Consider the following 144179-nt stretch of genomic DNA (forward strand, 5'->3'; position numbering starts at 1 on the left):
TCATAGCTTGCATGAAAAATAATGGTGGATTAGGATTAGATGAAGGGTTGAGATAGGATGAAATATTAGAATCAGATGGAGAATTTGGATAAGATGGAAGATTAGAACTGGATAGAGAAGTGAGATAAGATGGGAGATTAGAACTAGATGGAGAAGTGAGATAAGATGGGAGATTAGAACTAGATGGAAAAGTGAGATAAGATGGGAGATTAGAACTGGATGAAGAATTTGGATAAGATGGAGGACTATGATTAGGGATTGTGTAATGAATTGATAGATTTGGATGAGGTATGCAAGCAGAAGCAAATGAAGGATGACCCAACCCATTATAATAAGTTTGTGACATGACTTGGACATCTGTCTCATCAGGTTGATCAACCATACCCTCGTCATCATTGACATAGGGTGAAATGAAATAAAATAGAGGATGACCAAACTAATCATAAAAAAATAAAGACATGACTTGGACATACGTCTCATCGGGTTGATCAACCATACCCTCATCACCATTAACATAGGGTGAAGTGGGAGAAAATGAGGGACAATCAAAATCATCATAATAAAAATGTGACATGACGATTAGTTGATGAGTTAGAGAGATGAAAGATGAGAAAGGATGATAGACCAAAGACCAAGATGAGATGGGGACTGACTTTGAAGAAGTTGGACAAAGGATGAAATTGGATTTTCAATTTTGGATACTTGATGTTCAACCTCTGACTTAAGAAGAATGAAATGATGATGCGAATTGGGAGACAAGATATGATGATGAACGATAATCTTGATGCTGGGAGATATGAGACATAAAGTGATCTAACCGAAAATCGGTAGCGTCTAGATGCAAAAGGGACACAATAACCGAATGTCACGTGAAGCCAAGAACCAAATCATACTAATCGAACAAGAAACTAGAGACTCATGGACAACACAACGCCTAGACCAAGGACATCTAGGACTAGAGAAACACGTGGATAAAGATATCAACTTCTGATAATCCAAATATTTCCACCACAATGCAGACAACATAATGACAACGTAACAACATCGAAAGCCCAAGATCATAAAATATAGATCCTGAAAGTTGGTAGATCAAGAAATTTCCAAGACAAATGCGAACAACTAACAATAGCGCCATGACTTCTAAGGACAAGACCATGAAAGATAGGTCGTAACTGCTGAAAGATCAAGAAATATCTAATGCAATGCAGACAACATAACGATAGCGTAACATCATTTAAGACCAAGGTCATAAAAGATAGATGCAAACTGCGAAGATATCAAAAAATGTATAATGTAATGCAGACAACATAACGACAATGCAATAGACTTCTAAGACTAAGTTCATAAAAGATAGATACTAACTGCTGGGACATGTAAGATTGCAAATAAACAAAGCAAAAATCCAATAGCATAACGAGATTGAACTAACCAAAGAGGACAAGATGAAGCAAACTCGCTAGGACAAGGGTGCAAACATACCAGAACAAGATAGACAAGACTGAAAAATGTTTGGACAACATAACGACACCAAAAACACAAACCCATTGTGTTCAGGGTGCAAACCTGTTGTTTTAGGGTGCAAACCTGCTAGAACAACACAATAGACATTATCAAAAGTAAATCGGCTAGAACAGGACACACAAACTGCAAAGCAAACCCGCTAGAACAAAGAGCAAACCCATTGGGCGAGAAAATGACAGTGATTGTGCTAAGTATGTCAATTTTGGCTGAAAGTTGATAACATTCCCATTAGAATAAGACTACAGACCCACAATAATAGACCATAGACCCACTAGAACTGACTTCAAACCCGCTAGACTAATATTTCGACAAAAGACTTGACACCAAACACATCAAGAATGAATACATTACCATAAAATAGATAAAATCAATTAAGTACAGCCCTATGGATAGTCAAATGATAGTATGTGTTAAATATCTTGACCATAAAATACCACATCCAACCGGATAGATAGAACCCTGACAATGTTGGCTCAACCCTCGGCACACACTTCTCGAGCATACTAAGCTTTGAATTCCTGGGTAATCACTTCCCGGTGAATTTTCTATCTTGAATTGGGGGGTACATGAGGAGTTTCTTTGATATGCACGTATCATAACACCTGATTTAATACATAGAAGGATTTTTGGATACTAAAAAACAATTGGCTCGTAGTGGGAGAACTTTTGGGGTGAATCAGGTAGTCATACATGCAGTGGCTAGCTCATTTGAGAGATATCCCAGTCCGTAGAACACATATTTTATGCATCTACCACACAAGCACCAAGGGATTTTGACTTGCGTCAAGACCACAAAGGTATTTGCATAATGATACTGAGGGAAACCATCGATATAACATAATGTTACTAGTTGATTTATAGCTTTTGCTAAAAATCATAAATATTTATATAGCGGACCGAAAGAAAGTACCACTTGGGTCGTTCTCCCCTCACCTGGCCTTATAGGCTACTTGGGGGGACAGGCCCTCCTACTTAGAAAGTAAAAATCAAGCATCGCTAATACTTTTCTCTTGCACCTACGACCACGAGAGCCAGAGGGAGAGGATAATGTGTGTTAGCAGTAGGACCACTCTACATATGCACAAATGTGCAAGACACGAAAGACATGGGGTTCATTCTTTCACTTGAATTAAAGTGTGCCTAATTACTCAAAAGACACAACATGTCCATTCCCTTAATTGAATTGAAGTGTGCCTAATTATGCAATAAGACACAAAATAAAAAAAGAAATGAAACAAATGAATCGAGCAAATTTGTTCCAACAAAAAACCCTTTTATTTAGCGGTCCTACAAGCAAAATGTTAGTGTTTAAACACTTAGGGGTTTTCTTATAGCTCGAAGCATTGCATGAACATTAGAAAAACCATCCAACAACACACAAATTAGTTGATTAGTACTAAATGGCATTCTAGAAAAATCATGTAAATGATAATTAGCAATCTCGCTACTGTGTGACGTAAACCCATTGTTTCAAGGCGTGAACTCGCTGGTTTAAGCGAGCCCGCTGGTTGTCTAGAACGCGTTTCCGTTGTTTGTCTATAATTCTAACACACAAGTTAGCTGATTAGTACCAAAATAACATTTGAGAAAGTTATGTAATAATTAGTGATCCCGCTACTGTATGGCGCAAACCCGTTATTTTAAGCGAACCTGCTGGTGCAAGCAAGCGAACCCATTGGTGCAAGAAAGAGAACCTGCTGGTGCAAGAATGTGAACCCATTGGTGCAAGAATGTGAAATCGCTAGTGCAAGAAAGCGAACCCGCTAGTGCAAGAAAGCGAACCCGCTGGTCTACAATGCAACCCCACTCCTATGTATTCAGATGCCAAAAATCATTTATAAAAACCCGAAACTTAAAATGGAAATTTTACCTTCCGTATGAAAATGATAATGGCGATCCCATTGTCATATGAAAATGATAATAGTGAACCCGTAGTTTCAGGGTGCAAACCCATTGTTTCATGAAATCGCGAGATTGAGAAAATAGACTTCTGCCTAGATGAAAAATCAACTTGTAGATTTGCTTTTTTGCCTGCAAGTGCTTAAAATCTGTCAAAAAATGCACTCAAACAACAAAAAAATATTAAAATGACTCATGAAGTGGGTCCCACTAGGTGTGCCAAAAAATGTGCGATGGAAAATGTGTGTGCGAATATTAAGGACTAAAAAGCAAGCTAATTAATCAAACAAACACAATACATCATACACCTCAAGATTGGAATGGTGAAACTAAAAGGGAGAACAAAATGATCAAAAAATGCAAATCGTAAGTCCTGCTTTAATTTGATTATTCTGCGACTGGACGTGTGCTCATGACGTAGCTTCAGATGGTCGATATATCTCCATGATAGTAAATGAAAATGATAATGGATTGATGGATGAAAATGATAATGGATAGGTTGAATAATGATTTTGGCAGAGTAATGGTGTGATGTATGAAAAGTGGATGATTTGGTCTAAAATGAGGGGGATTAAATAGGCAAGGTGAGGAAGGAAAGGGGAGGTGAAGAGGAGACTCAACTAGAAATAAAAGGAGTGACATGTGCCCCTGAGGACACATGTCTATTTTGGACAAAAGCCACACAAAAATAGGAAGTGTGACTTGTGTCCCTAAGGATACATGTCTATTTTGGAAAAGGCCACCCAAAATAGGATATTTTCCCCACAATAAGGAATTGGACTTGCACACACATGTGTAGGATATTAGAAGGGATATGATAAGGTTAGTTGGAGAGATGACTAGGCTAGGGAGGTGGGTTGGAAGGATATGGTTGGTTAGGATAGGATTGGAAAGAGGTTAGGAGAAAAGTTAGGAGCCATGTGCTCAAATAGGAATCAATTAATTAAATTAATTAATCCATGGGTTTGGAAAGGGGATATTTAATTAATTAAAGTAATTAATAAAAAGGGGGGAAGAACAAGGATAATTAATTAATTAGATTAATTAATTTAGGAGGATGGGATAATCAATTAATTAGATTAATTAATTAGGAGGAATGGATAATCAATCAATTAGATTAATTAATTAGGAGGATATGATAATTAATTAATTAGATTAATTAATTAAGAGAATGGGATTGGGGAATCAATTAATTAGGAAAGGAGATATTTAATTAATTAAAGTAATTAATAAAAAGGGGGGAAGAACAAGGATAATTAATTAATTAGATTAATTAATTTAGGAGGATGGGATAATCAATTAATTAGATTAATTAATTAGGAGGAATGGATAATCAATTAATTAGATTAATTAATTAGGAGGATATATAATTAATTAATTAGATTAATTAATTAAGAGAATGGGATTGGGGAATCAATTATTTAGGAATTAATTAATTGGAAGAAAAGGGTTTGTGAAATTAATTAAGAATTAATTAATAGGAAGAAAGGGATTTAAATTTGATTAAATTATTTAGTCAAATTTAGGTGTTTACAGTTGCATAATCCGTCTTTCCTTTAATAGTTGTAATAGTGCCACTTTTTTATTCTCTAGAGCATTGATTTCGTCCAGAGATCTCCATTCCCACATCATCACCCCATTCTATACAATTGTTCCCTTATAATTACAAACCTTTGTTCCCCATACTCTTGAGTGTTTCATCTTTTAAAATTTGCTGATCAGGATAAATCCGCTAGCAATTTTCCTCCACCCCATGAATCAGTCCAAAAAGATTCCCTGCGTGCACTTCTAATTTCCTAAGTTACATGGTGAGATATGGGGTCCCCGCATTCTAGAATATAGTTCCAAATTGTAGATCCCTTAAGTAGATTTGCAATTGTCAAAATCCGCGTATCTTCATTTGAGTCCAGGTATTTTTGGCGTAATATTTGGACCCATTTCTAGTGTCCATATTTGTACATATTCCACACAAGTTTAGCGCCCATGACCAAGTTCATTATTGTCAATTGTCTTAAACTAGCTCCCTCGACCTCCTTTGGGGAGTATACTTTGTCCCAAGCCACCAACAAAAAATCATTCTGTTCACCAATTCTACTCCAGAAAAAATGTCTTGTTATCTGCTTCAGAGCATCTTTTGTTACATTTTGGAAGTTTCATACATGACATGAAATATACAGGTATTGTTGATAGGACTACCTTTATCATCAACAACTTGCTAGACAAACTGAGCCATTTACCCTTCTAAGTTTCCATTCTACTTGCCAGCCAAGCTGAGCCATTTTCCAAGTAGCTCACTTTGTTCTCTCCTACAAATAGTAGTACACCTAAGAATCTCCCAGGGAGGGCAACAATCTTGAGACCAAGAACATGAGCTATATTCCTCTATAGTCTCAACTGTGTGTTCAAAAAGAAAATTTATAACTTCCTCCAATTGATGCTCTTTCTGAAAGCCTTGCAATACTTCTCTAGGAAACATTTCATAGTTCTCACCTATGTTCTACTCGCATCTCCAAATAAAATGGTGTCATCTGCAAATTGTTGGTATGAGATATTGTCAATCCCTTCAACAACTTTCATCCCCTTCCAAATCCCTATCTACCGAAGGTGTGTTATGCCTCCCCCCATAGCTTCGGCCATAATAATGAATATGAAGGGGGAAAGGGGGTCCCCTTGTCTTATACCCCAGGTAGTGGATATGAATCCCTGTGCTACCCTATTAATCAAAATTGAGAATTGGGTTTGCCTATGCAACTCTCAATCCATTGTACCCAATCTTCACCAAATCCAAATCTTCTTAGCACCTCAGCCAGAAATTGTTTGTCAACAAAATCATAAGATTTGAGGATATCAAGTTTGAGTATCATACTGGCCTGTTTAGTTTCCTCGCCGTGTGTATTGCCTCATGGGTGATTATTATCCCTCCACTATTGATATGCTTGGAGAGAAGCCACTTTTCTCTATTGATGTTATATATTTCAAAACTGCTTTTAGTCTATTTGTAATAATCTTGGTTATAATTTTGTATGTCATATTTCATAGGGCTATGGGTCAAAACTCATTCATGGTCTGTATCTCCTTTTTCTTTGGAATGAGTGCTAGGAAGGTGTGTTTTGTTGCCCCAAGCATGACCTTCCTTCTCTAAGATTCCTCAACATCAGTTGTTATGTCATCCCCTACAACATCCCAAAAGTGTTGGAAAAAACATTCCCTTTAGTGATTCCCTTGTACAACATTTTGTTTTGTTCATTTATGATTAATGTTGAAATCTTATTTAGTATCTCCTCTCTTTCTTCATGATGGATTTGTGTTTGTCTATTTAGGATCTCCTCAAAGTAACTTATTGCTTCTACATTAACCTCTAGAATGGATCTTGTCACGCTTCCATCCTGTTTCTTTATTTCTACCACTCTTTTCCTATTCTTGTTTGCCTCTACGGTGTTGTGGAAGAATTTGGTGTTCTTATCCACTTATTCGAGCCAAATTTCCCTCGACTTTTGTATCAAATAGAATTATTCTCTTGCTTGTAGTTTTACAACTCCTCGTTCAATGTGTTTTCTTTCTCAAACTCCTCTGTCCTAAATCCCCTGGCAATTATAGTTTTATTTAATTTGGATAGCTCTTTCTCCACCCTTTCTCTTTCTTCAAAGATGTTTTTGAAGTTCTCTTTATTTCAATCCTTCGACTTATTCTTTACATACTTGAGCTTCTTACTTTGTAGAGATTGGAGTTGTTTCCTATGTCCACCTCGACCCACCATTGCTCCATTAGGCTCATCAAAGAGGACTCCCTTAGCCACATATTTTTGAATTTGAATGGGCTACCATTTGGTGGGTTCTTTGGGGATATAGTTAGTTCAATCGGGTAGTGATCTGATCCTATGAAGGGCAAAATTTGTGCCTCTTGGACTCCCATGTTTTGATCCCAAGCACCAGAAATTAGAAATTTGTCAGGTCTTTCAGCGATATTGGTGAAATCTTTCCTTCTATTGGTCCATGTAAATGTCCCGTTATTTTATTTAATGTCAATCAACTGGTTTTGGTCAATGAAGGATTGAGAATCTCTCTAAATGTTAGGTGTAGTGATTAGACCACATATTTTTTCCTCATTGTTTAGGGTGGCATTAAAATCTCCCCCTAGTATGATTCTCTCATGGCTCTGATTTTCCACTGCTCTTGTGATTTGAGACCATGCTTCCATCTTATCCCGCGTGGTTATGGGACCATAGACATTGATTAAGTATAGAGATACAAAGTTCTATAATACTTTGAACCTCATCATCATCCAATTCTTCTTCTCCTCAATTTTTCCATCCACCGTCAGCGAGTTCCATAGAACTCCCATCCCTCCTAAGGTACCATCTACCTCAACAAAGGAGCCAAATCATTGCCTCCAAACTTTCATTCTCTAAACACTATCATTTTTGCCCCATTTTATTTCCTGCAATAGTACTATGTGTGCCTTGGCCTGATCTATTTGATGCTTAATCAAGCACCATTTGTTAGGGGCGTTTAAACCCCTAACATTCCATGTTAGACACCTCATCGTCCCTCAAGAAGGATGATGTCCTTCCCTGATCTTAGTTTTCTTTGCCCTACTACACTCACATCAATGACCAATTTGGCCTTGTTGGTTTTAGCTCTAGCCTTGCCCTTCTTTTTTATGTTTGGTGCCTTAAACATAGATGTTGTTTTATCCAACATTCTTTCTTCCATCATAGCTACCTGAGCACTTCCCCCCTCTTCCTCCTCTTCATACTCTGATGTATCATCCCCAATCAGAGCCTCCACTATATGTTGCACCTCTCCTTCTTATCTGACAAATTCCTTGAAGACTTGTGCTTGAATTGTCTTCTCCAAACACAATGTTGCTTACCCAATCAATTCTTGTTGCATCTATTTAGTTTTGGATGTGTTTAGTTAGGGAATTTCCCCTTGAGTTGCAAGTTGAGCTTCCCCTGTCCCTTCCTAGTTTGCAGTGAACCATTCTGCACCTTTATTATCATATGTCTTTCCTTGGGAGGTTTCCATTTCTACCTCTGCAACAAATGGTATGTTGTGTTGAGACTCATTACCAACCCATAGTATATCATCTTCGAGGGAAGGGATCCAACCATTATGATTCTTAATTGTCTCTATGGAGTCTGTTTTGACCTTATTTTCTAAGTTTGATTTTGTAGAACTCTTTGGTTGACGGAGCACATTGTCACATTCCTTGGAATTACATTTAGGGCATAGGATCATAGTGTCTTCCCTTTCTACCTTCTATTTCCAAATGCCCCATTCGGTATGTATTTCAATCTCCTAAGGGATTGACAGTTGAGAATGCCCATTGATGCATATCCTTGCATAGCTTTCTTGTTCTTTATCAGTCAAAATTCCATCCATCTACAATATGTTACCAATGCTCTTTCTAATTTTGATCAAAATGTCCTTGCCCCAATATTCTACCCACATATTGTACAACCAAACCCATATTGGTTGTTCCTTGATCTCCTATCTCCAAGGGTCAAAATTAGGTATCCACTTTTCCATTTGCACCTTCATATCTTCAATAAAAAATGGGCCATAATCTAAAGCAGTTTGTCACTCCTCGGTCGAGGGTAGTACCACCATAAAGAAATCATTTGGCAGAGTTTGTAGCAAGATTTGATCTCCTCATTTTGTAACACACCAGTCATTGAATATTCCTTTGGTCAATCTTCTCTCCTCCCCATTTCAACATTAAGCCAACATCTTTATACCTCTCTATTGCTTGTCTAATTTGATCCTTATGCAAAAAAAGGGAAATGCTCAAATTTGAATTTCTTTGAGGGGACTTACCTGGTCGCTTTTCAACGTTTGTATCCTCTTCAATCTGGGATGGAACTGCCTTGAATTTCCAGGGATAACTTGTTCGACCTTTATGATTAATGGGATTTTTCTGATGCCAATTTGCTGATGAGTCCGCATTCAATCTTTCTTTTCGCCAAAATTATCCATACTGATTCCGCCTAAAATTATGGTTTACATGTCACAGGTCATTAAAACCTCCTTGTGGAGGAATCCTCCTTCACTCTCCTTGATTGTTGGTTTGATTTTGTGTTGTCCTTCTTTTTGGCCTAAAGCCTTCCCCATTTTGATAGGTCCATCGATTATGTCTCCATCATGGCGCTGACATTGGGGGTTTGCACTTATCCACCCATTTTCCATTCTCAAAGACACATTGTAATATGTCATTGGGATCTATTTTTTGCTTAGTGTTCGAATTCCCCCCGTAGACCTTCAATCTGTTCTTAATTTTTGCACGCAGTTTATCAAGCAGTGCTTCATAGTCCATTTCTTTGCCCCAGCCTTCTGTAGTTTGCTTTTTATCTCCAGGTTCCTGGATGTACCCCGCATCTCCATTCCATCTGACATTCTACTGGATCTCACACCTCTGATACCTATCGCTCTACTTCTCGCTCTTTTGATCTTCGCGCCTCTGCTCCTCGTGCACCATTTTTTGTGATTAATAATTATTTACCCCTTTTGTGAAAAAAATCTCTAAAAATAATTTTGTAATAAATTTTGAGTTACAATTACAATCCTTCTAGACAAAGTGGAATGAAAAAAGAAAAGTACAAACATACATAATTCAAAGTGTTGTATGCAAATTGTAAAAGTACACACATAGATCATAAAGATTGAATTTACACTTGTTAATTGTACTTGCTATCATTATACTAGGTATCAATAACATGAATATTAATATACACAAAATTGTTAGAGGATATATGTTTAGGTCATCTACTATTATTAAAAAAAAAGATTGACTAAAACCCAAGCAAAAAATTCCCTTAAAATTTCAATAATGTATAACAACATGTGAAAAGAAACCCAATATTACTTATTAGAAGAATTGAAACTTGTTCAAATTTATTTGTTTGATATAAATATTGTAATAATTTGTTGAAGATAGCCAAGATCAAGAGCACATTGAATAACACAAAAAAGAGACAAATAGATTTGATAATAATAAACTGTATCTTGATCAAGATGCAAAATACTGATCAATTGGATCATCCAAAATTACATACAATGTAGATGAGCTTGGTTATAAAGGTAAGCCCATATGGACATGTGAGCACACAATCATGACATGTGGCTCAATGATAAACAAGGGTAGGCAAGAGTAGGTAGGAGAAATAATAAAATATTCCACAAGAGGTGGATCACCCACCGAAGGTGGAATGTAACAAGATAAGTCCACAAAAGGTAGAATTTCTCCTACATACACCATCCCTATGTGCACACTTTCCTAAGTGTATCATATCCAAATTGATATGAAATTCTTTACCCTAAGTCAACTTAAGTAAAGCGCAATTATGAGACATAATTTAAACCACCCCCCTTAAGTGAAACTTAGGGGAAGGTAGACTTAAGTCAACAATGCAACATGGGTCCTGGATACTAGGCCATGTTAGGTACCCATGTACCAATGCACGTAAACCAATTCAATCTCTCACAAATGGAGAAAGAGAAAAAACCAAATGAGAAAAAATTTCATCCAAAAAGAGAGATGAAAAATATACAAAATATCTCTCAAAGAAGTATGAGAAGGACAAAACCCCATGTGAGGAAAAAATCCCCCTCGTATGATAGAAGAAGAAGAGAGACCAAGTAGCCCCCCCTCAATGTAGAATATGCACCAATGGTAGAAGCTCAAAACTAAATGAAGAAACTGCTCCACGATCGTCGAACAACATTCCTCCCCTTAGGAAGAAACAAAACCAAAGGTGTGTCCATGAAGTCTCCGCAATCATGAAGGGAATGTGTAGGGAAAAAAACTAAAAATGTGTGGAGTCTATGAAAACTACTCAAGTGTCCCCATGTCGATGCTCAAAGTTACCCCCTCCAAATTAGGTGTACTGGTCCACACTGCTGAAAAAGGTAATCCAAGATCTAGTGAGGATGAATGTAGAACAAGATCCAAAGACTCACATGTCTCCTCCAAGGATAAAGAGACCTCCTCCAAATGTTGTACATAAGAATCCACAATCATGTCAACCTTAAAAGAATGATCATGTAGAGAATGAACAAGATGACGAAGTGAGGATGAATGTAGAACAAGATCCAAAGACTCACATGTCTCCTCCAAGGATAAAGAGACCTCCTCCAAATGTTGTACATAAGAATCCACAATCATGTCAACCTTAAAAGAATGATCATGTAGAGAATGAACAAGATGACGAAGTTGAAGAAATACAACTTCAGAGATCCCAAGAACACTTGCATGCAAATACCTATCACAAGAGAAGAATGGAGGCACATAAAGCAAAAAAGCATAAATGCTTTGAAGAAGAAAATTATCATTCAGAAAGGGAATCAATTTAATGAACAAGTACAATACAATCCTTATAAAAGGATAATAGAAACCCTAAAGGTATGTAACCCTATAGAAACCCTAAAGGGACAATGTGTATTTAATAATTAGAATAATTATTAAATACCTACAATATTTATTAAATGCCTAAGTTTAGCTTAAGCATAGAGTTAAATAGACTAATAATTAAATAAATAATTATTAACTAATACAAGATAACTCTAACACCCCCCTTAAGATGAACTTAGGGAGTAGCTAAAAAACTAAATACATGAAGCAAAAAATGCAACTACATGATGAAGGCAAATTTGGGTCCCGACAACAAGGCCTGATGAGGTACCCAATCACAACCAAATCTCCATGAATCGGAGAAATAGAGAAAACCACATGGGAAAAAACTCTACTCCAAAAAGAGATGGAAAAGTAAGAAGAACACCACTGAAGCAGGAAATAACTGCAAACACTGCCGAAGAGTAACTACTGATCTGAAGAACCTCCACTGAAATAGAACATGACTAGGTAGAGAAGACTGTAATCTGCATGAGTACTCTCAAATAGCACTACTCGAATCAGATGGAAAACAAAGGCAAACAACTGAAATTGAAGATAAAGATGACACAAGACACCAAAGCCTGAAGAGTTGATCAATCGAACCAAGGAAGCATTAGAACCTATAGGACAAACCTCCCCATAATGCTAAAAAGGGAGAGGGACATGTACATTGAAAAGAACGACCAATAAGAATTGCATGACGAAGAACCATGAACATCGAAGGTGCAGAGAAAGTACATGGTGTCGTGGAAGGAACACTCTCTTGACACATATCATGAGGCGAATGTCGTGGAAGGAACACTCACTGGATAATGGTAGATGGCAAACAAGGCAAACATCAACCCCCCATGGCACTTTATAAGTAGTGCATGTACAATAAGGCACAAGAGGTGCAAGATTCCATGTAAACAATGCATGATGGAACTTTATCTCAGTGCATTTTCATAAATACAAGCTACAATGATAAGAAAACTGGAAATAGAAACGAGAACCAAAATAGAGACATCTTACTCAGAGAAGAGATCCCAAGACCTGAAACAACTAAGATATCCACCAAAGTGCTGAAAAACAAAAAATTGAATAAAATATGCATGGAGTAGAATATAGAAATAAAACTTATATGGCTGGAAAGTACACAACACACGTTTTCTAAAAATATAAACTTTTTGAAAAACGTATGTCGGATGCTCATTCTATGGCTCCCGAAGTGCAAAAAAAAGACCCCACTTTGACTGGAAAAAAACATAGTCAAACAGAAAAATTGGAAAAAATTACCAACACCATGAGGTCCAACTTGGAACCAGCTTTCCGACGCCTATTTGTTTTCGTAAAAACGACTCCATTTGCCCAAGTTATGGCCAAAAAAATAAAAACCCCTTTTTTGGGCATAAAAAAGGTTTTAAAAAAAAAAGTTTTTTTTTTTTTTCTTTTTTTGACAACGAAATTTTTTTGACGCATTTGCAAGTACAGCAGTACGGATTTTTGTGCCTCGTAAAACATGCCAATGAAAAAATCATGGGCCAGATGCACTTGTCACCGAAATAGGTCGAATTATATATCAAAATGAATGGAAACACCCTTCGGAAGCCAACGGTGAGGTCTGTTTTGGCCCAAACTGCTTTGATTTTTTAAAATGATTTTTTTGATGAATTTCTCAAAATTCGTGCCAAAAAAGGCAAAACCAAAGAAAAAATTTCAGAACCCAAATTTGTCAAAAATTGATAAATTTTATATGGAAATGGGGGTTTCTGGGCATTCTAAGCTCAACGATGAGGTCTGTTTGAGCCCAAAATGATCAAAAACAAAACAAATACCCCATATCCAATAAAAAACTTGAAACCCTCCTCCAAAAAATCTTCTGAAAAATCAGGAACAAGCAGTAGTAGATGTAGGCTCTGATACCATGAAGAAGTTGAGGAAATACAACCTCAGAGATCCCAAAAACACCTGCATGCAAATACCTATCACAAGAGAAGAATGGAGACACATAAAGCAAAAAAGCATAAATGCTTTGAAGAAGAAAATTATCATTTAGAAAGGGAATCAATTTTATGAACAAGTACAATACAATCCTTATAAAAGGATAATAGAAACCCTAAAGGTATGCAACCCTATAGAAACCCTAAAGGGATAATGTGTATTTAATAATTAGAATAATTATTAAATACCTACAATATTTATTAAATGCCTAATTTTAGCTTAAGCATAGAGTTAAATAGACTAATAATTAAATAAATAATTATTAGCTAATACAAGATAACTCTAACACAAGAGGGTCAAAGTGTTCCCTCGCAACAATCAAAGAAGGATCATCTTCATCAAAAAGAAGATGAATGTCATCAATGATGTCTCTCAAATCTGCAATGTAGGATTCCATAAACAAACCTGCAATGTCTATCAAGTAGTCATCCCAAGGAACTGAAGCTGGAAGACAAACTATATCCTGTTGCATTGAATCACAAGAAAGCAAAATTGTTGCAATATTTGCATCATCAAGTGCAATAGGTGATGTGATATCAATAGGAGGAGATGAAATGCAAGGCTCAAGAATGGTGTCACATGTGAGAATACCCAAGTTCAAGTACCCAAAGTTCTACTTGATAGCTGAATCAACACAAGAAGCGTGATCAACAAATGAAGAATCATCTTCGTCAATAGGAACAAAATTGGCAAAGGAACACATGATCGACCTCCCTTGTAGCAATAATAGCTCTAATCTCCAAGTGTCTAATGATAACTAAATCAAGTGTGAACTCCATTATTTTCCTTGTTGCCCCATGAGTGATCTGATAGATGGAAAGAAGATTGTTTATCAAATGGGGTACACACAACCCATCATTAAAGGAGTTATCCCCGATGGCAATAGATCATTTCCCAATCATCTTCATATATGTATGATTGCCCATCAAAATTGGTGGCATGTGGCAAGGATCAAATGAAGAGAACATAAACTGCAAAGATGCCATATGATGAGAAGCTCCTAAATCTAGAAGCCATCTCCTTGAATCATGACTTGTAGTAGCACAAAGAGCTTGCCCCTTCCCTTTTGATTGTGAGGAAGGTGAAGGAGATGAATTCTTATTCTTACAAGTGGATGGTAAATCAATGTTGTTCTTCTTGAGGATGTTGGTCAACTCATCAGTCTGCTTGGTGTGGCAATGATGCTCATCATGACCATTTTTCTTGCAATCAGAACAAAACCTCTCCTTATATGATTTTCCCTTCGATGATGAAGTATAATCCTTTTGTTGTGGAAAGGAATATTATGCTCTATCTTGTTGTGTCTTAGGCTTGAACTGCTTCTGCTTCTTGTTGGAATCCTTTCCTTGATTTCCTTAATTAGCCACCAAAGCCTTAGACTTTGAAGACTTGAGAATCCCCATGCTCATCAACTTAGATTGCTCTAACATCAAAATTTTTGGGAATGAATCAAATGAAGGCGTAGTGAAGGAACTACCCATTATCAAGCGATGGGTTTGGAAGCTAGAAACAAATGTTGTATACTCTGATGGAAGCTTTCCCAATAGTTTGTAGACCAATTGTGCATCCTTCTCATCAATTCCATAATCCTTCAGCTGCACTCTTAGCTCATTTGTCTTGGTAACATGATCTTGGATTATATCAAAGTTCTTGGGATCCAACATGGTGAGATCATTATCAATTTGATAGCCTCTAATCTCATCAATTTGACCATACAATTTTCCCAAGACATCCCATGCATCCTTAACTATTTTACACTTGCCAATGTGAAAGATGAGATCCTTTGATATATACTTCCTCAATGTTCCAATAGCCATAATGTTCATAGTGAGCCATTTCATGTGAGCATTAGGATCAACTGGTGCAATTATAGTTCCATCAATATAGCAAGTTAATCATTTTTTCATTAGCTTACTCCATACATCAATTTTCCATGAAGCATAGTTACGTGGAGTTAAAAGTGGAAATTTAGGAGAACCCATAGCAACAAAATGAAAGAGCACTAAGAAAAGAGAGGCACAATCACACAATACACCCCCCCCAAATTCACTCAATCAAAGAACCCCCCCAAAAATGATGATTTGACACTTTATACATAGTGTGATTACAATGTGATTACAATGGCCACTTGCAAAACAAGGCAAGGTGGAATTCCAATTTTGACTTTACAACTACCTTAAATAGGCTATAATAGACTCCAACAAATACTGCAAGTGATCTAAACTAAGATCTAAGCAAAATACAAGTACCAAATAGGCCAAAAATGACCAAATACTAAAATTACAATTTCTACTCAAAATGATGAAAAATAGATAGCACCACATGACAGTAGACAAAAAATTATGCACTTTAAAAAAAATGGCACGTGAAAAAGAGGTCGTATGAGCCTGAACGAAGCCTCTGAAATTGCAAAATTAAGGATTGGACAGGTATGGTTGTGAAATACTGGAAATTGTGAAATATTTGTATATTAAAATTAGAAAATACTAGCACCACTACAAAGAGAATGAAAAATTATCCCAAATAAAAAAAAATTGCACCAAAAAAGGAGCTAAAATGAGCAAGTTATGGGCCTCCAAAGTTGGCCCTCAAAATCAAAAAGCCCATTGGAGAGGGGGTAAAAATTTTCAAAAAAGTGTTGATGCGGTGCTGATGTCAAAAAATGAAGGGCTTAAATTTGATGTCCTTCTAGCTATCATCAAAACTTCATACCTTGCTCGTGTGGATTTTTGTATAGTATGGATTGCTGATGTGGCTCAAACCAAATGTTGACACGTGTTGTACAAATTGTATGAACAGATTGATGTGGAAGATGGCGTGTCCGTATGGGAAGGTGATGTGGCAATACAAAAAGATGAGTTGGCTACTGATGTGGTCGATGGTGTGTCAATCTGTATGTTGATGTGGCTTGCAATGGTGGTAGGTAGTTGTGTCGTTGACTCGGTAGTGACTATATGGAGAACAACAAATCAATTGGTGCCATGTGTAGATGACATGGTGCTTTGGTGTCTGCTTGCGTGGATAGGTCTGCCAAGGTGGAGGGCACTGGTGGCGAAGCAGGGTGCCATGTGTGCGAGTTAGGTGTACCCACGTGTTGTCGGGCGGAGGGCGTTGCCGAGGCGGCGACGAGAGCGGCATAAAACCAATCGCTAAAAGAAAGACTAGTCGCCGAAAGAAGCTATCGGGAACAGAGCTAAGCGGTCCCCAGAAGAAGGCTCTGTGGTGATGGTCAGGAGGAGGGGCGACCACTAGAAGGAAGAGGGCCACCGGTGAAGTAGAGAAACACAGAGGCAAGGGCTGACGAGGTCCGGAAATGGTGGAGCCGATGAGGGCTGGAAAGAAACACAAGCACTGGAAACACAAATCACAGGCGCATAGATCATTGTGGTTGCATACAAGAGGTGTCGATGGTCAATCAATTGGCCAGTGCTACAGAAAAAACAAGTACATGTGGTTAGGGGAAGGGGGGTCAGGGGTGTAACCCCCCCCTCCCCACGACAAATAATATATATATTTTTATTTAAAAAAACCCTTTACAATAAACAATTATGCGAAAAATAATAATGCAAAAAAAAATATTTCACAAAAAATAAATTATTATTATTATATTTTTGAAAAATTTGTATCGTATATAGCCAAATTGGCTAAAAATTTCCTCCAAGGCCAAATTCACGTTTCACCGAATATAGGCAAATTTATACTCAAAATTCATGGAAACGGCCTCTTGGATGCAATGGTGAGGTCAAAATGGTCATAGGATGCCCCCAAAATGTGCAACTCCCCAGATCTAAAAATTGAATGCTCCAAAATGGCTCCAAGTAGACTCCTCAATGAAGCCCTAATGACTGTGATACCATGTAAGAATTTATTGAAGATAGCCACGATCAAGAGAACATTGAATAGAACAAAAGAAAGACAAATAGATTTGATAAGAATAAACTGTATTCTAATCAGGATGCAAAATACTGATCAACTGGATCATACAAAATTACATATAATGTAGATGAGCTTGCTTATAAAGGCAAGGCCATATGGATATGTGAGCACACAATCATGACATGTGGCTCAATGAGAAACAAGGGTAGGTAAGGGTAGGTAGGAGTAGGTAGGAGAAATAATAAAATATTCCACGATAGGTGGATCACCCACCGAAGGTGGAATGTAACAACAAGATAAGTCCACACATGGTGGAATTTCTCCTACATACACCATCCCTATGTGTACACTTCCCTAAGTGTCTCATATCCAAACTACTATGAAATGCATTACCCTAAGTCAACTTAAGTAAAGTGTAATTATGAGATATAATTTACACCAACAAATATAATCATGTGGCACTTGTTGCTTCTAAAATCCTCAAACATTAACTACGTCCAAAATATTACCTCGATATTAAAATTCTAATAGATAAGTGAAAAACAAGTACTTATCATCATCGACACTTGATTTGGAATGAAAAGGGGCATCTTCTCCATCTAAAATTAGGTCCAAGGTGATCCAATAATAACGTGTTCTATTTTTTGGGCTAAGTGGGATGTTCAAAATCAACATTTTTAATAGTTTTTAATTCGTGTCAATTATAGGTAACAAGTATTCATGAATTTAAAGATGTCGCAAACTAATGACTTGTGAATTTTTTTATTTAGATTCAAGTTATAATTTAAAAAAAAAAGAGAACTATTTCTATTTTTTTCAATCAATTTTTTTATTTTTTATTGACATTATTCTATAAGTTATAACTTTCACTACAAATGAAAAAATTAATTCATCATTGGATTTAGACAATTAACTCCACTATCGAGTGCATGGATTTTTATTGCAGTTTTTTTATTAAATATTTATTTATTATTTTTTAAGCTAGTATTAAAAAAATAGTCCTATTTTATTTAGAACACATTTCTCTTAACATGTATATTAAAACTAAAATTTTCTTATGTATGTGGAGGGCAATGCATTTTTTGAGATCCATCTAACAATGTTTGATATTTTTTCTCGTGTCCAAAGTAGAGATCATTAATTTTTGCAATGAACCTACTTTAATTATGTATTTTATTGAGGAAGACATAATACATTCATAGTTGATTAAATATAAAACTAAGGGTTACATATTTACAAAAATATACTTTCAAATGATTTTATTCCATCCTCAAAAGATGATGTAAAATTAATTTTGTCTACATTTTGGTTGTTGTGGATGAGACCTCGAGGATTTAAATCAAGCCTTGGAGATGTTTTATACATTTAAAAAATTACGCCAAGTCAATTTTATCAAAGTGAAATATTGATTTATCTACTCTTGATATGTTTCAAAATATTATCTTCTATGCATCATCTTGTTGGTTTTTTTTCCTAACCCCACAAGAACATAAATTCCATCACTTGGATGAATTAACATGTCATTACAAAAAGGAATGAAATATGCAATAAGATACACAAGGAAGAGAAATGTAGCTAAACAAAATAAAAGAGCGTGTAAGAAGCATTTTGTAACAAACTCAAATATGTGAACGTAAAATTTCATAGGCATCAACAAAGATGCACATCTAGATGCTAGCAAAATAGTATAAGATAACTTTTAAATTAACTTCAAGTCACCAAAATTACAATGATATGCAAGACATGCAAGTTATATATAGTAAGAATCCACATTATATATTACTCTTGGTTGAGTAGTACAATAAGGAAGTACATCACAAGTACATTATAATAATATGAAAGCCTTAAAATTATATGATTAGCACTCAACATTAAAGATAACATCATTTTATAACTAATATATATAAACTACAACCCTCGCCCATGATAAGTGTAGACACATATTTTCAACCATCTCCTCGCATCATCCAATACCATGTCACATCCTAGTCATAACCCATTCCCATTTCCTAGTCCTCTTCTAAATTTCCCTTTCATTATTTATCCTTAATAAAATAATAATCTCAATAAATTCAAATTTTATTAAATAATTAAAAAATCAAATATTAAATTAATGTTAATGTAAATTATGCATGATACTTGCCACTTGCTCACAAATTTGACAAGTGAGATCACAAGTGTTGCACTATTGGGGAGGCAGATAGACATTATGTTCTGCTATCCTACCTCCACTACCTTGCTTGTATATGCAAGGGCACCTTGTACATTTTACTCAACTCTTTGATACAATCAATTAGGCGTATTTGGGTTCTCATAGCTCAAGTGAAAGTTTATCTTGGTTATTTCTTTTTAATCTTGCCTAATCCCAACATGGTATTAAATTTATGTTAGCAAAACCCTTCATATAACCTCACACCTAGCCTAGTCAAGAGTTGCTTATAGAGCCAAACAAACCTTGTTAATGAGTCGACAAGGCCCAAGATAGTAAAAAACCTTCCATTTCATCAAATCTAACACAATATTTTTTTTTGTGAAAAATTAGTTATCCATAGCCCCTTGTATTGTACACCATACAAAATCTCATTTGTGTATAAATTCTTTGTTTTAGAGGAAATTTTTTTGCAAAGTCATAATTTTGTAGTTTGGGTAAATTTTTTTCTAGATCGATGTGATGTTTGCAAGTTTTAAATTCTCTGATTGGTTTTTATGAGTTCTACTTTTTCCACCCCCATCTTTGTCTCCTATCAACCTTGATTTGAAGTCCTTTGACCACTAGACAAGTAGAAAAGGTTGAAAATAGACTTGAAGGTCAATGAACCAAACATGTATATTGCCTTGATCATGCACTGAGCCAAATCAAGTAGAGGAGGCCATTTTCATGCAGTGAGTGGAAAGATCAATCTATTTTGGTCAAATCCAAACCCGTACATGATATTTTAGGCTTGATCCATGAACTAATTGGTTCAATTGGTGTGTCAAGCTTGCATGATGAGAAATACAAAGACATGTTGATCAAAGAGGATTTCTTATCTACTTTAGAGATGAGAAAATATCTATTCATATTAAAAAAAGAAGGGTATTTTTGTAATTGTTGATAAATTTTGGTGTTTGAAAGATTTTTTGCACTAGGTTATATATTTTTTGCCTTTGAATAAGGGCATTAACCTCTCCGCATTCACTTCTAGTGACCTGCACATACATATTTCTTATGTCACACCTTAATTCATTTGTGAGAGAATTCACAAGTTTATTCACTTCTATCAAGCTTTGTACAAAAATCAAGTGCAAGAGTTGCAGATTTCTTCAAAGGGATCCAAGAAAATAGAAAATTCCTTGTAACTATATGTTTAGTTTAATTTTTGTATATCTCATCTCATAAATTATTGTAAGAAGAGTATTCCATACCTTTACTTCCTTTCAACCCCTTGGTAAAATTTATGTTAATTCTTGTATTTTACCTCCCTTTGGGACTTTGTTATATCCCCAATTTCGAAAAATGTAAATATTCCTACCTTAGGGTTCCTTTTATATCTTTTAAAACTTGCTGAGAGACTAGGCTTTGCTTTATCTAAGCACCAGATTAAAAAGAATATGAATTTCCTTTGTCTACATTTCATCTTTCTATTTTCCTCCTTTGGTAGGAATTTTTGAATTTTCAATACTTGTCTCCCTTATGTCTTGTTCCCTTCAACCCTAATTTCATGCACAATTGTTTACTTATCATCCCACCAACTTTTTCACTTTCAAGATTCCTTTTAATCTCATACCTTGCAAGAAGTATCCCCAAATTTCAATATTCAGTGCCTTGTTATTTTATTTTTAGGCATAGGATTTCAAGTTTATCTCTCCATATTTTCACTCCAATGTGTAGCGTATCATACTCTCAAACCCCAAACCTGGAATGATTTTCTTCTCTCTTTCCCTCAATGTGGATGGTATGGAATCTCTCCAAACTTTAATCCCATTTATTCCTTTTTTATAGTATTAGGCATGCAAATTCCATAATCCTCTTTCTTATAGTATTTTTAGGCCTTTGAATCTTTCCACCTCCTTCTCCTCAAAGCACATTGGATACTTGGTAGTCTTAAAACCTAACCTCTATACCATATCCTTTGCCATCTAGGATCTTTCCCGTTCTATACTTCTCATATTAGTGGGTATTCCCTTCCCCAATACCTACTCCTTTGTCATTCTTTCTCTTCAAGAGAACACAAAGTTTCTTGTACCACCACATATATTATAAGGCTATAACATGTATCCATTTCTCTTGTAATAAAATAACGTACACAATAGAAGATATAATAAAAAAATATGTTGCTAATACTTGATAATAATACGCCACTTCAAGGGGGAAACCTCCTAATCCACTTCAAGGGGGGTACCTCCAATAGTCTTCAATAACAACTCAATACTTAGTTTGATGATAATAACTAACCCATACCTCCTATACATACCATAAATGCCTTGGATGCAATCTAGGCTGCCTTAGATGCTCAAGTATAACTCCTAGGTTAACCTAAATACATATATATGATCATAATAATGATTATGTAACTCATTTAAGAGTTGAGGTAGCCACAACACAACTACTCATAACATGAAACACATTATAAGGTTAGAAGCATAAAATATCCCCCCTCTTTACAAAAGTATTATCCTTAATGCTAGCTTTTTCTTTTTCTTTTTCAATTCTCCATGGTTTTGGTCTTATTCTTGCTCTTGTTCTTTTTGTTCTTGTTTTCTTTTTTTCTTTCTCTTGTTCTTGCTTTTCTACTTATTGTAATTTTTTATTTTATTTTGGATGCTTCTATTGTGAAATTGTAGAACAATAATTTTTTAATAAATTAAAAAAATAAAGTCCAAATGCTATGAATTTTTATTGTGACTTACCCAGGACTAGGTTGAAATTACCTATAACTGTCCCAAAAATTATCTAATTTTCAGCCTTGGGAGTAAATTTGTTGGGAAACTTTTTTTTTTTGATCGGTAAATAAGATTTTAATATTTATACTAAAGAAAATTATAGACAACTTATATTAAGACAATATCAAAAACAAAATGACCATAACAGTAACAATGCAAGAAAGAGAAACATAGAGCCTCATCGTACACCTATAATCCTAACATCTAAAACCCTAACTAGGTAGCAAAAAACAATTCAAAACAACAAAAAATGTACAATTTCTAAAATAAAACAAGAATCACTAAACCATCAACATGTGCAACACAAAGACACATAGATCGAAATAGAGGAAGTGGGTTGAAACTATATTTTAAGGCTTCGTGCAACACAAAGAACACATGTATATATCTGTCGCAAGGATAGATCATCTCATGTATATATATATAATATATTAGTGTCATGATACAATGATGTTAAAATGTCATATGGCTACAAAATCACTCGAAGGTGTCTATATCATCATACAAAAACTGATACAAAATTGGATACAAGAGAGCTATGATGATGACCCTCCCTCACTAGAGTCGGTGGGCCTCAAAGGAATCTGAGCTCTCAAAGTCCCAACCCTAGGATCATCTCGTTTGTCCCCCTACTGATGGTGGTGTGGGTGGACCCATGACACCTCCACTAGACACTTCTTGTCTATTGTTGCTTGTCTTGGTCGAGCGTGAAGCTTTGTTGTAGCTCCCTGCCCTCAAGTGTGGAGGTATTTCAAACTTATCCCCTTTCTATCTTATCCCCTTTCTGGAGGCAGAAGGCAAACCCGAATGCTATGTCTTTTTTCGCTATATCCCTAGCCACCCTCAGTGTCTCCTTAGCAACCGTATATCTCTGTATAGCCTCATCTCTCTCCCACCGCATATTCGCTAGCCATCACCTAAATCAAGTCACATCTCTCTCAAGATTATCAATCTCATCGACCTGGCCCTGTGTGAGCTCTCGCAACATGAGCAACTCATCCTCCTCCTCCTCTCCACCTCTCTCAGCACCCTCTTCTCTACCTCCATCTCTTTGTCCCCCTCTACCCCAGAACATCCTCTTGGCTCCCCCTCTCCTCTACCTCCTTCGTCAACCACCTCCATCCTCATCGTCATCATCCTCTTCTGCAGGTGGTATGGGCTCACCTGGATCTATGAGCCTGGGTAATGGATGGGCTGCAAAATATCTTGTGTACTCATCAACCATCTCGACGTTAAGAACATCAGGTAGCATCAACCAAGGCATCACAACCAACTCGTGGAACTGTGTCACAACTGCATCATATGACAAAATAGGCTCCCAATGGACCTTCTCTCTGACAGTGCGTGCAAACTTTCCCGAGCCTTGTGGCATCTATTGTTGTCTACCAAATTGACTGCAAACTCTGTCAATCAAATGTCTGTCCAAAATAAATGGCATCGGCCCGATCAGATATCTACTCTGGAAACAATACGGTAACTCCCTACCATCCTCCTCCAAGGCCTCACAATCAAGATAAGGCCTCCATGTTACACTATCAATATCGTCTATCACCCGCCACCAGTACTCTACCTTCCCAATCTGTGGCTGGGAAGTGATTATGCTATACAAGTGCACGTGTGACTGTCTGTGTCCTCTAAATATGAAATGTATTGGCCTCATCACAACAATTTTCTCATAAGCCCACACCTGCAAAAGTGTCACCCCACATCCTAACCCGAAACCACCAAGGTATACAGAATGGTGCAACTCATGATACAGATGAGCTAGAATGCAAGGCCCCCATGCGAACCTCCTCCTCTTAGTGAGTAGGATCTCTAATGTCCTCCCCCATCCGATAGCCAACCCCCGTGTTGCTCTATTAGGACATAAGAACTCATTGATCACTCCTCCCACCACCGCTGCTAGTCTTCGTCCGCTGGAGTACATAACCTCCCAACTCAAATGTCCTGGTCTCAACTCTAGATTCGGGTCTGCAAAGACTCGTTTGAGTGCATCCCTGTTTCCCTCTCGGTCATATACTACAAGATCCTTGTGGATCGACTCCCGTAGTATCCTATAGACGTCCTCTAATGTGAGTGACATCTCGCTAGTCGACAAATGAAGCATGCATGTCTCTGAGTGCCATATCTCTACAAGAGCAATCAACAATCATATGCTCATCCTGATCTCTAGCATATACAACACATGTCTCCATCCCATCGTGTCAATATCGACATGCTCCTCAAAGGTCAACTTTGGTTGTAATCGCTGAGTCAATGGGAATCTCTCTCGTGACTCTAGTTGGGGCAAGTACTCCTACATCCAGTCAAATGAATCGTGTGAATCCTAGTGGTACTCATGTTCATCACATAGTGCTACTCCTATCGTAGGGCTTATGTTTATCACATGACGTTGCATCTTATCAGTGTATATGTTTATCACATTGCACTTGATCCTATTTTGCTAGAGTACTCGCTGGATTTTATCAATTCGACAGCTTATCCTATATTCAACTTAGCAAACCTACCTATTTATGGCACCTGCTGAGTGAATCCTCTCAACAACTTATCCAATTGGCAATATATGTTTATGACATAATTGTCAATTCTAGCCTAATTTTCAGTTTGTCTTCCTTAGGGCACTTGTTTGAGTGAGTCCTCTCAACAACTTATCCAATTGACAACATGTGTTCATCACAAAACTATCAAATTCTACCTATATTAGACATAGATGCATTTATGTCACACAATGTGCTTTTACCCTACCCAAACACATTTTGACAACATAGACGTGTTTTCTTAAGCACAAACGTGACACTGTCTTACCTAAACGCACCTTCTTGACATAGACGTGCATGTCTATCATAGACGCATCCGTACCTTGACACGGACACGATCATCCACGCAAACCGACCTAGACGCACCTGTTCATCACAGACGCGGACAAAGCTAACTTGGACGCATTCAAACTCTAAAACACGGCTTTTACGTTTTCACTAAACTACTCTAAAATGCATTAAATGAAGCAATAAATGCAAAAACGTACAAAGCAAGGTCAAGGTACATACCGACTCACCCATGTCATCTAGTCTTTGGAATTGTCAGACGTGATTGAATATATGAATCCTCTTTGCCATCTGTTGGCATTATAACAGACAATAAGAGATTGTTGGCATTTCAATTAGGATATTGAGAAGGTTGTTGATAATTATGGATATAACTAATTAAGGATGTTTACTGTCTTCACAATATTATTTTGTCATTGATGTCAAGAAATTGATTTTCTGATTTAGTATGGTGTTGCCATATCTTAAGAAGTATGTTTTGAAGAGAATTAAGATGTTGGTAAAAGACACAGAAAGAATGTGATGAATAAGGGGAGGAATAAGTTATTCAATGGGCAACTATTACCAAGTTAGACAATAAAGAGATCATGTTGTTTAGATTGTTTTAATATCCTACATATGCTATTGTTTGTAAGGTTAATACTATACTATGTTACCGAGTAAGGAACCTAGTCGGTAAACCCGAGTAAGGAACCTAGTCGGTAAACCCTAAGGTCATCACTATCGGTTAATGAAGGCGAAATGTCTACCGAGTGAAGTTTAGTATTTACCAAGTTGCAAGGAGTAATAACAGAATGCATTGGATGATTGCATGCATTATTTAATGATGGAAGCCGATGATCTGGTTATCATTAAATGATTGATACAACGTGTATGAAGTTTGTTAAGGATCTATGGCAATGGAAGATCGACAGGAAGATCTACAGCTTAGATTGAACCGCAATACCCTAGTACAAGTTCCAAGAAATGTATGCAAGTTCCAAGGCGAGGTAAAATGTTTTCAGATCGAAGGATACATTGAACCTGGTCAAGATTGAAGATCTAATGCCTATGATTGATCATGGGAAATGTGATCAAAGAGATTAAGCGGTTAGCAAATTGCTTATAAATAAGGAATTGTTGATAAACAATGTATGCGGGCAAGTGTAAGCACAAGGATGCTACATAGTGATTACCGAGCACAGAAGCTTGAAGACCTGTTTGAATAACAGAGTAAGGAGCCCAGCAGAGGGACAAGATAAGTCCTATAACTAGATTGTATTGAGCAAATAAGAATTTGCTTTAGCATTTTAGATGCAAAGTTGTAGACATACTCATTACAGTTATTTATTTGTAAGTGACAGAAAATATCTTAACCGAGTGGAATTAACAGTCTTATTTGTAAATCCTCTAGCAAGGTGACATTCTGATTGAGTGTTTGAAACCCTTTGACAAGGTCACCTCTAACAAGATGAAGATCCTAACAGATTTGAGGGAAATCCCTTAACCATGTCACATCTAACAATGTGTTTGTAATCTTTAACAAGATTTTCTTTTAACCGAGCATACTCTAGAAGAGTATATTTCTTAGTGGGTCCGAAATCCCACAGTGGTTTTTCCCTATTTGGGTTTCCACGTAAAATCTGGTGTTATGAGTGTTGTTATGATTATGTGTTCTTAAGCTTGCATGTTTTACAGTTTTGGTTACATATATTTGTTAAAGCTACGGAGGTTGAATCTGTTGAATATATTGAAGATTAAGTTTGTATGATTCACAGCCCCCCTGCCCCCCCTCCCATCTTATTAACAATTGGCATCAGAACTAACACCATCTCTCTTGCTCTGCTGAATGCTCTCTAAAATCTAGGTGCTTTGATCTCCTAAATGTTGTGGATGCAAATGAGATTTTTTCCCTTGTGGCCTGTACATATAGGCTACTTAGCCCTAGTCTCTCATGTCAGTCTTCTTATCCCATGTCAGTCTCTTTTTCCCGCATGACCTTGTCACCCTATCCTGTCAATCTTTCTAGCCTTTCTTTCTTATCGTGAAATTGTCTGCAATTCTTTCAGTTTTTTCATCCAATCTCATGAGGGGGCATATCATTCCCATCTTGGGGCAACTTTGTATTAGTTCATCTTATCTTCTTTGAGCCAACGTGACAAGCTACATTGTCTCAAAGATGGGCAAAATGTAGACACCTAAAATTGTCCTGTTTAATTAAATAAATATTTTTATTTATTTAATTACTTTATCCTAGTCTTCTATTAATTAAATAATTTATTTATTTATTTAATTAATTCATTTAGCCTTTTCTAGCCCTTTCCTCGTTTAAATAAATACTTTTAAATTATCTTTTCTCTAAATTAAATAAATATTTTATTTATTTAACTACTCCCACTTCCTTTATTAATTAAATAAATCTTTATTGGGTTCTCACTGTGGAGACCCAAGTTCGATTCCCATTAAGGACATCTAAAAGTGGAATTCTAAGCTATGACTCTTGGCCTTCCATAAAGACGGGGAAGGTATTGGGTCAATCTAATCAAACATAATAATAATAGTAGTAATAATAATAATTCTAAATATTGCGGCTACGACCTATTACCTATCAAAATAAAATAAAATAAATAAATCTTTATTTATTTAATTAATTCATTAGCTTTTTCCCTTCTATGACACATGTCATTTATCTCTTAATCCTCCTCTACCTACCCCCTACCCCTTCATCATTTTATTATTTCTTCTACCCACCCTTTAACCCTAGCCGACCATTTATTTCTTTCACCTCTTAATACTCTCCCTCCATTTTCTAAAGCATCTTCGATATAAGAGGATTCTCTAATCATTACCAAACCTAATAATTAATACTTTATGCAATCAAACCTTCTTGCAATCAAGCGACTTCACAACCACAATCTGTTCTTTGTTGAGCTCTTGTGCATATACAAAATCTGAAAATAAATATATCAAACAAGATCAATGGAGATAGGAGACAATGGAGATTGAGACCCTATATGGCATGTGAATGGTAATATTATTTCATTCGTTGATTTGCATGTTCTTTGGTATCTTCATTGGTGTATGGTGGATGTTTTATTGTAGGACTAAGGTTTATTGTGGTTGGATCTTTGTGGTTTTATAATAGTTTATCATCATCATTTTTCACTGTGTACATTATCATTTCTCCTTTGCTAGTAGATAACAAGTAGATTAGAATTTTGCATATTGCCATGATTTAGTGATATAACTTGTGGACATTTTGAGTGACCTTGAATAGTCAAGATTGTTAGAGAATCATGTCATGCATGCCTATACCTTGCACCTATGTATAACAAGTTACATGGATTCACATGTGGGATATAACGAATTAATGCCATCATTAGGTGTATATGGAAGGATATGGTCATCAACTTAGTAAGAGGTTGTAAAAGCAACTAGTTTATATTGACTTAGTCACAAATCTTAGGGCCAAACATATATCAAGTATAGCTATTATTAGTTTATCCACGTCCATGGCTCATTTGATATATTTATTGTTAAGGATACCTCTAGAAGGATATTCCCAAGTTCACCTAAGTCCAAAGTGAAGGAGAGAATAAACAATTTTATAAATTGGCCTTTAAGTTCCCATAATCTATTGATGAGACTATGCTCTATTCCCTTGAAGGTAACTCCTTAGCCTTGTGGCTAGGTTATAGTTTTAGGATTGTGGAAATATGAATTTGGGACCCAACGCTTCTTAGGACTACTTCCAGTATCCTTTCTTCACAAGAGAACATTCTAAACTTCATGGCCTTTATGAGTTTGTGACAATGATAGCTTGAGACATCATTTGATCAACATGCAATTCTTCCATGACATGAATATTATATCTAAAAAATTCTCAAATCTAATTTGCCAAAAATTTATAACTTGGAATTTTCATTGATTGACACACATAACAAGGAACCATAGCATATACAAAACAATATACATCCATGAAAGTATCTAAAAATAATCTTCCACATATTTTGATTAACCATTAAATCAGTAAAACCATACATAGAAATATAAATTTGTTGACATATTTGAAACATCTAAAATATAAAGGCATTATATTTTGAGTTGTAAATGATGAACTATCATAGACATGCAATTAATGGATTAAAAAAAAATCCATGACTTTTGCACAAATATTAGTGAGTTGTTATAGAAACTCCCAATTCACTAAAAGACCAGCTCCAAAGCTTGCACAAACATGCAATCAAATTTTCCAAACTAGAATTGTGATCTTCATCTTATTGTGTGTCCATTCTTTATGTTTGAAATTAAATGTCACTCACACAAGACTTCTACTCAAACATGGACCAATATTACAAGGATTAACTCTCTTACAACCAAATCCATGAATTCAATACCAAAGAAGAGAAACCATTCCCATAACATCACTTTCATCAAATTGAGTGAAAGGCAAGTAAGATTGCAAATGCAAGCTAAACATTTTATACACATTTCGATGAGAGAAGAAATGCAGCAAGTTATAGATCTATACACTAATCAACAAAGAAAACACACTTGTTATAATGTTTATCATAGGAAAAAAATCTACATCCAAGCTACACTCAATGTATTGTTTAACATCATGACATTTATAATACATTTGCAAAGTATCAATGCTAATTTTTTGTGTACAACACATTTACAACCTTTAACTTCATGGAGATAAATAACCCGCAACCCATACATCCAACACATGCACCCAAATTTGTGAACAAATTCCCAACATCCAGAACCATATGTTCATGGCTATGTTGCAAAGTCATAACTATGAGTAGCAAGAGGATATACATAGTAGAAATTTGGTATCATAGCCTTTTAAATTTGTGTCTCTCTCCTTGGTGAAAATTTCATAATACCTTTTAACTAGACCCTTTTACCACCAACACATGCATCTAATATATAACCCAGCTAAAAATTGGAAACTAGGAATACATATCGAGTGTTAAAAATATGGACAAATTTGCTCCCCAAATTAAGCACATTTTTTTTTTTTTTTGGATGTTTCCACCTTTTATTTAAGATGGCCTTATGTATTGGTCAAAGGACTTGGCTTTTTCGTCCACACCAAACTCACTCTTTTCATGTTCTTTATTTAAGTAACATATTCTTACACCTAACTAATGTCAAAGTCACATTTATCTACCAAAAAATAATAGAAAATTGCAAGTTTGACAACACCAAATCCAATATTAAAGATATGTCTCCATGTGGCTAAGCAGCCATTGCTCAATATTTTTAGGAGCAATTTATGTAGCTGTTGGCCCCATGGACATTTAATTTTGCTCCTTATGTTTTTAGCAATCATCTTAAAATTTATTTTTAGATGAAATCATTAGTAATAATTTTTGCAATAAATTGAGGAAAAAAGATTGGAGGCATATAAAAAGGCGGGAAAGAAATTTGTGGAACAACATATAATTTTTTACCATAAGAACCCTTTTTTTTAATGCTTATTTTTAATTTCTAAGTAGTAGTTGCTCCATTAAAACAAGTGCCACATAGTGGCTAGTACTTGCCTTGTTTTTAGTATAGTTTTAATAATAATTATGATTTAAATTAAATTAAAAAATTAAGGTAAAAGAATAAGTAACTCTTGAAATGAAATGTCTTCCGAACAAAAAAAATTATAAAAGTTTCAAAGTAATATTCAAAGTTTAAAGAGATTTTAATTCATGGTGAAAAGACATTTTGCATTCAATTATTATTTTATTAGTATTGATATTTGTATATTCAGTATTGTAAAGAACATAAAAGTTTTAGAATCTATAATATTATTTTAAATGTTTTAGAATTTGTGTCTTCTTGAAATGAAATGTCTTCCGAACAAAAAGAATAAGTAACTCTTGAAATGAAATGGTTTAGGAAGTTTCAGAGTAATATTCAAAGTGTAAAGAGATTTTAATTCATGGGAAAAGACATTTTGCATTCAATTATTATTTTATTAGTATTGATATTTGTATATTCAGTATTGTAAAGAACATAAAAGTTTTAGAATCTATAATATTATTTTAAATGTTTTAGAATTTGATTATATTTTTTAATTTTTTTAGAGTTTATGATATATTTTTATATTTAATTTTTTCTAAAATAGTAATATAATAATAATAATTTAATACTAATTTTAAAATATTATAATAATAATAAAAATATGTGATATATTAAAAATAATTTAATATTAATAGAAAATAATATAAGATGGTATAATAATATTGTAATTTCAATTATTATAATATTTTTTATTATTATATTATCTTACATAATGTATTTTTGTTTTTATTTTGAAATAATTTATAATTTAAATTTTCAAAAATATTATAATTCTATTTAATATTTTTTTAAGGAATGCTTCCATTTTAATTTTTGGGACAAAGAGGAAAGCATAACATATAAATTAAAATAGAAGATTATATATGATAAAATGTTTTAGATTCATGTGATAAAATTAAAAAATATTTGATTCCTATACAAACAACCTTTTTATTTATTAAATATAAATATATATATTTTTAAGAAAAAACAAAATAATTTTTAAGTGAGTAAAATAACTATAAATAATAGTAATTTTTGAGTAAACAATGTAAATAAGTTAAAATTATTTTTCAAAAGATTGAAAAAGTTAAAAGTGAAAATTTGTTTGTGATTGGTTCAAATTAATTTTTTTAATAACTACTTAATTGGAAAAACAAAAAACTCATTACAATAGTATTGCCTGATAGCAAATACTAATAAGAAAAGAGAAGAACTCCACCTTTTTTTTTCAATTTTAATTATTTTTTCAATCTTTTTTTATAATTTAAACAAATAAAAAATTTAACCTAACAACAATCTTTTTTTAATCTTTCACCTACCCCTTAATGGAAAAATATTAACATTATATATCAATTGTTATTATTATTATTTTTTTAATAATAAAAATTCTAATTGTTAAATTAAATAATAATAATAAAACTTTTAACATCGTTTTAATTAGTTAAACAACGTAACTTGATGATATCCTTGGCTCTAAATATTATCTCCAAGTTTCAAATTACGAGAGGAAAATTTGAAATAAAAGTCATGTTGACCTTTATGCTATATGTCTAAAAATGATTTAAAAAATGTGAAGGGTAAAGAAGTCATAAATCAGGATTACTTTTGTTAAAACTTACTAAATCTATAACAAATCGAAAGAAGGCTATTATTTAAATGTCCATAATTCAAACTCCCAAACTAATACTTTACTAAATTAGATATTCATCCTAAATAAATAAACAATTAATCACTTTATATTAAGCCTCTATTTTAACACGTAATTCTGCTAATTTGGTGGCCTTAATGGAAAGTTAGACAACAAAAATAAGTCCGAAGAAGTAAAAAACACGCAAGAATAAAAATTAATCCAATACAAGCAAAACCTCTCCGAAGCTGTGAATGTTAAAAAACTAAATATAAAAAGCAAACAGTATTTAATCTTATGTCAGAATTGATGACGCAATAAAGGTAGAAATAGGAAAATTCGAAAAATAAAATAAAATTTGAACCTGGATGTTTGCCTGTCCCACGCGGGCGATCATGCTCAATCCATTTATCGGTGGCTAAATATTTTATGTCAGAAAATTCTGGTTTCGTTTGCGTAATAATCCTGCGACGGAATTTCTGTTATTGTGTACGGCCCAGGATTCGATCTTTTGAGCTCTGTTGTTAAATTTAAAATAAAAAGCAAAATATATTTCGAACGGGCTAGGGTTTGAAGCTGGGAATGCCTTGAAATCATGCAAATGGCTCAGGAAACGCAGGCCGCGCCCAGCGAAGAGCCTCCTGCTACCATTCAGTATGAAGCTCCTTCTTCTTCGCCAGGTACGGATTATTTTTGTCTTCTTTTTTAAAAATGTATTTGTCAAAGCTAGCTATTTTTTTTACCTGTAATATATTGAGATGATTTCAATTCGTAGCTAATTCTATATTATACCCGTAAGGTTTCTATGTTTTGGTGTATCGTATTTTAGCTTTTTTGGGGAGTGAAATTGAGGAATTCTTGTTTCTTGGGATTGAAATTCAAAACTTTTAGGTTTTGTTACTTTAAACAAATACTGAAACCCTTGTAAACAAATATTTTGACGGGAAGCTCGAGCTTGGCAAGTGTAACCACTTTGAATTACAGAGAAAACCCTTGGAATTTAGCTGCGTTAATTGTAATTGCAAGAGATTTCTTTATTGAAAATATACATGCTTTACAATATGAAGGTCTCTAGAATCAGGATGCATTTCATTGAACTGCAAACTGTAGAATTATAAATGCGTGAATTGGAATGGAGATCATAGAAGTGCAAACACTTCAAATCGAATGGAGGCCTCAGAAGCATAAGCACTGTAAATTGGAATGGAGGCCCCAAAAACGTCAATGTTGAAAATTAGAAAGAAGACCTTAGAAGTGAAACATTGTAAATTAGAAAGGAAATCCTTGAACTGCAAACACATAAATTAGAAAGGAGACCTTAGAAGTGTAAGCACCGTAAATTGGAAAAGATGCCCTATAAGCGACAACACTGTAAATTACAATGGAGGCCCTAGAGTTATAAACACTGTAATAAATTAGAAAGGAGATCCTACAGGTACAAATGCTGTAATTTAGAGAGTAGAGCCCAGAAGTGTAAATGCTATAAATTAGCAAAGGAGACCTTACAAACATAAGTTTTGTAAATCAGAAGGGAAAACTTAGAAGCATAAATACTGTAAATTAAAAAGGAGACTCTAGAAGAGTAAACACTGTGAATTAGAAAGGAGAGCCTAGAAGCATAAACACTTTAAACTAGAAAGGAAATACTAGAAGCACAAATATTGTAAATTAGAACGGATACTTTAGAATCAATGATGCTGTAATTTTTAACTGAGATACTAGAAGAATAAACAGTGTGAATAAGGAAGGAGATTCGTAAGGTGTAAATGTTATAAATTAGAAGGGAAACCTAAGAAGTGTATATTTTGTAAATGCTTCATCCAAGAATTTAAATGCCTGAAATCTAAGTCACCAGGTTCGAATTCGAATTTGAAGTTCGACAGCTTTGAAATTCGAATGAAGTTCGATGCGGAAAAAATTCGAAATGCATAAAATTCGAATTAAATTCGCCATATGTAATTTTTAAATTTTTTTTTAATAAATATATGTAATATATCTATAAATTTGCGTAAATAGTTTAACATTGATAAATAGATTTGAAATCATTACAAAAAGATGACACATTTATAAAATATAAACCGTAGGAAATATATGCTTTCACTATCGCAAAGATGTTCTTTTGTCAAAAAGGTACAATAACAGTCAAAAACTTTAGAACTTTAAAATAACTCTAAGTCATCAAGAGCACTTGGCTGGGATGCCAAATCATCATCATCTGTATCACTACTCAGTTCATCATCTGCAAAGTCAGGCTCATCTGCATCTGGCATTGCCATGCCTTCAAGAGTTTGTTGTAAAGAAGTGTTCTTTGCTGATTTGTTCATCAGCAATTTCAAATTGCTGCGAACATAGACAAGATCTCCCAACTTTCCAGTCAGCAATTTGTTCCTCTTTTTGGAATGGATGTGGTCAAAGCAACTCCAGTTCCTCTCACAAGTTGATGAACTTGCTCCCTGACTCAAAATTCGAATAGCAAATTCTTGCAGTTCAGGAGCTGATGATCCATAAGAGATCCACCATCTATATCCAGACATACGTGGCGAGTCATATTTGGCTTCTGCCCCTCCAAACATCCCTTCTCCTCTCTTGTATTGCCAACTTTGATCTCTGATTAGTGCTGCAATTTCTGGATTTGGTACATACCTGCTAATGGCTTGGTAAAGCCCTGCCATGATTTCATTATCACCCCTTCTATCAATAGAAAACAACTTAGGCTCCAAAAAGCAAGCTGCTGCATGTAAAGGTGTGTGCATCATTTTCCATCTGCAATCAACTGTCTCCCATATCTGCATATATTCTGCTTCTTCATTGTTTAGTGCTTTTTGAATAGATTCCTTACACCGGTCCATGCTTTCATAAAGCATGCCAAGGCAAGGAGTGTCACCATCAACCATACGAAGCACGTCAACAATTGGTTCACATACAAGCAAGACTTTTGCTGCACTTTCCCAGAAATTGCTGTTTAGGATGATTTGCTCTATGTTCTTCCCCTTGGGGCCTTTAGAAAGCACTGAACTTTCCCACTGATTGGAACATATAACAAACCTCAAAGCTGCTTTTTCTTCAACCACTCTTTTCAAAGTGATATAATATGAAGCAAATCTTGTTTCACAAGGCCTCAACAATTCCTTTGATGCATGCTACCTATAAATACTCAATGTGAGACGATGATTCCGTATGAAATTTGCAATTGCTCTCCCTCTATGAATAGCTTCATTTATCCATGGGAATTTAGCCAAGTCATGAAGCAACAAATCGAGAAAATGCGCTGCACATGGGCTCCAATATATCTGTGGGTACTTCTCTACAATCAGCGTCCCAGCTCCCACACAATTTGCTGCACTATCAGTTACCACTTGAACCGCATTTTCCATCCCTACTTCAAGAATGGCTTCCTCTAATATTTGAAAAATATACTCTGAAGTTTTTTTGTGGTTCATGGTGTCAATGACTTTCAAAAACACAACACCTTCAGGACAAGACACCAAAACATTAATCAATGGCCTTTGACACATATCTGACCATCCATCACTCAATATAGTGCAACCTGTTTCCTTCCAAGTGGCTTTGACATCAGCTAATTTTTCAGTCACTCTATCTTTTGACCTCTGCAAAAGAGTTGTCCTGATAGCCTCTGAACCTGGGGGTGTGTACCCTTTGCCAAACTCTGCAATTTTCTGAACTGCATTGCGGAAATGAGGATTTCTCGCAACATTGAATGGAATAGCACTTGTGTAAAACAAATCAGCAACTGCATCATCCACCTGTTGTTTCTCTACTGGTTTCCAAAAGTTGTTCAGTGTTCCACTCTGTTTTGGTACACTCGCCGCTTCGGATTGCACAGAAGAGGAAGACATGGCAGATGTGAATCTAGATATATCTCCTTCAATTCTCTGTTTCTTTTGTGCCTTCTTCATTTTGCCTACCGTTGAAGCAGCCAACTCTTTCTCTAGAATAGCTTTAAGTTCTGGAGTCGCACCTATGCATGCTTGAACACCTCCACCTGGACCCCCTGTATTAGCAAGGAAGTGGTCCCTAAGCCTTGTTAAAGTTCCGATGATATTTGCCTGACATATGTTACATTTGATGTGAGTTCCATTTCGGGTCACATGCTTCCATGCCTCAGAAGTTGATTTGGGAGGAGCCATTAAATGAAAATCTGCATGTTTGGAAAGAAAAATTAAAAAACACACTATTTTTATTTCAACCTTTTAAAAATATATAATATTAAACAATATAATAAAAAACCATTAATATAAAATTATAAATTATATAATAATAATATTAAACAATATTATAAATTTATAAACATAAAAAAAATTGACACCATATTAATATCATATAAAAAAATGAAGCAGAGATATATAATAATAATATCATATTAATATCATATTGACACCATATTAAACAATATTATAAACATAAAAAAAATTGACACCATATTAATATTAATTATTAAACATAAAAAATATTAAACCTAAAAAAAATTAATAAAATATAAAAATATATAATATTATATTATAAAATATAAATATAAATCATAAAATATACAATATTATATAATATTACATTTTTTAAACATTAACAATTTAACATTATAAACAAAAAAAAATAATAATAAAATTAAAAAAAATACCTGTGCAGGTCGCGGAGGCGTCGCGGGGTGGTGGCGTCGGCACTGGTGGTGGCGTCGCAGACTGGTGGCGGCCGACTGGTGGCGGCCGAGCACTGGTGGTGGCGTCGCAGACTGGAGGCGACGCGAGCTGGTGGTGTCGCCGACTGGTGGCGGCCGAGCAGAGTGGGCGCCGTTAGCTATCGCGTGGCGGTCGGGCAGAGCGGGCGGCGTTAGCAACTCGCGTGGGTGTGGTTGCAACTTCTGCGGCTGCCTTTTTATAAAATCCACCAAAAAAACCCTAAAACGCAAACCCAAAAAGTTAAAAAAACACTTTAACAAACCCTAAATTTTTAATCGAATTTAATCGATTTTTTTAATGGTTTTTCAAGTTCGCCGAATTTCGAACTTCAAGGTTCAAATTCGGTCGAACCTGGTGACTTAGCCTGAAATATGCTGAGATACTAGGTTCGGCCCTCCTGGACCTTGTGCTTGGACCAGGTCTACCCGGGTTTGGGTTTGCAGTCCGGGTCGGGTTTGCGTTCGTAGCTGGCCTGCCTTAAGTCAAAATCGTGGAAGTTTCCTTCAGTCGAAATTGGGGAAGTTTATAAGGAATAAAATATTAAAAATTAGTCAAAATTTATTATTCGGTTAAAGTTTTATAATAAATATATATATATATATATATATTTGGTCAGTAACAAAGTATATTTTATTAGTATTATTTCAAAAGTACAATAAGGTGAAGTCATCTTGACACCATACGGGCTCTGTGAGAGCAAAAATGCAGAGCCATAGTTTCCCAACTACCCTGTCAACCTAGCATATACAAGACAATGCCGATATCAAGCCAAAAAATCCTCGAACACCACCAATAGTGGCAATCAACCTTTATCAACTGTACACCCCTTAACCCTTAATCAATTACATAGAAAACATTGAAATTGTGGCAGATCTGTGAGAAAAAATTTAGAGCAATACCAATATACTACCCCACCTAACCCAAGAACCCTGTATAGAGCATGTATTTGAAAACCACAACAAAAAATCCCAGTTCAAAACCAACAGCCTTTAGCCGTTACCCTCGAATCAAACCTAAACCCACAACAAAAATGTCACAAACGCGATCCCCATAGCAACAAACCCTATACAATCTCGAGAATATAGAAACATAGAAGAAATTACGTGCGTCATATTGTAAACAAAAGGGAAAATTTCTTATGCTAGACAAAGGAGAACAAGCAAAAGGCACATCGCCATGTCCTCCCCCACACCTCCCATAGCTCACTACTTCCTCGACTTTCTTCCTCGCCGCTTCCTCTTCCGCCACCCACCATTACCACCACCCACTTCATCCGCAACCACCAACTCACCACCTCCCTGTTGATTTTATGGTAGTGCTCGTTAACCACAGGCAAACATCAAATCTGTTGCCTTCCCAACCATAGACGATAAGCTCTTATCGTCACCCCCGAGCACACTACATGTCCTTCATGTTTTTGAATTCATGTCTATTGATGCAATCATGACCTTGCATATATATGAATCAATACCTCCTAATAGACCTCAAGTCAGCCATATACTTTTGGTGCCAAGGATAGGGTTAGACCTATATATTACAAGTTACATATGAGTCTCCCTTAGTTGCAAGTTACATTTAACTTAATCATAAGTTACACAAGTGGTTCGCCCAAATAGGGCTTGCCCCAAATTAGACTCATACAACTGAGATATCCAAATGCCAAGGTCGACATGCCACTTTGCATTTTGTGCACTAGGTCGGCCCTAGAAAGGATCTGACCTAGCTACACAACAACACTCCCTCTTCGCTAGGGAGGATTCCTTCTGAATAACCAAGTCACATAGTGACTACCACCATGGATACTCCCATGAATAATATGTTCACCATAGCTACTTCCAGTGGGTGAACAAGCACATCATGGAATTTCTTCCATGATACCCACCATACCTACTCGCAGAGAGTGGGCTCACCATGCCTACTCGCAGAGGGTGGAAGAGGGCTTTCACCTCAACCTTCTCCCATAGAAGGGTGCATTACCACCATGCCTACTCGCAGAGGGTGGAACGAGGGCTCTAACCTCAGACTTCTCCCAGAGAAGAATGCATCTCCACCATGCCTACTCGCAGAGGGTGGATCCACCATACCTACTCGCAGAGGGTGGAACAAGGGCTCTAACCTTAGACTTCTCCCAGAGAAGAATGCATCTCCACCATGGTTACTCGCAAAGGGTGGATCCACCATACCTACTTGTAGAGGGTGGAAGAGGGCTTTCACCTCAAACTTCTCCCAGAGAAGAGTGTATTACTAAGGGATTGCACCTCGAACTTCTCCCTCACAGAGAACTCATTAACAAGGGATTGCACCTTGAACTTCTCCCTCACAGAGAAGAACTCATTAACAAGGGATTGCACCTCAAACTTCTCCCTCACAGAGAAGAACTCATTAACAAGGGATTGCACCTCGAACTTCTCCCTCACAGAGAAGAACTCATTAACAAGGGCTTTCACCTCAAATTTCTCCATCACAGAGAAAAATGCATTAACCAAATCTTCATGATGACGAGGCCTTTTGTTGTTTTGTAACTAGTTTGGAAAATATTTATAGTGGATTCGAATTGCCAAAGGCAACATTCGAATCCATTAGGATTAAATAGGGTTGGGCCCTATCTCAATCTAACATGTAAAACAAATAGGGCTGGGCCCTATTCCAATGTTGTCCGAATCCCAAAAAGGGGCTGGGCCCTGCTTCATTAAGGAGGCGTGTAAATAGGGCTGGGCCCTATCTCTATGTGCACAAACTCGAATAGGGCTGGGCCCTTTATCTTCTACACACCAAGCAACATGAAACATGTTCATCATATTATAGGGCCGACCCTATATCACTTCATGTAACGTGTTATAGCTTGGAGATATTTAAAAGTTGGCGCCAAGTTCTAGACATAGGCCGACTCAAATAAGTCATCTCCATGCATATAAAAGAAGACTCATTTGCCAAGCAAGATATCTATTTCAGTCACACAAGACCTAAGGCGAATTATCTCCTCCTGAGAAAGTACGAATGGTGCGGCCCATGACTCTGCATTTTGGAGCGCACTTGGTGTGCAGTGGTGCGGCCTAGGTGTGCACTCTTGGTGCAGGTTGGTGTGCACAGCTGGTGCAGACCCTGGAGCGCATTTGGTGCGCAGTGGTGTAGCCTAGGTGAGCACTCTTTAGTGCAGGTTGGTGCAGACATAAAGCGCAGCTTGGTGCACACTGTGCAGATTGGTGCGCACACTTAAGTGCAGATTGGTGCAGCCTAGATTGGTGCGACCAAGGTGCAGATTGGTGTAACTAAAGATGGAGAATGATACAATCTAAAGGTGCAGATTGCTGCGATTTGAATGTGCAACCTGAATGCAAAGTCAAGTGCAGATGTGAGTGTTGTCAATAGTGCAAATCGTTTGGAACTAATCTGCCCTTGCATATACATTCAGTTGACCTGAGATAAGTCTTTCTTGTACTTCTAAAGTTATTGATTAATTCACAATCAGATCCGAGGATCTTTCTTGCTGGGTTTTTCCTCCGAGAGGGAGGTTTTCCCAGGGTAATCTTGTGTTGTGTGATCCTCTATTTGTGTGTTGTGTTTCTTGTTCTGTGCATCATTACTTTTCTGTTCATTTTGTTAATCTGATCACGAAAACTAACACCTTTCACCTCAACCAAATGAAGTTCGAGGTGCAATCCCTTGTTATGGTGAGCCCACCCTCTGCGAGTAGGTATGGTGGGTATCATGGAAGAAATTCCATGATGTGCTTGTTCACCCACTGGGAGTAGCTATGGTGAACGTATCATTCATGGGAGTAGCCATGGTGGTAGTCACTATGTGACTTGGTTATTCAGAAGGAATCCTCCCTAGCTAGGAGGGAGTGTTGTTGTGTAGCTAACCTTTTCCTAGAGAAGGGTGCATTACCACCATGCCTACTCGCAGAGGGTGGCTCGCCTACTCACAGAGGGTGGAACGAGGGCTCTAACCTTGGACTTCTCCCAAAGAAGAATGCATCTCCACCATGCTGACTCGCAAAGGGTGGATCCACCATACCTACTCGCAGAGGGTGGAACAAGGGCTCTAACCTCAGACTTCTTCAAGAGAAGAATGCATCTCCACCATGCCTACTCGCAAAGGGTGGATCTACCATACCTATTCGCAGAGGGTGGAAGAGGGCTTTCACCTTAAACTTCTCCCAGAGAAGAGTGCATTACCAAGGGATTGCACCTCGAACTTATCCCTCACAGAGAAGAACTCATTAACAAGGGATTGCACCTCAAACTTCTCCCTCACAGAGAAAAACTCATTAACAAGGGCTTTCACCTCAAATTTCTCCATCACAGAGAAAAATGCATTAATCAAATCTTCATGATGACGAGGCTCCCTCAGAAGCTGAAATGTCAGGCTCCCTATGAAGTTGAAAAACAAGCTCCCTCTGAAGCAGATATCAACCTTCTGATCTCTTTGTCCAAGGTTACTTCTGACGATATGTCAGACTCCCTCTGAATGCTGATTCTTCCTCTATGCAGAAATGCAAGCAATCTTCCTTCCTTGAATGCAATCTCTGATTCGTCTTGGAAGCATTTCAGAGAAAGATAATGATAGTCAAGGGAAATGTCAATACATGATTCACTATTCAATGATGTAGCATGACTTAATGAAAAATTCATGAACATTATTCAAACATAAAGAGTACTTATCTTTTATAATTTTGCTTAGCAATGGAATTTCCATTCACTCTGATTGATCACACCGAAGCACCTAGTGATGATCTGATGGCTGCGTGGCCTTTGGCCCTCGCCATCACTCATCATCTGTCCACAATATCTGCTCTGTGCATAGCTTAAGCGTCATCTGAAGAGCTGCCTTTAATGCCATCCACAACAAAGTGATGAACCAACCACATAAATGTGACAAAAGTCCACCTGTAGCAGGGTGTGCCATAATGCTAAGTTGCAGTGCCCATCCTAGGACAGACGTCAGATGATCTTCAAGAGCGACATAAGTAAGAACTCGAATAACTGGACCTTCAGTTGCAATATCATCGGATTCGAAACCCCATCCAATTATGCCTATGCAGGCTTCAACGAAACGAATGCTTCATGTGACACTCGAAGCTTCTCGGATGATGTGAGAGCTGTTGCAAGGCGTTATTGCACGGAGGCTTTCTCCTCCATTCCTGATCGTAGGTGCCTCCATTCGCTTTCGTCTCCATACGCACACATTTCACATTTGTGTACAACTTAATGTGATCAAAACTCACCACTATGTTGCTGCTCGATCTCAACCTTCCATTACATTGAGCAGTCGATAGCACGCGTACCGATTCGCGTCGCTTTGTTGAATCCTCAGAATGCTTGCTGCCACCTTGTTGATATCTCTAGCCACGAGCGCCGTGAAGCGAGTGATCTTCGTCACTTTCATTTGCTAGTAAAGTGTTACGATCGTCGGAGAGAATCCTCCACAACATGTTCTCCTCCCCTAATGAAGAATTCGAATATAGAATGTTAAAACGGACAAAGATGTCCATAGCGACTCCACTTACCATCAGTATTTCGATGCCAGGCTTGGCGACTTTCAATGCCAAGGCATTGGACTGAATCTGTCATTGAGCACTAATGATAGATCTATGGCGATCATCGGCACCTCAACGATCATTACTTGCCGCAGAGCATATGCGATGCTCACGTCTGAGTTGATAGGCTCGGTAATCGACTTTTGCCTTCACTTAGATTTCTCAGTCTGCAAATTACTTTAATTGAACTCCCTCAAAAGCACATGATCTACCTTCAAGTGGTTAGGCTCTATAGAAGGAACCCGCTCTGATACCATGTTGATTTTATGGTAGTGCTCGTTAACCATAGGCAAACATCAAATTTGTTGCCTTCCCAACCATAGACGATAAGCTCTTATCGTCACCCCCAAGCACACTACATGTCCTTCATGTTATTGAATTCATGTCTATTGATGCAATCATGACCTTGCATATATATGAATCAATACCTCCTAATAGACCTCAAGTCGGCCATATACTTTTGGCGCTAAGGATAGGGTCAGACCTATATATTACAAGTTACATATGAGTCTCCCTTAGTTGCAAGTTACATTTAACTTAATCACAAGTTACACAAGTGGCTCACCCAAATAGGGCCTGCCCCAAATTAGACTCATACAACTGAGATATCCAAATGCCAAGGTCGACAGGCCACTTGGCATTTTGTGCACTAGGTCGGCCCTAGCTACACAACAACACTCCCAATGCCTCCCTCTGCCAAAGGCGAATCTTCAATGAATCCCACGCTATGAGGGCCTCTACACGTTGTTCGTCATGATTGAAACTAGTCGGCCACCTCATAAAAGGGATGAGCTCATGCAATTCCACCATCACAGGATCCTCAAAACCCTCGCTAACATCAAAGCCCGCACCAGGAACTACCCATTCGAGCATAGAGTTTAACCCCACCAACTAGTCATCATCAATGATCGACCGCACTACCCATAACACATTGCTCGTAGGATCCCCCAATTCCAATCCCCAAGAACCACCATGGTAATGATATCCATATTCGTTCGGTATCCGTGCTTTGCATCCAAAAACACCTCCCCTCGTAACATCTCCATCAACCTTATGAACTCGCCATCCCCAAATTTGAAGAGCCGCTTCATTCTTTGCGGCGTCACCAACCCAAAGAAAGCAGATTGGGGTCTAAAAGTGATTAGGGGGTAGTTTGCCTCCATCATGGCACCACCACCCAAGTTTGCTGCAAAGAACTCTGACAATGACATGGCCGAGCATAGGCTGCCGATTTATTGCCACTCCCACATGCCAAGTCACATCAATCTATTGCTATCCTTACTACTCATTAATGCTGTTATTATTGAACCGAGTGCCATCTCAATTAATCATCAAAGGGAATGTTACAAAAATCTTCAAATTGTACTTCCCCGATCAGTTCAAAACTAATTGCCCATTTTGACAGGGTGTCCGCCACGTCATTCGCTGAGCGCCTTACATGGCTGATATGATAGCATCGTACCGATGCCAACTCACTTCTAATAGTAGAAACCACCTTTTGTAAATGCCACGCCTGAGATATGCCTGAAATAATAGCATTCACAATGATTAATGAATCCACTTCCAAGTACATTTTGGAAATACCCAGTCTCTTGCCAAAATGGATTGCGTTTAATGACGCCAATGCCTCCGCTACGTTGTTCGTCCCATCATCAATTCGCTGAGCTCCAATAGCCAAAACATTCCCTCTCCAATCCCGTGCCACGAAACCATTCCCCGAAGGCCCGGGGTTCCCCTTCGAAGCCCCATCAAAATTAATTTTATCCCAACCTTCCTCTGGATTACACCAAACATCCTTCTCTGATCTATCGACATTCGGATTCACTCGATAGAGCCCATGCACGATATATCCATATATATATATATATGTGGATGAACCCAATCCAAACCGAAAGGGCAAAAATTTTTTTGCCCGAACCCACGAACCGGGTTTGTGTCCCCAAACCTGAGCCCGAACCCAAACCAGTAACTTAGGAAATATGCAATATAAAAATCCTAAGAGAAAATGCACTTTGACTAATTTGATTTAATGTAAAACCTAGAAGCATAAATGCAGTGAGTATGTGAATAACTTGGACTTAATGTTTAATATAGAATTCAGGCAACAGAAATACATTATCTAATTATACTTAAGGAAAACACAGTCTTTGCAATTTGAAGGTCCCAGAAATTTGAATGCATAATGAAAATGCAAATCCCAGAAGTGTGAACATTGTAAATGAGAAAGTAAACCCTTGGAATTTAAAATGGTTATGGCAAAAATTCACACACCTGAAATCTACTGGCTATGCATGCTGAACAAAAATACAGAGTCTTTATAACATAACAGTTCCACAATTCTGAGTACCTTGACTAAAAGGGTAGACCCTAGAAGTGTAAACACTGCAATTAAGAATGAAAATTCTTGGTATTTGGATTTGAAAATAAAAATCCAAAGACCTCAAGTCTATTATCTTAATATGCTGAATGAAAGCACTTCAAGATTTGAAGGTCCCAGGAGTTTAAATATTTTGAATAAATTGCAAATTCTAGAAGTGTAAATGCTGTTAAGTAGAAAGAAGATTCTTTGATTTATTATTGCTTTTGATAATAATACAAATACTTGAAATAATTTATCTAAACACACTGATGGAAAACACAAACACTTTACTGTTTGAAGGCCCTATACACCTGAATACTTTTAATGACAATGCAATCTTTAGAATTATGAGCATCTTAAAATTACAGAAGAAATCCTTTGGAATTAAATGCTCTAAATATAAATTCCCCTACCCGAAGTACATTACATGAATATTCTGAATGAAAACACAAGCTCTATGATATTGTAACACATTAAAGAATATCTATATCCAAGAAGTGGAAAGGATGTGAATCACAAATAAAACCTCTGGGAGGATTTAGTATAAGTAAAAATTCCCGGACTTTAAGTACATAACATAATCACAGCAAATGAACACAAACTCTTTACGATTTAAGATTTCTAGGAATTCAATTCTTTAATGAAGATATAAATTTTATAAGCATAGATTTTTTAAATTACAAAGCAAACTATTGTAACTGAAATGCTTTGAATAATAATTTACAAATTTGTTTTAAAAATTAGTTGGATTCTCCTCCTAGTTTCTTTGTCATCTCTAGGTGATTGTGGTTTTAAATATTTTTGTCCATCCATTTTTTAAAAATTGTGTACTGGTAAGTGGTACCCATCCCTGTCTCCTGTACCAGTCTCAGTACCCGTTGCATGGTAACTATGGTTATTACAGAAGAACGTAAATCTCTTTCAAGCAATTGTTATCACGGGCATTTGATACCAGTGATGTTAATACCCATCTTTTTGACCAACATGAACAGTAAAGTGAAGCGGGTTTTCCACTATAGCAATGAGCTATAGTGCCATGTCACCTCCTGTATTACACAACTTATTAAATTTCTTTATCTTCTCCAATTTCATGTTAGTGGTAGTGTTTGTCATTGATTGCAACATTCAAACTCTATAATTATTCCAAAGGCCATCTTAAATAAATTCAACTGTATGTGATCTCCAGAACTATTTCAAAGTTGACAAATTTGAGGCCAAAATCCAATCACCTCTATGATTCTGCAGATTTTGCCACTAGCTTTCTCTGTTTTGGTACATACAGCTAGGGCAAGTTGTGCAAATTTCCCTTCCAATGATCTTTTGAGTTTGGGGTTTGTTGCTTTTGACCCGCATACTTTAGCTCAGAGAAAGGCATATTGAATGTTGCAGTGTTCATATGCCTATTCTATAGGGACACACCAATACCATTCCCACTCCTTCAGCCGTACCTGCAGCATTTTGTCTTAAAAAGATATTTTTTTTAATAAATGTAACTCTCTAAACAGAAATATTTAAATGTGACAAGGACTAGGAAATATACTTTACACACATAAATTGTGCCATAGGATTATTTTATTGCTAATAATGTTATAAATTAAATTTCCTTTGTAAGTTTTCTACATTTATACTAAAAAATGGAAACATTTGTCTATTTTTATTAGTTTTTTTGACAAAAAGACACATAAATGATTGTCAGCTTTGTCGTTACAGGCAAGAAAACCACTCGACAATGGGCTGCTTGGACTCATGAAGAAGAGGCAAACTTCTTTATTGCATTACGACAAGTTGGAAAAGTATGTTGTAGAATGACAAGTGTTCCCAATAGTTGCTTGCTTTCCTTTTCTCTGATATTTCATATCAATGAATTGTATGCTTAAGAATTGAAATTGCTGTCAACAGAACTTTGATAAAATTACCAGTCGAGTACAGAGTAAGAACAAGGATCAGGTATGCTTTTTAGCTTACTTAAGTATGAGTTTTGATATCATCTTTCTGCTTAGAGGTCAAGAAAGATGCTTTGGGATACAAATTATAGATTTCATGTTTTGCTATTTCTTGCTAAGGGTAATGTATTCTTTCTCATTTTTGATCAAGAAGTGGTAAATGTTGTGTGATTTCAAATTTTCAAGTGTAGAGTTACTGGGCTTTAAGGTCAATTGGAAATAATGTCACAGGCAATGGAAATCCTATTCCAATACTAATTAATTTTTAATTTTTTGATAATATAAAAGTACATTGAGAATACTGTTTGTAATTTTATTTTGTAAATTTTTTGTACGGTACAATTGGCAAGCAAAGAAATGCACAGCTTTGGTGGGTATCTAGTAACACTTGGGCACTGACAGTGTGAGACCCACCCTTCAGTGACAGACATTTATGCTACTTTCATGACTATCTTTGATATCACCATTGGACATTTTAAGTTAGGGTTTATTTGTATGTGTTGCACCTTTGATTTCAACGTTTGATCTTGTTTTCATGATGTATATGACATGTGTGGGTCAACTTTGATCATGGTTATGATGATGTTTATAAATTAATCAGATTATTCACTTTCATATGAGATTTATAAATGAGTAGTTTAATTCATGATTTGTTTTCATGATACATTAGTTTATTTTGTGAATTGAAAGAATATTCAAAGTGCATGCCTGGAAATTATATTCATATGGAATTGAATGCTATTAATATATGATTGAAATAGATAAGTAAGTTGAATATTTGAATTGTTTCAATCTTTTTTTTTAACCCTAGAAAATTTAAATTCCAAATCCATTCAAAAACATCCTCCTATAAATTTTTTTCCAATGAATTGCCTACTAAATACGATCAAACTAGGTCCACTAAACATTGTGAGTCTATATGTTGTGTAATTGTTCCAAATTGCTGTCTGGTTTGCTGTCCTACTGCAAGCTACAAAGTAGGTTTGTACTTGAGCCCTGGTACACCTCAGAATGTTAGTATTATCAAATACAACACCACTAAGTTACAAAATTAGGTTAATGTTAGCTTCAGTCTGATTTTTGAGTTCCTTATATAGTGATTGTATGCATTAAGGAAATTATATCAAAATTATAACTAAATTTAGATTCTTCTTTTAGCTACCAGTCTTTTGTGATGTCCCAACTCTGATAATAGAATTTAATGATAGATATGTTGATGTGTCTTTTGTACACGACCAAACATAGAATAAAATACCTAAAGGTACCTTATCCTCTCTTGAACAAAGTTTCCTGACTGCTGAAGATCTCGCCGAAGGATCAGTCGGAGTAACTCCAAGGTTCTGATATGTAGGTTCTCTATGTGTGGATAAGCTTCTCGTGGTATGATGTGATTTTGCTGGAATCACAAGGGGACTTACACTTGATGACCCGAGCGTCTGATTTGCTGGAATCACAAGTCCAATTTACTAACTGGAAGATAAAGAAATGGCAAAAGATACAGGGTTTAGGAAGTCTACTCTAAGACCTAGAATGCGAGAAGATGGATGAATGACTAGGTGGAGTCCTACTGGGCTGGGTCTCACCATCAGGGTGAACAATTCAACACCAACTCAGTGCGATCTTCTATGGGATGTTTCAAATATGTCCAAATCGTACACCATCGATTACTAATCACCATTCGAGATAATGCGTGAACAATAGAGGTGTTATGACTCGGGATTAAGCTTGTTCTATGCCAGTTGACCACGCAAGGCGCTCTTACAGTCAGCAAAAGGCTAGTGGTTTGGACTAGGTGGATTCCATGCGAGTGCATTCAATAACTTCTTTCATTCAATTTAATTATCTATCATCTAAAATGAAGATTCAACAAGAGACCATGCATATTGCAAAGAAACAACACACTTCACCATAACTTCAATGAAAATGGAGTTTATTTACAATCAATGGCAACAATTTCTTGCCTTGTCCTCCTCATCTACTCTAATTGCTATTCTATCAGCTGGCTATTCACTATTTCTAACTATTCACCCACTATTAACTATTAACCTTTACAAATGAGGAGCCAGGGCTTTATATAGAGAACCCTTTACAAACAGACGGCTTTGATTGGCTTAGAATCAATGGCTAGGATTACAAGATAGAAACCCTAATTAGGATTTGTTACAACAAACTTCCTTAGCCAATTAGGAAATTACATTCCCGGAGCGAGGACCAATAGGAAGCAAGGGTAGGTACATCGAAGTTTGTGCCGCCTCCAATAAATTAGGTACATTGAATCTGGTCATGCTGAGGTGGACCAATCCCACCGGAGGAATGATGACTGGGATGCCACCTTGTCTAACGCTTGTGACTTGGTTGATCTCTTTTTTGTCTTAATTTGATGAATGATGTACCTCCTTTGCTTGACTAGGCTTCCTCATTGTCAAGTCTTCCTTCTCCAGTAGCATATCTCGCCTTGAAGTGCTGGCAAAGCCTTTCTTTGTCATCTTGTAGTAGAATGAGGTCTTGAGGCTAACTTGAACTCCCTGAACACCCCTAGTCTTCCAACGCTTCAAAGCATCTTGAGTCCTTCCTTTCTGTATGTGGAACGTCCTTGATGACGATGGACTAGAAGAGGTCGTCCTTGCCCTGGCCTGGTCTTCTTCTATCTGCAAAATAAACCAAAAGATGATTAAGGATACATAATAAATTCATCATTTTCTACCTTAAATCATCAATAAGAGTTATCAAATGAAATTCGCTTGAAATCCTTCCCAGGGACAAGCCCCATAAAATTTCGCCTTGGACCCTCTGGAAGGGTTAGGAGCAAAATTCTCGTTTAAGCTCAAATTCCATCATTTTATTGGTTCAAAATGCCTCCAAGACAAGCATATGCTATCTTTCTCTTGTCCAAAGCCTAGGAATCCATGTCTTGACCTTCATCATGAGCAAGTTAGGTAAAATTGAGAATTTCGCCTTGGACCCTTAGGAAGTGTCAGGAGCAAATTTCTTCCCTTAGCTGAAAATACTCACTTCTTTCACTCACAATCCCCTCTAAGGCATGCTTGTGGCAATCTTTAAGCCCAATCTACCTTGATCACTGTCTTGGCCTAGCACAAATTTGGAAGGAAAAGGACATTTTTGTGAATTTCACCTTGACTCTTTGGAAGGGTCAAGAGCGAATTTCTAGTTTTATGCTTGATCTTACACTTATTTACCTCAATTCATCTTGCAAGGCAAGAATACCTCACTCCACCTTCAACCATGCCACAAGAATCAATGTTTTGGCTTCACCCAAGGAGAAAATGGTGGATTTGAAGAATTTTGCTCTGGAGCCTTTGAAAGGGTCAGGAGCGAAATTCATGTTTTGCTTGTTTTCCCTCACTCAACTCCATTCCTCTCACTTTATTCTAACTTGCTTCTCACCTCTGGATCTATCTCTCAAAATGGCTAAAAGGAGAATTTCGCTAAAAAACATGGCCAGGGACAGGACCTATAAGGGATTTCGCCCTGGACTCTTTGGAAGGGTCAAGAGCGAAATCCTTGTCCAAGCTTAGAATCTTCATTTTTGGAGGCAACAATCCATTCAAGGGCAATCCTAGGGGCATCCCTCACCTTCTCCCACCTTGGTATAGGCTTAGCTTGGCATAAAAATGAAAGGAAAAGGGTGTTTTAAGGAATTTCGCTCTGGACCCTTTGGAAGGGTTAGGAGCGAATTTCTTATTTTGAGCTTATTCCTTCATTCGTCTCACTTCAATTCATCTTCGAAGGCAAGGTCACGCCACTTCACACCCATCCAAGCCATAAAAACCAAAGACTTGACTTGCTTTGAAGGGAAAATAGATGATTTTAAGAATTTCGCTATGGACCCTTTGGAAGGGTCAGGAGCGAATTTCTAGTTTTTGCTCAATTCCTTCAAGTTTGAAGATCACCAACAAGTCAAAGTCATGCCTAAAGACATCTCCCATCTTAATTTACCTTGGCCCACACTTGACTTAGCATAAATTTGAGAGAAAAGAGTGGTTTTGTGAAATTTTGCCTTGGACCCTTTGGAAGGGTTAGGAGCGAATTTCCCCCTCTAGGACAAAATCTCCACCTTTTATTGCTTTCAATCATTCCCCAAGGCCAGAACATGTCCATCTTTCTTCCAACATGCCTTGGACACTAAGAACTTGGCCAAACAAGGAAGAAAATGAGGTCCATGGAGATTTTCGCTCTGGACCCTTTGGAAGGGTCATGAGTGAAAATCATGTTCTAGGCTTGATTCTTCATCTCTCCAACTCCAAACCACATCAAAAGGCAAAGACATGTTATCTCACTTCCATCCACACCATAAAGACCAAGGACTTGACCTCCTCTAAGGGAAAAATAGGTGTTTGCAAGAATTTCGCCTTGGACCCTTTGGAAGGGTCAGGAGCGAAATTCATGATCTTGGATAAAATCTTCACATTTTGATGCTTTCTTTCACTTCCTAAGGCAAGAACATGTCAAAACCTTCTCAATATGCCTGAGAAACTAAGATCGTGGTCTAGTCAAGGAAGAAGTGGGTGTCTTCTAAGAATTTCACTCTGGACCTAGGCCAAGGACAGGACCTATAGGGAATTTCGCTCTAGACCCTTTGGAAGGGTCAAGAGCGAAATTTCCATTCTAGGTTGATTTTCACCATTTCATTGCATCAAACCTCCTTTCAAAGGCTAGAACACCTCAAGGTCACTCCAATCATGCCTAAGAAGTCCAAAACTTGGCCATCACAAGGAAGATGATGAAGGTTATGTGAATTTCGCTCTGGACCCTTTGGAAGGGTCAGGAGCGAAATTCCTATTTAGGCTCAAATCTTGACTTCATTTCTCACATTTCTTCATCCAAACAAGTGTTTTGTCCTCAACAATGCCTAGGAATGAATTAGTTGTAAGTTTGGGTCAAAGTAGAATGTCTTCTGGAGAATTTCGCTCTGGACCCCTTGGAAGGGTTAGGAGAGAAATTGAAATTTGCTTTGGACCCTTTGGAAGGGTCAGGAGTGAAATTTGACATCTTGGTCTCTCCGTCAGGATTCATATATGGAATATAACATTTAAGTATAAGAAAATGTCACTTATACTTTAAGTTGTATTCCATATATACTATTAGGATGTTTGAGAGTGGTTTCGGACCTCCAGGAGTTATAATGCAAAATCTAGTTTTTGGAGGATTCTTCAATTTTCCAGACTTAGTCAAATTTCAAGATCAGGATGACATTCCAGACTTAGCCAAATTTCAAGACATTTGAAGATCAGGATGACATTCCACTTCATCACTCACCAATTTGACCTAACTCAGACCTTTAAGGATGATATTCACTCACCAAGCTTCATTGACCTCCTAAAACTCAAACAAGACACAATTAGCAACAAGAGCAAGACTAGGCCTAAGGGAGACTTTCAAAGAAACCCTAACTTGGAGCACATGCTGACTCCCCCTGGCTCAAGCAGAGCCTGCCATCCTAGTGATCCCCTCACGACACTCAAAATGCAAAGGCTAACAGACAAACCCTAAAAACCTAGAAAGCAAACCCCAGAAAGCAAAAAGTAGGGGTCCCCATTTGCAATGGGGCGATGTGTGAATACGTCACAACAAGATAATAATAATAAAATTAAAATACAAAAGAATGGTAATGGCGATGTGTGAATATGTCCGATTATCTTGCCAAGTAATGGTGCTTTCCGGTTGAGTTTGCTAGTTGTGGTCTCAACTGATTGTCTTCTCCTTCCAGCTGATATGTTTCTCCGATTAACCTACCGATGATGGTGCTAACTGGTAGTATTGCCTCCACCGGTTGATATGGTCTCCTGACTATCTCACTGATGGTGGTGCTCAGCGGTTGAGTTACTTGCTGGTTGCGTTCTCCATTTCTCCTTCCGGTTGAAAAGTTTCTTCGATTGAATTACCGGTTGGGGCGCAAACCGATTGCATTGCCTCCCTGCTTGCCTCTATATTTTTTACTTAACCTAATGATAGTGGCTTTCGGTGGATTGATCGACTGATTGATTTATTCACCAGTTAAGATTTCTTCTTGCCGCTGAGACGTGGCTCTCTGCCGTCATTATTGGTCTGTGCCGGTTTGTGCCCCGTGGCAATTGGACATGTGTACTTTAATTGATATCTAGTTACGACCAGATCCTATCTGGATATGCATATAATTACTTGATGGATAAAGACAGTTGACATTAAGTTGATGAACTTTGGATCAGAAGTTGATTGGACACTGTTATTTCACGCGTGTGTGTATTCAATAGGCATGAGCTACTTGCTTGGCGCCCGTATCCCCTGATTTGATGACTCGCTCCTTAACACTGGAATGCCCTCATTTTCCCATCAAACATTTGCATTCTTCACTCGGTGACTTGCCATGGAATCCCCAATTCTCCTTGAAGCTACTTGTCGACAGATGGCCTTCCTAGGCGAAATCACTGACAAATGTTTGGAGGAGGTCCTCTACTCTCGACACCCTCTCATTCTTCATAGCCTTAAAAGGATACTGGGGAAGGAATTCCTTATGGCTTATCACAGGTACATAGCCAATGCCAATATCCCGGCCTTTTTCCTTGCAATGGTGATATACATGGGGACTAGCAAGCAGAGAGCGAAGCTTTTAACTCAAATGGTGTTTAAACATTGCCTGCTGGGGGAAATTGATGCTTCGTTGGACAATATTGATGGCAACTTGAGAATACCTCTTCCCCAAAATTATTATATGTCCTTGGGCAACGGGGCGGAGGTGAGAACGTTTGTGATTGTGAACTCTCTGGACTTTGATGCTCTTCAAGAAACCTGGCCTGCCATTACCAGGAATATTGAATTTCTGCTTAAGGCGGTAGGCATTCAAAATGGCTTCATGTCGGAATGGAGGGAAAAGTATCTTCGAGATGAATGGTTAGCGGGTGCAAAAGGTTTTGGTATTCTAGAGAATGGAGATTTGGTTGATGGCAATGATTGGAGATTTGGGCTTGGCGAGGAGTTGTTCCCTAATGACTACCGATTCCCTAGGGAGAAGGCTGAATCGACAGCTCACTCGACCTGTGACATTGAATGCCCTATAATCCTGGATGCGGTTCGTGCTCCTGTGGATGATGACTCGGAAGACTCCCATTGATTCCAGTTGTGTCACCTCTCTCCGGTTTCTCTGTTTTCTGGTTATTATTTTTTGTTTAAAAGCCTCTGGCCGGTTCTGTTATCTTCTCCAGCGATTGTCCACTGGTGTTTAGTACTTGTCTAGCCTCCATTGCTGGTTCTTTTTGTATAAGGAATAGAGCTAGGGTAGGGGGTTTTCTTCTTGGTTCTTTCCCCCGACCGCTCTCACTGAACCATGCCTTGTATTCTCCTATTTTGATTAATAATTTAATACAAGGGTGCTGTCCCTCTGCAGCTATTTACTTATTAAAAAAAAAAATGAATGGTCAAAAGGCATGAAACGATAAGTTGCGACTCTCCCAAATATGATGTATAAAAGGGAGAAGAGAACTCATTCGAAGGGGGAAGATTTTGAAAATGAAAGGGCAGATCTGATTTAAATAAGAGCAGATATGATTGTGAAAGGTTGCGTCCCTTTCAAGGACAGAAATGATGAAGAGTTGCACTCTTTCAAAGGGTGCTAATGGTGAAAGGGTGTGTCTCTTGCCAAAGGGCATACATTATGAAGAGGTGTGACCTCTCCCTCACATTAAAAGATATAAAGGAATAGGAGAAGCACGAGAGGTATTGATAAGTCTGCGGAGGAAGGATAAGAAGGAGCAGTCGGTACAGTAACAGCCAACAGGTACGTGTTTATATGATTTTCTGAGTTAACATTAAAATTATATCAGCCAGTATAACATATGTATTAAAGACCAATTATGTGCATCACTGAGTATAAATTAAGGTGGATGTTCTTAAACAGATTTATTACAATTAAAATAAGATGAAAGGCAAATCATATATATATTCAGACAGCATTAAAATTACAATATTGTTAGACATAACATATAAAGATATATGTGCGCATAGATCCAAGAATACATAATACAATCAGATTCACTTTACACAAATTATTATATAAGGAATAATAAATGGATTGTAATGGAATAATGACAATAAATGGTTAATATTGATACAAGTAATACTAACAGAAAACATTGATGATAACCCAACACAAGGCACTAATGTGATGTAATATAATGTAATAATTATGTCAGTTATAATTGATTATCATAATGGGATTAATTGAATAATGAATGATTCAGTAGAAATGAGGGACTCTCTTTTAAGTACGCCACTCCATAGTGGATGCCTAACACCTGCCACATGGAGCCAAGAGGGATGAAGCATCTGCTCTTAGGCTTAAGAGGGAAGATAGTTGTGATGAGGGGGAACGGCGATAGGATACCTCACTGGGTATGCCACTCCATGATGGATGCTTAACACCTGCCATATGGAGCCAAGGGGGATGTAGCATCTGCCCTTGGGCCTAGGATGGAGGATCTCTTGGACACCCTATCCAACTAGCCTACCCTAGTGTAATAAGGAATTGGATAATTAAGAAAAGCTACTAACCCACAATCTGATTTTATCTAACAAATCTGACTGTATCTAACAAATATAACAATCTGATTTTATCTAATAAATCTAATACTAATGGTAATTAATACATTGAAATTTACATCACTCAATCAACTTCATTAGTATATGTTTCAGTTTATAAGTATTATTTCATATATGTTCTCTAATTTTGTGTTGCAGGAAAACAGTATACAAAGGTACTCCCATAAACTTAATTACCTATTTTAGATTTGGGTAAATTTGGGTTAATTTAAAAGTATAACTAATTAGGGGACATCACATCTTTGCATCTGCTAGCACTGAAAGTGACAACACATTTAACTTATTAAAATTTAAGTTCACAATTCCTCAGTTATTCTGTTTTAAGTCTGGAAGTGAGGTCAAGCCTATTGTTTTCTTAGTCTGTGAGCATTTCATCTGCATGCGGGTACTCCCACCTTGATGAATGCTTGATTTGTATTGCAAATCTTTTCTTATAGTGAGCACCTTAAGAATAAACATCATCCTTGTGGAGTTTTGCAAAGATAACATAATCTAATAGAATGTCAAAACCATATTTCTTCTTGTTATGGTCAATATTGCATGTTGCAATACTACAAACAAGAGATTGTAATTAAATACAACTATCAGATCTTGAAAGCCTGTTGGCATAATAAGACTAAGATCAACCATCAAGTCAGCACAAATTTCAGCAAAATCTAACTACAAACATGATAAACATATCCACGAATTATTGGGATAAAATTAAGGGCTCTCAGTACTGCCCCTATTCATTAAGTCACCTTCATGTTGGATACAAAAAGTAGCATTCAAAACTTTGTTGGTATATACAATGCAGGAAAATTAAATGCTTGGCTAACTAATTGAATCTTATCTTTCCTGACAAACTTTAAAGAGGCCTAGAAAACTATGTTTGCTGAAGTACACATGAAAGAATAGGGTCCTTACATGATGATAACTTTCTGTGAGCCATCTAGGTGTCATTTTTTTTTTTTCACCCAAGACCATTTTTAGAGAAAGATTCAATCCTATAAAAAAGTGGAAGAAATTATGACATAGAGGCTGCATCCCTACCAAACTGACGATCAAGCTAACTAACAATATATTGATTTTCTCAACAAGATGTTCATTGCGTTTTAGATTATTGATTTCTGATGAAACCTTAAGCTTATGTTCACTGGGGCTCTGTATGCAAAGAAAACTTGACGAGTAATCCTTACACACTACCTTTCAATGACTTGTCAGAAAGACAAGAAATATTAGATTGTCTAGAACTTGATTGTATGGATTGCTGAAAAGATTGCTCTAAGGAAACCTACAAAATATCAGGTTGATTAGGTAAGATACGAGTCCTAGTAAACAATAGGCAGGAACCTACGAAAGGATGGATTGGAAAGGTTGCTAGCTTGGGAAATGGGAAGAGTAGCGAGTCCTTAACTAGTATTTAGGTGGTTAGCTAAAAACTGTTACTCTAATTGGCATATGTTTTGCAAGAGTATAGACTGTTAGGGTAGACAGCAATTGCTTAGATGTGTTGATATCTTTTTAGAGGTTCTTCTTCTCATGGAAAGGACAATTTTTAATTTTTGAATTAATTGAGTCATGCTCTTCTTATTTCATTTTTTCTAATATTTCATTTTGAAGATAAAGTGAGAGCTTTGTTATTTTGTTGTGCATACCCTCTTTCAATGTTTCCTTTGAATTTCTGCTTTCCTCTGAGTAGTAACCTCTCCCTTACCTATGCTTGAATTCTTGGTGCTTCTATCGGATTGTGAAACTCCAAAGCAAATACAATGTTTAAGGCTTTTTAAAATTATATTTGTATCGTTTTTTATGTTAAGTCTTTGAGAGACTAGGATACTTGGCCTGAAATTTTATATTCCCTTGAACAAACACTCAAAGTGTTTGGAGAGCTTGGATTTCCTTATGAGACCACAAGGTGACTAAGTAGAGGGAGAGGAGGAAAAAAGGAAAACTTAATAATGGCAATTTGGCCTTTACGGGAGGCTACCTAGGTTAGCTTTTCCAAACATCAGTCATAGTGTTAAGGGAGAGCCTGAGAGTTACACAGCTTTTGCGGCACTTCGCATTGTTCCTTTAGTTTAATTGTAGTGAACATCGAAAATATGAATAATGTGTATGATTTTGTAGCTTCTTCATCAGGTCTATTAGGCAGCTAATCCAATCTAATACAGTATCAAGCTTCAAGCTTCACAGCAGATCTACACTCAAGTTCTGAACTTGGAGGATTTCTGGCAGCATAACCTTGCATAAAACTGAGTGTACTATCTCCATTACAAGCCATGTATATATAGCTAGGAAGACGTAGGAAACCAATAATGGTATTGGAACATGTCCAATGTACTTCCTCCACAAATAGAATGGAATTCTTAATTGACCGGTTTGACTCCCAAGAGTCAAAGTAACTCCTAGTTGCACTGTGTAGATGTAGTAACTATCACTTATACACCTCTTACACACTATAAAGAATTGGTCAAAGATGCAAGTCATAGTCCACCTGGTAAACCCCTAGTCATCGGCTTCTTACAACAGTCATGGGACCAATGACATATGGCGGAGTGGCAACAATGGAATCTCAAGATTCCACCCAAGCAGGATGCCCTATTCCATGTGGGCATATTATTTACGATATTACTAATATTAAATAATTGCAACTGGGCCTAGGACTTGCAAGGCGTACAACAACAAATAGTCCCCTAGTCCTAACATTTAGGTCATTGGCATAAATGAAGATATCTTGTGAACTTTTAAAATCTCAATGACCTTAAAAGTTGAATCTGATGACACTATCCTTGAGCTCAAGACACATACAACACTTGACATACACATACAAAATAAATAAATAAAGATATTATGATATTTTTTGATTGATCTGATTTAGGGCTTAGTCTTAGAGAGGGATGGCTTTTAAATATTTGACCATTTCTTACATTAAGCACTCATAGTTTGATTGCTTCCTTTGGTTATTGATGACAATTAGTAGTCCATCGTTCACTTATTTAGATAACAAGTTTTGCTGAAGTAAACTGCTAATATCATTGGTTGAAGCCTAGCACATTACTGGTAGGGTTAATGCAGTGGCACTGGAGTGAAGCTACGGTATTGGACTTATTCTTATTATCTTAGGATTATGCTTCTGCTTGATGAAATGAATCTGTGACTACATCTAATTGATGGAGCTTGAGATTCTATTGTCTAACATCAGCTTGTTTTTCATCCTTTTATTTCAAGTGTTTTTAATGGAAGTGTGATTTTTAAATTTTGCTTCCGATTGATACGTGTCTGCAATGGGTGCATTGATGTGCATCAGAAATATTCTATGATATTGACTTTTCTTTGTTTTAATGTTTAGGTTCGACACTACTATTATCGTATAATTAAAAGGATGAACAAGCTTTTAGGTCCCGCCTTCGTGTTAGATGCTAAAAATACAAAAGATGCCAATGCAGCATTGCTTCGCTGGTAAGGGTTTTATCCTGTGGTTCTTTACAGCAATCTGGTTATGTGATTGCAAGTTCATATCTAACAGGATTAGTAATTTTAATTTTTTTTGTAAATATTTCAATGCATAATGATAAATAGTCATCTAAATTCTTTTGTAGTCACCTTCTTGGCACATATATTCCTTCAGCTGCATTCTGACTTTGTCTATAAGATGACAATTAATTTTTCTTATAAACTTGCTATACGCTGTTATCTCTACATGGTGACTGTGTTATAGTCTATTTGATTTTTTGGATTGAGGATTAGATAACTTAGTTTTGAAGAGTATAGTTGCAAGCTTTATAAAATGAAAAAGTTTGGATATTTATGCAGTTTAGTGTTTTTTATGTGAATAATTATTACCTTGATATGTAGGCTCTTTTTAATGGCTTACCCAACATAAAATATATGCATATGAACCTTAAGGACAAAAATGAGGAAGCTACCCTCTTTTCTTGATCACACGTAACATATGAACTTTATTGTTCATAATGATCATGCTACATTGCTTCAATTTATTTATAGAGTTGCATCATCTCAACAACCATCCCATCATATGCATCCATTGTTTTAGTTCAGCTATCCAAGTGTTGCTATGACTCTTGGAAAATGTGGAATAAAGTGGACTCATAATTAGAATTGAAAGATTTGTGCTTAAGTATGTTCAAAATTGGGAGCTAAGAATAAATAATATATTGCTAAAGTTGGTCCAATATTAGAGTTAGGAAGTTTTAATAATCTTTTTTCTTTAGTAAGTCCAAGGATATATTGTGTCCGTTTCTATCAATCTTTTTGGTTTATCAAATGTTAGATGGTTAGTTTTAGTCAACATTTTGCTTTAGTTAGCTAACCATTATAATTTAGAAGTTGTAGTATGATTTTATTTTGATCGATAATGATAGATTTTATTAATAATGGAAAGGAAAGTACATCATCAGGAGTAAACCACTATGCCAAACCATCCAAAATCCATCAAAAACTGCCCACCCAAACCACTATCACAGGCAGCCATCCCATACAAGTTCAAAATTACAGTCCCAGCCAAAAAATTCTGTATCGATTGGCAAAAACAGTAACCCGAAGCCAAGCCAAAAAAAAGTTCTAGTATGATTATTTTGCATAAGAGAGAGTCATTTTTATATTTAAAATTTTTATGCTCTATTGAATTTCAGGATTCCTTTACATTGTTAAGGTTTAATTTATCTTGAAGTGATATATCGGCATTATGATACATGATTTCTCTATAGATGGCAGTGCTGCTTTGTAGGGTTTGATATAAAAAAGATTATGATTACAATTTGTGTAAAGATTGGTTTGGATGGTATTCTACAGATCAAATTGAATTTTCTTGTTTTGGGATTTATAAAATCTATTTGGCTAGTTTCAATTCCTCGTTGGTGATCAAAATCTGTTAATTGTGAAATTATTATCAGTTGAGCTTGCTGTCAATTAATACTAGATATGGATGGAAAACTATCCTGCAGTATTAATAATTTTATAAAACTTTCTGAGTATGCTCTTGTTGTGACCTTTTTCACACATCGCCCCATTGCAAATGGGGACCCTCCTTTTTTCTTGCTTTCTTGGGTTTTTGTTGGAGCCTTGTGACCTTCTGGCATTAGTATTGCCAAGATTGTTAGTTTTGAATGGCCTGAGTTTTGAACATTATGAGTCAGTGTGTGCAAGCCATGGTTAGAACAAAGTCTAGGCGTCGTCATTGTGTCTAGAAAGCCCAAAAGACGAAGATCGCAATTGATTTGAGCTAATTTTGACAACTTTCTATTTTTGTAAAGTTTTGCTTTTTTTTGCTTTTTCCTATTTTTTAGGAAGTTTCGTTTTTTGCATTTTGAGCACGATCCCCGAAGCGTGTATTTTTAGAAAGTTTTTCCTATTTTTTAAGAATGCTTGCTTTTTCTATTTTTAGAAAGTGGATCTAGGGTTTGCACTGTTCACATTGGAATGCACTGAAATGATCATCAAAATCCTCCAAAATTCAAGTTTTGATAAAAAAAGCCAATTTCCTAAATTTTAGGGATCCTAAGGAATTCAAAGAATGATTGAAACACAGTTTTCAAATTTCAAGGCGACCCAGCAAAAATTGCACAAGTTATGGAAATTTCAAGTTTTGATCATGTGGTTCCTGAAATTCACAAAGTCTGCCCTCCTTGGTTCTTGATTTTGGTGAAATCCGCCTTGAAAATGAAGCAATGGGTTATGAAGTTCATGAAGTCCACCCTTGTCTTGGTTCCTGAAGTTGGCAAACTCCGCCATGAGTTGGTGCATAACCTTCACAAAGTCCACCCAAGGACATGAAGATGGTTCCTAAGTCAAGGCAAGTCTGCCTTGGAAGTCATGAAAGTGAGATGGTTCACAAAGTTGGTGAAGTCCGCCTTAGGGAAGTGATTACAAGGTACATGAAACAAGTAAACTCCGCCTTGGAGGTGTTGAGAAAAGAATCAGAGTGAAGTTTACCTTGAGGATGAAGAAATATGGCTAAGTCAAGGGACATGAACTCAGCAGAGTCCGCCCAAAGACATGAATTTTGGTGCCTAAGTTTCTCTAAGTCCGCCCAATCTGCGAGGTGATGGTGCATGAATCTCTTGAACTCCGCCCATGAGAAGGTGCATGAAGTTAAGGAAGTCCGCCAAGAAAAGAGTAATGGTGCAGCACATCATTAAAGTCCGCCCTACCTTGCAACTTGAAGTTACTAAGTGCCACCAAGTCCGTCCTGCTGTAGATGACAAACTCCGCTCTCAAGCAATGAGCCATAAAGATGATGAAGTCCGCCCTTGACTAATGTGAAAGGTGCACAACTTTGGCAAAGTCCGGCCAAGAATGTAAGAAGTAAGTTGTGAATGGTGCAAGGAAATGATGAAATCTGCCTAAGATATGAGCATGAACTTCACCAAGTCCTCCCTCTTTGGTTCCTAAGATGGGTGAAGTCCGCCCTTGATTGAATGTAAGGTGCATGAGGTTAATGAACTTCGCCCTCACCTTGGTTCTTGAAACTCACAAAGTCCGCCTTGGGGTGAAGCAATAACAAGAATGGTGCACAAGTCTCCTCAACCCCGCCCAAAGAGAAGGGTCATGAATGTAGCAAAGTCCACTCAAGAAGATAGCATTTGGGGACTAAGTATCTTAAAACTTCGCCCGAGAAGTGAGGGAAATAACAAGGTTAAAAGATTCTCAAGTCAAACAAAGTCCGCCCTAGCAGGAGTAAAGTGGTGCATCATCTTCATAAAAGTCCGCCCTTCCCCTACAAACTGAAGTGCAACAATTTAAGATAAGTCCGCCCAAGGGAGAGAGATATATGCTAAGTTTGAAGAAAAAGGGATATTCTTGAGTGATGTTAGCATGATTTGATGATAAAGTGTGAACTGAGACCAAATTAGAAGGTTTTTTTTTCAAAGAAGAATATTGCAGAATTGAAAATCAATTTAGAAAGTTGCAAGATGAAGATTTCAAACTTGATAGTGGTGACAAGTCAACTAAAGACTGAATTAGAAACATTCCTTGCAGATTTGAAAGACTGATGAATTAGAAACAAATTTTAGAGAGATTTCTGAACTTCATTACAAATACAATTCATTCTTTCATTTTCTCACACGAAGTTTGAGTTTTGGATAGCAAGTGGAGAGAGTTTCTGAGAGATATTGTGCAGGTCTGAGATTTTCAACAAATTTACATGCAGATGGAAGGAGATTCTTGACTGTTTTGAAGAGCGAATTCACATATTCTGAAGGTGACGGGTATTCGAGGCAGATTGGTTAAGTTTTTCAATCTAATTTTCAAATTTTGATGAAGTTTTCATGGAAAATGGAGCTTGTTTTCACAACTTAGTTTATTTTTCAGACATTTCCCTATATCCAAATCTGATTTTGACATTCATTTCACGAATTTTGGGACTAAGTTGTTCATTTTCAGAGCAATCAAAGACAAATTTCACTCCCAAACCTTCAAGTCAGATTGAGTTTTCAAGGGTTTCTAAAATTTCTTAGTGTTCACAGCTTGTTGAAAGCTAAAAGTGTTGAGAAAGTGGAGAATTAGAGCACACTTTGCCATCAAACCTTCAAAGTTTACGCTCAAAATGAGGATTCTAATTTATTTTCTTTTGGTTTTGCAGGTTTTGGATGATGGTTGAATGTGATGAATGTCTGAAAAGCTGAACTTTAGATCACATCAATTCATATTTGTGGAGAGTTATCCAAAGCTTTTCACCCTCCTCCTGCACAAAATAAATTGGCAGCTGAAGGTGGGATCATCGCAGAAAACACGAATGGAGTTTCGAGCCAAATTCAGAGTTGAAGACAAGTCTGCAAGCGAGGTTCGTCCGAGCATAAAGATGGCCAAAATTTGGCTAAGTATGGGAAGACTATTATGATGAAGGCCTAGAGGAATTCTTTTCCGAATTCAAGGCACTTGAAAGAATCTCAAGGCATCAAGAAAGAAAAGTCCTTAGACTTGATGAGAAGAATTTCAGACTTCTTGAGGAATTTCATACATACAACTTCTTGAAAGATTTCATCTCTTGAAGAAATTAAAAAACAAGCTCCCAATTAGAATCAGATGGTGACAAGAAGAGATAAATTTCCATACTTAGACAATTTCTTCACACAAATTGGAGAATTCAGAAAAGACATCCAACACGCTAAGGTGGTGCCTTGTCACCTTCCAACCAATCAAATTGTTCCAAGTCAACATGTCCAGGTTCAATGAACCTGACTTATTCAGAAGCTTCTAGAAGGGCACACTTCACTATGCAACAACCTTCTATTTTCATTGTTGGTTCATATTCAGCAAGAAGGACAAGTGTCCCCAAATGTAATTTTCTTATTGATTGAGGGGTAGTTCGTTTTGGGAAACCATAATTAGGGTTTCGATCTTTCAATCCGGGCCCTTGATCATTGTTCAATCTCGGCCGTTCAAAATTTCTTGACTACTATATAAGGCTACCTCCTCTCATTTGGAGGGTGTGTGTGAGGTTTTTGATATATTGTTGCGTGAAGGTCATTTTTCAAATAATACATTGCATGTGCGCTTTCTCTTAAGGCTTTGTAATCTCTATTATTTGAGTGATTAACATGGTTTCAATTTCCTCAACACATTAGTTGGAAGTTAATTTAGATTTGCTTTCAAAGTTGTTAGAGATGAATGAAAGATCTAATAAGTATTAATTAACGGTGTATCTCCTCTCATACTTTTGGTGAATGGATGATTTCCATTTCATTGTGCAAAGTTAGTTTGAGCCCATCCCCTGTGTATGCCAAAACTTCGATCATAAGCACAACCCATTGAAGATTGCACCCACTTTGTGTAGTTGTCCTTAGTGTGGTGAAGCAAAGTGTGGTTTCTCGAGAACACCTAGTTAATACCTTCTCCAGAATTCATAGGTTTAGATCAACTTTCTCAACCCTATCAACGTAAGTCCCCCTTGGGATTTTCAGCATACACTACCCAAGTAGCTATCCCACTAAAGTCGCTTGTTTGCACATATAGACTTTGGAATCGCCATATGATAAGTGGTGATTTTTCAGGAGAGGATAAAATACCTTTGGGTATCTTATTCTAATGTTCGGTATATGATAAAACGTACACCAACAGCTGTCCAATGTTTTCTTTATTTTTGTGTTGTATGGGTAAGCCCTAAGTCACCAGGTTCAGTCGAATTTCAACCTTGAAGTTTGAAATTCGCCGAACTTGAAATATTCTACAAAAACCTTAAAAAATTCGATTAAATTCGAATAAAAATTTAGGGTAACCGAAAACTGTTTTTTAATCTTGCGTTTTAGGGTTTCGTTGAACGGGTTTCCGTTGCTATTGCAGTCACGGGAGTTGCCAGTCGCGGGAGTTGCCAATCGCGGGAATCGCCAGTCGCAGGAGTTGGCAGTCGCGGCCCACGGGAGTCGCCATTGCTACCGGACGTTGCCAACCGCCATGGAAGCTGCAGTCACGGCCCACGGGAGTCGCCCGACCTGCACGGGTAGGCTTCCGCTTATCCTCTTTTTAAAAAAAAATAATATAGGTTTAATAATTAAATACTATTAAACAATAGTATAATTAATATTTTTTAGGTTTATTATTATATTATATAATATTATAAAATACACATAATTGATGATACACATTTATATATTTATAATATTTATTTATAATGTTTGTATTGTTATTGAATATTATTATTATATAATTTATAATTTTATATTAATAGTTTTTAATTTTATATTATATATTTTTTTATTTTTTAAATTTTTTTTAGGTTTAATAATATATTAATATTATTATTATTTTATACAATATGATTTTACAAAATACACATAATACACATTTATTTATAAATTTATTACATATGGCGAATTTAATTCGAATTTTATACATTTCGAATTTTTTCCACATTGAACTTCATTCGAATTTCAAAGCTGTCGAACTTCGAATTCGAATTCGAACCTGGTGACTTAGGGTAAGCCTTCCATAAGTTAATTTCCATAATTATTGATGTTTGCTTTGATAGCTGATGAGCATAATGTAGTCTGTTTGTTACCTTTCTATCTGTTTGTTTTATAGATTTTGTTTTCTAAATGTTTATATTTGCTTGTCTCTTGTAAGAATAAACCAACATGCAAAAAATATTGGAAAAACATGGATTAACTCTGAACTCGTAGTCTTTGAATGGTTGGTTGGATAGCAAGGTGAGTCTACTGCAAGTGTGTCCTTGTCCTCTGTATAATTTGTTTAACCCTGTAATTTGTTTTCCAAGGTTTATGTCACTTACTTTGATGGGCAGACGATGGTGCCAAAATGTTGGAGCTGGTTTTGGGAATGTGTTAGGGATGGTCAGGCACACACAAAGTATATGCTCTGCTAACAACTCGTATCGATTCCTATGTTTTAGCAGTTATTCTGTAATTGTATGGATGGAAATGGAAGAGAATACCCAAAGCAATGAGGGTGTAATGCATAGTAACCATTTTAGCTAGCAATTCCATGCAACAGATGGATGTGGTGTTAAAATATTAACATTGTGACTTTGTATGGATGAAAGTGGAAGAGAATCTCCAAAGAAAAGGGGGGTGTAATGTGACCCTCTTGCAAATGACATTTAATATAATATTACAATAAAATGATGACCAATGCAAAGGTGGCTACTGCTGTAAAACAAGGTATATTGAAAGCGGGGCCTAATGCAAAACATTGGAAAAAATAAGTGCAAGTTAAATTCTGTTTGTTACCTTTCTATCTGTTTGTTCATGGTTTAGATTAATCTGTCATCATGAATTTATGTAGAAATTCAAATATGTAGTAGGCAGGATCTGGCAAAGTTTGGCTTAGGAGTTTCCTGGAAAACTATATAAGAAATTATGGTGCTGCAGATATATGTATACTAAAAAAAATAGATGCAAAAAAATGTACAAGTAATAACATATGAAATTTTGAAATACTCATATATATTTGATATTATGCAAAATATCAATATATTTATATTATATTTTATAAATTGAAAATGATGGATATTTTATAAATTGAAAATGATGGTTACATTCAAAATCTAAATACAATTGGCCAATGGCCCAATGCTTTAAATTATCATTCATCCACAGAGTCCATGCCAAACTCTTCATCACTTGAATTGCTAGATTTCTCAATGTTAATCGCCTTTAAACCTATACCGACCAATCCTATCTGTGCTGTATCTACATCAACCTATGTTGTTTCCTTTGGCTCTACATTCCATTGTACAATTGGACTCTCCTTGTACATAAGTGTGTTGCAGTCAATGAGATGCAGGTGCTATGTGAAGCTACAAACTTCTTTTCTCTCCTAGAGGTAAGTTGGTTGCTCTTAGTAGAGTGGATGAAACTGTAAGTAAACTAGTTTCTATCAGCAGTAGAAGAACTAGAAACTTGGGACAATAGATGAATGGCTAGTGTGGTTGTCAAAGAATTAGGCCCATGCATTGTCCACCATAGAATTGGATCCTCCTGTGCCCTAGTCTCCCTATCCATGTTGGCATCTTTTGAATATCCCATAAGAGGGAAATTTTGATCACTTAGTATGAATGATGCTGGCTTGTGTAGAATCATACATCTTCTTAATGGCTTTCATGAACCCTGCCTTCACCTCATCATCCTATATGGGGATAATTCTACTAAGCCTGTGCACATACCACTTTGGGTTCAATTCATGGGCAGCCATGTGCAAGGGATTATTGAGCTTCTCCTATTGGTGATTAATGATTGATTGAATATGTTCATTGTAGAACTCTATTGTGGGGTCTTTCTCTTGTACAATGGTCTTCATTTGGCCAAACATATAGTCAATGCACTCATACACCTCTCCAAGGTTAGGTGTGTTTGCGTCCCGATATCTAATAATTTTGAAGACTAGAGTATTGATGGCCACAATGTATCTTGCATCAGCCTAAAAGTGTCACTCTTCACCACAACCTTCATCCTTTTCCCTTGCGAAGACTATTGTATTGATGGCCATTAGTTGCAATGCCTCTTGCAACTCAAGCATCCTTTCCAATAGAATGAAGTATGATGCATATCAAATCTCTATAGGTTTCAAAAGCTCCTTGAAAAAGGTCCTATGGAGAGCATGTGTAGGATGTTGGTTGCAGATGTTTATCAGCACATCCTAGCATCATAAGCCACCTGTTTGATCAATCTGATTTAACCCATGTCGTTGAGTACATTATTCATGGCATGCACACAACAAGGAGTCCACCAAATATGCTTGTGAGCTGCCTCTATCGATATCCTTGCAGATTTGTACATATATGCTGCATTTGTCGCTACTAGCACCACATTCACGTAACCTCCTCAATACAATCTCTAAGGATTTGGAATTGAAAGTCAGCATCCTTGTAGTGCCTTGAACAATTACTAGCCCTAAAAAAGTAAAATCCCTCTACACATGTGACCATAATGTTGATGAGTTGATGATGCTTGATGTTTGTCCTCTCATCCATGATTATGTTGCATCCACTATTGACTCAAGTGACTTTCATTTTTTTTTATTAGAATATTAATCTTGGAACAGTTTTTATCTAAGATTATTTTCCTCAACTTTTTCTCCCCTTGTGGCACATATGATGGCCCTACATTGATTATTTATGCCACAACCTCCTTATAATGAAGAGAGTGAACCACATGGAAAGGAATGCCATTGGCAAAGAAGAATTTGCTAATGACATTTATCTGCCTCGTATCTATTTTGGTGCATCGAATAATTTTGCCACCATGTTTGAACACCATTAGTGGTAATTCTATGTTTCGTCTGCACTAGATGGAAAAGTAGAAGTAGAACAAGATGAAACTCGTGGATCTAAGGTAGTACCAGTAGGAGTAGTATCCCTCAATAGCAAAGTAGTTGGTACAAGACTTAAGTCATCAACACAACCCCACAATCTAGTTATTTTCATCCTCTTTTCAAGTGACAATCCCATACATACTCCTACACCTTTTCCTATGACATAAAGAAGCTGTGCATGAAATTCAAGTTATTAGAAATGACATCTCCATGTTCTCACAGGTTTTCCTAGCAATCTAGTTGGAAATTGTCTTAAAGATGATTTCTTATCAAAGGAACCCCTGAAAAAATACTCTAATAATTTGGAAGGGAAGCATAAACTATGCACTACCAATAGAACTAGTTGCCCCACCCTTGCCACGTTTGTACTTTTTGATTCAATCTCCATAGGCCCTTCTTGACCCTCTTCATCTCTCATGTTGTGAGAAGTAGAACTCATAATGACTTTGCAAGAAACAAACTTTATGGTTGACATACATGTCATAATGGCATTAAATTATGTACGGGCTCAAGATACAAGGGTTTTCTTTTTGTTTTTCTTACTTTAGGTCACATGAGGTGCAGAAGCAAAGCATACATAAAAATATGAATCCTTGTTCTTCAACCTTTATCAAACAAAGATTCCACTTTTGTCTTTTTCACTTTAGGTTGCACAAAGTGCAAAATGGAGGATACACAAAGATGAAAATCCTAATTTGACTTGTAGATTTTAATTTTTAATCTAATATTTATGCAAATTCGCAAAAAAAACATTCATAAATAATTTAATAAATATATCTGAACACCTAATTACTACTGTTAACAATTAAAAAATTTAAAATTTGATTTTTTCTAAAACCAAGTAAATTGTAATAATGTAAATCCCTAAATTAGTTATTGAATCAGTAAACTGAAATTACTAAATTGAAAAAAAATCAACTCTCATGAACGGCCGAAGCTTACTGTAAGGCTTGAAGAATGCATTGATTAAACTTGCTCTTGCTCTTGCTCTTACACTCACTCTTCCTCTTGCTCTCACTTGCAATATCTCTCACGTTTGTAGGCTTGTAACATGGGATTGATTTGGAATGAGGATTAGATGCCTATTTATAAGTTCTTTGTGATTGCTTAGGGTGTAGGTGGCACCCATAGACCATTAGAGTCAGGGTTAGTGACCCAAAAATCTAAATTTATTTTTGATTTAAAGAAAAAGAACTTTTTGACTCAATTGCAATGGGGTACACTTGGGCATCTTGGGTGTGGTTGGAAGATATAGGGGAGTGCCCTAAGCATCTTGAGGACTTCTCGTATCTCAGTGATGCCTCCAAATTATGAGGCACCCCAAAAATTTCTCCTCTTTGAGGGAGACTTCCCAAAAATACCCTCGGGTAGCTGGTGTCGGTGGTGGGATAGCAGGGTGGCATTTCCCCCAAGCCCTTGTGTTCTGGAAATGTCCTTGTCCTGAAAATGCTTGGTTTTGGGTGGGGAACACATCCTCGTAGAATTTTGGTTTTTAACTAAGTGTATTGTTGGGTAATTTGTTATGAGTAACCTCTTTGAAATCTATTAAAATTGTCGTTTGTGAATGTATAGTGTAGAAGCTCTACATTTAGTTTGAAATGAACACCCAAAATGACATAATTTCTGAATTATTTACAATCTCTATTCAAATTTCTAAAATTGACACAAAAATGTATTTCTTCATTTTACTTACGATCAGGATGGAGATTTGCTACACCCGTGTAGTGATAGCTAAACATTTCATTATAGATTGAGTCTATTGTTGTATTTTCATTCATCAGGTGGTTATAATGTTCATATTGGCATTGTCTTTCAAGTTTTCCATTTTACAAAGTATGATCTCCATGTAATTCAATGATCACACTACTCAAACCAAGTAGAAATAAGATTGTTGATATTCACTTAAAATTCATTAGGGAATCTTTCCTATAGAAATCTCTTACAATGAATTAGACAATGCTAATAATTTATGATCCTGCTTATATAGCTATAGTTCAGGTGAAAGAGAAAATTTACAAGTTCGTTTATGAAGGCAACCTTATGCATGTTGTGATTGAAATCACATTAGAAGCTTGGACAGCAAACTTCTCTCCTTTTTCCAATTTATCATATCCAGTTTTCTGTATTGCTTTCAGATCTCTCATATGATGTTGAGCTGTATGACTTTTGTAAAACAAAGGCATTAATGTTAATACTCCTTGTGTTATTTTCTTCATGGCAGGTGGTCATTGCTAGAAAAGTATAGTTGCTCAGCTTCAAAACTTCATTTGAAGCCAAGACGTTTCAAGACATTTGTTACTGCGCTGGTTGGTTGAGTGTGAATTCTGCTAGGAGATAGTTGCATTCAAATGTCTTTTGAATGTTACAATCCTTCATTAAATGCATCCTATTCTAATCAGGAGCAGAGAGCCATTGAGTAAATGTATTTTAAAATCAATTTTATTCTTGTTTGACATATAGGCACATGCACTGTTGAAGGATCAGAAAAAGACAAAACGAAAACAATCTCTACAGGATAATGCAACTCCTGCCACTGGTGAGATTCCTGCAGGTGCAAGCAAAGCAGTTGTCAATGATCCCGAGTCAGCAAAAATGTTGGACTTTGAGGCACAAAATCTTCAAAAGATTGGATCTGGAAAGGGGACTACAGTAAAGCGAAACGGGGGCCAAAGTACAAACCGTTGTAAAGGAGAGAATTCAAAAGTTAAGCCTTGTCAACGACGTAGAAAGGCTTCAGGTAGACTCTTAAATGACCATTTATTATTTATTTCATTTGATACCATAAAATCAAATAATCAGTTATTTTATTAAATGCTTTTCATGCAAATTTTATTTAGTGTCAAGTTAGTTTCATCTGTGTTACCAAAACAATGAGTTCAAAGGCGATCTAGGATAACAAATGAATGGATACACAGACTTATGACTTGGATAGCTGATCTATTACTTAGAAATTTTTTTTTGAGTGTCTTAAAAGTGAAAGGAAGAGGAACTGACGAAGTTCCCAAAGTTAATGATTTTTTGAAAATTAAAAAATTTCTGTCGTTTTTTAACCAATTAAATATGTCACTATGTTGAAAATTATAATTAATCATTATTTGTTCTAATCAATCAGGAAATTGGAATATATCAACCAGTTATATGTTTTTTAATTTAAAAAAATGTGGAAGTAAAACACATAAACCATCTTAACACATCTTTATGTGATCATTGATCCTGATCGTGGGATCAATTAAACAGATATAGATATATAGGAATCTAATTTGTTATGAACAAAAATGATTTATATCGCTATTTAAGGAACAGTCAGAGTACACAATCGAATAGAAAGGAATCATAAGCTTTTTTTCTTTTGAACAATTTGTTTTGTTCACATGGCAAGTTCTGAATATTTTCATCACATACTTTTTCAATTCCTCATTAATGTTTGGATGTTCTTGCATATTATTGTCCCATTTACCCATCTACTGGTTCAGTTCTATTCATTTGTTCTTCCATTTGCTTAGCTCTTCCTTTATCACTGTTTTGAGCCAACGATGGTTCTTCCTTTACCACTGTCTTTTCTAGATAACCTAATGTCTGAGCCATTATTGATACCTCCAATGGGAAAGTACTTGTTTCAGCTTATACAATCTCATATGAAACTGAAGTTTTGATTTTGAGGCTGCTTATGATTAAATGCCTTTGTATTCTCTTTATTTGCTTCCTTTTTTGATTTGACATTTTGCTGCCCCAATCTACACACTCAATGAGGACTATTGGTGTGACAAGCAACCTGAGTAGGGCTCTCTTGGTTTTCGCGTGAGTATAAATCCTTCTACCCTCTTATATTCTTGCATCTATTTTGTAGTGAGTATAAATCCTTCTACCCCCTTATATTCTTTTTGACCAACATGTCTGCCAATTGAGCTTGTTGTGGGAATTGAGTCTGAGGTACTTGTATTCTTCCACTACTTCTACTGGGCTTCCTTCATATAGAAAATTAGTTTATTTGTTTTTTCTCTGAAATGAAAATATCATGACTTTGGTTTTCTTGTGTTCAATTACATCTCTATCTTCTAGTAGAAGAGCTGTAAAGCGCTCAGGGGTTCTGTCAAACTGAGCTGTTTTTGCAATAAGGATGAGATCATCTATATTTAAGAGTAATGTTATTACATTTCTAGCAAGCTGAATACTCTCTCCACTAGCATTGTTCATCCACTCTTCTATCTCAGACAAGGTGGGTGAGAGCAGTGATCCCTGTTTGGTAGTAATGTCAGTTCCAACTTCCAAAGCATTCTAATATTCCACCACTCGTTAATAATTTTTCTTTGACCTGCTCATGAAGCCCTGGAACGACTGCTCTGTACTCATCTAGATGTCCTAGTTCCTCCATCTTGTTTTAAAGTTTGTCTGTAGGCACTTTGTGAAATGCTTTTCAAAGATCAACAAAGTGACATAAACCTTCTCCTTGGGTGTTTGATATTCTTTCAATCAAATACTGAAGGGTGAAATAGTGGTCAATAGTGGAGTTCTTTGGCCTGAAACCTGCTTGTCGTTTGCCCCTCTTCCCTCTTTTTCTACCCAGCTGTTGATTCTGTTCTTTACTATGCTTCTGGAAAGTTTTCCAAGAAGTGGATTGTCCGTAATATTTGGTAGTTTGATGGATTATTGATATCTCACTGTTTGTAGAGAGGGATTATGACACTAGTTGTTCACTCTATGGGGAAGCCTCCTTGGACGCACCATTGAAAATGCTTTTGATGTGTGTTGTGAGGATCTCTATTCCCCATTTTAAATATTCTGCTTGAAGGCTGAACAATTTATATGTACATATTTGTAAAGCTCAGTAATTATTGGTTCTTTCCACTTCTGGGCATTGACACTAGAAGTGTTCTGGTGCTGATGTTTTGCTGAGTATGCTGATATTGACAAGATCTTGCCCAAGTACCAATATTGGAAGACCTATGATTGTCCTTTAGAGCCATTGCCCATTCTTGAAAAGTAATGGCTTCCCTCCATTACACCAAGTTGACAGACCAAGTGAGGACGCTTATTCTCAGGCTGACCTTTGGTAAATCATTTTGTCATAACCTAATTTTTTGTACCAACTTTCTTTTTGGTTCTCATCCCTCTTTTATAATATTTTTTAAGTGCACCAAAAGCAATGTTCAAGGAAGGTCTATTAAATTATAGTAAAAGTCATATAACTTGTAAGTTTTGCTAATATATGGTGGAAAAGTTATACATTTGATAGAAGAGTGTGAGTTTGAACTATTTCAGTGGCTGATTTTATGACATTCCTACAATTTTTGTGGAAATTCTATGTTCTTTACAGATGGCCCAGTTTCCTCAGCTGCTTTTAAAAGATGGGAGAAGGCTGCTAATGCAGGAGTAACATTAGTTGCAGAAGCTGCTGAGCAGCTAGAGCGTGCAGCTCTTGCCAAGCAAAAACCTTCAGATCAGGCAGTTTTGCATAGTCCTCCTAATGAACAAGCTGTACCTTCACTTGCAGAGGGCACGTGTTTACCAAAAAAGAGGAATGGACAAGTGCAAGCCAATGCACTGAAAGCAAGTGTATTGCAAGGTGCAACACCACAGCAATTGTCACAGCCCTTTCAAAATTCAGACTCATTCAAAGCTCCAATGGATTGCTATAATTCTGAATTGTCAGGAAGGGCAGATAGTGCTGCGAAACTTAAATTGCAATTGTTTCCCATTGATGAATTTACACGGAAAGCATTAGAGAAGGTAATGGCATGTTTAAAACAACATATTCTCTAGAGGTTTTTTGTAACAACTTATAATTAGGTTTTCAAGTTTGTTAAGTTCTTATTATCATATGTGCCCTTACAGGATGGGCATAATCCATACTTGGAGCTTACTCTGAAGGCTCGTAAGATGATTTCATCAGTGCTTCAACATCTTATGCAGAAATGGGGAAGTTCAAGTGTTGCAACAGGTGAATTAATGCTGTTCCCATACAATGCACAATGGAAAGATCTTCTCAACTGTCAAAATTGGACACTGAAAGATACTGCTGCCTGTGCTGGAGATGTGTATGCAGCTCTTGGAAGTCCTACGATCTTCCGTTTAAGGTAGTCAATTAGGGAATGTTATTAAAGTAGTATGAATTTTTTTTCCAGCACCAAATAGGCTTTTTTGATTAACATTTTTTTGCAGGTATGGTTGGTTTTCTTCTCGTGTTCTGCAGATATCAAATGGAGAGCCCTGTCAGCATCCTGCTTTCAGTGTATCTCATCCAATTGACATGACTCACAAGAGCACACAGTGTGAAAGTAATCGGATTGGTAAGTTGCGCAAATTGGATGTTAGTAGAAGCGAAGCAATGGCTGATTGGACCAATGAAGAAAATATATCTGGAAGTTTTGGCTATGGATATTCTCTTAAAGCAAGGCAGAATGGGAATATGCACAATGGCTCAGATATAGAACTTCCTTTCGCTCATGTTTCAAACCAGACTTCACGTGTTTACTCTGATTATGTGCCATCCATTACCCTTCCTCTTGAGTCTGTTCAATCAACTGCTCAAATGTCAACAGTAACAAGTGTAAAAGATCCAGCCATGTCAATAAGGCATCCGTTATCCTTTCCGCACTCTGTCAAAGGGAGTGGGGATGCTGAAGTAGGTCATTGCAACAGATTTAGTCCAAGGTCAGTTGAGGAAGTTGAAGACAAGTGCAAGCTTAGTGATCAGGGTAACACAAATTTATCAGATCCAATTTTGCACGATGTAGTGCCTGCAAAAGCTTGTAGAGTCCCAGAATTCACCAGTCAAATACGTGGTTCAGCATGGCAAAATGAAGAATGTAATGGTGGATTTGTGGAAAGGCTCATGGGAAATGAGGTATCTGTTGTATTGTGTTTATCTTTTGCAAATTTCAATTGTATTTATGTTGCAACTGTATGTTATATTAATTATTTACTTTGTTAGCAATGTAAATTTAGATTTGGGTTATTAATCAATTTATGTGGTGAAAATCCTGGCTTCTCACCAGGATTCTCACCACATAAATTGATTAAAAGTCAGCCTGTTATACTTTCTTATATATTGTTGACTTCATGGCACTGCGTGATTCTTATATGTATTCTGAAGGTCAATCAATGCTCGGACATATTATATTATCTAGATGTAAGCAGTAAAAATGCTAATTTTATAAATTGTTATGTGAAGATTTCATTAAATTCCAAGAAACAGATAAATCAACATAATCTGAGGAATTATTTGGACAAATAAAGGCAACACCTTATTCCTGCATAGAGAATCTATTTTAAAAGATTTATTTTTGGAAGGCTGGAATTGTTTTGGAGAAAACTGAAGTGAATGGTTAGTGCATTGGCGAGCTCGCCTTTGCTAGTGCATCTCTGTCATTGTTTTTTTAATATGGGAATTACTTCTGGGAAAACTGAGTCTGTCCCTGACATTCCAGCACTATGGGACAAGATTCGTTCCATTGAGGCTATTGTCAGATGGAGTAGTGGTGATATTCTTTTCCTTTGTTAATTTTTAGACCATAGTAAGCAGATTCTGCACACAGAATAATAATCCTAATTGCAAGCTGAAGCTTAAATCAACACAGCAGACCTGAGCACCCTATCTTGAGTACACACTGCTGAAAATATGAACAATCACTAAAAAAACTGTTGTTTATTAAATTGAAAAGATTTCTATATTTTTTTATTCTAATATGTGCACAAGATCTTTTATAGATTAAATGAGATCCATATACAATTAAGTTTGAGCATAAAATTTAGTGGAATTGGCTTTTAAGTTTTTACCAATAAAACTAAAGCAAAAAAGCAAAATAAAATAGAAGAGAAAATGCTTAAATTCAAAAACAAAAACAACTTACCTTGATAAATTTAGAATCCTCCTATATACAAAAGCTAGAAGAATCCAGTTCTCAGCAAAAATTAAGAAAACAAAAAAACTAAAAGCTGCATTCAATGTCTAGTTGTAGAACAAAAACACTAGAAATAAAACAAACAAACTGATTTCTGTCAATCAGCTGTAGGAGAACAGCAGCCAAGCAACACATGTGAAAACCTAATACTCTCTCTTTGTGAGGAAGGTGTTCTGCATCAAACCTAGTAACACTCTCAGTATTTCTAGTTTCCCTTGTGTCAGGGGCTTTGTCAAAATGTTTGCAACTTGCCCATCAGAGGGTACGTACTAAAGAACTATTACTCCTTTTTGTACTCTTTCTCTGAGGAAATGATACCAAATGTCTATGTGCTTGGAGTGATCTTGAAACATTGGTTTTTTAGAGAGCTTTATGCAACTTTGATTGTCACAGCACACTATTGTTGTCTTACTTGTATAATTTTCCAAAAGAGCTCTAAATTTGTGAAATTTCCAAAGACATGAATAAGTAAATATAGGTTTTTCATGAAGTAAGTATAGGTTTTTTGTGAGGAATTATCAATGAATGAAGCATAGTAAATGTCTTTTGCCAATGAAACTATTGACATAGGTCCATGTATATTTGAATGAGTCAAATCAAGGATTCCTCTTGATTCAAGCTCGTTGATAGGAAAAACAATCTTCGTGTGCTTCCTTGTCATGCCCCCCACCTGAAATGTACGGAATAAAATCAAACCAAGGGAAGTGCTTAAAGCATAAAGTGCAGTTTTTCCAATTAAAAATAAATCATAACAATTCTTTATGAAGAGGCACACCCACTAGTATGCTAATAATAATAACTCCATTAATCAATCAAAGGTGGTGCCAAAGATAATAAAGAGGTGCTAGCTATTGAGAATATAAAAGAATATAATTAAAATCAAATTAAAAGTTATCAAGGGTAGCCCTTGAATAAGAAGGGTTGGGTCTCCTTCAAATGTGAAAGGTTGTGACTCTTTTAATAATAAGATACAAAGGGAGATCATTTCATTGTGGAGAAGACATCAATCAATTGAGAAAATATGAAGTGACTTGCAAATAAATAATTACAGCCAAAGAGGACGCAAACCCTCCAAGGAGAAATCAAGAGATTTAAGGACGAATACCCTTAACTTCTCCTATCAAGTTATTGGACGAAAACCCATAACTTGACCAGCAATTAAAGGACAATTATTCAAGGAAATAGCTGCAAATTAGAAGGAGAAATATAGCAGAAATTCAAAATAAGATGTTAAGAATTATTTGAGTAATGAAATAAAATTCATTATTTTTATTTTAATGTATATTGATAAATACAATAATGCAATTACCATGTTAGAATTTGAAATATTATTTTAAGGCAAAAATAAGTAATGTTCTAGAAAGGGATATTACGATTTGGTATCAGAGCACAGCAATTTTGCTAGCTTGCGGGTTTAAACCTAGTTAATGTAGTGGAGCCAAAGGGCTCAAAGGGCTTTTGTGAGAGAAAAAATAAATCAAGGCAATCCTACAGCTGGAAAACAAGTAAATTAGTGGAAAAACCAAGATGGTTGATCAAGATGAGTGGAAGACATTTATGGAACAAATGACTGAAGGACATGAACAAATGATGAAACAATATGAGAGAACTAATGAATTACTCAATCGTATGATGCAAAATATGAATAAATCTAATAGACACACACAAAACAATGGTATAGAAGATAGTAACACTAATAGATAAACCAAAAATAATAATAAAAGTGGATCAACACCAAGTCCTACTCAACCCACATTTCTACCTAGAACAGAACCACCCCAGGAAGAAGAGTCAAATCAGGAAGCATTTGTGGCCTGCGTAGATGATTATTCAAGGATTAATCATGATGTTGGACATGATATTCCTTTCATACAATTCTACAATGCTAGGAACGGATTTTGGGGAAGAAAAACTATGCCACAAAGCAATAAAGATCTACAACATAGATTAAGAAAGATGTCACTTCCCATGTTTGATGGTTCAAGAAAAGTCACAGCAAGAGCTTGGGTCCAAAATTGAACACATATCTCTTATTTAGTCCTATGATAGAAGAGGAAGCCATGAAGTTTGCTATTCCTCATTTGGATGGGGTTGCACATGAGTGGTGGTATCATGGAATTGTAACACGACGACACCAACACATGACAACATATGCTGAATTTTACACAAATACTTATAGATAGATTTGATCAAAAGCATCTAGAAAGGCATTTCAAGGAATTGACACGATCGAGGCAGCATGGATCAGTTGAAGTCTTGAAGATTATACGGCAGAATTTCAGAGAATTTTAGTCATGGTGACAGATGTTACTGAGGAAAGATTCATTTACCAGTTCAATGAGGAGCTGACAGAATTACTCAGAGGCTTGGTGAGCACTCTTGACCCCACATCTCTACAAGATGCAATTTAAAAGGCATTACGATTGGATGTTTCTATGAATAAGAGCAAGTCATACTCCAAGAATGCATCACTTGAACAGCTTAGGGCACCACTTTTACAACCTAAATTTTTACCTCCAAAGGCAAGCCAAGAAGAAGTCATTAAGAACGATCTCCAAAGGAAGAAGTTGTGTTTAAATTGTAGAGAAACATGGGATCTGGGTCATACATGTTCAAAAAGGGACAAGTGCATCACATAGGAGCAATGATGGATAAAGAGTTGGAGGAGTTAGAACCCGAATGCAGATATGTGATGGAAGAAGACGAAGTAGAAAAAAAGTAAAGCATTCAAGGGGGACATTGGCAACACTTTCAGGGGCATTCAAGTATCACCCTTTTTGAATTTTTGGTGTTTTACAAGGACATAAGGTGACTGTCTTAATCAATAGTGGTGCTACTCATAACTTCATTGATGAGGGTCTAATGATGAGGATGAAATTAAAGACTGAAAGCTTTGAGGGTTTCAAGGTGGTTATGGCTGATGGTATTGCTACCCCTTGTACACAAAGGATGCAGTAGTTGACATCACTTTAAGAAGACACCAAATAGTTGAATATTACTGTGTGGTAGGCATGGGTGATGCAGATTTGGGCATTCAGTTGTTACATTCTCTCCAAATATTGGCAACAATTGACCTTTTGGGAAGAAATAAATTTTTTAACATGGCTGATTGGAATTTCAATGTTGGGGTTGCAATGACTATTATCTAACTTCTTAGTACTGTTGCTAGCTATTTTCTCAGACTTTTCTATCCCTTTGGGATAGCCATAAAAAAGAAATTGAAGGTGTATCTTCCACCTTTAGTCCTCAAGGAGGCATTTGGGAATGATGTGAGAAGGTTTCTAGCCAACCTTTTTTTATTTTTGAGCAAAGAGAAACAAAAGGACAGCCTACCAAATATTTCAGTTGATGTATCATCTTCAAAAAAAATTATACCAACAGAGGGAACAGTATGGGGTATCATGGTCAGCAAATGCAAATTCCCAGATGAATTTCATAACAATGATTTGCAAGGGAGATTTGTTCATGATACTGAACCTTACAATCATGATGATAAGGTCATTAAGGAAGGACGGGCATTATGGCAACCAGGATTAGAGTAGTACTGCTAAAGAAGATAGTTTAATTTTTGGTGCCCAGGATTGATGAGCATGGATCCATGTTATGTCATCTTAGCATGATTTGGATAGAGTTTTTGGAGTTATTACTTGAGGACAAACAATCTTGGGAAGGCTGGACTGTTATGTCCCCTCCTGAAATGAAGGGATTAAAATTGCTGCCAAAAAGAGAGAATACACTAAGGAATAAAATCACACCAAGGGAAGTGCTTAAAGCATAAATTGCAGTTTTTTAAAAATAAATTATAACAATTCTTTATGAAGGGGTGTACCCACTAGTATGCTAATAATAATTAATAACTCCATTTATTAATCAAACGTGGTGCCTGTTGTGACGTTTTCACACATCGCCCCATTGCAAATGGGGACCCATGTTTTTTGCTCGTTTTGTTCGTTTTCGCTTTGCTTTTTCTAGGGTTTTGTTAGTTTGTTAGTTGTCTGGATTTAGGGTCAAGCCTTAGGGTTCTAATTACCGTCTTTTCGGACCAAAATCCAGTCGTTTTTGAGGGCTTTTGAGTTTCCTTTTCTAGAATGCAAATTTTGAATGAAATAAATTCGCCAGAATGGTCTAATTTTCAATTGGAATGTTGATGCAGAGCTTAAATTTGTCTAAGTGTTGAAGATGAAATGTGAATTTTTGTCCAATTGAATATTTTTGACCAAATTTTGACTTTTTTGAATTTTGATCCTAGGCATTTCAAATGATTTGTTTTCGCCTTGTGAAGTGATAAAATGTGTAAAATCATGATATTTTGGCCTGTAGGAGCAAAATCGCTCCTGTCCCTCAGTGAAGGACGGGAGCTCGTTTTCAAATATTTTACTATTCCTGCAGGGTCAAGATGAATTACGAATTGGAAGTGATGGAGAAAGGCGAGATCTTTCCATTGAATATAAATTGAAGATTTTCATGAGCACAGAAATGCCTCCAAGGGAAAAATCGCTCCTGTCCCTCAGTGAAGGACCGGAGCTACAAATCCAATTTTGCTTTGTCCTTGCAAGATTTTAACGTCTTGACGATGTGAGAAGGTCCAAAGAGGTACATTTTATCAAATGAATATAACTTGAAGCGCTGTCGGGGAAATCAATAGGGTGGCAAGTCCGGCTTGAGTGAGGCCCTGATCCTGAAATTTGGCTAAGTCTGGAATGTCCTGATCCTGGAATTTGACTAAGTCTGGAAACTGAAAAAACCTCCAAAAACTAGATTTTGCAATATAACTCCTGGAGGTCTGAAACCACTCTCAAACATCCTGAAAGTATATATGGAATATAACTTAAAGTATCACTTATACTTAAATGTTATATTCCATTAAAATTGTCCTGATCGAGAGTGCGAAAAGTCAAATTTCGCTCGTGTCCTTCTCCAAGGGTCCAGAGCGAAAAGCGCTCCTGTCCCTCTCCAAGGGACCAAGGCGAATCGCTCGTGTCCCTCACCAAGGGACCAGAGCGAAAATGCTTAGTTAGGCCATTCCTGACCTTGTTTGGACGAATCGAGACATCAAAGGCATGGTGAAGGACGAAATGAGCATGATAGAGCATCCAGACTTGATCAAAAACAATGAGATGATGAAGTTTTGCCTAGAGGGTCAAATTCGCTCCTGTCCCTCATTGAAGGACCAGAGCGAAATTCTTCATAAGGTACGATCTAGGCAAAGATCAAGCAAATTTTATGTTCGAAGGCAAGAAAGGAGGTCAATCGAACCCGTTGAAGACAAATTGAAGATTATCAAACGTCAACAAAGGACCAAAATGCTTAAGTTCGCTCCTGTCCCTCAGGAAGGGACCAGAGCGATTTTTGTTGTAGATGATTTTCTCGCCAAATTTCAACCGATCTCAAGGCATGAATGAATGAAAGGGGGCATTGCGAATCCGTTGAATATAATTTTCGAAGGTGATGAAGTGAAATGAGGCCCACAAGAGCAAAATCGCTCCTGTCCCTCTCCAAGGGACCAGGGCGAGGTACCTTGTAGCTCTCGTCCCTCTCCCAGGGACCAGAGCGATTTCCTTCATTAGACAGAATCCAGGCAAATGTCAAGACAAGTGTACGTTCAAAGGCAAGGAAGAACATGAGATGGACGCATTGAATACAAAATGAAGATTTTTTGGACGTCCACAAAGGTCCTAAATGTCTAGTTCGCTCCTGTCCCTCAGGAAGGGACCAGAGCGATTTTTGATATAATTGATTTTCTTGCAAAGTTACAAACAATGTCAAGGCATGAACGAATGGAGTGAAGAAAGACGAATCCGTTGAATATAGACTTGGAACCTGACAAAGTGAGATAAAGGCTACAAAAGGAGGATCGCTCCTGTCCCTCTCCAAGGGACCAGGGCGATACAATGGTGATGTTACTTCCTATGCAAGTTCAAGGTCGATCCAAGTCAAGACAAGGTGGCGAGAGACATTTCAAGGCGTCTTTAGCAAGCACAAACATTAAAAGGTCGTCACAATGATGAAATTCGCATCCTAGGACATAGATCGCTCCTGTCCCTCTCCAAGGGACCAGGGCGATGTTAGATGCATTGGTCATTTTGTGCAAGATTTACGTAAGAACAAGATTTCATAAGGTAATGCAAGGTCTAAGGCATCGTTTGAAGATAACATACAAGAGTTTTGAACGTCCAAACATTGCTAATCAAGGTAAAAAGCTCACATCGCTCCTGTCCTTTGGACAAGGACCAGGGCGATCCTATCAAGAGCACTCATATTCCTTCAAGATCAAAGCAAGGTGAGGTTAAGCGAGGCAAGGGACGACGTTTGGAGGACATCACAATGAAGATCGAAGATAAAAGGATGCATATTGAACGTGGAAATTTGAAGATCGCTCCTGTCCTTTGGACAAGGACCAGGGCGATGAACATCCAAAGACACTCATGAACACATGCAAGGCAATCAAATTCGAAGAGCTCATCATGATGATTAATGTTGAACGTGGAGATGAAGGAGTTGAACGTGAAAAATGCAAAAATCAAGACAAAATCATGGATCGCTCCTGTCCCTCTCCAAGGGACCAGGGCGATGAGGTACGTCCCTCTCATTTTCATAGTTTTGGCGCCAAATAAGCAATTCAAATTTTCCTTAAATGCTAAGTTCGATAAAAAATTGAAAATCCTATTTAATTTGGCATTTAATGTGGCGTTGATCTTTTATTAATTATTTTGCCTTTATTTAAAATCGAAATTTGCAAATTAAAAACGTAAGGCATTAATAATTAATTAATTAATTAATAAAAATCGAATTTGAAGCGCTACAAAGGGAGGTCGGCCTTGCTAAATCATTTAAAAATCATTTAAAAATTGTTTTATATCCTCAAGTCGGCCTAAGGGATAAATGCAATCCAAGCGCTATATATGGGAAGTGGAAGATTTCATTTTCACATCATCATTTTATCCTTCTACATGCGAATTAAGGAAGACAAGGGAGAAGTGCGATTTGGAGTTTACTAATAAAGGTGGTGCGATATCTTGGAGACTTCGTTGGAGCGAATTTGTCAAGGATTGAAGACCACGTCAAAGGTGCGAGACTGGGAGGATTTGTTAAGGCGAACTTGAAGATCCATTTGAGCGAATTGTCAAAGAGGCAAGACTTGAAGATCACGTTGAAATCCAAAGGTGGCGAAATTGATCTTTTGAGGAGATAACATTGAAGACTATTTATACCTCAATTTCGCCTAGGCGAATTTTATTCATTTTGCATTTTAGAGTTAAGCTCTCAAGTAAGGTATGGCAAGATCTCTTGTTTTAATTTCGAATTTTGATTGTCATTGCCTTAATTTTGAAATTTTGTTTTGCCTTAGCTCAGTTGTTTTTAGGAAATGATTAATAAAGGACTTATCATTAAGTTTCCTAAAATTTGCTCTCTAATTTATGTTATGTATTGCAAAATCATGGTACTAATTTTGAAATGTTGTGTAGGCATCAAATGGAGGTCTCTTCAAGGAAAATCAAGCCGGATCCAGGACGGTCTTCGCCGGGACGGTCTTAGCCAGGACATGGGCGACCTCTTTCAATCCAGCGTTCCAAGGCGAGGTACATCATCTTCCTACACATCGAGGACGCAAGGAGTTAGAACAAGGGCTCGTTGAAGAAGCAAAATAGTTCCAGATGAATTAATTAAAGCAAGCCTCTCAACGACATCAAATTGAATATCTAGCAAGCTTCAAGTGTCAGATGAGGTGGCGTCCTAGTCATCATTTCTCCAATCAGTGAAGTCCATCTCAGCATGTCCAGATTCAATATACTTAACTCATGGAAGGTGACACAAACTCCGATGTACCTACCCCGGCTATCCATTGGTCGATTTTTCTAAAAGGGACATGTGTCCAAGCAATACAATTTTATCATTGGTCAAACATTAAATGTTATGTAATGGTTGTAACAAACCCTAATTAGGGTTTTCATTGTAAAATCTTGGCCATTGATCTTGAATTGATCTAAGCCATCAAATTGTATTGTGGGCACTATATAAGCCCAGGCATTTCATTTTGTAAGGAATAATTTTAGATGATTAGAGAGAGTTGTAAATAGTTGGAAGAGTTAGAATATAGTTGATAGAATAGCAATTAGAGTAGAATAGGAGGACAAGGCAAGAAATTGTTGCCATTGATTGTAAACAAACTCCATTTTCATTGAAGTAATGGTGAAATATGTCGTTTTCTTGCAATTTGCATGGTTTCTTGTTGAAGTCTTCAATCTTAGATGGTAGATAATTAGATGAATGGAGGAAATGTGCTTGATTGATGGTGGAATTCGTACATCCATACTACTAGCAGTTTGTTGATTGCAGACTTGCCTTGCGTAGTCAACTGGAATCATTCAGCCTAAGCTCAATTTCAATTTGTTGCCTCTTCATTGATATGCATCAACTTGGATGGTATCTATGCCTGCGGTGATGATTTGAACATCATAAAGCTCCCTTAGAAGATCGCACTAGTCTTGTGTAGATGTTCCATTGATGTTAAAACAAGATCTAGTTAGAGTTTTATCAAAAGTCAAGTCATTGCTCCTACATTCCTTGTATTAGGATTAGATCCTCTCTTCGCCCTTATCAGAGCCTGTCAGAGCCTGTGTCCAGCAAAGCAGATCGGAAGTTCAATGTAAGTCCCCTTGTGATTCCAGCAAATCACATCATACCACTGGAGCTTGTCCACACGTGGAGACCCCACTAAAAGAACCTTGGAGTCTACCTAACTGATCCTTTACGCGAATCTTCAGCAGTTAGAGACTATTTTCTCAAGAGAGGATAAGATGCCTTTAGGTATTTTATTCTGTGTATGATTGTGTACAAAATACACGTCAACAGTGCCAAAGATTATAAGGTGGTGCTAGCTATTTAGAATATAAAAGAATATAATTAAAGTTAAATTAGAAGTTATCAAGGGCAGTGATTAAATAAGAAGGGGTGTGACTCTTTCAAATATGAAAGGTTGTGATTCTCTCAATAAAAAGATATAAAGGAGATCATGTCATTGTGGAGAAGACATCGATCAATTGGGAAAATATGAAGTGACTTGCAAATAAATAATTACAGCCGAGGAGGATGCAAGCTCTCCAAGGAGAAATCAAGAGATTTAAGGACGAAAACCCTTAACTTCTCCTATCATGTTATTGGACGAAAACTCATAACTTGACTAGCAATTAAAGGACAGCCATTCAAGGAAATAGCTGTAAATCAGAAGGAAAATTATATCAGAAATTCAAATTAAGATTATTGCTAGAATTATTTAAATATTTTAATAAAATTAATGATATTCATAAATATAAATGCAATTGCCATTTTAGAATTTGAAATATTATTTTAATGCAAAAATAAGCAATGTTTTAGAAAGGGAAATTACATTGCTAAGCATAGTTGGACTACTCGCGACTGAGCTCGACTCACCAAGCCCCTGAGAAAAAAACTCAGGAAAAACTCGGAAAAGCTCGGCAAAAAGCTCGGCAACGTAAAAACACGCTTAATTTTAATAAAAAAATGCATTGTTTTTGCAAAATTTAATGAGAAGATGCATCCAATGAGTCAATAAATGATAACACAAAAGAAACAAGCTGATTCTAGATATATTTAAATGCAAAGTGTCTACAAAATCGCATCCTCATGAGGAATACTGATGGCTGGAAGCAAAATAGTAAATAGTTTTTGTAAAACCAAAAGTAAATACATCATTACAAATTACAATTACAACTTCCTCTTGCCAGCTCTAGCTAAAACTAGGGGAGAGGTAAAACTAGAGGGTCTAGTCCTAGAAGTCTGCAGTGGGCATGACTGTGCCTCCTCGCTCAGTGTGGCTGGCTCATCCTCCATCCTGGATGAAGCTATGTCTACACCTGCTTGTGGCACTGGCAATGAGTCCTCATCCTCATCCTCTTCCTCCTCAATGTCATCCAGTGTGAAACCAAATCCACCCCCCTCCTCCTCCAGAGCTTGCCTCTCCAAATCAGTGTTGTCATCCTCAGAAAACAATGGAGGCTGCTCCTGTGATGTCCAATCATTGTAAGGATCTATATCATCCAAGTCAAGTGGACCACCTGCTACTTCCTCTACCTTCCTTATGTGCAATCGAAGATTATATTGCACAAAGACAAGGTCATTGAGGTGTTTTTGAGCTAGATTGCTCCTCTTCTTCGTGTCGATGGCTTCAAACAAGCTCTAATTGTGCTCACAACTGTATGAACTACAAGGTTGACATAAGATTCCGAGGGCAAATTTTTTGAGATTTGGGGTATTTCCACCCCAACTTTGCCACCGAGCATCTGCAAATTAAAATTAGGTTGAAAGTAGCACTCCTCGCCGGGGTTTGAGGGTGAGAAAAAGAGGGGTAGAGAGATAGGTCTAGGTCTTGGTGGAGATCTACAAACGCGCAATATTTGAAATTTCATGATTCATACTCATAGTTTCAAACTTTCAACTCTAAAATGTATAATACCAGGATTTCTTCAATGCTAATTATGTTGTTATATGGAGCCTAATTAGACTCGGAGGTTAAATTTTCCCTACTTCCATCAGCGCAATTTCCCCCTCTATTTTTCGACGGGGGTTTGGGGGTGCGCTGCCCCCAAGTTAGGGTCAGGGCAGCGCTCCGCGAGGCCAAAAATACTTTTATTATTTTATAAAGGTGTCGGGTGTTATAAAGTATAAGAAAGGAAAAAGACATATTGAAATGCCACTTATACTTAAATGTTATATTTCATGTGTATATTCTGATGAAGAGAATGAAACTGACCTGAAAAAACAAAAATTGATAATTTTTTGACATGTTTGGGCCTCTTTTTTTAGTCTAGCCAAGTTTTTAAAAGAAACTCGCCGAGTTTTTGCTGCGAGTTAAAGTCGTAAAAACTCGCAGAGCTCAAAAACTCGGCGACTTTTTGAAACTTGCCGAGTACTCTGCGAGTGTTCCATCTATGTTGCTAATTGTGTAGCCTTTGCACACTCTAGTCTTTTCTATCTTGAAGTTTGATAATCCCTGCACCATATCCTTCAAGTGAGGTAGAGCTCCGTAGTACAAGTGTTCAAGTCTCTTGTGCCAAACCTTGCATAATTTGTCACTGTCATGTATCAGGGCTTCCTATTTGAGTGGATTAACAATCAACTTGTAAAGACCTCCCTCATGCATACACCTCTAGCCACTACTTGACTAGGTACTTGGCTGTGATGATAACTTGCTGATCATTAAACGCAGCAATATGCATAAGATCTCACATGGCTGAAACTGAAAGTAGGTTCTTTGTTAATTTGGGAACATTTAAGTCATCATGAGGTTCAAGACTATCACCTGAAGGCATATGAAAAGAAATGGTGCCTGCCTGAAGCATTATCTCCAAGCTCTACTTTTATACCTGGCTTCTATTCCCGAAGTTTGCTGAAAGATTTCTTATTGAAGTTTATGTATCTTGATATTTCATCGTCCATGTACTTCTCTATGTTATAAATGGTGTTAGTGGATTCTTTCCCAGTTAAGAAGAATTCAAGCCCTTCCCAGGTCCTTTCTTACCAACTGTCCTCATCTTTTTGACAAGGGCCTTTTTTGATCTTCCATTTTTGACTGAAGTAGGTTTAGGTCTGGTTTCTTCTTAAGATAAAATCATCCCAATGTTTCTTAAAGGAGGGAAGCTTCTCACTAGTATAGACACCTGGAGCAAGGAGATTCCAGGATAAAGACAATGGGTACCAACTCTTCATCCTCTACCTTTATCCTTATTATAGTAGGCTGATCATGAAGTTTCGTAATCTTCTTTAGGTAGGTTTCTGCTGTGTTTGCGTTACACATAGATTTGGCACTAAGCTTGTTCTTCAACATATTATGGAAGATATACACTTTGATATAGAGTGATTAAGGTGCCATATATCTCCTTTGTTTTCATCTTCTCTGCCATGTGTGGTATTAAATGACACTTCACGGAATCTAAGATGATTCCTTGGCCATCTTTTTTGTTATGTAACTTATGTTCAGCCAACTAAACAAAGATTAGCAGGGGGTTTAACCTTGGTGTCCACAGAGAATCAAAGGTTAACTTCTTCTAGTAGCACCTGTGTTTTGCAGCTCAAAGGGGTAAAGTTGGAAGTACCCTCTAGGCATCACACTCTCTAAGACCTATATGAGACATGTTTGCAGCTGCTGGAACATACTGAAACTAAACAAATCAGCTGAATAAATCAGATTAGCAGACTATCGTAGGTGTAGATCAACTCTCAAGTCACTAATGCAATTAGGGCATCACGCTCTACAACCTCTCATAGGTAGAGCTTACTTCAGTCATTGAAGTTAGAGCACAAAATTTTCTGGCAATTCCCTCTCATAGCTAGCAACACATTTCATTCAGACTTGTAAGATTTCAGTTACTGCTCATTTATAGCATGTTAATTTTCAAACCATGGTAAGTAGATTTTGCACTCTAGAAAAATAATCATAACTACAAACTAAAATTTCAATCTGAACAACAGACTTAGTATGATAACCTGTGAACAGACCATGCTGAAAATGTGAACAATCATTTAAAAGAAGTACCATCTAATAAATTGAAACTGAATTACGCTCAAATGCTGTTCTTCTTGTGTATTATATATTTCTTTTGCTTCTAATCTATGCACCCAAAATCTATTTTATAAACGATGAGAATCTTCACAAAGTCAACTAAGTTGGAGTGCCATTTAGTAGAATAGGCTTTTATCAAAAAAACTAAAGCAGAAAGCTACATAAAGTAGAAGACAAAGCACTTCATTCTAGAAACATGAACAACTTATCTTCATTAATTTAGAATCCCTCTAAACATATGGAAAGCTGGTAGAGCCCAGTGCTTAGCTAAAAGTAGGAGAAAGAAAACTAAAAATAAAACTTAGAGCTGCTTTAAGCAATCAGTTGTAGGACAAAAACATTTTAAAAAATATATTGATTTCTTGCGCACATCTGTTGGAGAACAGCAGCCAAGCAACATAATTGAAAATTTAACAGCTCCTGGACATTTAATCTTCCCCTTATGCTACCAGGATTTTGAGGGAATGATGCAACAATAAAAAAGTGGGTCAACATATACAATGTTGATGGTCCTGTAAAACTGTATGAATGATTTTGTTGACTATATAGACTTTCTTGTCTATAGCCAGTCATGCCAAGCAGTACGAGGAGCTCAAGAGACTTGGTTTGTCTATGCGAAAATTGACACATGGTTTAAAGATTTCTCCTCTAGAGATTGTGACATTATGGATATTGACAACCCCTTCAATAGCTTAGTCTTAAAAGAGACTTAAGTGTTTAATATCTTGCAATTTCTTTGTTGTTCCTGCATAACGATGAAGCCTTTTAACTCTGTTGCTCTGTTCACAATTATTGTGTTGCACTTGAACTTTATAAAATATATTGGAACTTACACTGTTTAATATGTGAATGTAATACAACCATTGGTTCATGTCCTTTATTGGAGACGCATGCAAGCTTATAGAGTTGCCAGACAATGGATCAGAATTCAAACATTTTTCTATATGGATTATAAATTTTTTGATTCAATCATGGTTTTATGAGGCATTAGAATAACATTTTCGTATGTTGTTAGATTAGTAGGTAGTCAAGTATATGAGGCTTATACTCTCAAAAGCTTGCCTAATTTCCTTATCCTTAGTCTAACTATAGGATAGAAGTATACACATCTCTCTCCAATAAAATTCCTATTTCTCCGGTGGTGTGATTTAACTTCAATAGCTAATTCTTCTGAACAGTGAGTATGCTTTTTCAATAGCAGTGTTTAGAGTGAATTTTGAGCGATGAAAATGCATTCATTTTTATCCTATCCTTGATCACGAATATGAATAAATTTTAATCCTATTGGTCTCAATGGTGTCTTCATTAAGTCTGGCCTCAATCAAGAGTCCTTCAGTCTTGAGGATATTTCACAATCCAGAGCCCTTGACTGACTTTAGGAGCCCAGATGGATACAGTTGGGTGGGTGGGTACGTGCAATTGGATCTGATATGGTTACAGTACAACTTTCATCACCTGCACACATTACTTTTAATTGTAACTGCACTCAGAGTAGCATGCAACTCTATCTCTGATTCTGGCCTAAACAAAGGTAGGTATTATTTGTAATTCCAAATTTAGGAGAGTTTTCTTCACACCGAATATCTTGTGGTATGTGTATTCAAAGAATACTAATTTTACTATGCTCTTGCTATGGGATTGTATACTCTCTTTCAGGTTACAGCATTCTTATCTTCCTTGTGAGTCTCTCTCTCTGCAAGTTGATAAGTGTGGGTTCTGGTCTCTTCCACAATTGTATTCTCTCTATGCAAGTTCATTCTGAAGTTTCTTTGTTTTTTCAATAACCTCAATGGTGTTTACAATCTATTCTTGATCAGGATTTCTTTGAAAATCTACATTTTAATGCTTATAATTTTGACAGTCTAGTGTAATGCAGACATGCACACCTGAAAAATGTTGTAATTGCTTCCTGCATTATAAGAAGCAACTTGAACATGTTAAAATAATAAGATAAGAAATTGAGTCTAACACTGACACTTTATGGTTTTTTGTTATGGTCATATTAGGCATTTTTCATTTTCATTTTGGTAATTTCAATTTATTCTGCATATTGATTGTATATAAAGAAATGATTGTGTTGGTGTTACCTTTACAATCCGATAATGTGGTAGAGAACAATTCTTTCTTGATGATGGTTCAGGAACAAGCATTATGGTCCTAATTTTACTGCTTGCAAGAGAACTTTTCATTTTATGCAAAATTAATTGTGAACAATCGTCTATATATAATTTCTGTCTATTATTTTAAAAAAAATTACTTGTTTTTTAACTAATTTAAAAAACTTGCTGTCTTCTTGATTCCGGAATGTTTGTGGGGTTGCATCATCTACTACATTTCCATTTTGGAAAACACACCCAGAATGTTTTATCCTATTAACAGTTAGATATAGATTGCATCCTTCCTAGAGCTCTGCATCTAAGCAGCTGGAAATCACCACGGTCCATTGTTGATCTACTTGTTCTATGGGGGGGTGCATTTTGAACAGTTATGTAATTTTTTTATTTTTTCCTTTCCAACTTTTGATGTATTGAACTATGGTTTGACTTTGTCAGATCTACTAAATTAGGGCTGTACCTTTTTGATTGTTTGCTTTGTGACTGCTGGTAATTAATTTGATAAATTGAATGTTGAAGAATGGAATACATTTTGAGGAGCATTTTGAATAGAATGAAGTCTCTTTTCTGCATAATCGTTCTTATTAGGGTCGTGCTTGGTTAACTTGATTCAAACTTTGTGCATGTGATAGAACTTCAGATAAACATTTTTGTGCAAATATGCATTTTGTGAATTTTCATGTGTTTGGCCAAGTTCCCATTTTAAGTTTTTTAATTTGATGCAGGAGACTCAAAAATTTAATAACCGCAGTGGACTGTCAACAATGGATTGGGTTGACAGTCTAAGCAACATAAGCATCGGGGATCTCTTGAATGAAGCATCATGTGCAGAGCATGGCAATTCCTATGAGGGTCTCTCTATTGGTAGTGGCACTCAACATCAATTGTTTCCACAATATATGGATTCCTTTGATGCTGCAATCAATGCACATATTGTACGTTCCCAAGAAGTAACTAACATGCCAATCAATCATTCTCAACCATCAATTTGGGATGGTGATGAAACATGTGATGCTTTTGCATTCCGGAAAATTCCTTTCTCCACTCAAGAGTTGGGAACCGTTGATGATATGGTTACAAGATTAAGCTCTCAGGAGGTACCCAGAAATTCATGTGGCCTTTCTGGATCATCAGAGGTGGGTGTTATTTTCTTGATTTTATCCACCTTTCTGCATGCATCAAGATCATTAATTAGAGTTGTTTCCATCTTTCATCATATTTTACAATTGCTAGAAATATGTTTTTGATTCATTAGAAGCATTATTATACTAGAATGTGCTTAAAATGTGAAAATTATCCAAAGAGAATTTTGCATTCATTGTGACACACTGCTATTTTGTCTGTTTAGAGGTTTTCATTAGAAACATCATTATACTAGAATATGCGCTTAAAATGCGAAAATTATCCAAAGAGAGTTTTGCATCATTGTGACACACTGCTATTTTGTCTGTTTAGAGGTTTGCCCAAGGCAACTCAATTCCTGAGGAAGATCTGAAGGCGGGTTCTTGTGCTAGAGAACAAAGCCACGATGATATTGGAGAGAGAGAGTCTACAGCTAATGATCTATTCTGGGTAATTTATTCCACAATAATGCATTTCAGTGTTCTCTTGGTTACATTTTATACATTAAGTTATCTTAGAAAGAATATTCTGAAATAAAGCTTCCTTGATGTCTACAGACGGATTCATTAGGCTCTTTAGATATCAGTGCCCGCCCGTCCGGAGTACAGGGTGTCGATTTTCTTGCAGGAGACAACAGTATCAGTTTCAGTGGGCTGGTTGCTATCAGTTTAGATGCATTTCAGAACTGCTCTATTTTTGGAAGTGAGAAAAAATTTTCAATGAGTGTAAATGATCAGGATCAGCAAGTTCAATCTCTATGTCCCACTAATAGAAGTGAAAATGATTCTGTGTTTGTATTTGATAGTAAGAACATGGAAAACAGCAAGTCTGTTAGTTTGGATGTAAACCCTAATTTTCAAGCATCAATAGTTGACTTGCATGGAGCTGAAAATCAGTTAACAGCATCCATAGATGGTGTGCCTGTTTAGTTTGGGGTTGTGGAAGTGAGTGCCATCCTGTGAGAAGGTTATACAAGTGAGTTCATGTTTTTTATAAAAATATTTTTAAACATGATCTTGCGTGCACATGAATACCTCTTTAACTTTTCATTTTTGTTTGCCATATTTTAGTTGTACCCATCACATCTTCTGGTGACTTGGTCAGGTTTCTTATTTTATTAGTCTGGTTATGTATTACTATACTTAAGCTCATATCCCTTTCTTGTTGAGATGTAGTAAGAGTTAGCATGCATCAGAATCTCATAGCTGCATTCCATTTACACGGTATCATAAAATTATTGATGGAATTCAATTACGTGGGTTTAACATACGGAAAACCTGGCAAAAAATTGAAAACTGAACAATTTACTAATTCTAAAAATAAAGACAAAACATTTTAAAATTTCATGTCAAACATAGTGCATATAGATCAAAACAGATGTTATACATTATAAAAAATGGATTTTAAAAAATTGCTGAGTTATAAAATTCTATATTTTTTAATATTCGATGAAGTTTACAAATGTGGCTGCTCTGGGCAACAAGATACAAAACATACCAAGACAAGCCCCGAAAGAGAAAAAAGGGACAAATATCAGCTCCCATAGAGCACTGCAACATAGAAATCAAATCAAACCAAACAAAGAAAATCCATAGTCATCCACGCAGCATATAAAATGGAGCTTGCAGCTGAAACCATCCAGACTTAACATAGAGTTCAGCATTCCATCATGCTAAAATGCCGTAGATACACACCCAGCTCTGTAGACTATTATATCAAAGATACAACATTTCAGTATCACCGGAACCATATAAAGCAGTTCAATAGTCTATATAGGCACAGCTAACCAGCATACCAGTCAACTGTAACATATTAATCAACGTGATCCAACAGTCAAACCATAAGGAACAATCTGGTAGCTACGACACCCAAATATTCACATGTACAAAAAACACCCAAAAGAAACAACACCACCCATCTTTTTTATTTGCTCAAGGAAGTATCATCCCCGACCCAAATATTCACATGTACAAAAAACACCCAAAAGAAACAACACCACCCATCTTTTTTATTTGCTCAAGGAAGTATCATCCGCGCTCATGCCAGCAATATCAACACCATATTTCACATTGAATGAAATAAGAAACGTGTCTTTTTGGACAGGCCGATCATCTTTAACCAAAATTGCATTTTGAAAACTCAAAACTGCCACACCATTACAATATTGGAATCTTGAATCTGAGGAACATCTTAATTAAACTTTTTAACATCTCTCGTTTACATTTACTTTTTCTTTTTATACAGTTGCACCACAATATTCTATGCCACAAAGCAAAACATCCTTAACTCCCCAACAGAATCCCTTTCATTTGTTCTCAAGTGCAACCAAAGGACACAACATTGAGCCTCTTGTTCTTAAAGGAAGACCCACAAGTTTTCCATGTTTGTCTTATAACCGTTAAATCCAAATCCTTTCCTTCAGACCTCATCACGGGACACTTTCCATAATCAGGAGTAGAAAGATCCGTTTTATTGTACACGGAGATTCTCTTTGATATCTTGGCATGAATGGGAGAAGTGCCCAACTTTATGAGAGCAAATTTGCGAAGAGGACTTGATGGATTTTCCGCTTGTAGACACCCAACTTGGAGCATAATTTAATAGTGTTTGGCAACAATTTTATTAGTATCAACTCAATTACAAAATTTGGCAAAACTCAAACATTCCATGGATTTTGTGAAATTGTCAGTAGCTAAAAATGGACCAAGAGCATTAGCAATGCCTCGTATGATCTCTTTACCCCAATATTCTAAATGATGCTCTAGGACCCTGATCCAAATAGAGACCTTGTTATATTTTTCCTTAGTAGCATCAAAACTAGTAGACCAACTTTTCAAAGAGAGTAGTTTTGACAAGAAGCCAAGGACTTCCCCACAAAATCTGTTAAACATGGTAGCCACTCGGAACAGACTGGGAACATGTTATCTTTTAATAGTCCAAATATGGACAACATTAATATTTGGAGGAAATCCCAAGAACCTCCTATGAGGGTATTCTTCATGGAAGCTGAAGCTTTGTCCACAATAGCATCAGGAATCCACAACGAAGCACATGTACCATCCATGGTGAAGGATGCTTCTCCTTGGCAAGGATCAAGCACATACATGGTGGAACAATCAATCACCTGTTCAATTAAGGGAATCTTTTCTTGCACATCAATCATGGGCCCAACATCACACTTCACCGACAGTAAAATCTAGGTTCATAACATTAGCCTACACGAGAACACCTCTTTGTGAAATCTTCACACATGACAACAAAACAAACATCTATGTCATGTTTCTAACAGGGTTCCCATCACCATTAAAATCCTCACCTACATCCACTTGATAAAAAAAACTTGTCCCCAACATAATCCTTCTAGCCATCCTCATATTCGTTGTTTGAATTGTCCTTGCCCTCTCCACCTTTGAATGTGTTATCACCCGGAAAGGATTTGATACCCCTACTTCCGCTCTTGCTTTCTCTTCAAGTCATTATGTTATATATTTTGCTGTCTCCCTAATTTCATGACGTTGTTTACTTCTATAGACTCTTCATTGTATATAGACATAAAGTGATTCCTTACATTTAATTTCCATCATATGGAAAACTAAAACCTATTCTTTAGTCTTCTGAAATGACATCACACTCTTTAGTAAAAGACATAACGAAACTCTACTCCTTCCATATCAACTAAAAAATAGGATATCCAACTAGTTTAACTTAAAATTACTAAACAAATATATCCCATAGATGTAAATTATTCCACTTAAACATTCTTTGTAATACTATCAATAATTAAGTAGTTGTTCTCAAGGTTCATTAACATCTAAAGATTTAATAACCCATTTAATAGCTAATGAAAATTTTCATGTGACACCCCTAATTTATGTAGATTTAGTGCATGTTTCTCAAGAAATAGCATGCTTTTTCAATTTTCATTTTCCATTTTCCATTTTCCATTTTCCATTTTCCACTCGACCAAAGGAAATTTTGATTTATTCACTTTGTTCAAATATAAAGAAAAAACAAATTAATAAAAACAAAATGTACAAGAGGTTAGTGCTTTCTAACAATTGATCTAGGTTTACTATACAATTCTCAAGAATAACATGCCTTTTCTTGCTACATTTTCCATTCAACTAAAAGAAATTTCTATTTACAATCTACCTCCACATCTCCTTAAAAAAGATGGATCAAGGGTAACGCAAATGCCAAGATATTTGCTAATTTCATTAGGCCCTAAACATTCCATCTTTCATTAAACAACCAATCTGAGCACTCATTAGACTAAGTTAGAATATTTGATTTATGAACAACAATTTACAATTTGTTTCAACCAACTTAGAATATTTTAGTAAAAACACACAAACATGAAATATCATATTGAGTTTCAACAAAATGATTAAAATCAAAGACCCACAACATATAGTTATGTTAATTAGTTGGAATGGAGTATTTCATTCAATGATGACAAAGATTTGGTACTTAAATTGTGTATTGATAACAAAGATTACAATGATCAGAAATATACTCAAGAATGTTGAAATGCCCAAATATTAAAATCTAGTCAGCTTGAAGTATAGATGTAAGTTCTGTGTGAAGTTGCTCTTAGGAATCCAAAGGGATTTAATCTTTCGAAATCTAGGAAACTATTGAGGTTTTGTTCTCTAATCTTCATAAACTATGGGTTGCATTTTTAGCTCTTGTTGGGGAATACAAGTGCTCTACTCTTCAAAAACAATCCAAATTGATGGAATTGCCAATATAGAAGTTGGAGGCCCAACATTGACCCAATCATGTTGAGAGTCATTTGAAAGTTTCTTGCTATTATAGATTCAAAATTTCGCCCATCAATGGCATCTATCATAAGTCCTAATTGGCGATTTCTTTGGTTTGAATGATGGGGTTTCATGAAATAATGTGCCACAAGGAAACACTTGCCATTAAATGAACTAAAGAATACTCCAAGGGTTCAATGTTAGGATTTCAAGAATTTGGATGTTTAAAGGATGCAACACTGTAGGGATCCAAGGATTTACATATTAGAAGAATGCAATGGTTGGAGTGAGTGAATGTTAAAGGTTGGCATATTGAGTTTGTGGGGAAGTGAAAGTTTATGGGTCTACAAAGAAGGGAGTAGGAGGCTAAGGATCAAAATTTTGGGATATTCGATATTGATGGGGAAGAGAGCAATGGAAAAAATATATGATAATATGAGAAGTCTAAAATTATTCTCAATGCTAGAAAGTGACTCACATTCTCATACTTATGATAAAAGACATAACAAGTTTAGCCTTCCCAAAATTACTTGCACACAAGTAATACAAATTTGAATATCTAAGATTCAAAGTCCTTCCCAAGTAGCATCTTCAATAGCTATATTCTTCTAATGAATCAAATATTGTGTAATTCTTTTGTTCTTCAACTTCTTCAACTTGGAATTACTAATAGCATTAGGTTTTAAACATGAGTTTTCGATCATCATCCAAGGGTGATAAATCCATTAATGATATGATATATTGTCCAAAGACACTCTTTATATGAAACACATTATAAATCTTTCTATTTTTGATAATGCCAACTCATATGTGTAAGAAAAGCAGAGTGCGGAATACGCTCTCCTATCGTCAATTCTAAAGGGATAATTAGGCAAGGGAGTATTTTAGTTTCAGTTTGCAATACATTAAGATAAACACAGACAAAAGAACACCAGATATACGTGGGAAAACCCTTACGGGTAAAAAACCCACCACCAAGAAGATTCCTTTATTCAGTAAACAACACGGTTACAATAAATTCTTAGATCTTCTTTTCAGACTCTGTTCTCAGAACTTTGTTCTCACCACATGCAGACACCTCTCCACTCGGCTTCTTCAACTTCCACCATATCGGCTACTTCCTCGACCACCTATGTATATACCAAACATTCATCTGTCAGTTTGTATACCGGCCTTGTAACCATCGAGTAACAGACTATCCATCCATGAACATGTGGAAAACCTATTATCCCACATTCATTCGAAAGTCGGGTCGGTTTGTATTCAAATACACCGACATAAACATTTCACGTGTCCGCCTACAAGTCTTTTGGACTTCGGTCCGGGCGACCATCCACAGTCAGATATTTCTTCATTGGCCCATCAGAAACATTACTCAGAAGTTACCTCGATCTTCAATCACCAGTAGATGACCTCATCGGCCCATCGGAATAACAAACAACCAATTCTTTTGATCTTTGATGATGCCTCGATCATCGAAAGCAATCCCTATCGTTCGATCTTCCTTGATCTCTTTTTGTGCTCCGCCACATGGCACCCCTTGATTGGTTCCGGGTCCATGTCCTGACATCTTAGCATGACCTCAATATCCGCCTGAAATTCTTCTTTGTCATTGGGTCGCGATGGAAAGTCTCACAAGCAATTTCCCATCACGACATAGTGACCACCGTCGGATCTTCTGCGATTGCCGTCCGATCATTTCGATTTGCTCGACCTTTAACTCGCCTTAGCCGCTCTCCTGCTGAGTCCCACCACTTGGTCTCCATGTTGCGAGGGATATACCAACGAACAGTTTCCCATCGTGACATAACGACCATCGTTGGATCAACCTGATCTGCTCGGCCATTATCTCACTTGAGCCGCTCGGGCCAGACACGCATCAGCCTCTGATTCACCTCCTGGACCCGCCATTAGACCCAGGCCCACCTTGTCGCCAAGTCGTGGGAATAAACCGGCGAGCTACTTCCCATCACGGTATAGCGACAACCGTCAGATCATTCTTGATCACCGTCTGATTTGCCCAACTTGCTCACTTGATAACCGAACACAGGAAGAGGGTCCATCGGTCATCGACATAACTTACATCTTGTTCCTCCAATAGCCGATGACGACTCGATCGCCAAAGGCGACTTCATCGGGATATCAACAGAACTTCAATACAACTAACCCGATAGGCGATGTTAACCCAAACATTGGTCAGGAGATTCGAGGCATATTCCCAACAATCTCCCACTCGCCAAGGAATTTACTGGACCTGTCTACCATGCCGAACACTTACAAACCACACTAAGAACCATGGACTCTAAAGCCCATCAATGTTGATATAAAATTCGATCAGAAAACATCAAGAAACAGAAATTAACATGTGCACCTATGCAGAGCAGTCTCATCTTATTCATGAACACTTACACCTTCTGCCATGCCACTGCCACTATACATACATAGAAGTTTTTCACTGAGAAAACTACAACTCTGTCTCCTGAGTACACAAAAAACCATGATCCAAAACTAACTGAATGTACCAACATTACAAACATAGCTAGAATAGCACCCACAAGTGCTAGCACATCCAACTACACATATCCTTAAGATATCGTTAACATGTACAACCTATTACTCACAATCTCAAGCTCCACATGCAATACACATCAAGGAGCTCCCACTGCATAGGTAATGTCAACTGTTTACAACATCTCATAGAAGTGAATAAATCTTTGTACCAAGAGCTTTCCCAATACTGCTACAAACAAGTCTTCACAACACCCTATATCATGCCCTTCTACACCCACCTCTAAAATGTCAATTGTGTTATAACAGATGAATGCATCTCAGTTGGACCTATTAATCATTCCAACACATACATCTCTAGCCACAAGAGAAAAATAGCATCATGTACTGTTTCCATGTATCCATGAGCACCTGTAACTGATCAAGACATGCCAACCTCCAAATCCATAACCACAATATCATGAAGTATCAAACAATATGATCAATGTACTCAAAATACAGAAAGAAAAATTAGATCATTGTCAAACTTCCAACTGCAGAATCAGGAATATAAACATGACAAACATGATCCAAAACATCTCTTCCAAAGAGATTACGTGCTCTGTATGAACATAACCATATTATGTCAAAAAACTCTAAGTGCATCTCAAGAGTGTACCCAGACATAATATAACACATCCTAACTAAGGAAAACAACATCTCTACCAAGGACTTATGAATCCTCAAGATGTTAGCATCTTCAGTCACATGAAGATCATCCACCATCAAGTGATGAATCTGCATCACTAGCAAAGACCCATGGTACCCAGTCTCACAAGGCATCGTGATTGAACCAGACACCATCAGATGTCTGTCTTGCCAAAGCAGCTTAGAAGGCATCTCCATCCTCATTCTGTGAGGATGCACAAGACGAAGAATATGACGAACTCTTGTTTCCTTTCTTCTTCTTCTCTTTGCAATCCTTCCGAATGTGACCAACCTGCCCACAGTTCCAACACTTCGCTTTGGACTTCTTTCCAGGAGCAGAACTTTCCTTTGACTTGGATTTAGACTTCTTGTCCTCTTGTCTTGCCACGAACAACAAGGGCCTCCTTGACCATCTCAAAAGATTTCCTTCGTGTTTCTTCTGACAGCAACAAAGCAACCACTTCTTCCATCTTGAAAATGGTTGTTGTACTCCCAATGGCCATTACCAGATGATCCCATGTGTCAGGCAGAGAACATAACATAAGCATACATCGATCCTCATCATCAATCTTAACTCCTATGGAGGTTAGCTGAGCAACCATCATGTTGAAAACATTCAGATGATCTGCAACAGATGTACCCTCGTCCATCTTCAATGAATACAACTTCTTCCTCAGGAACAACTTGTTTACCGGAGATTTCCCCTGATAGATATCTCCAAGTTTCTTCCACAGAAAATGTGCAGTCTTTTCCTCATGAACATTCAACAGAACAAAGTCCGCCAAACAGATTCTAATCAATCATCTAGCTTTTCTTTCTGCAAGATCCCAGTCTTCTTGCCTCATGCTTGAAGGTTTTTGTCCAGACACAACAAACCAAAGATCTCGATCAACTAGCAAATCTTCCATCTTGAGTTTCCACAACTCAAAGTTTGAACCGTTGAACTTCTCAATCTCCACTCGTCCAGAGTTGTTCGCCATCTCAATCTGCAAACAAATACTCTGCCAGACTCCCACTGAAAACATAATTGACACCAAACAACCCTACCTGACAAGGATAACACAACTAAATAGCTCTGATACCACTTGAAAGGAAAGCAAAGTGCAAAATATGCTCTCCTATCGACAATTCTAAAGGGATAATCAGGCAAGGGAGTATTTTAATTTCAGTTTGCAATACATTAAGATAAACACAAACAAAAGAACACCAGATATACGTGGGAAAACCCTTACGGGTAAAAAACCAACCACCAAGAAGATTCCTTCATTCAGTAAACAACACGGTTACAATAAATTCTCAGATCTTCTTTTTAGACTCTGTTCTCAGAACTCTGTTCTCACCTCTCCACTCGGCTTCTTCAACTTCCACCATATCGGCTACTTCCTCGGCCACCTATATATATACCAAACATTCCTCTGCCAGTTTGTATATCGGCCTTGTAACCATCAAGTAACAACCTATCCATCCATGAATTCGTTGAAAACCTATTATCCCACATTCATCTGGAAGTCAGGTTGGTTCATATTCAAATACATCGACATAAACATTTCACGTGTCTGCCTACAAGTCTTTTGGACTTCGGTCCGGGCAACCATCCATAGTTGGATATTTCTTCATTGGCCCATCGGAAACATTACTTAGAAGTTACCCTGATCTCCGATCACCAGTAGATGACCTCATCGGCCCATTGGAATAACAAACAACCAGTTCTTCCGATCTCTGATGATGCCTCGATCACCAAAAGCAATCCCGGTCGTCCGATCTTCCTTGATCTCTTTCTGTGCTCCGCCACGTGGCACCCCTTGATTGGTTTCGGGTCCATGCCCTGACATCTTAGCACAGCCTCAATATCCACCCAAAATTCTTCTTTGTCGTTGGGTCGCGATGGAAAGTCTCACAAGCAATTTCCCATCGCGACCTAGCGACCACCGTCGGATCTTTTGCGATCGCCGTCCGATTATTTTGATCTGCTCGGCCTTTAACTCGCCTTAGCCACTCTCCTGCTGGGTGCCACCACGTGGTCTCCATGTCGCGAGGGATATACTAACGAATAGTTTCCCATCGTGACATAATGACCATCGTTGGATCAACCTGATATGCTCGACCGTTATCTCACTTGAGCCGCTCGAGTTAGACATGTGTCAGCCTTTGATTCACCTCCTAGACCCACCATTGGACTTGAGCCCACCTTGTCGCCAAGTCATGGGAAAAAACCGGTGAGCTACTTCCCATCGCGGTAGAGCGACAACCGTCAGATCATTCTTGATCATCGTCTGATCTGCCCAACTTGCTCATTTGATAACCGAGCACAGGAAGAGGTTCCATCGGTCATCGACATAACTTACATCTTGTTCCTTCGATAGCCGATGACGACCCGATCACCGAAGGCGACTTCATCGGGATATCAACAGAACTTCAATACAGCTAACCCGATAGGCGATGTTAACCCGAATATTGGTCAGGAGATTCATGACATATTCCCAACATTATGCAACTTTAACAATTTTCCTTCAAATCTTGTAAGGCCCATAATAGTGTGATTTGAGTTTTCCAACCTACTACTTTTGATAGAAGTTTATGCAAGGTTGCAATCTCATAAAGACCATCTCTTCCACTTCAAATGACATGTCTATCTAGTTTTGATCTTTTAGTTATCTACTGCACCAAGTCGCCAACTACTATCACTTGTTATTGGTGAGTATTAAATCAACAAAGGTTAATGTATCACAATCATTTAATCTTATGAACATAAACATATCAATGAACATATGGTGAGTAGTATTGTACTAATACTCTCCAAAATATAGCCATTTACCTCAAGTTGATTGTTGACGTGAAACATAGTTCCTCAAATATTTTCTTTGTTTATCCATTTGTTTGGAGATGATAGCTTGTGTTGGGAGTGAATTTTGTATTAGTTAGATGGAATAAATTTTACTAATAAGAGTGGAGTATTTCATTATCTTTATTAATGGAAATATTTTTAGGCAACCCAATATTCTAAATAATTCTTGGCGTGCTTGAATTATGAAGAGATAACAAAGAAGAGTGCATATTTTGTTAGTCTTCCACCACAATATAGATGCAACATTTTTTTGTACCTTGAAGAGGCCTGTGATGAAATACATGGCTATGCTTTGCCACTTCTAGTTTGGGATAGTGGTTGGGAAAAAAAAATGTTTTTCATTATTTCATTCATAGGTCATGTATTCTTTGATGTATTTGAGGAAATCCATCTTAAGAATAAAATAAATACAATAGTAAATATATAAAGATAATAGATAAATAAATAGTCAAGTAGAAATCATTCTTATGTTTCAATAGTTAAATAATAGTTAAACTAAAGTGTATGTATGTGTATGAAAAAAAATTGTTTTTATTTTAACAACATTATCCTCAAGGAGATAAGTTGGGAACTCTATTGGTCACTTTTTGAAAGTCGACAATTCTACTTCTTTCATAGGACACTCCACTTTTGGTCATATTCTATGGACATCTTCGAGCCTCTTCATGGAGATGTGGTGTTGATGGTTGGGGATAGGTCTTGGACTCAACCTCTTGATTATGAGGAATGTAATCTCACACTTTCTGGATTAGATTGTGCAGTAGTTTTTTTGCATCAACGTTTCAGATCACTTTGTGATCCATCATCAGGATACTAGAGAACTAAGAACATGAAATGATAAGTTGCAGACCAGGCCCATGCCTAAAAGAAGAAGAGAGGCAAGGAAAGGAGGCACGGGGTTCAAAGCCAAATAAAATAGAATAAAAAATCAAAGAATGAAATAATTAAAATAAAAATAGAGTAAAAGGTAAGAAAGAAAAAGATAAAATAAAGAGAAAACTAAGAGAGAAAACTAAAAGTGATAAAAGGGGGGCAAGATAAGGGAACTTACAGAAAGAGAAGAATAAAAATAAAAACAAGAATCAAGAGAGAATAATAATAATAATGAAATTGAAAATAATAATAATAATAAGTAATAAAAATAATAATAATAAAGAAATTAAAGTCAACAACAACAACAACAACAACAACAACAACAACAACAACAACAACAACAACAACAACAACATTATTATTATTATTGTGGATATTGTTAGATATAAAGAAATTAAAGTTAATATTAATATTAATATTAATATTATTATTATTATTATTATGGATATTGTCATTGTTATTACAACAACAACAACAACAACAACAACAACAACAACAACAATAATAATAATAATGCTATTATTATTATTATGAGGGCCTCCCTTCTCAATGTTGATGACGCTTCTCCATTTGTCACCTAGCTTCAAATTATCCTTTCTCACATCACAAGAGCTCTACTATATTGTTGAAGAATGCTACTGATGACCATATAATTGCCAATGCTTCTAATTTGTCGAGTGACTCAGATGACAAGTAGTCTCTTGCTTCTACTCAGGCTCTTATTGAACCTCTTGCCTCTCATGTACAAACCGAGTTGCCTTTTGATCTTCACTATTATGTGTCTTTTGATGTTTGTGCACAATTTGTTGTGAGTGTGCTTCCGCTCTTTTGTGTAACCTCATCTTTCCAAGTTGCTGATGAACCTCTTGTTGTTGATGCGACCTCTTCTTACCCGCTTGCCCCTATTGGTGAACCTCCTACACAGTGCATGCACTCTACTCTACCCGCTGCTCTTGTTTAATGTTAGCCTTTGGTGGAGGACTTTCCCCCTCTCCCACCCTCTAATTCGTGTGCTGACAGGCTCTCTTTGGGGGTTTCCCCTCACGCTTCCCCTTGTAATGTGTTCTTGATAATATATTTCTTTGATTGTTGTTAGTCAATGAAAGAAAGGCCTTTCTTCCTCGAGTTGTGGGCAAAGGTCCTACCACTCTTGATGTGGGTTGTCTGTTTTCTATAAGCTATTTGTTCATGGTTCAAGACATGTTGTAATCATGACATTATTGCTCTAGCCACCAAGACTAAAAGCTCCATTTGGCCATTGTGATAATGAGTATTGTGTGTTTGTTGATATATTATGCTCACATGTTTGAATATTCATGTTGATTGAGAGGCCCCTTTCCATAATTTTTAATAAAACAACTTTAAAATACAACTACAATCTTCACCAAAATATATTCAAATTGCAATAATAACTTAAACAACAGAAATATAATTGCACAAATAATTCAAACTCCATCAATAACTTGTATCGATTATGATATGATGCCCACAGTAAGGGAATTTTATGACAATCATTACATAACATAAAACATTAACCGATAATGCACATATCAACTCAGTAAACTTTCCTACAAATCCTTGAAGCTCCTACAAACTCCCTAAGGGACAATGCTATCAAAAAACTAAAGGATATTTATCACATAATTCCAACAACCAATGGGTTTTCATCTACTAGTCATAGTCTTCTATGGTGTTTTGTCCACAAAAGATAGCTTGAATACATAGTTCTCATGAAATATAATAACGTAACATGGATAATTACAATTGAAATATTTTTTAACTCTATAAATTACCTAACACAAACACTAAACTAATTAGCTTAGACCCAAAATGGCACCAAAGTCTAAATTTGAATTTTCAGACACTGCATCACACATTAGCCTTATAGGTCTTACAAACTTCTTTGTTGGAGGTACAATTTTTCTCTTGGCTTCGAAATTGGCATAGTTCAGGTGATAGCTTCTACCCCCAATCCCCACTTCATCATTGAGTTTGCGCTATCCTTGTACTCTTGTATGAGTCATGTGATATCCTTGAATCCTGATCTTTATTAACACTTTGGCATGCATTGGGTAGGGGGTTCGATCCTTCAGCTCCAATACTCCATGTTGTGCATTAGGTAGTAGGTTCAATCCTCAACCTCGAATGATTCATTGTCATGTATTGAGTAGTAGGTTCAATCCATGACCTCCAATGACCTCTTAGCTTACGTCAAATAGTAGGTCACATCCTCAACTTCCACAAGTCTACGATGGGTCAAGAGGAAGTCTTGAATCTCAAACTTTTAAAAGGGACATGACAAGTCCTCCCTCCTTAAGATTGCTTTTCTTCAAGCAATGCAAATTAGGATGCTTGAGAATCTCAGACCCTTCCAAGGATTTTTTAGTGGCCAATCTTGGCCAATTGGCAAATAGTTCATATCAAAATATTCAAATTGGTGAATACATTGCAATCAACAAGGTGGCCAAATCATATGAATTTTATAAATTATTGGTTAAATGTAAATTCACAACCGATTTATTTTATGAGGCATACGCAATTAATATTTTTGCCATAATAAACTACATGTTTTTAATTTTCTAATTAATATTTTTGCTTGGAATCTTGGATGCATGTATTAATTCACCCACATATTTGCCAATACCATTAAAAGTTTGTAGTATAAGAACCCATTTCACTAATAACATCAAAATTTCACTGCATGTGAGGACCCATTTTGTCAATACTATTATAATTCAATTCTAATCCTATGTCCATAATCACTTTGAAAATTATAATGTATGTGTTTTGTTGAGGTTCGATTTGCCTAAAAATTACATGTGCCATTTTATAATCACATAGGATTCACCAAATTTTTTTTGTACCATTTAAAAATCTTATAGAATTCACCAAATATAGATTGATATAAATACAATGGAAACTCTAGGTTATTTTTACATATTTTTGTTTAGTTTTGAGCTCTCAATTCAGGTCATAGGGAAGTTATAAGACTATTTAACTCTTTTCCATTCTTACTTCATCCTTATAAATGATATCGAGTAGGGAGACATTTGGGGCTCAAGGTTTATTTTCTATGATTGATATTAATTCTTCCCTACCATAGGATATTAATGTATCCATTGCATCCAACTGTTTTATTGGTTCAACCAATCATTATATAGAATTAAAAATTTTGAGCAACAAAATTTTATAGTCTATAATTATTTTTTTATTTAATAATTTTAAAAATGTTATTTATCTTTCTCTCTATTGGTTCATGATGGGAATAGTCATTGCAAAAATTAAATTATTGTCTACCCCTTTTATAAATTTTGTTAGCTCAATTAATGTCATACAATATTATAACACATAATAAATATTTTACATTGTTGACTTTAACATTATGTTGTCTCCTTGAACGACATTTGTGATGTCAATCATATCTATCCAATTAAATATACAATTTTAAAAAAATCTTAGACACTGTAATTTTACAACAATTGATCATATTTAATGTTTTGATTATTTTTTAATAATTTGTTCAATTTTTATGTATCTATTATTAGTATAAAATACAATATTATAAAAATAAATACAAATATTTAAAATATTTGTATAGTAACTCTAAACAATAATAACTTTTTACTAATTATACTTAATTCACTTTAATAATTATTTTTACGTTGAAGACATTTCATGTATGAAATGAACGAGTTGTTTATTGAAATCCATGGTTGTCTATTGTAAATAAAGGTGCAAGATGCTACAAATAATCTCGATTGTTCATGTTTTTTAAGTCTGACTACTTGAACACAATTTTGAACCTATCGAAACACACTTGCATAAAAAAGCATTCAACTAGACTAAATCGATTGAAAATAAGATGGACGAAAATTCGATGCTCAAGTTCCTTATTTCTATAAACAATTTTCCTTCCTACACATCACCATTAAAATGGGGCTAGAATGTGTGGAGAAAGTCATTTACTATATCGTTAACAGTAGCTACCAATAAATCATGTGACTAATATAGAGCAACACAAAGAGAGATCAACTAGATGACTAACGATGTACACAAATGCTCTATGTTTCCACTAATCTAACTACATTCATCAACTACTTTACCTAATAGTAACTACTATATGTAACACTTATAGGTAGGAACTTGACGTGTTTCTTGTTAAACAAAATGACATTATTTTGGGAGAGATGTTGAGTAGGAATGTTCAAGAATCTTGAAATTGGTCAAGGGAGGTCATCAAAATGCAAAACCATAATGTCATACTTTGGCGATGTTGCACTCCATCAGATGAAGCTATACAATCAACACTTGCACCAAATATTAACAAAGAAGGAAAAACCTTAGAGGAAGATCGAAATGAGTTAATTGACTCAATTGACAATATTGTAGATTATTTCCAAGGGATATCCAAGGTATCCAAAATGAGTTAATTGATTTGGATGACAATGCCACACATGGCATTGGTGTATGGAAGATGAAAAAAAAAGTTGAATAAAAAATGGGGCAAGATTGGGAGTGGGATATGACAAAGAATTTTCAGATTGATTGGATATCAAATTACCCATTCAATGAACCAATGGAGAATGCAAACAAAGATGAACCTGCAACAAAATGCATTAAGATTTCTAGTCGAAAATATAAAAGGGAGAAGAAGTTGTAGCTGAAATGGGACATTATAGAAAAATATATCATAAAAGGAACAATTAGTGATAAGATGGAAAACAAAGGAAGAATGTCTTCATGTTAAGAATGTCCTCGAATATGATAAGCATGTGCAAAGAAAGAGAAAGTTTGCCAAATTTGGAGGTTCAATTTAGAAAGATTATGGTAGAAGCACAAAAGGCAAAAATTGTTCAATTGCGTGTTATTTTTATAATTTGATCAAAGAGTGTCCTATGATATCCACTACTTAAAATATAATATTTTGTTTTATTTTTTTGGGTGTTCCTTACTTGTATTACATACATTGGTCAATAAATAGTGGATGAGAATGGACAAGTTGTCTTGTTGAGATGGAAAAACAAGATTTACGAAAAAAATAAGAGTCAACCTTTATTGCATTATCATTGGTGTAGACACCTAAAATTGTCCTAGCCTAATTAAATAAATATATATTGATCGGTAATTGGGTCTCTTACGCTTTTGACTGGTGCTTTGAACCAGTGTGATCACATTGGGGGATCCCATCCCCGTGGTTACATTTTTGAGGTATTAACATCTCCTAGGTTTTGACTCATGTGGAATTAACCATACATCGTACTCCTTATATCTCCCTACTCGTGCTCCACCTTTATCTCTCTACTGCACTGAGCCTGTCACCTTATCTCTCCATACGCCTAATGCCTCCTTCCACCACCCCTTATCGCTCCACGAGGCAACTCTGTTCCTCCTTGATCTCTGCCATTTAACAACCACCAACTCCTCCATACGTCGAGTTGGGGCACTACTGGACTGCAGGGATGCCAGCGTGGGAACCATCGTGGACTGCACTGCCCCCCTTTTTGCGCACACAACTCAACAATTTTGACCTTTCATTGACCTCCTACTGGGAGGATCTGCAGAGAGTTGAACACTAGACTCTGCATGAACGCGGCTCGCAACTTAATTGTTGCGCTGCGAGATTACCCCCTAATTAAATAGATATTTATTTATTTAATTATTTCACTAATCCTCTTCTAGCCTTTCCCTATTTAAATGATTATTTTTATTTATTTAAAATATCCTCTCCCCAAAATTAAATAAATATTTTATTTATTTAATTGGTCCCACTTCTTCTATTAATTAAATAAATCTTTATTTATTTAATTAATTCATTAACTTTTTCCCTCCATGACACTTGTCATTCATCTCTTAATTTGCCATTAACCTCCTCTCTAATATTTTCCTATTTTCTATACCTACCCTTCAATCCTAGCTAGCCATTTATCCCTCCACCCCTTAACCCTATCCCTTCATTTTATAAGGTACTTTCTATATAAGAGGATCTTTTCATCCTTATCAATCCCTAATGCTAACACGATCATATCCCTAACAAGAAAATCAATTTTCATGCAACCTTTTATAGCGATCACTGAGGCGACTACACAACCATAATCTATTCTTTGTTGAGCTCTTGTGCACACAATAAAAATCTGAGAGCAACCATATCAAGCAAGATCAATGAAGATAGGAAACAATGGAGATCAAACCCTACTAAGCACATGAATGGTATAATCTTTCATATTTTATGTGTTTTGCATGTTTTAGGTTCTTCATTGGTGTATGGTGGATTTTAATTGGAGAACTAGGGTTTTATGTGGTTGGATCTTTGTTTGGTTTTACAATAGTTTAATCTCCAAATTTCTTCGTATACAATTAGATGAAGTTATTGTTGAATATAGTGTTGCCATTGATGTCAAGGAGAATGTTCATGTCAATGAGATTGTTGAGTTGTTTAATATGTCAGAGGATTTGAAAACAACATAGGATAAAGTTTAGTAATGACCATATATCTCTCTTACATAATGTTAATGTAATCATTATGTATTGGTATCCGCTGCTCCTAAATGTCTCAGAATCATTTGTGTTGAGTTTCTAAGGCATATTGTTTAGAGATTGTATAAGTATCAAGTTGCATTGATGTTCTTTTTTATACCACATTTGCATATTTTGCTTTGCAATTTAGAAAATAAGTAAAGCTACATATTAAGACATATATTACCGAGTTTTAGAGGTTTTACTTCAGCATGTAGAAATTTAAAGATGACAAACAATATACAATGTTAACTTGTTGATTGTGCATAAGATTTAGTTGGATGTGCCAAATAATGAAAATATGCACCTATTGGAGGAAGTGTGTGAAGGTAGTGGGACCAGTTGATTTTGTATTGGTTCTATGCATAACGTGTTCTTACTCCTAGTGTAATATGTTGGTGTTAGGATCGGGTTGACTACATGTTTGATTTAAGGAGGTTATCTTTGGATGACATACAAACATTATAGTTAAATTCTAGGCCCACATAAAGATGTAAATAATATTGAAATGCATATATATTGCCAATCAATTTCATTCCAATGCATGGTTATAGGTTGAGAGTATGATTGCATAAAGATAAATTTCTATATTGTGAAGAGAAAGTGGTGATATATTAAGATACATTTTATATACACATTGTTAGAGTGTTGTGAGTAGATCAGATTAGACAAATGATGTAGATTGAGTTTGAAAGGTTTGCATGACATATCTTTTGTATTTCCTCTATCTTGTTTGTATCTGAGGTTGGTGTCTCATTATTTGAGTTGGTTCTATTTTTTTGATTAGTAGATTGGTGTCTTCTATAAGTTGGTGCCTATAAATCAGATTAGAGATTGATGTGTCCTTCTTAGGCTAAAATTCCTATGGGTTGGTGCCTGTAAAATCATTGTAAGGTCATTATTATTTTGTGAGGCTAGATTTGGGTAGTAGATCCAAGCGTTTTTTAATCACTGTGGCTTTTCCCCTCTAAATTTACATGTAAACGAGGTGTTATCTTGTGTTGATGTGTGAATAAGCTTATCTCTTGATAGTTGTTTTGATGATAACATGAGGTGCAATAATGGTATTAATATTTCCCTAAGTTTTGAATTTGAAATTTGTATATATTGATTCACCATCTTCTCAATATATCTCTATGCATAATAGTTACGGTGGTAGATAATACTTCTTGGGTATTTATGCATGTATATACTATACACAAACATGTTTACCAACCTCATATACTTCACATTTATAACATGAAGGAGAATCCAACATCACAAAATATTTTTGAACTAGTGAAGAAATATTTGAATGAAATTGGAGGTATGGATGACTTCAAAATTGCCAAAATGTTGTTGTACTTAGGAGTTGATGGAGCTTTAATAATGCAAGATAATAGGAACATTCTTTGTTTAAAGCTACAACTATTTCATCATGCATGATTGTCATTCATTGCATGGACGACAGAATTAATTTATAATTTTAAATGGTGAGAAGTTTTAATTAGTATCAAAAGTTGAATACCTACTCCATGAGCTCTTCTCATTGATTTGTTGAAGGTTAAAATAGTTTGCAAAATTTTAAAATTTTGTTGAGGGAATAGTTGTAGGAAACGAGGTTCTTAAGAATATTACTACCAAATAGATCTCTTTTCATGGACCAACACAAGTTTTTTAAAATGTCAATCCTTGATTGGAGTAATGTATGAATATGGCTACACACTAGGTAGAGCTCCCAAACTCTTACATAGGTTAGGCGATATAGAGAGACTAGTAAATTTATCTAGTATTCTCCCCATTTTGGACAAGATGAACATGCTTGTGAAAAAACCCAAGAAAGAACTATGTATATTCAAAAGGATATTGTCTCTAAGGGAGATTGTTGAACCAATTTTATTAGTTGAATACTAGTATGCTGCTTACTTTTATGGCGTCTTGAAAAAATTGTACAATTGTTGTCATGTCAAAACATTTTGAGTTTCAACAGTACCATTGACTTTTTTTTTTTTTTAAATGGCTCCAATGGCAAGAAGCTCCGTGTTTGCCGGATGGCCTTGGGCGGGAAGTTAAAAAAAAAAAAATTGCTTAGAACTGGTAGCAATGTCAGAGTAAGGATGTTGGATATCAGTAGTTCAGAGGCCGTAGTGGGCAACAGAGCAGCAAACATGGTAGGCAGAGGTTTGAGGTAAAGTTCAGCAAAGGGGATAGGATTTTATTTTATAATAACATCCCTTTTGAAGAGCGTTAGGGCTCTGGGGGTGATATAACCGAAAATGTCACATTTCTTTTCCTAATAACATCCCTTTATATGACAAAGTGTTTCGTTATTGATTTGGGAGTGTTTTTTCAGATGTCCCACCACTTTCGTTCCCGAACAATATTCCTCTATGGTCTTCGGTGTCTGCTTAAAACCACAGTTTCATTCCGGTGAATCGTAGATGGGGTCGTCATATGTCGTATTATGGTGGAAAACCCTTCATGCCAAATTGTAATCTGTAAAGACCAAAATATCATCGGAGGAATGCAAAGACATTGGGACCTCTGTCAATAAAGCAACAGAGGAAGGAATAATTAAAAGTGTGGCCAAGGAAAAAGTTTCCGCCATTGATTCACCATGAAAATATTTCGACATCTTCTAATGTAGGTAGAGGGGACACAAAAGGTTCCTTTAATCTATCATTGCCAGAAGACCTTCTTCATACGCAGGTTGGGGATCTTCAAGAGAGGGCGCTTATAGGTAAGTTCTGGAACCATACCTTTGTTCTCCATCTTTAAATTATACGGATTTAAAGCTTATAGATAATTTAATGGATGGAGAAAAAAGGTGTCGTTCCCTGCTATTCCCTTGGAGTATAGAGATTTAGATATGGTCCAGTTGTTTGCTAATCAAATTAGCATTTTTGTTAAACATGATCTCTTTCCTTTTGAAATCACAGAGTGTCCTCTGAGGGTTTGTATTTTGCTCAATTTGTTTAAGCCGGTTCCCAAGCAAATTTCAATTTCTTCTAAATTTGTAACTTGGACTTAAAAAAAATTGCGTTGCAAGATACTAATATAGTCAATGGCTTTACTAATACTCTGGGTTACTTCTCTTTGGAGTGTCAATCTCAAAAGGACTCTGAGATTAGAGTTTGCGATGATCATGCTTCAGACCCTCACCTTTGCATTTTCTTTGGACATTCCAGTAGATCAACTGCCCTTGTTTTTCCTAAACCAGAGTTGGTTTCGATCCAACTCTCGCATCTACTGTCCTTTAATGTTGATTCCTGCTTTTATAGTTAGTTTAAGGTTGTTGTGGTGTATTCAAGATCATCAATTTATATTGTGGATGGAGGATAAGTTAACTAGAGCTTGGGTGCTAAAAAGGTTTCTTGGATGAATCCTCAGTCCCTCTTTCTAGACCTCTGTTGCTAGAATCTATATCCTCTTGCTCTGCAGTGCTTCTAGAGGATAGATATTTTCTTGTTCAATTTAAAATCCCTTTCCCAGCTGGTGCTCATGATAAACTAGTTGAGGATCTACTTCTAAAGGTTTGTGGGGACTTTATTCATCATGTGGCTGAACATGAATTTCCCTCATCAACTTGTGTTCATTCAAAGAACTCTAGCTTGATGCCTGATTTTCAAAAAAAGTCTAATCTCAGTATGGCTCCTCCTTACATTTTGGAAAAATCCTTGTTCCTCCCTTGGATGCATGGCTTTGTCTCTCCAGGCGCTTAAGGCTCTCTTGATATTGGTCTCAAAGATACTCCTTGTATGCCAGAGACTCAATATGAGGAATCAGATTCACTCTCTTAGGAGAGTGCTCACTTCTCCCCTCCCTCGCAGTCTCCTCTGGACTCTGAAGCTCCTTCCTCTCTCAAATTCTTTGGTGAGACTCCTCAGAAAGCTTCCATATATCAAACTAGGTCCAAAAAGGCAGTTATCTCTATCATGCCGAAACGGAAAGTTGGCAGACCTCTGAAGAGGAAAAGGATCTTCAGGAAAACTTCAGAGGAAGTTAAAGCAGGATTGCAATCTACACTAGATGAAAAATTTAGCCCGAGAAGAGTGGAATGCTCTTCAGGCCAGGCATGAAAATTATCTCTTGGAATGTTATGCCCCTAACAAAAGATGCCTCATCAAGTCTCAAATTGAGGGTTGTGGGGCAAGCATTATTCTGATTCAGGAAACAAAATTATCAGAGTTGGCTAATTCCCAACATTTTTCAAAGTGGAAAAACTAGAAATATATAGCATCTCAATCTATTGGTGCTTCTAGTGGGCTTGCGATATGATGAAAGGAGGCTAGTGTTAAGGTATTTAGTGTGGTTGTCAAGGCAAACTTTATTCGGGCCCATGTCCAATCCTTGAATTCTTCCTTCCAATTGATTTCAGTGTATGGTCCTACTTCGACGTTGGGAAAGAAACTTCTATGGGTTCTATTTCTTTGTCTTTGACTATCCTTCCATATGTTCCCTTCATTATTGGAGGAGATTTTAATGTTGTACTCTCTATTAGAGAGAAGGTGGGAGGTATCATTCCCCCTTAAAGACAATGCAAGATTTCAATGAATTTTTTTGGAAACAATGGTTTGAAAGATTGTGTGCCATTGAATGGTAATGTTACCTGAACTAATAGGAGGAGTGGCTTCCTTCATATTGCAAAGCATTTGGATATATTCTTTGCTAACTCAACATGGTGCACCATGTTTGGCCTCCCCCAATAAAAAATTATACCCTTGATAGGGTCTGATCATTTTCCACTTTTAGTTGAGATCCCTCTTTCACATATTAGAACCAAACCAATTGGTTCTTTTAAGTTTGAACATATGTGGTTCAGGGATGCCTCTTTTTTGCCACAACTTCAAGAATGGTGGAGGAATGCTCTCTTCTTCCAAGGTTCCATGATGTATTAGTTTTGCAAGAAATTACTTTAGATGAAGGCTCAATTAAAGTCTGGAATATTTCAGTGTTAAAAAACATTTTTAAGGAAAAGGGAGATCTGGAATTAAAAAATTTAGATGTTAATGAGTAGATTATTTAGTCTAGAATCAACGAGCAGTCATATAGGGATCACATCTAGCTTAACATACAATTATAGGAAGTTCTCCAAAGAGAAGAGATTTACTGGAAGCAAAAGTCCAGGGAAAGATTGTTGAAAGAGGGAGATAGGAATACAAAATTCTTTCATTCGATAGCTAAGATGAAAAGAACTTCAAATTTTATCAATCATACCAAGAGTAAGTCTGGTAATTTGTTAACAACTACAAAAGACACTCAGGAGGAAGCAGTTTCCTTTTTTCCTCATTGTTTGAATGCCCAGATGACACGTAGGAAGAAATCAAGCTGAAATCTATGGAATTGGTTCATAATATTCCATTGTTAGTTTCAAACCAAGATAATCTTGACCTAATCAAGAATTTTTCTCTAAAAGAAATAAGGTTAGTTGTCTTTGGCATGCAGCTTGATAATGCCCCAGGGTCCAAATGGGTTTATAGATTTGTTTTTCCAAAAATGCTAGGTTTTTTTAGGGACTGATGTTTGGAGGGTGGTTGAGGAATCAAGAAAGAGTGTTCGCATGTTGAAGCAATTCAATACCACACATATTGCTCTTATTCTTAAGATGGTTTCTCCTTCCTCGTTTGTATATTTTAGGCCGATTTCTCTATGTAATACTATTTCCAAAATAGTTACAAAGGCAATCTCAATTAGGCTGGCTCAGATTATTCCAAAAATTATTTCTCAGCAATAAGGTGGGTTTGTTCCGAGGAAGGAAACATCAGAAGGGGCTCTAATCGCTTAGCAAATCATTCATTCTACCTCTACTCGTAAGTTGGAATCCATGATCATTAAACTTGACATGATGAAAGCCTACGATAGAGTTAGTTGACAATTCCTTCACCAAGTTTTACTCAAATTTGGCTTTTTGGAGTTCTGGTGCAAATGGATTTTATCCTGCATCTTTAGTGCTAAATTTTTTGTCATTATTAATGGATGTTCGACTGTTTCTTTCTCATCCTCCCAGGGACTTCGCCAAGGTGACACTCTTCCCCCTTTTTTATTCATTATTTTGGTTGAAGCACTTAGTTGGAAAATTGTAGAGGTTCATTGTCAGGGGCTATGGAAAGGAATTCTTCTTCCACAAATTGATATAGCAATTACACACATCTTATTTGTTGATGAGATAGTGTTATTTGGCAGGGCTTCTATGAAAGAAGCAAAGGCCATCAAGTCAATAGTAGATTTGTATTGTGAGGTCTTAGGCCAAAAAATCAATGCTAAAAATCCAAGGTTTTTCTCCTCCATTGCTCTCCTTTGTTGGCTAATAGATTGTTTGGAGTTTTGTGCTTCAAACATGGCAGCTTTCCTTGTAGTTATCTTGGTATTCCCCTTTTTTTGGGTTGAACAAGGGTTGCTTTTGGTCAAAAATGGCCTCTTCAGTTAAAAATAGAATTCGTTCTTGGAAGAACACTTGGTTATCTCTAGCTGGTAGAATTATGCTGATCAAATTAGTTTTAACATCAATTCTGATCTACATTATGTCTGTTCTCCCCATGCCAAAAAAAGTCAAGGCTGATATGGAATCTCACTTGAAGAAATTCCTTGGAAAGGAAATAGGGTCCCTAAGAGTAAAATTCATCTAATGGCTTGGGATAAGGTTTGTTCTTCAAAGTACAATGGGGGAGGGGGGGAGGGTTGGTATTCACAATTTAGATAAGATAAATGTTTCTTTGGGGGCCAAATTAGTTTGGAAGCTATATGCTCAGAGTGGTTCTATTTGGGCATCAATTATCAAAGCAAAATACCTCGACTTATCAGAGATGGAAATAATTTTCACCATTTTAGATCCTCCATTAGGTTCCCAAATGTGGTCTTTTTTGATTTAATGCAAAGATTTACTTCTCCCCGATTTGACATGGTTGGTGCATGATGGGAACTCAACTAGATTTTGGGAGGATTCATGGAATGACTTTCCTCCTTTGGATCAATTGTAGGGATTTGACTCCATCAAGAACACACTACAATTTGAATGGGGTTGTAAAGTAAGTTATTATTTTTAGGTGTCTTGTGTGAATGGATTTTGGGCAATCAAATGGAAGGACTTTTCCATGATTGACGCTCCTAATAATCTAAAAATCTCTTTGTGTTTAGAACTGAAGAAGAGAGTGATATATTTCAAAGATCAAAATGACAAACTCATTTGGTTACCTTCAAATAATGGTTCGTATTTAGTCAAATAGGGTTATAATGTGCTTTCAAAAAAACATGGTCCAAACTTTTCTAGAGGCTACTCTTTGTATTGGTCTAGGTTTGGGCTTCAGAAGTGCCTGGATGGCTTTGGGGGGTAGAATTTTGACTAGTACCAGACTATCTACCCTTGGTATTGCCCCTCCTTTCAATTGTGCACTTCGTGATGGTATTGTAGAGACCACAGATCATCTTCTCCTTAACTGCAATTTTGCACAAAGCTGTTGGAAATGGTGTCGAAAAAAACTAAATTGGGAAGCTCCTCTTGACTCCAATCTCTATAGTGTTTTTGAGTCCTGGCCTAACTATATGATGACTCTTTTTTTGCTATCATATGGGAGGTGGCTTCGGCTATCATTACATGGAGCATCCAGTGGGTAAGAAACAAGTGTATCTTCCAGAAAGAAGTCTGTTCATTGGAAACTGTTATACAAAAGATTGAAATGACTATTTCGGAGGTGGTGAATGCATACACAACTAGTAAAAAAAAGATTAATTTTGTGTTCACATCCTAGGATAATGTTGTTGTTAGGGATTGGAAACATATCAAACTTCCTTTTAAAGGTAGTCTCATGAATAATTCATCCAAAAAGATTAATAGGAAAGAGATCAGATGGAGAGTGCTGCAATTTAACTTCTCCAAGCTTAACTTTAATGGTGCCTCGAGCGGGAATCCAGGGAGGTTTGGTATCGACTGCATTATCAGAGACCATTCATGTAGTCTTATTGTTACTGGTTGGGCAAGAATCCTTGATGGGTCTAATAACATTGCTGAAGCCCAAGCTCACTTATTTGGTGTGAGAATGACAGTCACGAATCACATCCTCGATCTTATTATTGAGGGGCCCTCTATGAACTACATTATCTAGGAAATCAGATCTCTTATCCAACATATCCCGAATTTCTAGGTTATGTGTTGTTTTAGAGAGGCTAATTAGGTTGCAGATTTTCTTGCCAATCAGGGTTGCAACATCTAGGATGGGGAGACAATAGTTTCTCATAGGGATCTTGATCTTCATTCCAAACTCAAGGATAAAATTTAACTGGATCACAACTCTTTTCAATTTTGACACCTCACGTTCCTTCCCTTGTGTTTGTTTTGCCTGTTTGCATAACAAAAAATGATATTTTGTCCTATTGGGATTAGGTTACTCTGTGTTGGGACAGATGGCAAGATTATAATTTCTTCTCTGCAACCAAGTTGCTACTTTCTTGTGCCACCTCTTCTCTATTTCATGTCCACAGGTGTTTTCGAACAGATGCCTTAGTCAAAGGACTTTACTTCAAAAGAATATTTGCAGCTCTCTCGAGCTCCTTTATTTCCAAGTCGATTGTTGCTCCCCATTTTTTCATTTCCCCATTCACATGTGTGAAGACGTGTTAAAATGGCCTCAATTTGGATTTCGCTTTACTAGTTGGTTTCTGTTTTAGTTCCCACGTGCCATGGCCTTCAAAGTTTGACTCAAGGAAAAATTTCTTGACATGCGTTTTGGTGGGAACATCCCCGTCTTCTCATTATCATTTTCCTTTGTCATTACTTGTGCAAGCGTCCAATATGCTCACACCTCTTTGCTTGGCTCGAATTGGCTCTTTGCAAACCTGGACCTTCTTCTTGCTAACGCCACTTCTTGGTTCGCAATTGTCATTATGGACTTGACCGGTTCTGTTGAGTTCACTTAGTTTTTGGCGGGTGCATTTGTCCACCTATCTTTGTACACTTGGGATGGGTTGATTGCGGATCTACAAAGGTATGACCTTTCTATGGGTCTCCGATGGATTGGGGGTTTCATTAATAGGGATGAAATTATGATTAGTTCTATGTTTCGTTCAGTGTTTGCTTCCATTAGAAATAGCTTTCTGTTTCATTCTCCAGTGCCCTTCTTGTCTTGGTTACATTTTTTTCATGCTACTATTCCATAACCCTTGTTCTCTTCATCATTGACAAAGTTATTGCGATTTTTGGGAATTGTATCATCATGCAGTGGTTGATCCTCATAGATTTCAGTCATCATTTCCTATTCCTAACGACTTGGATTCTACAGATAGCTCCAATGGTAATTAATTGCAATTCAAGCTGTGTTTATTAATATTTTTGGCTTGGGTGGTCCCTCGACTTGGTTTGATGTCTTTTCGGATGCAATGGCGAACAACCACAACTGTATTTTGGCTCTCCTCAATTCTAAAGTACATGGTCTCATCTGATTATGAGGAGTTTTGTTATACTGTGGTGGTCTCCTCGAGGTTTGTGCATTGAGGTGGTCCTCTGGTGGCCTTTTTTTTTCTATGTAGATATTATGCTGTAATATATTGTTTTTGTGTCTTTCTCCCCATATGTATTCTGATGTTGATCGTTTGGGGGTGGTATTTGTTGTAATGGTCATCTCTCAATATTGCAGACATGTTTGGTAGTGTTTAAATTCCTAGTGTGGAATCTTATATTTGGTCATGGTCTGGCTTAAAGATGACCCCATCTTCCTTGTATAAACTTATCTATATTGTACTTGTATTATTTATTATACATATCTATTATAGGCTTTGGCCTCTTGCTCAAAAAAAACAACACAGTACCATTGATATTGATACGATTGTGAAATTAGTTGGGATATGTCGATAATATATTGTTTCATCTATTCATGTTGATGGAAATGTTCTAAAAGTCTAATACAGAGTGATTAAGGTATGTTAACCAAATAATGAGCTTGGTCTAGTAATTGGTTGAGATATCCATTTACTAGTGCTTAGGAGTTATGTCCTGCAATTTGAATGAAGAGTATTCCTACACATGTTTTATCATTATACAAAGTTTCTAGAATTGTGGTGTAGTGGAACATAATGTTTTTTGTACCAATTTGGCTATTGTGTTATTGATTGACCTAGTTCATGTCCTAGAGTAATGCGGCAATAGTACGATGCTTGTGTTGGCGGAGTTTAAGATAGGTTGTCCTTAGGGACCAAATAGATCCTCAATAGGATTTACAAGATGTGTTCTCCTATTTGGAATCGTATATGAGATAATTAGACCATACTTATTACACATTTGATGTCGTCGTCTTGCAAATGATGTGTAACATGTGGCTCTGCTAGACATTGCACATGAACAACCTTTGGGCCCATATTAAGCTACCTTGTGGAGTATGTGTCATGTTTCCTTGTTTTTAGAAGCATGTGGGCTATTTGGACATGTCCTATTACATGTTTGGTGAAGAATTTTTTGTGTGGCTGACCTAAAAATGGTTAATTATGTATTAGGTCGACTTGTGTTTGTAATTGTGGTTGTGAAACATATATGTAGGTGTCCTAGATTCATTTCTAGTGTGGTTGTTAATGTTAAGTGTGTACTTCTAAGGATACAATTTCATATCATGCAAATTGGAGAATGAGGTTGAGTGTAGTTTCCCGATTCATGTATGCCATTATCAAAACATCATATGATGTGAAGGAGAGTGTTGATCAAATCTGATGCAAGTTGTATGCTGAATTGAAGGTGCTAAATTCATATCATTCATATTATTGACATTAAAGTCCTAGTTACTAAGTTGTTGCTCAAATATGGGCATATTAGATTTGTGTCTCTAGTGGGTTAGTGCTCACAAGTACAATAAGGGCATTGGTGTCTCCAGTAGCTTGGTGTCTACTTTATCCTTGTAAGTGATTCATTAATTTGTGAGGCTGGATTTGGGCAATAGATCCCAACAACTATTTTCACCATGGTTTTTCCCATCTTGGGTTTCCATGTATATCCGATGTTCATTGTGTGAGCGGGTGTTGGTTTATGTGTTTTAAATGCTACATCATTAATAATTTCAAGTTAGGTAGATTTGGGTATTTTTAATTATTTCTTGGAAAAGTTATTTATGGTAATTAAAATTTAATTTAGAGTACAAATTGGATATATTGATTCACCCCCCTCTCAATATATTGTGTGCCCTTCATATTCTAGAATATAATAAACCACGTAAAATGACATGCATGGCCCTCGATAATGTAGATCTATCAAAAAATTCATTATCTCCAAAATTTAGTAGTTGATAGCTGGTGACATGTAAAAAATTCTGCTATTTTTTACAATTTAACGCAAGTGATGAGTTATGTGTCTTTGTGCATGTATTTTAGATACCAATGCACTATTTTACCATGGTCAAGCATGCTACCAAAGTGAGAGAAATACTTATTACAAGGGAATCTTTTAACAACATTGGTAATTCTGTAAGTACTAATTCAAAGAGTATCGATAGTGATTCACTCGAGATGATGTACTTGAAGCCATGCCTATTGTGTATCCTCAATATTAGGCCAATTGTGAAGCAATTGATTTTTATAGGAGGTTTACGATCTTCATCAATCATTTTTCCATTTTTTCACGATTCAATGGACAACAAATAGAATTAGTTATGAATAAATCTAATATTATAGACAAATTTGTTTATTTGGCTACAATAATGAGGGAACAATATAAGATCACGAGAGTCCCTCCTAAGAGGGATTAATAATAAAGATTTGGGAAAATTTAAGCCAAAGAAAAAAATGTGATTCCATATCAAAATATTTGAAACTTTTTGGTTTATTTCAAACCATGATATTGGGGTGAGTGGTGGATGAGAGAATTTTTAGTGCATTGGGATACTTGAAATCAAAGAAAAGAAACAAACTAGACAAGAATTTGGAAAAAATCTTGGGGATGTATACAACTAGGTATGATATTCAAAGTTTTACTTTCGAAATGGCACTCACAATCTAGAGGTCCATATGTGAGAGAAGAGGGATGCACAACACTTTGGTAGTAGCAGTACAAATAACCGTGATATAATGAATATCACATGAAGTGGTAGTTTTGAAATGCAGTTAAGTGAATGTATGCAAAGTGAAGAAAATAAAGACCTTGATCAAGATGACTCTCAATGTAATGGTTAAAGTGTTATGATATTTCTTGGACTTCTTGACAGTGACCTGCAATAATTATATTATAATATATAAATTTAATATTTGATGATATGATGATAGGATAGAGTTCTCATCCTTATTTAGAGACTTAACTACGTAGGGACATATAGTGTAATAACTAATATTTATGTTAGGGTTAACCATTCCACAAGTGATTAACTTGTAAGACTTAGGAATATATGACATTAGGAGTATTTACTTCCCATTCATAAATACATTTCACTCAATACTAAGCAACTCTAAAATCTTTCATTTGAATCATTCATCATTCCACTTTGCATCTTCAATTGGAAAATCCTTGCAATTTAAGAATTTTGAGGTGGCTCTATTTTGGAATCTAATTTAAGAAGTTCCATGGATTTTTTTGTATAGTTTGCAAGGATTATTTTTCCATAGTATTGGCATGAAATGGACGAGGGAATTCACATAAATGTGCATACTTAATGAGTCTATCCACAACAAGCAAAATTCAATAAATATTTGACTTTGGCAATCCCATAGTGAAGTCTATTGATATTTCTTCCCATTTTTGTATTGGAATTCCTAATATTTGTAAGAGGCCCAGATTATTTATTGTTTCCCATTTATTTTGTTGGCATATCAAACATTTATCCATATTTTTTTGGAAATTCACTTTAATTGCTTGCCAAAAGAAATCTTTCATATGAAAAAATATTCTATAGTATCTTGTTAGTCCCCAAAATCTTATCTTCTTAGGGTCCATATTAACAAGCTTAAGTGACATCACATTCCCTACTACTTCTTTCACTCTAAAGAGATATTTGGATTTTTTTACATAGATTTTATTATATCTTGATTTATTAGTAAGAGAAATGTGAAACTTATCTCTATGAGCGATCTTGTTTAGCTCCTTATAATGCGAGCACATTCTTTATGGATCATCCTTTTTGTTAAGAATAATCATAAGGGATAAATAGGTAAATCTTTAGGGATGCAAAATGCTTCTTGGTATCAATTCAATGTCATGATTATGGTCTCTAATTTGGAGTAGAATATTGGATTCTTGAAATAGTTGTTGAGGGTGTTCAATAATTTCTTTAATTTTTGAGTGATCTTGATTTGTCACATCTCTTGCTTCTACAAAAATTAATTGAGCCCCTATATTATAGGAACCTTTCTTGAACACTATTTCTATCCTATGGGAGCTAATTATTATACTTGGTGGTGATTGCACCCCTAAAAGTTCATAATTTTGTTGATGTGTACCAAAAGTCATGGATAAGTATTGAAAATTGAAGATATTCTTCCTAATTGTTTAAGCCTTTGCACACCCAAAATTGCATCCACGCCCCTAATAGGGATAACAAACATTTTTGAATCAAACTAAAATTTTTCCATTGAGAGTTTAATATGATGATATTTACCACCACAAGAGATTTGTTTTTTCATTAGCTATCATGGCTTGAAAATTAGATATAGGATGATAAATTAATTAAGCTCACGAGCTAGCTTTCTATCAATAAAGTTGTGGTGCTTCCAATATCAACCAACACTTTCACAAATTTATTTTTAATATTACCAATTACTTCAATTGTTTGAGGTGTATTTATCCATTCAATGCATGTAGGGAGATATTGATGCTTTCTTTTTCATTGGAATCCTCATTCTTAAGTTTTATATTTGGTTCTTTTACAAGTACTTCTCCCTCTTCTTCAACATCATTAATTTTCTCACTACTAGAACACTTATGACTCTTGACCAGGTTTTGCTATCACAATTCAAACTTATGCTATTTTCTCTTTTCTCTATCTCTTCTTGAGGAGAGAACTTACTACTTTCAATTAGGTTAAGGAATTTGTCCATGTTTTCACCAGTAGGATTACTCACATTTTTTCCAGTTGCTCTCATTGATTCACCTTTGGTAGTGTTTTGTTTCTTAATATTTTATTCGTGTTGCATAGATTTCCTAATGGGACACGACTCCAACAAATGAACATCATGTTGAATTCAGTCCTTAAGTCCATTAATGTTCAATTGTAGCCTTTGGTAAGGTGTCGCCTTAGGAGCTTGAAGTGCCAAGCTCAAATGCTCAACATTATATTTAGCTAAATATCTTTAATTATTTTAAATTATTTAGTTGGATAAAATAGCTTCCAATACATTGTTGTTCATAGAAGTTTGCTAATTCTTTATTGAAATCTTTCCATCTAAAATATGTCCTTATCTATCAATCATCCTCCATCGACACCATTAGTAAAGTCCTAATTCAAATTATTGTATAAGGTTGTGTCAACCATGTTATTATTTTGTATATTGTGAAGTTTAAATTATTGTTCTATGAGTCTTATGCATGAAATTACATTTCTTACCATCAAATTTATGAATATTATTCTTGGTAGGTATGATTCTTGGTCTCAAAAAGGTTCTCTTATCTCTTGGTATAGTTTATTAAGGTTGTACCCATCTTGGTGGTTTCTTTGGGACTTTAATTTTGATAAAAATTCTTTTGTAAACTTATCTAAGTCCACATTTAAAGATTTTAAAATTGGCTCAAAAAATTTATCTTTAATGAAATGTATCGTTGTTTCATGTCCTTGTGCAATTCTTTTGTCAATTTTAGGTAGTCGAAAATAAAATGGGTCCTTATATCTTGTATGTGGTGAAAGGTGCTATAATCGTAAATATGGCATGGCTTTAGTTATATTTTATTTTAATATTTATAAAGGTAGGAAAACAATACATTTCAAAGAACTAACCCTATCTAATTTTTAGAACCTTTCCAAAATGTATTTTTTTTAAAAGAATTTCAAAAATTGCAACTCATAGAGAAAATTAATGAAATATTTGATTAAGCTTTGACCACTAAACTAATGAAATTGTTTATTGTATAAGTAAATTACAAAGAACTAACCCCATCTGAGTTTTGATAAGCTTTCCAAAATGTAATTTTTTAAAAAAAGTTGTAAATTGTAGCCTATAAATCAAATTAATGAAAAATAATAAAATATTTATAAATTTGGTAAAATGTACATTCAAAACCTATTTTTTTAGAGTTTATCTAACACATAACCCAAACCCTAAAAAGAAAGAGAAGATCCAAATTTGCGGGTTGGAAGTTAATATGGAAACAAAAATGTTGGCCAAAATTGTAGCTTTGATATCACTTGTCATGATATTTCTTGGAAATATTTGTATAAATTAAAAATATAAAAGTCCACTTTGAGGAGGTGATCTACAATAATCAGATTATAATATACGAATTCAATATTTGATGATATGGTATGGGATAGAGTTCTCATTCTTATTAATTGGATTAACTATGTAGAGATGTACCCCTTCATCTTAATTAAGAGGGAAATTAGTGTATTAACTAATATTTATGTTAAGGTTAACCATGGCACAAGTGATTAACTTATTAGACTTAGGAATATATGACATTAGGATCATAACAAAGAGTGAGGATATGAATTGGCAAATGGAAGAGATTTAGTAGTTACTAGGTATTTATACTTATTACTATATTTTATGAATTGTATTTCAAAATCCAAACTATCATTGATGATATTTTGTATTTATATAATTGAATCTTTACATTTTTTATTTTTCTATTGTTCAAACACACACAAACACTAAGGGGGGGGGGGGGGGGGTGAATCAAGGTACCAATTTTAATTCTGGAGATTATGACTCTTTAACAAGATTAAATAGTTAAAGAAAGAACAACGCAAACCATAAGATCATAAAGCACACAAGACCATAACACAAGAGCATACGTGAAAAACCCTAGAAAAGAAAAACAATGGTGAAAAATGTTGCTAGGGCTTATTGTCCTAATCCAGCCTCACAAAATGGATATCACTTGTTACAAGGACTTTATTGGTCTCACATTTAAGGGCACCAACCCTTACCAAGCACCAACTTAGTACACACTTGATCACCCACCCAATCACGATTTAAATAGAGCAACAACTCCAATCACCTAAAGGCCTTAATAACAATGGCACATGAATTTTGCAGCTCACACATTTGCTGATGACATTCACATTATATCTGCAACTCAATATCTGCTTGCCCCTTTGTCTACTCCCTTTTTCTCATTGTACACTCTCCTCTATCTCAGAATTTGTTCAATATCACTTACATAGTATTTCTAATTCATCAACTTGCCTTTTGCATTGCCTTATGCACACTTTTGTTCATAATACTATATCAACATTCACCAATGCATGCACATCTTACTATGATCATGAATTCAATAGAGATTTTGTGTTCATAAATGACCTCTATGTCCACTACTTTGTATGTTCAATGTCTACACATTTGAAGATAGAGCCTAATTTAGTAATTTGCACATAGAATCCCATTCTATCGATGGTTACAACACTATTTGTATCTCACTATCTATAGTTGACCCAAAACAATTCATATGGTTAGCCATTGTTATTAGATTAAACTTGGACCATTGATAGTATGATATAGTTCCACAAAATGAATGGTTGAGATCAAAGTCTAATTGCCATGTCATGGTTACTCTGTCCCACTTTGATTGTTGGGAGAGAACACAGTATGTCGAAGAGACATTGTTACATCATTGGGACATATGTAGTCATATCGATCCAGTGTTGACAAAAATACACACAAAGAAGCAAATATTATCAATGAGACATCCTTGCATCGATATGAATATATTTGGGTCTCATTGATCCTTTGGAGACTAGCTTGAGCACGAGAAACAAATACCATCAAAGTGACACAATGACATCGATAATAATCTGAATGTATCTCATCAAACCTTTTTCTATCCCATTGATCCTTTGACATCGGATCAAGAGCAAATTGCAAGAAAGCCCATCGAAGAGACAATCACATGTCAATGAGAGTCTTAACAAGTTGCACTGATGAAAGATGAAGAACACATGGGCACAAGGCAATGTAGGACTGGTCACTGAATGATAAAAAGACCCTTCAAGCGGTCAAGATTAATGAGATCACCAGCTAGAGCAAGTCACCAAAATTGAAGATGTGCATGAGCAGGTCTGGAATTTGACGGTCACCCTTACTTGTCATATGAATTTTTTATGACGGTTTAGTCATTTCAATGTCTTTCATTTGATGTTTTAAGAAAAATATTAACTGTCAAAAATATAAATGTAGAAGATTGAAGCCACACCAAAATGCAATTCACATCTTCTTGGGAAGAAATGAACAATATATGCAAAAATCTTAAATTTACTAAATAAGTTTCTAAATTAATACACTAATATATATTATATATTAACATTAAATGATAATCAATTAATAATTACTAATATAGTAATAATAAATATTAAAATTTAAAAATTATATATATTATGACAAGTTTCTATAACAATCTTATTAAATATATTTAAAAATTAAATTAACTAAGTTTCTAAATTCATATATATATAAAATAGAATATAATATTTTATCAATTATATTCTATTATTTCAATTATGACAAGTTTCTAAATTCATATGAAAAAATAAAACTATTCTAAAAAACCATATTAAAATATTATAAAATTAGAAACAACTACATCCTTCCATTTCAAAATATTCTAAATAAATTTATATTTTTATAATAAACATTCTAAATTAATATATATCAATATTATAAATTATAATATTCTATGATATATATTACCTACTATATTTTTTTATGGTTTATTTATAATTTGAAGTGTCATCTATACAGTTTTAGAAAAAAATAGCATGTCAATGCATACGTTCAACTAATTTTTTAAGCTGTCAAATACGATTCAAAAGTGAAAAAATGGCCATTTAGCCTGTCAAATTCTAGGCCTGTGCATGAGCATTTAGACTTGGACAAATGTGTGCACAACTTTGGATTTAGGATTTAAGCACAACCAAAACTTCATTTTGCAAACCCTAGCTCCACAATTCTGATTAAGGACATAGATAGAGAAGGTAAACATAACAAGTAGAGCAACCACAACATAGGTTGACATAAATGCCAACTCAGAGAGCCATCTGCCAACATCTATTTATACATTAATAAATTAACATTACTTATTTTTTCTATTTCATTTTAGAATATAAAATTTAAACATTATTTTAAAAAATGATTTATCATCTTATTTTTTTAATTTTTTTATTAATTAACATATTAACATTTTAAAAATATTATTTTGTTATACTAATTTATAAAATTTACCATAGATTCACACTAATTCCTTATTTTCATTTCAGATCTTGGTATGAGAAGACACATAATTATGAATAAATTAGAACATATATTTATATAAGCCTCTATATTGTTGATTATAGATGATCCTTTTATAGACCTTAGACACTACATCCTAAAAAGTTTTACAAATTTATGCCCAAAATTAGAATTCTCAGATTCCTTTACAAGAGAACTAGCTCCTCCTTTGATAGAAAAAAAGCATGCAGGATTTAGAAGAAAATTGACACATCTTATGTTACTGATGGAAATAGGGTAGACAACTGAGAGTGGGTGGGTGGGAGGGGGGGGCATGGAAACCCCCGTTAGGGGAAAAACCACAGTGGGGATACACCCACAATATAGACATACTCTGTTAGAAGTATTACAATGGGGAGAGCACATGCATTCAAGCACATTTCCTAGAGCTCACTACTCAAAACAAAAAGGCTCACTGCCTAGGGAAGGCACACTGCCTATACAAACAATCACGGATTACATCCGAAAATCATGAACCGAGAAATAACATCTCTGTAATGGCTTGTTCAGTCTCATTGAAGAAGAAAACCAATTTTCTTCTTCACACTTCTTCTTTGCCTTCAAAAGATGTATACATTCAACCCACATACACACTCATCCACACACCTCCACCATACTCAAATACAAAGTTATTATAATTATTTATACATGACATCAACCTTGGAGAAATCAGCAAGGTCGGCTCAACACTCATCACCTAATTACAAAAATACAACCACACTTAATACAATATAACATGTGGACCAAGCAATATTGGTCAAGACATAGCATGGACCCAAATCTTCCACCTCAAACACATTACACCTCAAACATCCGCAACATGCTACAAGCATCCGATCGACCAAGAACATGAAGAACACTAATGTACTAGAGAAAAACAACAATTATGAGCTCAACGATCAATGCAGACTACTAACAAAAAAGACACACGATCCAAAAATATCCACAAGCATCATGAATTACCATAGCAACATCCACACCAACACAAATTACTAGAATCACCAACATATCCATATCGAACCTCAAGAACACTAGGTGCAATGACTGCCAACCTTGAAAAATCACTTGTGGACCTCCAAACCACAAACCAATTGAATTGAGGATACACACCTACATCCCAAACATACCTCCAAATCTGCAAATCAAGATATTTACAATGTGGAGCAATGCAGATCAAAATACTGTCACTCTGTCACCATTGAACAACTGAAAAAATAGCCACAACACAGATACCCATAACAATCAAATCTCCATGCGGACCTCTAAAACTTGAACTGAATCAACTACAGACAACCCTTTACAAACCCTTTAATCCACAAACTCTGATCTTCATCATACTTGCCATGTTGAACAAACTAACTCACTGAACTTCACTACATCACTGTCATAGACAAAGAAATATGTTGACATCAATGACAACACATCTCTCAAGCACATATTTGGAACATTATTCCAACAGTCTCCCCCTTTGGCATTGATGCCAACATATGATGCAAAAAAATAACACAAGCAATGATAAAGAAAAACAACAACTCCCCCTTAAACCTTGCACACTACTCTTCTCCTTTTCTTTCATCTCTTCATAGTTTTTCACATGATTCTCTCCCCCTTTGACATCAATGGCAAAGACACATATTTGCAATCAAACCACAAAGTTGACTCACAAAATTGACTACTCCCCCTAAGTAGCAACCACTTATCATCAATCTAGATCATAAGATATGACTGTGAAATGCACCGGACTGATGCATACCAATGCATCTTAGATTTGATTAGGAGGGGAAATCACCCCTAACTTCCCTTTGAGATACTCAAAGGTATCTTTAGGCAAAGGCTTCGTGAAGATGTTTGCAATTTGTTCCTTTGTAGACACATACTCCTATCTGACTTCCTTCTAATTTACCTTTTCTTTCAAAAAGTGAAACTTGATGGATATATGTTTAGTCTTTGAATGCAACACCGGATTTTTAGAAACGTTAATTGCACTTGAATTTTCATAGTAGATAGCAATAGGATCATCATACACTACTCTGATATCTTTCAACATTTGCTTCATCCATACCACCAAATTATAACTGTTTGTTGCAGCAATATACTCTGCCTCTGCAGTAGATAGAGAAATAGAATTATGTTTTTTTCTCAACCATGAAACCAATCTTTTTCCCAAGAAAAATGCACCACCACTAGTACTCTTCCTGACATCCACATCTCCTTCCCAATCAACATTAGTAAAAGAACTCAAAGTAAAATCATCATCTTTAGGATACCACAAACTGAAATCAACTGTTCCTTTCAAATATCTGAAAAATTCTTTTGACAACTACAACATGAGATTCTTTAGGATCAGCTTGAAATCTAGCAACAAGACAAACTGTGTTTGTGTTATCAGGTCTGGTCTAAGTCAAATAGAACAATCCACTAATCATAGATCTATATCTAGTCTGATATGCCTTAGGGGAATCATCATCTTTAGTCAACTTACATTTGGTCACCATAGGAGTACCAACAAGCTTTGAATCTTCCAAACCAGACTTCTTTAATAACTCTTTTACATACTTGGACTGAGATATAAAGATTCTTTTTTCTGACAGTATGATTTGTAAACGCAAAAATAATTTCATCTCTCCAATCATAGACATTTCAAATTCATTTTTCATTTCATTAGAAAACTCTTTGTACAAACCTTCATTCCCTCCAAAAATAATATAATCAACAAAAAATTCAACAATCAGAATGTTATCATGATCAATCTTGAAGTACAGATTACTATCAGCAACACCTTTGTTAAATCCTAGCTTCAACATATACTTATCCAATCTAGCATACCATGCTCTTGGAGCTTTCTTTAGTCCACACAAAGATTTCTTCGACCGACATACCATATCTCCTTTATCAGACAATTGAAATCCATCTAGTTGCTCAATGTACACATCTTCTTCCAATTCACGATTCAAGAATACTGACTTGACATCCATCTAATAGACTTTGAAATCCTTGTAAGTAGCAAAAGAAAGAAACAATCTTATAGCTTCAATTCTTGCCACAGGGGCAAAAGTTTCTTCAAAATCAATTCCTTCCATTTGTGAATATCCTTTACAAACAAGTATTGCTTTGTTTCTAACAACTTCACCTTGCTCATTCAATTTGTTCTGGAAGACCCACTTGGTGCAAATTACATTTTTGTTCTTAGGTTTGTGAGCAAGATCCCATGTATTATTCTTTTTAATTTGCAAGAGTTTTTCTTCAATTGCTTTTACCCAATGTTCGTCTTTACATGCTTCATTTACATCCTTAGGTTCGATCTTTGAAATCAAACAATATTCAACTTGATCTTCAACAATTCTTCTTCTTGTTTGAACACCTTTATTTCTATCTCCTATGATATGATTTCCAGAATGATTCAACCTCACATACCTAGGAGTCTTAGTATTTCCTTGAATTTCAGACTCTTGTGTTGTTTCTTCAACACTTGTACTAGTTCCTTCTCCTTGAATCATTTGAATCATATCCACAAGATATGTATTGTCTCTCATTGTTTTCATCAACCCTGACATTTGCATTCTCAACTATCTTCCTTAGTCTCTTATTATAACATTGTAGGCCTTGATTTTGGTAGAATAACCAATAAATATTCCTTCATGACATCTAGCATCAAACTTTCCTATACCTTCATCCTTTTTGATATAACATTTACTTCCAAAATTTTGAAATATTTAATAGTAGGAGCATGACCAAACCATAATTCATAAGGAGTCTTACCGATATCACATCTGATATGCACCCGGTTAAGAGAGTAAAAAACAATACTCACAACTTCTCTCCAATAGACATGCGGAACATTTCCTTCCAACATCATTGTCCTGGCAGTTTCTTGACTAATTTTGTTCTTCCTTTCCACAACTACATTTTGTTGAGGGGTTCTCAGAGCAGACAACCGTCTTCTTATTCCAGGTTCTTCACAAAATGCATTGAAATTACTGGAAGTGAATTCACCACCTCTATCGGATCTCAAACACTTCAACTTCAGACCTATCTCTGTCTCAACCATAGCCTTGAAAATCTTGAACTTGTCTAGAGCCTTAGATTTCTCCCTCAAGAAGGTAACCCACATCATCCTAGAATAATCATCAATCAACAACATGAAATATTTGTCTCCCTACAAGCTTTTGACTCTAGAAGGACCACACAAATTAGTATGCACAAGATCCAATAATCCACTTGAAAAATGTTTCTTACTCTTGAAAGTAACTCTGATTTGTTTCCCTAACTAACATTCCTTGCACACAGTGTTCGCAGGTTCTATCAACCTAGAAAGGTCTCTCACATCCTGAGTAGAACTTATCTTAACTTTCATCAACTTGAGAAATCAAACATTTTTATCAGCACTATTTAAATGAAATATATTACCTTTAGTCTTTGTACTTGATGCAATCTCAATTCTGGAACTACCCAAGATTCTACACTTGCCATTCTTAAATTGAAGATTATATCCCTTGTCAACCATCTATCCAACACTTAAGAGATTATTCTTTAGAAATTCTACATACAAGAGATCATCAATATTGTGCTTACCATCAAGAGAAATGGATCCTCTACCGCGGACTATACCAGCTTTATCATCACCGAACTTCACAATGACACCTTCATATTTTTCCAAAACCACAAACTTACTCTTATCACCCGTCATATGGTGTGAGCATCCACTATCAATCACCCATTCATCTTTCTCTTCAACTTGTGCAGCCAAAGCTCTTTCCACATTCATGCAGCTAGTAGAGTAAGTAGACATTGGATCATCTTCCTTGATAGCAATAAAAACCCATTCATTATCACTTGTACCTCCTTTATTAGATTCATCATCTAATACACCTTCATCAAAAGCATAATAACATCTCTTCTAAAATATTGGTTTGTAAGGTTTTGACTTAGGAACTCTTTTTGGACACCTTGAGGCAAAATGACCTATCTTATTGCAAGAAAAACATTTAAGAGGCAATTTTCCGTCATACTTATTGGCTCCTTTGGGTAATCTCTTGGAAATAAGGGCTTCAATCTCCTCAAGCTCTCACTCTTCATCTTCAATTTCCTTCCTTGCCTTCTCATAACTGGACATCCCCCTTGAAGAATTTCTCTTGGATCATATCTTTTCTTATCCTTTCCAGAATTAGTATCCTTGAATGCAGATTCTATCGTAGGAAGAGAATCACCATACTCACTCATCTCAAAGGCTAAAAGCTTACTAATCAACATGTACCTGGTTACATTTGTCACAGTTCTAATCTTCTCAATAGCAACAACTTTATACTTGTAGGATGCAGGTAAATATTTGAGCACTTTAGCAACAATCTCTGATTCTTCCAACTTTCTACCGACACATCCGATATTGCACACAAGTTCATTCACCTTCTGTATGAAATAAGTGATGTTCTCATCTTCGCCCATCCTCAACATCTCATATTTTTCTTTTAGGCTCTACAACTTGACAATCTTCACATAACTGTCACCTTCATACAAGGTTTCCAACTTGTTCCGGATCAGATTAGCAGTCTGCAATTCCATAACATTTGTCATCTCAGAGTTAGTCAGAGCACTCAACAATTCTTCCTTAGCCCTAATATTGTATTCAACACTTTTGATCTCAGCGGAAGTTGAAGGACCATTTGCAGGAATGGTATACTTTCTTTTAGTAATATCCCAGTAAGGTTCACCAATGCATATCGGATGACACCCCATGTGATTCTTCCAAAGAGAGTAGTTGGTACCATCAAATCTTGAACTGTCCTTCTTGTAAGTCGTCATACCAGATCACCTCAAGCAATTAATCTTCTTTTGAGGAACCTGTTGTGATACCAATTGATAGAAATAGGGTAGACAACCGAGAGGGGGGGTGAATCAGTTGTCACAAAAACCCACACTTCATAAACTTATTTTTAGATCTGATAATGAAACATGAAAGCATAAATCAACAACACATCATAAGAACCCATAACACCAATATTTTTGTATGTGGAAAACCCCATTAGGGGAAAAACCATGGTGGGGATACACCCACAAAATAGGTATACATTATTATAAGTATTACAGTGAGGAATGCACATGCATTCAGACACACTGCCTAGAGCTCACTGCTCAAAACAAAAAAAATCTTACTACCCAGGAAAGGCTCACTGCCTATACAAACAATCACGGATTACATACGAAAATCATGAACTGAAAAAATAACATCTCCTTAATTCCCGGTTCAGTTCCATTGAAGCACAAACCAACTTTTCTTCTTCACACTTCTTCTCTTTTTTTAAAAGATGTATACATTCAGCTCACATACACACTCATCCACACACCTCCACCATACTCAAATACAAAGTAATTACAATTATTTATACATGACATCAACCTTGGAGAAATCAACAAGGTCATCTCAACACTCATCACCTAATTACAAAACTACAACCACACTTAATACAATATAACACGTAGACCAAGAAATGTTGATCAAGACATAACACAAACCCAAATCTTCCACCTTGAACATATTACACCTCCAATAATTACACCTCGGACATCTGCATGTTACAAGTGCGGTTGTTGTTGCACCAAAAGATTGACCTGTTAATGCCCGATACAATCACTAGACTTATAGAATCCACAGGAGGCAGTTAAGCCATGTCACAAACCCGAGTGCTGCACTGCACAACACAAGGAGACCAAGGGCGCACACCTTGAAAAAATACCCCCAATACAAGCGATGGGTTTGAACCCGTGACCAAGCTCTAATACCACTTGTTACAAGCGTGGTTATTGTTGCACCAAAAGATTGACCTGTTAATTCCTGATACAACCACTAGACTTATGGAATCCACAGGAGGCAATTAAGCCATGTCACAAACCTAAGCGGTGTGCTGCACAACACAAGGAGACCAAGGGCGTACACCTTGCAACATTGCAACACACTACAAGCATCTGGTCGACCAAGAACATGATGAAAACCAATGTACTAGAGAAAAAACATCAATTATGAGCTCAACGACCAATGCAGACCACCAACACAAAAGCCACATGATCCATAAACATCCACAAGCATCATTAATTACCATAGCAACATCTGCACCAACACAAATTACTAGAGTCACCAACATCTCCATACCGAACCTTGGGAAGACTAATTGCAATGACTGTCAACCTTTAAAAATCACTTGCAAACCTCCAAACCATGAACTACTTGAATTGAGGATACACACTGATGTCCCAAACATACCTCCAAATCTGTAGATCAAGATATTACAATGCGGAGCAATGCAGATCAAAATAATGTCACTCTGTCACCATTGAATAACTGAAAAAAACATCCTCAACACAGATAACCATAACTTAATCAAATCTCCATGTGGACCTCTAAAACTTGAATTGAATCAACTACAGATAACCCTGTACAAACCTTTTAATCCGCAAACTTTGATTTTCATCATACTTGCCACATTGAACAAACTAACTCACCGAACTTCACTGCATCATTGTCACAGACGGAGAAATATGTTGACATCAATGACAACACATCTCTTAAATATATCTCAAGCACATATTTGCAACATTCTTCCAAAAGTTACATGTTCTACTTCTTGGATCCGTCTCAGTTGTTCTTTCAACTTCTTAATTTTGAAAATGAATGTTTCCCTATCTTACATTGATGTATCAATTAAACTTGATTTAGGGATATCAAGCTCTAAGATAATACTTTGAAGTGGAGGAAGTTGTGGTTGAACCTTATTATAATATTTGGGAATTAAAAAATTGAAGGTGGAGGAAGTTGTATTTGTATTATTGATGAAATAAAATTTGATGACCCCTATTGACATGGAAAAAATATTCACCCATTATATTTCTCTAACCATGAGACATACAATTATATTCTTGAATGTAAATTATGTGTTCTTGTTTTAGCTTATCAAACCCTACTTGTAGATTTTTGTTGTTGCTCCACTGAATAAAACAATGCTTACTACCGAGGATGCTATGAAGAGGAGGAAGATGTGATTGTACCTTTAGAAAATTGTACAAAGAACCCTAGAAATTGTAGGTTTCAACAACATATACAACATTATAAAATGTTTAATGTGTTGATTGTAGAGGGTGGGGATTTGTCACCTCTAAGATGGTAAATCTTAGAGGACAAATTGATCTGTCACTACCTCACTTAAACTGGTGCTAAGCGTGAGCTAGGGGATAACAACAAAACGAAACTATTCTAATGAAGAAGTAACTGAGTAATTAAAGCACATAAACCATGAAATATGAAAATCTGAATTAACAAGGAGATGCAGATCGAGAGTGAGTTATACCAAAGAGCTAAGAAGGTCTTGGGTTTCAAACACTAGCATGGTGCACGACGTGTTGTCGTCCATTCACATGTGGGTTGTGTAGCTGATATATCCTTATACACCTCAAATATATATTTTCTTCCTTTGTAGCTGATATATCCTTATGATGTAAAAATAACATTTTAGCATTATGCTTTGGGTTTAAAAGAATTTATGAGATCTTACTTTTAAATGGTTATTTAGAAGTTAAATCATAACAATTCATTTTGAAACAAGCATGCACTTGTATTGCATAAAAAATAAATGAAACAACTTTAATCTCTTGGAGAATTTGAATATCAAGCTTGATTTCCTCATTTCATGGTTATTTTTGTTAGGGTAAATATTTATTTGTATAATATTACTAACTAGGCACACATGATATCAAATTTCTATTGGCAACTTTGCCTCATGAATTTAGGTGACTTTAGTCTGAGTTGTCATTAGCAAGATGTATAAATATCTGACATTATTCTCATTCTTCATTTTATTATTGAATTGTATTGGAATTTATTGATTTTAATATATATTTCATTATTTCTCTCCCTTTATTACTACATAATTACTTGCTATGAGATATTATGTTAATTTTATCGATTTTAATTTGGATTTCTTTGTTTCTCTCCCTTTATTAAGGCACTATTACTTGTAATGAGTCAGTAAGTTGGACTTAAGAATTTTCTATGTGTTTCAATTTTCTTCCTATTTAAATTGAATACTCTTCCATGGTATTAGACCATGTCGGGACAAGGTGTTGTACACATTGCATTTTATTTTTATTTTTTTTGATAAAAATGACAAAGCCATTAAAATTTTATTAATATTAAGTTATTTACAACCGGATTCAAAGGGCATATCAGTAGGAAAGAATCTGGAAGAAAACCCATGGTTATAGCCCATGAAAAGAAAAGCCTAACGCTACCCAAAATACCAAAAAACCCATTACATATGAGAGGCTCCACAAGTCAAGATACAAAAAGTCCCCCAATACATATAGAAGTCGAATACATGTAGATCATTACCAACCTCGATACAAGTAACAATTGAGAACAAAAAAAACCAACCATGTAGATGCAACCCAAAACAGAGACCCAATCAACCCAATAGTCAAGAAGCCAAAAACCAGGAGCTCGAGCTCACAGGAGGAGGATCCCCAACATTCAAAGAGGGGGAGATAATATACAATGAAATGGCAAATTGAGGAGCATTCAACTGAGAAGTCCGCAAAACCAAAAGAGAGTGAATACCTGTGAAAGCATCCAGAGTAGGGTTCAAGAGAGCTTGAGGAACTAAATCAATAAGCCTCTCAAACCGCAGCAGAGTGTCATCATACTCATCACAAATAAGACCACACCTGATCACAAAAAGAAGCTCTCCACACCATCCATTAGCCAATAACTCATCAAGAGATATGAAGCCACTATAAGAAAAATCACCAAAACCAAACGAGTAATTAGACAAAGAAAAATCCAAAGTATGAGAGTTATAGAGGGAGGGCACCAAAATCGTATCAGCCAAGGCCCGCACCAGAGGAGCATCCAGAAGCAAATCCATACAAATAGTAAGGAAACAAGACACCATCTCACGAATAGAACAATTCAGATTTTCCACCAACCAATTAATACCAACCACCATTTTGATCAAATGAGAAGCCTCAAAAGATTAGAGATTAAAATTTTTACCAAGCTTTTCATCATCAAAAGAATGGTCATCTTGGAAATCACCAAATCTCGACGGAACCAAAATTATGTAGTGCATAGAGATAACATAACGATACATAGATGCAAATAACAACACGAACAACAACTTAAACACAAAATAGTGAATAATATGAGGCCATAAAGTATCAAACAAATAATACGAAGGTGCCATAATTACTCGAACACCCAAAGTCGAGTAGAATTTGCAAACAATCTTGCAGAAAAAAATCACCTGCAGAAGGAATTAATATCCAAATGCCACGATACCATAAAAGTACTAACTATTCACTAAGATTAGTGGCAATAAATGTTACACACATATGAGGAGCCAAATATGTGCCAAAGCAGAGCCACAAATTACAACAAGTGATAAAATGTAAAACTTCATGATGATAGAGATCATAAAGGACCGTCCTACCACATCAAAACAAAATCAATGAAATCAATGGAAGGGTCAAACAAAGCAATATGTCATACCCCACCAATCTCCTTGCATGTGCAAGTACAACTAGCAGTGGCTAACAGAGGAGAGAAAAATGATTTTCCAAATCATAACCAAAAACACAACATGCCTAAATCACCATACAACCATGTAAGCAACAAGAAGTGCCAACTCAACATAGATAAGAGATAGCCAACACCCCTACACATAGACATAATGTATACCATAAATGCCTCATATCAGGGAAGTGCACTACCTACCATGCAATCCAAGAGCGCACCATATTGCCATGAGCAATAAAATAATTCAGATTCAGAATATGAGCCGACAGAAAAGAACCAGGAGAAAACCATCAACAATAAACATCAGTGAAGACAACCCAATAAACAAAAATAAGCACCCATGTGCTTGCCCTCGGTCATGAAATTAATCAAATAACATTGGAGCAATTCCTTCGCGAACATTGGAAGGAATATCTAAAGCTGAAACCTCCAAATGATTTACTTGAACATTAAAGGCCATATTAGCTAAAAAAGTTGCAATTTTATTAATCTCTCTGTAGCAATGAGATATTGTGAAAGATGTAAAAAGGGAGAGTTGGTGTAATATTTTATCCAACAAATACTGTAAATGCCAAGCATGACATCTCCCATTAGCAACCGAAGAAAATGCTACCATAGAATCACCCTCAATTATAATCTCTTTAATACCCAAGGATATAGCCATATCCAGACCAAGGAACAAAGCTTGAAATTCAACATGATTATTAGTTTGAATTCCAACATCATGAAAACCTGCCTTTAGAATCTTAGCCTCATGATCTAAAATGGCAAAACCAGTACTAGCCCTACCAGGGTTACCCCTAGTAGCACCATCATAATTGAGCTTGAACTTAGGAAGGGGAGGAGGACACCACTTAGCATTTTTCCTTTTAATGGCCAAAATATCGTGATTAAGAACAAAGCCATGAAGGGAGGGAGACTTAAGAGCATGCGAAGAACGAGAAACCTTAATGTCCCAATGAGAGAAATCATTTAAATGTTCAAGATTCTTATAAACATATGATAAAACAACCTCATGGATTGATACCTCAATTTTATTAATGACTTCTAGGAAGGAGGAAGACTTCTTTCTAAAAATCCTTTTATTTCTTTCGAGCCAAATATTCCATATGAGAATAGAAGGGGCTGCTAACTAGAGACATGCATAAAAGGAAGAAGAAAACAATAAAGGCCAAGCCCTAAAATGAGATAACAGGTCCAGACAAATGGCAGAAGACCAACCCAATTTATCAAAAAGCCAATACCAACACTATGAAGTAAATTCACAATGCAAAAAAAGGTGAGAAGAAGATTCCAAAAATTGCCCACAAAGAACACAAGGAAAAACCACAGTAATCCCAAGCCTGTCTAATCTATTTTCAGTAAGAACCCTATCCTAAACAACCAACCAAGTGAAAGCACCTTCTTTAGGTAAACAAGCAGCATGCCAAAATAGTTTAGAGGGCCAAGGGGAATCAGGGGAAGGTGCCATCATAGAGCTATAACCATCCTTAACAATATAAGAGGCAGAAGAATTACCAACCCAAATTAGCTCATCTTCTGAATCCTGATAAAGAAGCAACCTATTTTGCAACTCTTTGGCATATGCAAGTTTTAACAGATTGTCAACAGGGAGAAAATCAATATATTTCCACTTAGGTATGGGATAAGGACCTGATGAGTCCAAGATAAAATAATCTCCAACATGCACACCCTAGGCCACATTAAGTAGATTGTGAATAGGAGACCAATCCCTAATGCTAGTCAAAGAAGGATGACCATTCCACACATCATCCCAGAATCTAGCTTCAGAACCATTATGAACAACCCAGGAAAGACGAGGGTGAATGATAGACCTGTATTTAACTATGAAATTCTAGATTGAAGACCCCTTGGGAAGAGAGGAAACAATAAATATACTCTCCCTAGAGCCCCGAGGCATATATTTAGCAAACATAATTCGAGCCCAAGGATTATTAGGTTCCTTATACAACTTCCAAACCACATTGCATATTGTATTTTTTTTATTATAATTGGTTTTGTGCCTAGGGAAACCTAAATGAAAATGCATCACTAAGAGTTTACATTCTTGGGGCCACTTTATGCATTGTATTGTAACATTGGGAATTATATTTAATGTAGGTGTCATGTTGAGATATTATATTGTATTTATTTAATATTGGGGAAATATAATTAATAAAGTGAAACCTCGGTTTCCAATATCAAATGAGGGATCAATAGTATTGTTTCACATGTTTTTACTTTACCACTTGGTTGTATTTGTATGAGCTTGATTCTTTAAAAGCAAGCACATGTTTAATGGTTAAGGTTGGCTACTAGCTTGGGCTACCATTATTGAGTCTTTTTTAGGAGTACATATGTGAAGCATGTCATGGGATGTCTGGATTCATGCTTGGACACATAGATGATGCATTTGGAAAGGCTTGATGATTTAGGAGTGTTCATTGATGCATTGTAATATTGCATTATTGAGTAATACATGGAGCATAGATGCTTTTGGAGGCTAGGTTTTTCCCTGTTGAGGGTTTTCCCAAGGTACATCTTGTGTCACCTTTTGAGGGTATGTTGTTTATTTTCTGACATATGGATTTTGAATACTTGTTTGCATATACTTATCTTTTGGGCTATGTGGAAATTATCATTACGAGTTTGCAACTTTCCTTTCATTTGGTATCAAAGTCATGGTTGTGATTGGATAACCCTTGGTTGAGTGAATCTTTGTTAAGTTTCGGGTTAGTTGTTATGATGGGTTGTTTGCAAATTTGGGATATGGAAAATATTGTGTCAAATGGGTTTTTTGGGTATGCATTCCTATGAGGCTTTTTTGAGGGAGTTTTCATAAATAACCTCCTAGACAAAAAAGGACCTCACCATTGGATCTAGGTTGGTCAAGACATGAATTTGGATTTGTATTTGACCTATTTTGGTTAACATTTAAAAATTAAAAAAGCAAAACAAATTTAAGTTGCATGGCCATATGATCATACGACCTATCAAATCTATAGAGAGAAAATAAAAATAAAATAAAAAAATTATCCCATCAGTACACCTAAAAAAAAACTTTTATGAGAAGTTAAATAAAAAAACTAAAAATTATGTGGAGGGCTTTCTAAAAAAGTGCTGAATTTTTTTTAAAAAAATTATTAATTGTGGAGTTGTCACCTCCCCGCCATGACTTTGTCCCTATCGCAGTACCAACAATATTGTTGACAATACTAGCAACTCGGGGCAGCCACCACCAATGGTACCAACTTGGTCGGGTCCTGGTGGTGGCCCCCACCTCCACCACTCGTTAAAACAAATCAAATTAATTTTTAAAACTACCTAGAATTTTTATTAAATGTTTTTCAAACTTTTTTAATGCAATTTGAAAATATTGAAATCTAGCCAATATAAATTATTAAAATTAAAAAGAGGTTTTATGTCGGTTTTATAAGGGGGCGAGTCAGGTTTGACCAAACCCCCTCTATAATATGTTTTTTAAAAACTTTCGAATTTTTTTTTAACCGAATTAGATAATTTTTTGGGTTTCACAAATGTTGCCCTATAGCCTAATTGGCTAATTTTCTTCAATGGAGCATAACTTTCACCTAGGGAGTCTATTTTTCGACTTCTTATACTCATTGAAAAGTTAGTTTTAAGTACTATGCAGGAGTATAGTTTGTGCTCCATGATTTTGTTGTTTTGATCAGTTTTGGGGCCTAGAAGTTAGATATTCTCCTTTTCATGGTTTTGGTCATAAGTTTTGCATATGAAATCAGATTTTTTATTTTGAGTAGGCATTGGAGAGTAGACATATTTAGTCTACTATATAATGGGGTTGTTATTTTATCATCTTGATGAGTATGGATAGTTGTGTATTCGTTTGATCACTTGTAGGTTCTTAAGATTTAGGTGTGATTGTGTTAACATCTAGACGAGTCAAGAGGTGAAACCTTAAGGGAGTGCATATTTTTATGAGATATTTATGATGCTACGTACGACTGATTATAGATTTAGTGCTTCCTAGTATAGGTTTACATTTTTTTTTAGGTTGGATTTTGATGGTGACAAGTACACAAGTTGTCTTCAATTTGAGGACTTGGTTTGAGACTTGGAGTTTAATATGGGCGATAGTTAAGTGAAGGTATAACTTTGGTGATTATTATGGTTGTAAGGAAGTTAAGTAGCAGAACAACTTCCTACACTAACCTTGAGAGGAGGATAATGCAAAAATTTTACATATTGTTACAACAATTATAGAAACTTAGCAAAAATAAACATAATATCATACATACCACAACAAAATGATTTACATGGGGAAAACCCTTTCAGGAGAAAAACCCCACACTCCAAAAGCAACTCAATATATTATTCAACAATCAATAACATATTATAATATACTTGCAAATAAATCTCTTCACATGAGTACCACTAATCAAAGATTCAAAGGTAACTCAATAGCCACAAGACTCTTACACACAACCTCTATCTCACACACCTCATATATAGGAGATGAAATACAAGAAAGCGTCAAACGGTATTACAAAATCATGGGCTAAAATCACCCAATAAAGTAGAGCCAACCTTATCTCCATTATAGATGCCCTACGACGTGTCAAAACACACATCAACATGTGTTCCTCCATTTTACAACTCATTTATGTGTCTGATGCATTTTATATTTCTTATTTCAGGACTCCAAACTTCTGGAGGCCATAACTTGTGAACCGAGTGTCCGATTGATGGATTGTTTGGTGCGCTAAAAATATCATGAAGTCATCTATCACCTCATAATTGGCTACATGGTTACACCCACTTTTCAGGGCATTTAAGAGGGTCTAAAGTCCTCAAAACTAAATTTAAACCTTTCATTGCACCCTCCAAAAATAGAA

At 36.1% G+C, this 144179-nt stretch overlaps 1 protein-coding gene across 1 annotated transcript; it reads left to right on the forward strand.

Annotated features, from left to right (window-relative positions):
* The first annotated feature begins 32915 nt into the window (after nucleotides 1-32915).
* Nucleotides 32916-93215, forward strand: LOC131051123 (TSL-kinase interacting protein 1). Its single transcript, XM_057985496.2, has 12 exons — nucleotides 32916-33269; nucleotides 46892-46974; nucleotides 47081-47128; nucleotides 59048-59157; nucleotides 70709-70793; nucleotides 70948-71224; nucleotides 73802-74214; nucleotides 74320-74561; nucleotides 74647-75331; nucleotides 91808-92218; nucleotides 92538-92654; nucleotides 92762-93215. The coding sequence occupies exons 1-12, from the start codon at nucleotides 33185-33187 to the stop codon at nucleotides 93131-93133; spliced, it is 2928 nt and encodes a 975-aa protein (XP_057841479.2). The 5' UTR covers nucleotides 32916-33184; the 3' UTR covers nucleotides 93134-93215.
* Nucleotides 93216-144179: the final 50964 nt, after the last annotated feature.

The sequence above is a fragment of the Cryptomeria japonica genome, chromosome 3 (genome assembly GCF_030272615.1).
Source record: "Cryptomeria japonica chromosome 3, Sugi_1.0, whole genome shotgun sequence".
NCBI classification, from domain to species: Eukaryota; Viridiplantae; Streptophyta; class Pinopsida; order Cupressales; family Cupressaceae; genus Cryptomeria; species Cryptomeria japonica.

Coding starts and splice junctions, on each gene's coding strand:
- LOC131051123 (XM_057985496.2), top strand. CDS start 33,185: ATGCAAATGGCTCAGGAAACGCAGGCCGCGCCCAGCGAAGAGCCTCCT. Junction 46,975..47,080: donor CATTACGACAAGTTGGAAAA/GTATGTTGTAGA, acceptor TGCTGTCAACAG/AACTTTGATAAAATTACCAG. Junction 74,215..74,319: donor CACGGAAAGCATTAGAGAAG/GTAATGGCATGT, acceptor GTGCCCTTACAG/GATGGGCATAATCCATACTT.